We start from the raw sequence: 138576 nt of genomic DNA, 5'->3' as shown, positions 1-138576 counted from the left end.
GATGCTGAGGAAAACCAACCTGCGAGAAGTGGCTGTTGTCCCTCTACCGCTGCTTCATCGAGAGTGTGCTGGCACATTGCATACCTGCATGGTACGCCAGCTGCTCAGCAGCGGACAGGAGAGCCCTTCAGAGGGTCATCAACACAAGCCAGAAGATCATCGGCCACTCACTGCTGTCTTTGGAGGACTTATTCAGCTCTTCATTAGAGCAGTCAGCATACTGGAAGACCATCCCACCCTGGATATCATCTGTTTGACCTGCTGCCCTCTGGTAGATACTTCAGGTCTATGAAATCACAGACGAGCAGACTTGAGAACAGCTTCTACCCCAGAGCCATTCAACAACTGACCACTGAAAAACACTGACACTGACTGTATGACGATCAGCAATATAATACTACAGTTACACTTACATTGCAACTGCACATTTGTATGTATATATTTCTAACTGCACTACTTATATAGAGGCCGGCACTGTACTAATGCCGGGCAAGAGTCAAGGAGTCTTGGCTATTTCATCACGGTTAAGGGGGACCACAGAATTCTGCTTAATTGAGCTCTTAACAACAAGAAGACGCATGCAAGCCAGTTTTGAGGAACAGCATTGTTCTGTGCATGGGATTGAAATGCAAAATGACAAAATACACCGTTTGTAACTCCTGTCCAGAGCAGCTATGTAACATGATGCCTCTATTCCAAAGCCCTCACAAATCACTGTTGAAAAATAAATCTGTTCAATGATGTGACAACCCCAGAGTAAGGTATGGTTAGGTTTAGGCATACAAATATTTGATTTCAGGAGAGATGGTGGTTTGGGTTAAAAGAAACCAACATTGACTGTCTGCTGTGTCAACAGCTGACTTTTTTTTTGCCTAACATGACCTCTGAATATGAATTCTGTTGCTCTGTAACAACGTCCCACTACTTCCTCCTGGGAAGGTCAAGAGTCATAATTACCACAACCACTAGAGGTCTTTCACACATGAATGTGACATTTTTTAGCCTTTGCGATGACTTGTACTGTTGTGTTTTTTTTTGTGAGGACACTCTGATTGTTACCCTCCATGCATCCTGAGGGAAAAGGAGTGAAGTGCAATCACTGAGCAGAGAGTGATTGTCCTAAAATGTTTTTCTTTAACAGGCAAGCTCTGCACCTCACATTTTAAGAATAATCAGTTTAACACTGTGGAGAGCTAATGCAGTATTATACAGTGTTCATTCTGAAAGGAGCAGCCCCACCCCTTAACTACATATTGATCTTATCTGTGCAATTTAGCACTGCCTCACTTCCCTCCAGCTCCCCTCCCTGGAGGAAAAAGCAATACAGTGTCATCATACACACAGACACACAAGAGCATACAAACAGCAACACACATGTGCACACACACACGGTGGGTGTGATAGAGAGGAGCGTGCATGTGTGTGTGTGTGGGTGGGTGGATGTGCTGGGGTGTGGGGGGGTCACACTCGAATACATGACTAATAGACTGTCGACATAGATAAATGACTTTTTAAGTAACAGAAAATTGCTCTGTATTCCATTCACTGAACAGTAGTTTCCTCTCTTCTCTCTATCAGTCTTCCCTTTTTCTTTCCCTTGTCCTCCGCTCATTTGTCCTCACTTTCTCTTCTCCCTGCTCATCATATCTCCATCCTCATGCCCTCTTCATCTCCACACCTTTGCACCACTCGGCCCTTTCTCTCCTGCCAGTTCTCTCCTTCTAGCCCCACTGTACTTCTCTTCACATTTCCACCCTTGTTTCCAAAGCAACAAGTAGCAGAGGTGAGAGAGACCCTTTTTTTTATTATTATTCTTGTGTGTGAAGGAGGAGACAGAAAAAGATCTGGGACTGCACAATAGTGGAATTATGCAAATTAATCCACCCAGTGACAATGGATTAGAGCGGGCTCCCTCACAGCTGACAGAAGAGGTTTAGAATGAGCTCTGAGAGTCACTTTAAATGATTCTTGTCTCACAAATCAGATCCACATTCACGCTAAGATTTCTGTGTCCACCTATTGCCTTTCTCCAGCCTGGATGTTTGAATAGCTGCTGCATCTGCATACCATATAAACAGACCTGACATCTGAATACTGTATAACAGATGCAACAGTTGAAAGAGAGCAAGCAGAACCTTTGCACTGAAAAAGAAGACATTATAATTACATCTTGATGCATCTGCACAAGAGAAATCTCCATACGCGTGTTTATAAGTGTGTCTGTATGATGTTTGTGTGTGTGTGTGTGTGTGTGTGTGTGTGTGAAGGTGTGACAAATTATGTTTTGATGAGTGGAGGCAACCAGTTTTTCACCCGTCAAAAGAATAGCAAACATACCTTTGCCACTCCAACGTGTCACCACGTTTTCAAACCGTATTTACACCATATTATATGTGTTTCACCTGGGCACTGAAGTACTATTTGAATGTTTCATATTTATTTAGTGACATCCATTAAAGCTGCATTTTACCTATCCATGTGAAATCAGATTACTCTTTCCTTTACAAAAGTCAAATAGGTATAATTGCCAACCTGACAGCTTTTCACACGGCTAATGCAAAAGTATTACTTTTGGTTATAAACACTGCAGGCTCTGCAGAAGCTATAACAACCTGAGCACTTATTCTTTTAATTCAAAACGCGTCTTTGTCAGGAACACACCGCAGGCCCCAGATGGTCAATTTCAACCAAGTTACTAATCACATGTGGGCATTGTGTATGTTTTATTGCAATGTGGGCAAATACAGAAAAAGCAGACAATACCTTAACGCCATTAACAGCGCTACAGCAGGATATACCTAATGTGTCAACACTTATTCAGGTTGCATTGGTGATGTGTGTACATTGATTTTGCATTTACACTTTAGCCCGTCTCTCACCACCTTGAGGAGGTTTGAGGAGTGAGATCTTTACAATCTCGCTGCACATCAGAGAGACACTTGCACTTTGACTTTTATGTACTGGTGTTCTTTATAAATTTAAAAAGAGACTAAAGAGCTGTCCATGCTAAGAACGATAACTATAACAATAATGATAACGATGTGAGCATTCCCCCTGATGAACGATAATGTTCTGTAAACAGGAACACCAAGCACGCACGGCTCGCTCCAGCTGCGTCGGCAGCTTAGGAAAATGGATATTGATGAGCTGTTGCTGCTGCACATTGCGCAGAGAAACAAAAAGAAAACCAGACGGATATAAGTTCATGATTTTTCAAAAAAATCTGTTACGAGGGTTGTCGTCTTTTCAAAGCAAATTTTATTCATACTTTCGTGTGAGTCAGCATCGATTTGATGTTGTTGTGGCAATCGAGGACATTAGTAAGGAAAAAACAAACTTTAGAGAACCTATCAGTGCCAAAGACCATTTGGCAGTATGTCTGAGGTGAAATTCTTATGTATAATTTGCAGCCTAATATTACATTTTATGAGCGTTTAATAAGGTGTATGCGATAATAGCTAAGTTTCCTCATCTCAGTTAATAATAACAAAACACTTCCCTCTGATTCCGAGCGTGAGCCTGATTGCGTCCCAGATGTCCATCTTGACAGCTGCACACCATCACAGTGGTGTACTGAGCTGAAATTTACCAGCAGTATGCTAACAAAGTTTAGTGTGTTGCTTCTGATATTTGCTAATAGGCAGTAAATACAACGTACAGCAGAGGCTGATGAGAATGTCATATCTGGTCATAAACCAAATTATGATGCTGGTTGAAGAACCATCAAAGTTTCTACAATTTATCCTGAGGGGACTGTGAATGTACACCAAATTTCATGGCAATGCATCTAATAGCTGTCGAGATATTTCAGTCTGGTCCAAAGAGGTAGACCAACATACAAACCGACACTGGCATCCCTAGAGTCCTATCACCACAGCATGGGCAGAGAAACTTAATAAAGACCAAAGCAAAAAGGTTGACACACATAAAACACACCTGCAAGGTAAAGTTAACCACCATCAAACAATGGGTTTGGATGTTGACTTTTGTTCCTCTGTGCTGTGGAAACACTCAAAAGATCAATTTCTTCCTACATTACAGATTTTTTTAGTCGATCTTGCTGACGGATACAGCTGTTGGATACACAAATGTGTGTACCGCACAGCACATGTGTGCACAGTCACTTTCTTGTGTAATCGTTTGTACTCATGTCTGATACATTACAGTGTTTTCACAGCAGCGCTCTCACTGATGTGCTGGAATGATCATGGTGTGTGTTCAGGTGTCTTGTCAGGAGCAACCTGACAGCAGGTTTTGGCGTCAAGATGCCGTGCATGGTGCGCGCCTTGAGGTGTTTATGTTCATGAAATATAAAACAAACAAGTTTAGTGCCCTTTTTTATATAATAAAGTAATTCCTTTGTGCAAATAGGCAGGGAGACTGCAGGCTGTGTTGACTGAAAAACACAGGTATAGGTGCTAAGAGACTGAAGAGAAATATGTGTGTTTGTGCGAGAGAAGAAGTAGAGGAGTAGATAAGAAGAAGCTATAGGAGGAAGGGAGAGACCCAACACTTGTACTTCGCACTGCATCTGGCTATATCCTCCCCTTTGCTTTGGTGACGTCTGATAGGGAGCAGATTTCATAACTGCCTAATAACACCCTCCAAGGGGTCTCAAGATACAGCTATTCTATCTCTGCAAGAGCTGCCATCATCTTTACCTCAACAATCCAGGGCCTGTCAACAGCCGTCAACCCCTACAACCCCAGAGCCGACTGATATTGACAATAAAACAGGAGGCAGGATCAGCGGGTTGCTGTGAATGTGTGCACACATGCGTGTACGTTTGTGTGTTGGTGAAAAGGTCCAAGAGTGGACACTCATTCCAACACCACCACCCAGAGAAGAGCTCGGTTTGCACCTGGTAGCTATACTCTCACATGGCAGGATAAAGACAGATTTCACAGAGGCATGGAGAGGAATACAGAGCGGCAGCCGCACAGAAAGAAAAATGTATAATGATCCCCGTTGTCACAGCCATGACTTTTGGACAGCTCTGGTTACTCGCAGTGCGCTGCAGAGGAGATGGGGAATTGTAAGCCTTGTCATGCATCATAAATGTAATACCATATGGGAATGCAGCTCTCACACACTGGGGAGAATAGGAAATTCGTGCACCCCATAAAGAGGAATGTATTGCCTTTTATAGGGGAGCAAAGAACACATTGTGTGGCAGGCCTTATAAACATACATATGTTTCTCTTATGAGTTTTTCTGGGATTTGAGGGAAGGCTGTACAGAATGAGGGAGGAGGATTAAGAGGCAGATAAGCATAGAAACTATTTACATTGAAATGGCTGTACTGCTTGAGAAGGGAGAGGATGAGGAGGAGAAATGGAAATAGATGAGAGTGAGATGATGTGATCTGGGATCTGAATGTGAATGGAGAGGAGGTTGAAGGTGCAGGCAAAAATAATCATGTATTGAATGTTTGTGCTGATAGATACAAGATCAGCATGCATACTGTCTCACTCACCTCTGGCCCAGAAGGGCTCTTCGAAAGCAATCTGATAGCTCCTTTTTTTTCCTCCTAATATTTGCTGCAGAGGTATCAAGCAAAAAGTGGAACTTGCGAGTGTGGAGGAGTTTTCATCTCAGTGTCTCTGGTGGGATTGTTAAAGCAGACAGTGTCTATAGATCTTTGGGGGTCACCGCATTCAGAAACCTCCATTTGTTGGTGCCATCATCCCCTCGGTAACAATAAAGGACAATCAGGGTGTGTGAATCAGCTTGTGGCAAGGATCCGGACCCCTGCACCTCAGGGTGAGGACCCTATCATCGTCTTTGCTTGCTGCACGGCTCCGCCGAGGGAGCAGCTAAGCTTAAGACATCATGCCCAGATTTGGCAGTGCTTACTTTCAGTATATCTGGCTATTTCGCTGTCCTCTCGTAGCAGCATCTGCAGTGAGACTGATCAATAGATCACACCAACAAGAGGTCCTGAGGCCAATTAGGCCAAGCAAGCTGGTGTCAGGCTTCGTGTCGATACTGAAGCTTGTCTGCCCTTAGGAACAATGGATAAGGAATAAAGGCAGATAGATACTTCTGAGTGTGTGTATGTGTGTGTTTGCTCCATGTGCTGCAGTTACTGATTTACATTAAATGATCATCAGCCCATCCAAGAGAAGTTCTAGCACATCTTAAGCTCTTGACCGCACCCTATTTTCAGTAAATGCCTCCTTCACTGTTGGGTCTGCTCCTACATACCAAATAGAGCAGAGAAGTGTGATGAAGGGCAGCTGATCAAATGTCATTGTCCCGCTTTCATGCATAATACTATAGCGCCCTCTGTTGGTGTCTCAGATAACAACACCATTTTTTAAAACAGGAAAATCTCACCTTAATCAACTTGTTCATGCATCACAGCTGATGCAAATGATCTAAAGTGTGCACATTTTCAACCAGCTCCTGACAGAAAAGAATTGTCATCCCCTGAACCTGACGTATTACAATACTAGTTTAATTTCCCCTTGCCTTCAGCAAAAAAACACTCCAAGTCTGCCCAATCCTGAAATATAATTTATGTGTCTGATACCTATCTTGGATTAATCATGAAGGTGAATGCATTAACCTTAATTGCAAGGTTTGTGTGCTGAAAGGGCGAGGTGTGGTGAAGGGTTCATAGAAGGGGAGATACAATCCAATTCATTCAGTATTGGTTTGCAAAAGACTTCTGGCCAAGCGATAACTGAGAACCTCTCACACACACGCACACACACACACACACACACACACACACACACAACTGCACACACAGCCTCCCTCTCTATGACAGTCAAGTTAATTAAAGCAGTTGAAGAATCAGGTATTCAGAGTAAAGACAGAATTAGTAGCCCCCAGGCCAAGCACTTTAAATCTTAATCAGACGTGCACTAATTAAACTTCATGTCAGCAACAAGCCTAAGAGTCGAATATTTTGCTCTCAGATGCTTGTGAGGTATGGCAATGACCACATGTGCTTGTTTGCATGCAGTATAGTTAGCTACAGTAATTGTGCATTGTGTCATGGACATACAGGTGGACTTCTAAGACACCAAAAATACTGTTGCAGTGGCGAAACACACTTTTTCAATCTTCAATCTCACCTAAATCAAATAAAAAAAGTCTTTTTTGGCCTTCTGCTGTGGCTAATGGTTATGTCCCTGAGCAAAGCTGTGCTCACAGGACTCTGTGTTAGTATATTTACATCTATGTTTATACCAGTATGTGCATTTTTCGGGTGTACTTTTATACGCAAAAGGAGCCCTACGTTGACATCTGCCGACAAAAGATGATGAGGCACGTGAAAAATTAGCTGTGTACAGTTTTAAGGGCAACATCAGAAATTCATGTAGAAATGTGCAAATTTGAAAATCATGTGTAAATTCAAAAGCCAGCTTGGCATGATTTACTTCAAGTTTATTTGTATTAGTTTGGGAAGGACTTGTGTTGTGAGGTATACTGCGACACCAGATGGTAAAAGTAGGCTAATACTAAAAAACAACAACAAAAAAAAAAGTCAATATGCCAAGGGAAATTAGGCTCCTAGCTTGTTTTTCAAAGCTTGACTAACCAGTTATGTCATAACAAATCCTGCTCTGGGCAAAAAAGGCTTTGGTGCTGCTGCTTTGGCATCTTAACTGCTATGCATGTCAGTTCAGGCCAGGCAGAGCAATCCAGCCATTCTCAACCTGAGGGACTCCAAACTAGGAATTCAGTTCATGAATCATGCAGACCCCAGGCTCCAGCATGAAATCACTCATTTGTTACATTTTTCCATGGACTGAAAAAGTTGGACAGTGAATGCCAGAAGCTATTGCAAGAATGGGGATTTTTCTACCTCGTAATGCTTTCAGGAACTACCCACTTCACTCCGATTCTATGAATAGAGAGAAGATTGGGAGCAGGAGTATGGGTTAACAGGTTGGAAAAGGAGAATGGAGGAAATGTACAGCTCCATCTCTCAGAAATAATTTCATCTTGAATATGACTTCACTTCCTGAAAAATGTCCAGCCCATAGACGTAGCTTGTGGTTATCAGGTGCCTTTTTTTTCTCTCTTATCAGTGTTGTAAAGTTTTACGGCACTGAGGTCCTAGGGGTGTAAGGTTCGCTCCACAATAGCTGCTGCTGCTGCATGGACTCTGTTTTCCGGATACTTTAAAATTAACAATTCGAGATGAGTCCAAATAAAGATCAGGACTGACATTTGGAACTTAATCAGGTAAGCTTGTTAAATCAATAACACATTTCTACCCAAAAATAACACATCAGGTATTATTTTATGGCGGATTATGGCATCATTACGGAAGTTTTACAGTTGTAGTTTAGTATCCTTTTGTTCACGTTGATCAGAGGTCATACGGTCAAAGTTAAATATAAACCCTTTCAAAAATAAAAGTTTGTGTTTTGTACTTCTGTCAGACTCTGTGTGAAGCTCTTTGGTATGTGCAGACAAGAACACAAAGAGAAAACATGTTGCCTGTAGGGAAAGGCACTGAGTAATGCAAGGTAATTATTGCCACAGTAAACGTGTTGGCATTTCTGTCCTCATAAAAAAAACGGCTGACCTCTAGGAGAGTGTGTACCCATGCGTGAATGTCAGGACATCATCTTAAAAACTCACTTAAATGCCTTTCAATCAACACTCAGAAAAGGAAAAAAAAACGATCACTACGTGTTATGAATTTGTGTTTTTGCTATGTATGCACTCTCACAGACGTTCATCTCACACTGGGTGCTTTCTGTTTCTGCTGCAGAGGAGTTCAGTACATGAACAAGCAAATCTTGAACACCAAATCCTCAAGTTAAACTGGGTTTACTGAATCAACGCTGTCAAATCATAGACTGTGAAAAAGAAGTGCACCGAGTCAGCGTGATGTCACCCACTGGTTTGTGGATTACTGTTTTGAAGCCTCAGTTGTTTGGCATTTTGCCCATCACAATCTTTAAGTGACCATATTTAGACATGAGGGTGGAGCTGGAGAGCAGAGGGACAGGTCTGACTGAGAATCTAAGGACACTGCACACCCACTTATACCGGAAACTTATCTGCACCTGGCTTCTGGCTAGAGGGCACGTAGAACTGGGCGGGAAAAGGGAACTGAGTCTACAGCAAAGTTACTAGAGTGAATAGCTCTGGAGGTGGGGAGGAGCTCGTAGCGCATGCCTTATCGGCTAACTCTGAGTCTTGTGTAGGAGAAATTTTTAGGAGACCAAAATGTTAGAATTAACACACAGACTGTGAAAGAGTTCTAAGAGGAGAACATGAACGACATCCAAAGTGAAGTTCACAGCTATCTAATTTATTTAATTGCACACAGTGCCATAGATACACGTGGCTACGCCTCTATCTTGACTGACAGGTAGCGACTTGTCAATCCTGAGGTTGGCACGCCCTAAAACATACCCTGCTCTGTCATCTATTTCACTCTATATGTGACCATAATTTACAAAATGAAAACCATGCTGTATTGAAGAAGACTCAAAACTAGTGATTGAGATTTGCTGCCTTCAAAGAATGAAGGTCTAAGGCACGTCTGCGTTGGTTTCACTTTTCCAGACCCTGAGGCTACATCGGCGTATTTCATGTTGTCTTTGTGCCAAATCAGTAGGTCTTTGCATTGTAGCCCGCGACACTGATGACTGACATTGGCTTTGTCTGTTCAGACATGATACACAGTAAGTTTGTACTTTCCAACAAAATGTACATCAGCTGTCGTGCTTCCTCAGGTCCTTGTTTGCCTGTCTCAGTTGATTCAGGGTAGAAATGGGTCCAAATAGTCAAGCTGCAGCTTCTTTATTAGTGCTAAAAGGATACTGTACCTGCCTCTCAAGCCAAGGCTTGCATTGACAGAATGTACAGCCCTTTTAATTCACCAGGTGTCAAGTGTTTTTCTTTTTTCTTGAGCACTTCTCCACCTTCTATCTATTCTCATCCTACACTGGATGAAACAAAAATAAACAGTAGTAGGAAGTCAGGAGTGAACACGTCCTCAGATGACAGTAGGACGTCCCATATTATGATTCCTCCACCCCAGCATCGACACGAGCGACAAGTGTGAGGGAGGACATCAAGGGGGAAGCTGTAGCTTTAATGGAAAGTACAGGCACACTCCCACACACACTGCCTGCACCTCACTGGCTAACTGTTTATTTTTCCTCGCAGGTCAGAGGGATTTACGGTGAAAGCTGCATGTTCCACCACACATTCATCATGTATAAGTCAACAAAAGGTAAGTTACCTGCAGGTGTGACACGTACGCGCCACAGTTTCCTCCCCTCTCCCTCTGAGGGGCTCAATTTTCACTTTCAGTTTCACTAAGGTAATGGAGTCATACACACTTGTATGTGAACATACAAGCTTATTATGTCTAATTCATTTCTTTCAAAGACTGAAAATCAAAAACGAAATAAAGTTATTTATTTACTACAAAATGTAGTTGTAAAATGTAAAATGTGTGAAGTCTGTTGCGTAGGGAGTCGATGAGTGAGAATGTGCTGCATGGGTGTTGTGCTGTCTGTTGCTGTGGCTTCCGTGCATCGGGCACAGCGGGCCCAGGTGTGTCCCATGCTGCTGATTAAGCTCCTAATTGATCTGCAGCCCTGAAGACAGAAAGCACAGCAGCAGCAGAGTTAACCAAGCAGAGGGGCCGTCACATTTATCATGATAGAGATCATTTAGCCAGCCGTTATGGTTGGTTTGGTTTTTGCTTGAAATTCCTTCTTTAGGACTGTTTTGTTCTTAATCAGTTGTCATATTTAATAAGCGCAGAGCGCAGCGGCATGGGGGTGTATATGTTTGGTTATATCATAAGTATTATGATTCTGGTGCATTTTCAGTATCTCTACAGTGTTTTTGTTTATAATATGAATGACTGATCATTTGCATTTAGATCTTTTAATTTCTTAACACTATAAGTTACTGTTCTTGGTTTGAGTTTCTACATTATGCCAAGGAGAAAACTGGCTGTTATTGTTAAACTGGGCAATAGCAGCGATATCATTTGGAGGGATGAATTATCTGTCTGTTTAACCTCCTACATTTATCCACATGGGTCTTTCCATTTGTTACTGTTTTCTTATAGACTGCACATGTTACCAGTGAGGGCCACTGAGTCTTGTCTATTTATTCTAAAATAACTTTTAAATAACATCTGCAGCTGCAAAAGTGACAGGCCTACATATGTACCAAGTCTACAGTTTCAAGTTATACTCTTTATATTGTACAAAAGAACATTCAGTAAATACTGGCTTCTTCACTCCTGTTCAAAGGCTCAGTTTTCACTTCCTGTTTTCCTCTGAACGTTCCCTGCACACAGTCTATGCTGTCAACATTTTCCTGATACGAGCATACAGTAAATGCTCACCTTATTAGTGCATAAATGAAGAGCTGTCATGTGCCTGTGCTGTCATTTCAGCTTAGTTCAGCATTATTGAACAGGAAGACTGTTGTCAGTAATAACTGGTCCTGCATGTCTACCATAGATCCAGTTCCCTCAGGTGTAATGTGAGAAATTCTTTGAGTGGGTGTGACAAATTATCTTTCAACTTAGGTTGCCTCTAATGTTTTTTGCATCCGCTACAGTTACGTGGATCCAAAATGAAATGTGAAATGAGAAATGTTTTTCAAAAGCCATCCATGCTGGGGTTTTTTTTCTCTTTTCAGATGATATTTATGCATATGCGCTGTCCAAGACCCTGACAAAAGTTTCATCACCTGCAACTGTAGGACTCTACTCTGAATGTCAGAACCGAATAAACATGATCCTCAGACAAATGGAAGGTATGTAAACTGTATTTGTACCCCAGCATGTCATCTCGTTTGTCTGCTGGACGGCTCTTGCTTTCATCAACCGCTCGAAGCCCAGTGACAGTGTCTACAGTATGTCTGTATAAGGTCTTGAGAGTTCAGATGTTGCCATCAAACACAAAACTTAACTTCAAATGATTTGCATGCAGTGTGGTTATGTAAGAGTATTCAGTGTTCACTCCACAGTGCAAACATGACTGCAGAGTGTGAAACTTTGATACAAACTGCCGTGGCAGCACAACATCATTACAACATTGGAAACGTGAAGTGTGATTCTTGCATTGATCTCTGTGTCCTTAAGTACACATACCATAGTCCTCCCAAACACTGTGCACCGCAAACAAATGTGCACATATATCCCAACTCAATGTATGCTCCTATTACAGATTCCCTAACAGATTTATGTCATTTGGGATGTTTAGTAACTAATAGTGATTACAAATGGTTGCCTTAAAAAGACAATGTGCCCCTTTCAGAGGCTGCATGTAACAGCCCCCTCAGTATCAATTTTAATGCAGCAAATATATGCAAAACGTACAACATCAAACTACAGTTTAAATCAATGTCTGCAAACTTATATGCATATTTTTACCTCACACACAATCGACAAACAGGGGCCACCTTGACCTCTAAAGGCAAGCAAGGCATTTTTGAAATATGCAAGAGTGAGAAACGTGCACAACAAACCCAACAAATCGCACATTCAGAGAGATCAGAATTCCACAAATGACGGCAAAGTCTTCTTGCTCAGGAAATATGTTAAGATTCAAACATGAAAATACTGATTTTCAGTTTATAGAAAAGTGACATTGACAGGCTTCAATAGAAAAGATAAGTTTAAGGTTGTCTCTTTGTGGTACCCAGAGGGTCTTGGAATGCCATGATGGTGTTTTTAAACCTTGGCAGACAGAAATGAACATGTTGGACCAGGTCTTACGTTCACAAACTAATGCCCACACAATATTAAAGTTTTGAAATTTAGCAAGATAGCTGGCAAATATTGTTATTCACTAAGTCTGTATTTTATTTTATTTTATTTTTTTTACTTGAACGATTGAAAAAGTCTGACTATTTTTCCCTATAACAGGTTTTGGTTTTACGGTCATGCCCAGGGCATTTTATCAGAGTTGTTGAGAGCCAAATCAGTAAAATTCACCAACTTATTGCTAAAATATTCCAGAAAAAATCCCAAAAGCCTTCTATTCATTATCCTCTTTACATCTTTATCCTCTTTACCTGTCTTGACACCTCTCTGCCTTGATTCATATTGTTTATCCTTACATGTACCACAACCCGCTAAATGATTTGTCCTGACTGTAATATTATGTTTTGTGTCTCCTCAGTGAACATGAAGCAGGAGACTTCAAGGATTGAGCAGGAATACAAAGGAAAATTCAAGCCTCGTTCAACTAGCCCTTCACTTACTGGCTTTCTAGCACTCATTGGGCGAATGCTCTTCTATAGGCCCATTTGGACTAAGGAGAACCAGCATCACCATAACATCAGGTTCATTTATGTGCATTTTAGTGCCTGGCATTTTGCAGGCAGTGACCTGCTTTGGGCTGGAATAGCCATACGTCTGTTTCAGGCCATGCAGATGAACTTTGGGACATTACAGCTTATACTCTACAGAGTGGCTCAACACATTGAAGAAGAGGAAGTCAAGAAGAAGGTATGTGAATTGTCTTTTCTTTAATAACTTTTCTCAGTTGTAGCAGAGTCTACAGCTGGTGGCTCTACTCAGGTACAGCTGTGCTTTAAGCTGAATGCATGCTAACATGCTCAGAACAATAAGAATAATATGTACACACTGATGTGTAGCAGGTTGTGTTCATCATGGATTAGAGGCCTTTGGTAGAACATTGTTCCCAGTCAAAAGTAATGACAGCAAGCTGATTTGTGTTTCTGCAATGGTCACATCACTGTTGAGCTGCACAAATGTGATTTTATGTGATTTAGCTCATCATAGTTATCAGGATTCATCTTCTGACAGCCATGGCATCTAACCTGCTTCATGTTTGCTCTGTTTTGTTTTTCTAAAAAAAAATTCAGATAGTGGAGGATGGTACTAACCACTGGAGGTCCAAAAAGGTTTGCTGCTGCCCTGTGTGGCTTCTTGGCCTGTCTTTACTTGTGGTACCACTTATCATCCTGGTATTCCTGTTGTCTTTTGGCTATCCCAGTCCTGAAATAGAACCAGGCCAGGGGGTGAATGGAACAACAGGCCAGGTGGATATGCTGGAGGGTCTGGTCATTGCTTCGTTGGGAGTACCAGCAGCAAGTGCACTGAGGTTTATCTTTCTGATGGTTAAGAACCTGATCTTCAACCAGGATGTTAACATCAAGAGGGGCATGGACAATGAGCGTGTCAGTAGCCAACTGGGCTTCATGAACGAAGTGAGGAAGGAAATGTGGTTTCTGTCTTGCTTCATTCAGTTCATGGAAGTCTTTGAGAGGAGAAGGATCCGAGTGGTACTGAAGATCACCACTCTGGACCGGTGCTCCCCCAAGAAAATTGTTGCAGTTCTGGATGCCATAAACATTCTGCTTTCAGATGAAGAAAGTCCATTTATTTCTATTCTGGCCGTGAACCCAGAGGTTCTTGTACAGAAAGTGAATTTTGCAGATGGCTGCTTCAGCAAGGAGGACAGAGCATATGCACTGTTGAACTCCATTGTGACTCTGGCCTTCACAGTCCCACCACTATGTGAGGATTCAAAGCGCAGTTTATTTTACAGCCTCACTAGCAATTCAAAAATCCCTGAGGACATAAGTACGAGGACAGATAAAGTGAGAAGAAGGGGCCTCAAAAACAAATCTTCCCCAGATGTGTCTTCAGTGGAGACTGGATTGGAAATGAAAGAGTCAAATCCACTGATCGATAAACCTCCAGCAGCACTGGATGTAAAAGAGGAGGAGGTAGAGATGTTGGTCAAGAGCATCGTGGCCAACAATGACAGCAATATAAACAAGTACATGTCAGAAGATGCTATGTCTATGAGAAGAGTGATCAACTCCATTCGAATGACGGTGATAATCATGAAGGCCTTGAAGAGAGAGCTTCCTCAACCAGACTACATTGCAGCATGGGTGGTCATGGCCAATCAGTGGCCCTGCCGCCTCAGCTGGATCATCCAATGTGTGGAAGATGCTCAGCAGAGAGCAAACATTGATCAGTCAAATGTGGCCAACATTGATGATTTAAAGACCTTATGGAAAGTCTTCAGTGAGTCCAGGGCAGAGCTGTATGTGATGAGCACTCAGATTGAAGACCTCCTCGAACAGGATGGAGATCCTGAAATGTTTGAAACATTTCTCACAGTAGATTTTAAATTTACCATAAAGGACTTGAAGACATTTGAAGTGGTGACAGTTAACCTGGACCATACAATAAGGAAAGAGCTGGCTCAGATCAGAGGAACATCCAGGCTGAAAGATTCTGGTTGGATGAGGAAACTAGCTCCTCTGCCAATCACAACTATCATCAATATGAACACAGAGGATGTCTGTAAAGAGGTGAGAAATTTCTCTGAAGTGATAATCTTTAAGATTTCAGTTACATGCGAAGCAGAAACTTAACACAGCTACAGGCACATAGTTAGGTGAGTTAACAGTAAAGCTATCAGTTTGATAAAATTACGAAGGGAAATGCTAAATTAAATGCTGCGTCATTTCCTGTGAATCTCTTGTGCGCAGGTAGGCAGTTTTTATGAAGCATATGGATGGCAGATCCTTCCACTAACAATGATTAGGAGCTAAATAATATTATTTCTCTGTGTTTATGATGCTTTTTTCTTCTTTTTCCTAGTTGGAGAGGATGGAATATCCGAGTAAGTATGCTGATATTGTGAGAAGCAACAAGCTCAATGGTTCGGCACTGGTCTTTGGCGATGCAGACGACCTTAAAAACCTCCTAGATATGACCTTGGGTGAATGGGCAACTTTCAGACTGCACTTCCTGGGTTTACCATCACATCTACGCCCACAATACAAAAACATGTTACCGACACCTCCTCATTCTCAGCACCAGCTTGCCCATCATTACTCGTCCAGTATGGTGAAGTGAGTCTGACATCCCTAAAACTGAATATGAAGCTACAGCCAGCAGGTAGCTTAGTGTAACAACTGGATGCAGGGGGAAATAGCTAGCCTGGCTCTATCCAAAGTTCAAAACTAAACCAAATACATTCTACGTTTTTGTATTTATTAAACAACAGAGATAGCGTCAAGTTTGTTTTTTTTAGTGTGTTCTGTAACTTTGGACTGAGCAAGGTTAGCTGTTTACCCCAGTCTTTATACTAAGCTAATCTCCTCCTCCAAATTTATGGCAACCACATGAGAGTGGTGTCAATCTTCTCACCCGAGTCTCATTTGAACATAAGTAAATGTATGTCCCAAAATAATGAAATATTCTTTTAGGTCACTATTAGCTTATCGGGTTGTTTAACACTAAGCTGGCTCACACTTAAGTCAAACTTTAATCACTATAGTTTGTCTTCAAATTAGCTGTAAACCAGCTCAGTGGGAATAACCATTCTCCTCTGACCTCTTTCTCCTTAAGAAGGTGGTAGGTGATACAGTAGTTCAGGCAGACAGTTCCAGCATCAGCACCACCCTCACTGGTGATAATGAGCTCATACTACTCATACATACACAACCTCTCACTGTCACTGCTGCTCAAACGTCTACATGCATTCTCGTTCGCTCCCTCCTGCACTCAAACGTGCCTCTTCTTGACAATCCCCTTGAGGCATTTCAATTGATCACTTCCTGCCTTCTCATCTGGGGGGGTGGTGAGACATTAAGCCTTTATACCAAATTGAATTGCATTCTGTCTGGTCTCAAACATTTATTTGTAAGGAGTTGCCTGACTGGACTCAACAATTTTTGGTTTATCACATTACGCCCATGATTCCAATTTACCCAACGAAGTTATCCTTTTTGTAAGGCATTCTGGTTCAGTCATCTATATTTGTGAACACACAAACATCAATTGCATTAAGTTTAGGACATGGTGAAATAATACTGTATATTTGATGGAAACTCGCCAAATTTTATACTTGCATGAAGAGAAAAACAAGGTTTTGCTTTCCCAGAGGCCAACCAAATTTTCAGCATTGGTCAACTGAACTGGATTAGGGTTAATTTCAAGACACTGTACTTAATGTATGAGTAACATGTGAAATAATTGCATTCACTTAATTTAGCTACAGAAGCTTGTGATTGACGTTTGTTAGTAAAAAGACTGCTTAGAAAAATCCCCTGTAACCATGTCAAATAATTATCACATACATATTCATTCATTTAAGGCAGACCAGGGGTCTCTTTCATGGATCATATTTTCCTATTAAAGGCATTTTTCACAGTAGATATTTCAGTAAGTCACAGTAGAAAAAGCAGGTTCACTGCTTTAGTTTCAGGGTCCTGGTATCATGCATGCTGGCTCACTACAACACTTGAAAGTAACAGAGCTATTGTTCCAAATAACACCTGTGTCTTTCCTCCTATGACACCTTAAAATAATGCGGAAAAAAATCTATTATGAGACAACAGTGCTAGATTTTTCTGTCAATGTGTTACAGAAGGAAGGGTGACAGGTGAGAAGGATCAGGAAGATAAAAAAGCTGTAAAATACGTCACTGCAAGAGAACATACAGAGCAACTATTGTTGTCCCACTGCTTTGAAAATCATTTTCAATACTCTTGCAATGTATAATTACATATTATATGACCTTTTGTAGGCCAGTAAGAATCTCAGGGGTTCTATTTTCAGTCTATCACACAAAACTGTGACAAGCATGTGAAGATATTTGAGGGGAAATTGAGGGGTTTTCCATCAACAACTTAAGCTGTAGTTGTAAGCTGTAAAGGGTTGACAGGAGGCTCCCTCATGCACAAATCCTCAACTTGATTCTAGGTTTTACAGATTAATTTTTTGTTGTTGATGATGTGGTTTTGGTGGTTGCACCTTTATTTTATATGTACTGTAACTTTTCTTCTAAGTTTATTCTGGAAACAGTGAACATGCCTATGCCATGAATGAATGAATGCATGCTACAAGTTTGCAAAAACTCTAACAAAATGGAAGTAAGAGAACATTAATTGAATATTTAGGTTGAAATCTCTTTGATGTCTTTGGGAATACTTTATTGATTATTAAGCAGAAAATCACATACAGTATGTGTACTGCAGTACACTGTAATTCTCCATTTCTTGCAAATCAAATGTAAACTCTGGCAAATAAAATGCATATGTAAAAGTGTTTCATAATAAAAATGCTCATCCAGCAAATATCACTTTGTTGTGTGGCACGTCTCACAGCCCAAGCAATGTGCTGACTCATTGATGATATTTTCATATCAAAGTTAAATTAATGTTAAATAATCAGCTGAAGGTTTATTTCATCTGGATTTCTTTGAACCGTTTCCCCTCAGAAAGCTGCAAATGTTAATTTGGCTAAAAATATCAGACTAACAAACCGCAGGCATTTCGATACAAGCAAATCCATTGCATTTACCATACACACTGAGAGCATACAGTACATAATGAAGGTCTTAACACCAATTGGTTACTTTACAAGATAGATTAATCATAATAGCATCCTCTGATACATTCTCCCAACTCATTGTTGATGGTTCAAAACACTGGGATTACGGAGCCAATTGGACAAACTGCCATGGAGTAATTCTCTGAATACCTAAATACCTGTGGAATATCTACCTGTCGAGCCAGGCTGATAGAAAAGTGACAGAAACAATGGGTTCGCAACATTGCATATCAACTTCTGACATCCATTTAATACACCTATCCAAGGTAGGATTCATTAACACTTAGTGGTTTGTACATGAGCTCATGTTGAGATTTTCTTCAACCTGTTATTTTTCCCAGTTAACAAGAAGAGACACCGTTACAATAACCTAAATGAACACAGCAGTTGTTTTGTGATTACTCATACTGAGGTATAAAAGCTCAAAAGGTGAGAAGTCTAGTAAAATTCTGTTTTCGGATAGATACTTTGTCTAATTAAGACGCATTTACTTTAGCCATAACTGGATGCAAGATACATTTTAACCATTATTTGCATTATAAGACACATAGTTCATATGTTCAAGGCACAAGGCAATTCAAAATAATGCCAAACAACTTCTATCCTAACAATCCAAATTCAACAGTCTGAAGCATAGCAGTTAGCAATTATGCTCATGATAAGTCATAATAAACTGAGACACCACATGCCTTGTCTAAGAAAGAATAAAAAATTTTGGACAATTTAGGAATGTGTGAAAAAAATAAACATTTGTGTACTTAAAAAAAACAGCAAGAAAAAAAATCATCTGCTAATAGGCACCTTTATGAGACCACAGTGATGTAGTACATTTCTATTTTTAAATGGATTCAACATTTAAACTACAAATATTGATGTACTAATACAGTGCCAGGTCCTTTTATTAATGCAGCAGTTCCCCTGAATATTTTACCATCCATAGCAGTATTACTTCCAGGTTGTTTGGCTGAAGGTAACTCACTTGCGTCCCAAGGACTCAGCCAGCTTCTTGAGCCTTTTCTTAAGCTCCAGAGGAAACTTCTCATAGCACTTTTTACAAACGGGCTTCATGTCAAACTCAACAAACTTGTTCCTGTGAAAGACAGACAAACCACGGTGATGCTAAAAATGCAATTCAATGATTTGTCTCTAATCCACATTAACCTTTCAGACTCCCCTCAGACATGCATCGTTTTTATTCAAGCATTATTATCACTGCTGGCTCTGATTTATCTGAAGTCTCAGTCCCCTCACTTTAAATTACATTAGCATTAGGGCCAGGCATTTCAGAGGTAACATCCATCTTCTGATCTGGAATTATGATGGTAAACACTGAAATTATCCTGCAGCTTTGCCCTTTAGTGCAAGACGGCAATTATCTCATTAAAACCAAAAAAATGCATCGATAGCTTGTAAGCAGAGCTGAAACAATTAGTGAATTCACAGAAAATCATTCAGTAACTATTTTGATAATTGGCTGTTTGAGCGTATTTTTAAGCAAAATTGCCAAAAAAAATAAAAAATAAAAAATGCCTTGGCCAATGCACTGCAATTTAAGCTCAAGCAAAAACACAAAACACAAGCAAAGTGTGACAGCACATGCACAGCTTTTTTTTAAAAAATATATATATGTAAATAAAAACAAACACTGCTCTGAGAGGAAACACAAGCAAACACAGAAATATCTTCAGTCATACAGAGCATAACAGAAAACAGCTCAAGTTTCCAGGGGACACTTAAAAGTGGTGAACCTGCCCTGACAAACCTGGGACACATTCTTTGTTATCATACTTTGTGGCTCATGAAGTTATTGGATTAAGTTTCAATATTCTGATTGCATAATTTAGATATTACTTCAGATATATGCTGTTAACCTGCATTAGCATTTTACTGACTACTAGCACACCAATTCAAGTCTGGACCATGCAATCAGAATGCTTAACCAAAAAACAAAAAGTTCAGTAATTTCTGTCATGTTCCCTGTGAGCATTTCTGTATTTAGTTGTGATTTCTGTATTTGTAGTGGGGTTTTCTGTGTCGTGATGTGTTGTGCTCTCAGGACCACCGTATAAAATCGTGCTTGTTTCTGCTCCTTCAGGATTCTGTTTGTTTTATATCATTTTCAACTGAATATCTTTGAGGTTCAGAGGTTTTGCACAATCACCATTAACACAAAACAACGGGAGGGTTTTGGATTTTTAAGAAAATAAATAAATAAATGAGAACTAATGACAACATGCTATACTGTTAAGTTTAGTGAGCAAAGAACGAACACCACAGAGAAAGAGGAAGCAGAGATAGCACCAACCGATCGATGGAGTGGCAAGTTGTAAATGACTACAGACAGACAGCAGGTTTTTTCTTGCGGTCTTTGACATCGCGCTCGCGTCTGGCAAGACGCCGTTTCAGCTCCTCGGGCATGCGCTCATAGCAGTGCTTGCACACTGGCTTCAGGTCAATTTCAACAAACTTGTCTCTGAATTACCGTAGACGCAGCAAGAGCAGCATGTAAGAGAAGAAATTGGAAGGAAAGTTGTCGAAAGAGAATGAAATACACAAAGAGAAGTGTTAGTGTTAGAAGACTAACACTAGCAGGGGTTAAGTAGAGGTGTTACTGAAAACGACGCTCAGCTGGTAGTATTGTGCATGATTAGTTAATTAATTGATTAATTAATTAATGAGCAGCATCACTTACTTGAGAGTGAGTTTTGTGTTGCAGGTGGAGCACGAGAAACAACTGACACACCAGGCTTTGTTGAGAGCAGACACCACTGAGGAGGTCACAGAAGGAAAAAAACAACATTCACTAATGTATCTTCAGGAAACATTTGATGTGAAATGCTGAAAATGCTGCACTGAACATGTGTTTTATTATATTGACACTCACCATCGCCTTCGATCACACGGTTGCAGTGATAGCACACATCACCAAAGAGCTTGATAACAGAGAAACAAGGAGATTTATTTGGTGAAGCAATGATGTAATGCTGTTTGTCTACCATGATTGTTACTTAGCTATTTTTTCTTACCTGGTTATAATGAGTCTCACAGTAAGCTAACCCCTTCCTCTCGTAATGCCGATGACCGAGGAAAGGCTTCTCGCACTTGGCACACACAAAATGCTGTGAACAAAAACAAATGACGCTGAGGGGAAAAGGGGGAAAACTGCAAACAAAGGCATGTAAAACTGACAAGAGGGGCAGATGGCAACACACATGGAGAGGTGCAGATTTCTTTACAGTACACATAATGGGTATGTACTGCATAGTATGTGATTTCAGATGCAGCGACAGACTTGATATTACAATAGTAATCCTTCAGCGCTGCCTCTTAGTTTTTAAATCACATTCAGCCCAAGTGTGTTATGGAGAAACCAGAGTAATATTTCTACAGTATTGCCACAATCTTTTTAAAATAGTTCTGCTTTTTTCCATACCTGCCAGATAAGTTCCTGAAGTGGCTAAATACAACATTAATTTCAGCTAATGACTGTCTTTAGTATTAAATTGACTGCTATACACTGTTAATAGTCTTGAGCTTTTTATACAGTATAAAATTCAGCAGCCTCCAGTCGGATGAACACAACCTGATCTGCTGCGCTCTGCCTCAGGAGAAATATTCTTTTTAAAAGTGCTCACATCACTCCTACAGCCTAAAATTAACTCATTAACAGTGTTTGGGTTCTAAAGTGGTTTATTTCATTAACTTCTTTCTCCTGTGCATCAATAATGGTAACTAAATATGAAATTATAGACCTTCAATTCTGCTTCTGTGTGAAGGTAGAATTGCACGTAACATCAACTGTAAAAATGTGTTCCACATAGCATTTGTCCACTGCTATAAACTTGTCAGTAGACACAGACTAATGCCACATGATTTTCTTACTTATTCTCAATTATTTCAGTAGTTTTTGTATTTAATGGCCCATTTTGTCCACATCACCCTGGCATTTGGACTCATCAAGTAGGCAAAGATGGTGTCCACTCTTCACTATGTGACTACAGAAAAACATCTTTGCATTCCTATCCTCCTCTTCAAACAAATACCAAACACAATCACGAACTGGGTCAACATGGTCATCTTTCCTAAAGTAAACCCCATAAAGCCCTTCTTTTTAACGGAGGAGGTACTAAGAAACAAGACCTCAAAGCGACACACAGTAACTTGTTTTACATTCATTTGAAAATGCAGGAATGTAACATTGTATCGAGTGCACTAATGAATGGCCTCATTCTTGTTCACAAACCTCCACATGCCACTGCTTGCCCATAGCATTGACAACACGCCCCTCGATGGGTCTCCTGCAGGCACCACAGATTGGTACACCCATCTTGTCGTGGCAGGGCAGACAGTAGAGCTCTCCCTTTAGTTCCCTGGCTTCAGCCGTCAGTTCCTTCCTGTGAACAGAGAATCAATGAAACATGTTAAATGGAGAGGAACACAGGCTCTGAACCCTCTGTGATAGATCATTTTCCATGCGGATCTGAAATACATTCTGAAGCTAAGAGCATGCTGTTCTCTGTTCTAAGTAATGTGGAGGAGTGGAAAGACTGACCCGCAATTGTTGCAGTTGAAGTGGTCTGGGTGATAGGGGTCATTCTTAAAGATCAGTGGCTGCTCTTCAATGATGGCATGGCACTTCTGACAGATGTACTTGCCCAGCCCACGTGCTTTCTCGCGGTTATGACATGGGCGACACAGGTGTCTGAGGTAGATGGAGAAAGGAAGACAAAACTTAGGATTGTCAAGGAAGAGTCTGCGGTGTCAAATGATGTTTTGACATACTCTGTCACGGCTGCTCAAAATTCCATTATTTGTTAGAAAGCAAGTGAGTGAGTAACCAGCTTGATGTGTGTGTAACCACCTGCTTTACAGGCTGCCACAGTGTTATATTAAGACTGTAATAAGATGGGATACTTACCTGCCAGCATTTTTGACAAACCCCACGTCCGCAAGCACAGCCTGGCAAATGTCACAGCAGAAGCAGTCAGGGTGCCAACTATTGTTCATGGCCTTAATGACACGACCAATGATGAACTCCCCTGAGGGAAACCATAAGTGAGAGATCAGCCTGAGGCAAGTTGAAGTTTGACTTTTCCAATATTTCTTGGGACTAGAGGCTATTTTTGGGTACTGTACAGTGGTTTCTAATGAGCACTTCATTATGGAGTTATCACGTTACTACAATGCACTACAGAGCTTTCTATAGTGTTCTCAAAGTGACACTTTAATGTTGAATGCATTTTAATTGTCCATTTAATTTAATTAAAGCATGTCTGTCTCTCCCTAGACGCAGTCAAGCAGTATTTAAATTAAGCTTCTGTAGCACTAAAATGCATCCTGGGTGATTTTAACACAAGTGGGAAGTTCTAAATAAAAAGTATGAATAGCCTTAAAGATCGGTGATACACTGGGATCTGATCTCTGTTAACAACATATGGATGTCAGGGATCCTTACGTCCACATATGGACCATAGTTCAGTAGTTCCCAAACTGACAATAATCCAGAAATGTCTTTATGCTCAAAAGGGGATCAACGGAAAAGGTTTGGGAACCACTGGTGCAACATGAATACAGAAGTGTCTGTGACAGCATTAAATGAATGCTTACTCAACATTTTAATGCCCTTATATCATGTTAAACCTCCCACACACGGCTGAGTTGGCAGTGCTAAACAACTATGAATTTCACCCCCACACAGAGTCCTAAAAAGGCAAAACAGTCCACTTCTCTGTGCAACTGTCATTTTTTTCTCTAGCTTCAGTCCCCTCAAATGAAATCAAGTGTGAGCAGGGAAGCAAAGTCTAATCAAAAGTAATTGAGGCACACCTGACATGCATTCTGGTGCCAAGTCTAAAACACAGTCCATCTGAATTAGACAGTCTGATTATGTCTAACTACGAGGTTCTTTTCTACTAAGTGGTCACTAGTCTTTCTGGGGTCCACACAACCCCACAGATAGTAGATCTGGACAGGTTAAATTAACGAGGCCTCCAACACTCACCACACTGGTGACAGCAAGGGGCAAAGAGCATCTGGAAGTCATGTTCACAATATTTTCTTCCTTCAAACTGTCAAGAGAAGATTGACATTCTGTCACTCAAAAGACACACTGAAACCATCATCTATATAAAAGAGTACCAGACAAATGATATCCACTCATGCAGTGGACAACATATGGCTCATAACTGTGTTGATTTGTGAAGTGAATTACAGTACATTACCTCATAGAAGAGTCCCTCTGGAAACTGCTGGAAACACTGGGCACACACAAAGCACTGCTCATGGTACAGCTCTCCATTACTATTGACAATCTTCTCAGTCGCAGCGAAGCCACTCTTACATCTCTCACAGGCTGCAGAGGCCAGGGCATTAGCAATGCTGTTGCACAAGACAAGAAAATACACATCACTACATTACTTCCCCAGAGTTCCTGTCATATGTTAGGCTGACAAATGAATGGGATGCAAGGCTGGAACAGTGTTTATCATTTCTCACATAACTCCTGCATTAACTGTTGCACTTGTTTCAGCTGTCACCATGGAGAATGGAAATAATATGCCGGGTAGTCGCTAACACTCTTACTCACTGTGCAGTCATCACCTAATTTGGTAAAGGGATAGAGGTACTGAAACCTAGCAGAGAGATGATGTGCAGCTTTTCCTCCACATACATATATACACACACACACACGAAGATATTATCTTATCATTACAAAGTTCAATACTATACCACAACACACAAGTTTCCGTTAATAGTCCAGTAAACTTAAAGACCAATGATGACTGAGACTTCAAGCGAAAGATAAACATGTGAAAATCAGACCAACTAAAACAACAGTAAGTCAAACTAAGCAAACTTAGTTTAATGTTAGCTTATCATTTATACCCTGTAATGGCATACATGTCATACGTTTAAGTTAATTTCAATAACTTCAATCTTGGTCACATCTGAACGCTCATAAAGGACATTAAAGTTCACGGGCGGTGAGTGGTAATAATACGCACAATGTTGACAATTAAAAATGGAATTTGGCGAGTTAATTGGGCTAACCGCTATACAGCTAACAAGCATGCTAACCTTGCAGTTAGTTAACTCCAATGAAAGCAAACGTCGGTGCGGTAGCTTTAACATTAACGTATTAACTGTGAAACAACCTACAAACTGTGGCCGTGGACCAATGTATGCACTGATAATATCATTTTCGCTGTTGCTTTAAAAGGGGGCATATGCGGTAGCGTCGCGGTTAGCTAACTTTACCCCAGTTAGCTTGCTAGCTAGCTAGTTAGCGGTTGTGTATATTGGCTTTTATCCAAGCTAATGAAAACTCTTACCTGCCCGTCATTCCAGCCACCCCCAGCATCACCTCTTGGCACGACAAGTTTAGAAACGTAGCTAATAAAGCGAGGTAAACTGGCGTGGGGGTTTCTGACGCCGAGTTACCGAAGTTTTCAGAGGGACGCAGACTCTTGTTGCGCCGTGCTGTACCCTCCCAGCAGAGCCGTGCCGTGGCTCTGAGCTGGCAGCGGCTTCAGGCCACCCACTTGGGGAGTGTCCATGGAAGTTTAACATTACCAGTTTTCTAAATCTGCTCCACCACACGGACTGAGCTGGATTTTTAAGAGCCTCGTCTGGATTTCAGAAGGGAGGGTCGCAAAAACTTGATACATGGTCCTATATAGAAATATACTGATGGTGTGTACGTCAATAAACTGCATGTCTCTGCCCAAGATCCAAAATATAGCCACGTACACAGTACACACCTTTTTTTATTTTTTCTTTTAATATGAGGAGACAAAGATAATAATGCACTGAAATTTATAATGGGACGTTGACTAAAACATATTTTTCATCCTTACTTCATAAAAGATATCTTAGATAATGATGGAAAATGAGGGCTAATGATGGATAATGAGGGCTCCATAGCTATAATTCATCTGGTAACATATACAACTATGAATTGAATGATACTTAATTCACATATGCATATATTTATATTAAACATATTGGGATACAGTATGCATAATTATGTACAAAACAAGTGTTTCTAATAATTGTGAAACACCGATAAATAAACCGATTAATAAATCAGATTTTGTGGTGGGTGTGTTCAACACAACTTAAACACACTTGTCATTCATCCTGAGATGATTATCATTATTTTTCATATATTAGGTTAAATTATTCATGGATCTCTTCCTGCAAATCCAATATCCAGTAGAGGGAGATGTACAGTGCATGGCATCACAGTCAAGATGTCTACAAGTGAAAACACCCATGTGGGGGCGTGTGCGGGGAAATAAATGAAACTTTGTCACTGCACAGAGGAGTCAAAGCAATACCTGTTTTGCACATAGCACCTCAGTCACTAACCTTTGCTGACAAAGACACCAAACTCACACTGTCTCCTTCAAAACGTCCATGATTTATTACTTGCCTTTGTGGTGTGATGTTCCAACATCACGGCTCAGTGCTGTTTGACAGCTGCCTCCAACTCTACGCACAAATACACAGAGTTTTTAAACCAACTGAATGACTATTTTGACAAAAAAAAAAAAAAAGAAAAGAAAAGAAAAGAAAGAAAATAATGTTCCTGTGAAGGTTTCAAGACCCAGTGGCTGATAATCTTCATAAAAAATTACTTACTTTGGAATAATGGAGGAATAATGAGGATTTGATCAGCAATCTGACTTCATCAGCTCTTAGTCCACACCTGAAGGGCTACTAGCATTTTTCCCGTCCAAGAAATCCCTTATTGTCCTTTTAAATGCTTTGACTTAAAATTTCATCAGCTGTGGAACAGACGACAGCACTCAAGTTATGTCTTTTATGTGATTTCACTTAATAGAGCTATTATTTGAATGTGTCCTGTCTTGCTTGTGCCTGGTTTTATGTCCTCTTGTTTACCGTTATTTATATACCTGCCTTGAAAGCACTCTGCTTGGACGGTAAGTGCAATATAAATAACATTTACTTGTATTGTATTACACTCATTCATTTTCTATGTAATGATCCAATTTCCACACAGGCAGTAGGCGATTTGAGGGGGCTTCCATCCTCTTGTTAACCAAATGACCAAAATGTTTCCCCCTATTAACCTGTCATCCCCCCTTTTTATCCCCTAGTAGCAGAGATAGTGCAGAGGCAGACAGGTTTAGTTGATTATATTAGTCTAGCCTGCCTGACTCATTGATCTTTTATCAGGCGGAGGTTTGGGCAAGTTAGGCCTTGTTCACGCTGCCAGATTAAATCAATTTTTTAGCATATCCAGATTGTATCCAGACTGATTTTAGGAAGTCTGGAGAGCAAAAATATACACATGAAATGCAATTTTTGAAACATCTGGAGGTGGTTTGAAATTTGTTAAGTTAATTTTTTTTAATTTCAACTGGATTTTTACAGATGTGCCTCAGTCCAGATGCTCTGGCCGCTCAAATCCAAGTTTCAAAGTGTCTTTTGTATCACTTGCAACATGACACACAACATCATCACCAAATCCAGAATTAAGGATGTGCATTAGAGCGGCTGAGCAGAATACATGCTGCTACTAGAAGAGCAGTATGGAGGACGACACAGAGAACATCAGTAGTGGACACGCTGAAACAATTTGTCTGCTAACACTTTGGATGGAGGCTTCTGAAGAGGCAAAGCTGGAAAGCTGCATCACCAGCATATATAGATATTGGCCGTTGTGTCGTTACAACAGCAACCTATGCAGATAGGTTAGTGATGTCTGGACACACAAATCCAATCTGATCACTCGCAAAGAACAGTGTGGGCAGTCTGTCTCAAAGATCTAATTTGAGAAACTAATCTGATTTGGCTGCAGTCTGAAAAGCCTTAATATCTATGGCCCAACCATGGCTCTGAAACATCAGCAGCCTAACTGTGCTGTGTATTGATAAATCCACGACAGACTTGTAATTGCACCTATTGCTCACAGTCCCGCTCTTCTGTCAGTTTCATCTTGGATCAACAATATCTTCTGAATTCAGACCAAGCTGCCTCTGTAACAAAATATTTTAGGAGAGACATGACTGCAGATATAGTTTATACTATAGATGTTTGGTGTGAATTGTCCTTTGGGAGGTGCACATGGGGGGGTGTGTGTGTGTGTGTTGGTTGGTGGTGAGGGAGCAGGGTGGCGTTCTCATTTGGCCATCCCCCATCTAAAATGAACAAATCATCAACTGCTCACAGGGATGTTTGAAGCTTAAGCTAACAGTCCAACCTGAACATGATGAAACTGAAATGAGTCACCGTATATCCCATATTCTAATTTGTCATGTTATAAAATGTAATATGATGGTAAATAAATGACGTAATGATGATTAAAACATTGAAATTGAGGTGAAGTCTGACTTCAGAAGTGCAATCTTTAATCGCTTGTTTTCTATTGCCATTGGTCCGACAGAGAAGATCAATCCAGCAGATTGGTAAACGGATCTATGCTCATCCTCAACTACAGACATGAATTTCAGAGATGTTGAGGAATCAAGACAATCAAGACACACTTGCAGGAGGACAGTAAACCTGGGATCCTCTTACGTCCATGCAAACAGGGATATGAATAACCATGTTTTGTATGTTCCAACGTTATGTCCTGGTTTTGATTAAGACCGGGATAAGAGTCAAACCATGATACTTATTCATGTGAGCATACTCACTGTTTCAGACAGTTACGTTTTAATTGCCAGGTTTACTTACAGGGAGATCTGTTGTTGATTCATCATCACTGGCATATTTAAATCTACTTAGCTTAGTTGATTTAGTCTTTGGGTGCTTTCAAACTGACATTAAGTCTGAGTCAGCTCAGGAATGGTTTGCCAAAAATCCAGATGATATTGAGGCTTTTTTTAAACCTGGGTGTGGATCGCAGACTGGGGTGAGGAAACATGGGCTCCAGCTGAGGTTTGGACTCAGGATTTAGGACAAAGCTGCTGTGTGAAAAGGGCTTTAGAGTAGCAAACAGTAAGACACAGCAGAATTCAGGTTTTACTTGTTAAAACAAATTTATGCACACAAATTTGCCTTCAACCGACTCTTGACTGCCTCAAAGAACATTATTGACCGAACAAGATTTTACTGGGCTAATCATATTTCACTGAGATTGAAGTGACTGGCCTGTGGGTTACTCCACTCCACCACTTTGGTCGGACTGGAATATCACAAGAAGTACTGCATCCAAAGTGTGTTCCCTGCAAAGACTGTATGACACATGGATCACAGTCTCCCACATGATGTCATCCACATGTTTCACTGTGAAGCTCAGTGACAGTGGCTCCAGCTGCCGCCATCTTGGCAGTGCGGGTGTGGGTGGAGCTTGGGCTGGTCCCATGAAGCCTGGTTGCTGAAATGTAGTGACTAACCGTCATTAGAAGTTGCCATGACCATAATTACGTGCAGCCTCAAGTGGCCATTCAAGGAACTGCAGTTCTGGGCACTTCCAAGTTGGCTTCATTTTTCAGCCCTGGACGCTGCTGCTTGGTCCTGAAGATGAGTCTCACTAACTTAGGTAATCTCCTGACATTTCCTAAATTATCACCACAAGGTTAATATTTGTGGTTTTGAGCGAGACATCTCGACAACAACTGGATGGTTTGCCATAGAATTTGGTACAGACATTCATGTTGTCCTCACAGTGAATCACTCTTTGGTAAGACTCTGACATTTCATCCAGCATCATCATCACGTCCAAATTTCATTTTGTTCAGTACTGTTGTTTCTGACCAAATCCCTGCAAAGCTAATGACATTCCAATGAGCCTAAACTGTACTTTGTGTTTAACGCTAACTAGCAATTGTTAGCATGCTAACATTTATTTAAGACGGACCATTAGATAACCATTATACCATCAGCATTTTAACACTGTCATAATGAGCATGTTAGCGTGCTGGTGTTAGCATTTAGCTCAAAGCACTGCTGTGTCTCATGGCTGCAGAGCAAATGGTCTTGCTGACAGAAAAAAAAAAAAAGGTCTCTTATTGAAGCATTCTGCTCTTGTATAAACAGATTGATCTAAATTCATTAAGGTTTACTTTGTACCAAAATACTGAGGGTGTGTAAACATAATTCATTTCTCATGACTAACTGGATGTTTTCCACGCCCTAGAATAGTTTGTGTGACTGTTTCACTAAATGCATGACTAGACTTAGATGATCTTAGAACAGGCAGGTCAAACTCAGCTCAGCTCTCTTCAGACCTGGATTGTATTGAAACAAGAAAAAACTACAACACAAGGTTAAAAACAACCACTACAACAAGCTAATTAAAGCAATTTTTTTTAATAATTCAAACATGGAATACCTATTCAAACAGGCATTTTTAATGCAGCTATGAACTTAACTGAAATATTACATGTCTTTGGGAAAAATACAAGAGGTTGCTTTCCAATAAATCTCCTCAGGTCAATGCAGTCTTGTTTAACTAAAATACAGCCAACACACTGCCACTGTAATCTCTCTAATATTCAAAAAAGTAAAAAAAAAACAACAACAAAAAACTGCAGCCCTTACTCGGCGTTTCTTTGAATATTACAATAATCATCCATAAGCACTGAATACAAATGCAGTTTCTATTAACCAGCAGATGGCATGGTTCTATAAATACACAATAAAATGTACTGTAAGTCAGTAAAGGACAAAGTCCATTGCCAGGCTGACTTTCAGAAACAGAAAACAGAAAATTAAGACATGATGGGCCCCTATTAGAGGGCAATAGCTGAAGAAATATTAGTGTGAAACTGATTATTTTTCAATTAACATTTGCAACAAAAAACACAAAAAAATGAATATAAACCCTAATACAATAATCCATTTTAAATGTACATAATGATTTACAGGTCTCTTTCATTGCACAGTCCAAGGGTGTTATCTTTCAGCAAGTCCACAGGAAACAACATCCTTGATAAGTCCACCTTAACACATCTTCCAACTATTATTCTTCCACCCTATTGCAACAAAACAATAGTGAGACATGTATATTTCATCCTTACACATTCAGGCAAACACTCAGCTACATTAACATTCAGCTGCCACACTGTTCTGTCTTGAGGGCTGCACGATGACCTCACTGTGATGGAGAGTTTATCTATTACATTAGAACAGTCTCCACATCCAAACAAGCACTGGAGTCTCTGCGTGATGCAACAGATAAATATGATCTAGGACTTAATATAAAAGACCACCATCAATTTAAGTTGTAAAATGTGTCTTTGCTGCAGGCCAGCAGACGGCATGGTTTCTGTGTGATAGCCTGAGAAACTACAAAAAAAATGACAGCACTGGTCATAATTGTGCAGCTCTGTACTAGCAGTTAAATCCTCAATCCTTAATTATGTTACAATATAAATTTGAGCTGAATTCACATAAAGAAAATATGTATTAAACGTGTTTGTCAACTGACCAAACTTCTTCTTCTTATTATTAGCTATTTACTGCTAATGTTAACATCTTTTAACAGCATCAGTAAGCATTCACACACTTTGTCAAAATAACCTGTCAATTGATTTGAGAGTTTTTGCAGGGTGACCCTTTTGTTTGTAGCTTTAAGTACATTTACCACTAAAATATATTTAACAAATACTAAGCAGAATGTGTCTTTTCTGGGTAAACTATAGACTAGAGTCTATTGTTGTCCAGTCAAGCAGGTTTGGTTTGTCCCAGAAGCTTCCCAGAATGAGTTTTGTGTGTCAGTTGTCAATCATCCAAGAGTTCCAAGAGTGTTGTAATAGAAAATAACTCCTTAAAAAGCAAGTTAACTATCATGGGTGACTCATGGAAGTGAGATTTACTGATCACTGCCAAAATGTACCATCACCTGGCTGCAAAATCTATTAATTTCAGGCTCTCGTGGCATTGCAGCTCATCTTGCTAAACTTGGGTCCTTCATTAGAGTGAAAGTGCATCAGTGGGAAAAATGTATAGATATATGATGTCCATAATTAAAATGTCTCTCTCGCATTTGTTTTGCAGTATAACACTTTGATATTTACAATTATAGGAACATGGGTCAGGCAATGTAGAAATATAGCCACTGTACATTACACCAAAAATATGTTCAAACATCACTCTGGTATATACACAGTATATACAGACTACGATGATTATTATGGCCAAAGTAAATCATCACATCACAAACAGAAGTCCTCTCTCAAATCAGAGGGCAGAGAAACAGACAAATCTATGTTTCTAAATGAGATTCAGAGACTGAGAAACACATCCGAGGCTATCAAACAGACACATGGTGATAAGAGGCAGGAGCGGATTACTCCTAGAGACCAAAACCAAACAAACATGTACGAATTCAACACGTAATTCCTATGTGCTCTGTGATTAACCACCCTATCTGTGAGACGCTTCATACTTGGCGTGACTGTCCCTTCATCATGAAATGTTTATTCCTGTACAGTCACCATGTGTCATCAACTGGGTTGTAAACAACAAAAAATAGTTAATGGTGGGAATTGTGGCGATCTTAACTCACTATCAACAAAACATATTAGCTTATAATGGTGATCATTCCCATTTTCTAAACTTCCACACAGCCTGACCTCATTTTGCTTTCAGCGTGGTGATGACTGTTGAATGCATCTGTAACTGTGTCGAGTTACATTACTGAAATAAAACTGCAACTGTGAAATTTCTGATTTCTATTCAAAGGACTTGTACTTCTGCCCACTCATAATATGGCAAAACGCTTATATATCTGCCTGAAAATAATGAAATAAAGACTGACGCTGACATAAAATAACCCCCACAATTTCCCATTCATTCCCAATAATTCCCAGACATTCCTGTTAATTCCCATGGAAAAGTGTCACCCCTGAAAACTCGCAGACCAAAAATCTAACCAATCTGCAGGGTGTCAGAACAAGGTGCAAAATGTTATGAGAGACAACAAACAAACACATTTAGATATAAATATCCATATAAATATAAAAATTATACACATAGAACGGCATGACAGGGTCGGAATCAATTTTACACGTTTCATCACATCGAAACTCAAAGTGAAGCAATTTCTTCACGTATTCAGGGAGAAAAACACTTACACGTACTTGCGGCGCCTGGCACAGGGCCTTTCTCAAAAACAAGAGAAAGATGAGGGGTGTCTCAAAAAAACATAGTTCTTCAAGTGACACACATGCATGCACACACATGCATGCACACACACAAACAAACAAAAACCTGGGACACAACCGAAATCTTCTTGCCAAGCTCTACCAGGTAGGCATCATGTCCGGGAACCAGACGCGACCCAAATGCTTTGACACTTCCCAGTGGATATCATCCAGCCCATACCGGTGATCCGGAACCAATACCTCCTCCATGATGGATAGCTGCGTCAGCCTGTCTCCACACATCTTGACAAACTCCACGAAGGCGCTGCAGGACACTTCGCACTCTCCCAAGCCGATGGCAGACAGCTGTGTGCAGCGTTGGGCGATGCGGATCAGCTCTGCATCCAGCGGCCGCAGCCCGTTGGCGCACACCACCAGCTCGACCAGACGCGGGCAGGTGAGCCCAACACGGCCCAGCACATCTTTACTGACAGAGCGGCCGAAGTACAGATGCGTAACAGGGATTTCATCGCGAAAGAAAGGGCCAAATTCGTCCTCATAGAGGAAGAAGTACATGACCAGATTAAATTTGGGAGAGTGGCGCACCATGGCGTCCCAGCTGCTCTTCTTGATGGTGTGGAACTGTTGGCCAGGATTGTCGCTAATCACGTCGATGCGAAGGTGCTCAAGGTGAACGTGCTTCTCAGAGGAGAGGGCGATGAGAAGATCATCGCTCAGCAAATGGTAGTTGAGGGCCAGTTCTCTCAAGCCGTGGCATTGATCAGCCACACACAGGATGCCTGGGACAGAGAGACAAGTTAAAGGAGACTATAAAGCAATGCAGCCTGCTACTGTAACATTTAGGAAGTGATTAACTGAAATGATGTATCATTATCACATCTACATTCATATCTTCAAGAGTCACTTATGCCCAATTAACTCCTTGGCTGCTAATACATGTGCTTTTGTATTCCTTTTACTTCCACTGTTCCCTCTCAAATCCAGTCCAGCTGCTAAAAACATCACGAGGCCAACCAAAGTTCAAGAGATGAACAAAAGGTTTGCACCAACATAACAGTGGTTTGTCAGTAATTGTTAATCATTAAGACCCCTGATCTATCACTCCTTCTAATTGTCTGTACCTGCAGGTGAAACATGAGGACAGCTGCTCATTTTCAGCAGTTTGAGGGTGTCGCTGTTATTGGCCACCAGGACTTTGAGGGAGGGGTCGTCCACTGGTGTGTCATCAATCTTCAGTGAGGAAAGGGATTTGGAGTTGACAAAAACCACCGTCAGAGCTGAGATGAAGTGAGACTGTTGAGAAGATCAAAACGGAGAAACATTTAGTCATGGTAGCCCCACATGCAAGCTTTACTGACCAAGACATCACACAATTTGACATGCAGACGTTGCTAGCAACTGCAGTCTAGCTCTACTGTATATTTGCATTACTGCCCTCTGCAGGTAGCAAAAATGTCATATCGCTGTGTCTGGATGTACAAAGCTGAACCTCAATGGGATCAATATGGATTTCAAACTCAGAAACAGTTTTTGGTTTTTTTTTTGCCATTTTAGATTGTTTCACTGTTTATTCCACTGGTTAGCCTGTTTGGCATTGGTACATTCTGCAGGTGATGTGGGTAGTAGCATCTATTGCAGACCCACACACTGGAGCAATGTTGACGTATTTAATATTGAATGACAGTCAAGAGAAACTGTGTGAACTTGAAGACTCATTTGAAGCCTATCTAGCAGTAGCCAGGATGTGGGAAACATGTTACTTTTTGTGTAGTCTCGCATAGCCAGACCTAACATATCTCCACACTTCATACCACAACACAAGCTCAGCTGGTTTTTGTTGTTACGGGGAAACCCTCTCAGCGGCGTGTCACAACGGTATGTGTGTCTGTTTGTGTACGTTATGGGACAGGTTAAATTTTAGGTTACATCATCCACCTCTACTCCACAGCACCACTAGTACAGTGGCATTACTCTAACCAGCTGCGTCTTTGACATTAATCAGACATCACAGTTTTAAATTGGTGAACTGTAACATGCCCATACTATGTTACAGTTCAGTGCACTGCAACCATGATGGTAAAGCACATTTTAGAATACTACAATTGTAACTGCAGTCTAACACTTGTGGCAATAGAGCATCTGAGCTTTACCTGCTGACACACGGGAATAAAGATTTGACTGAGGCTTACCTTGGGCAGCTCCATGAAGCTGGGCCTGGCCGTGGAGATGAGCCCCAATGTTTTCAAAGAACAATTGACGAGCTGGGAGAGGATATCACAGGCTGCCTCTGCAGACTCTCTGCTGCTGTCCACCTGAGCAGCACAGAGGGAGAGAAACTGACCCAGTGACACTTGAACAGAACATAAGAATACACACTTCTCCTTGTCACGTTAACCAGCCGAGTTACAAACTCAGTTCTTACCTTGAAGCTGACATACTGCAGGTGGTTGGAGTGCCTTTTGATTATCTGTTTGATGAGGTCTGGGTGTGTGGCCTTCAGATAGGAGCTGGCTGGCTGGTTCAACTCAAACTCAAAACACCGCCACAGCTCTGGCATGTGAAAAGCCTGGTTCCAGCCCCGGCACACCTGTAGTGACATCAATAACATCAAAATCTGATTAAAGTGATCTGTTTCTCTCAGAAATACTCCTTATTTGGTTACCATTACTTAACTGGAGACAACAAACTGAATACACTGAGGACTCACTGCTTAGTAAATGTGTTACAATCAGTATTATTTCCAAGAGGCATCAGTTTCCACAAGAGAGCTTGTGGCCATGAAACGCTTTTTAATTCCCTTGACAAGCTGACTAAATGTGACTCACAGGAGAGAACAGAAATCACCCATTTATCCTCAGGCAAGAGGCCGTCCCCCCTGCACAAATGTCAAGAATACAAGACTTGTTGGAACAGAAAAACACCAGGTATGAGTGTATGTGTGTGTGTTTATCCCTCCCTGGTTCATTGTTAAGAACTCAACTGACTACAGACAAAAGCTATTTTGCAACAATAGTGACAAACTGCCTTCACTCAAAACACATTCGGTCTGCATTTAGCATGTGGTATGTAATATACAGCAGGGATAGCTAAGTAGCCAGCCGGCCAATCCCACTCACAGAGCCCCCCCCCCCCCCCCCCCTCCCTTTTACCCCACAGTAACACAGAGCACTGCAGCCAACACAGCAGACAACTTCAGCAACAATGGCAGAGGAAAGTCAGGCCCAAACTGAGAGATATTTTCAATTTTCAGGCTGCAGTTATTCTGTCACTACGTTAAAGTTTTTGACATATATACTTAAAATTAGGCAGCTATTGCCAAGGGGGAAATGTTCACAATATGACTGAGTCAGCATGGGCATTAACATGAACAAAAACACCATCAGTCAGCAAGTTTCATGAAAAGGTACCCAAGATTGATTGAAGCATGAATAACAAGAACAACATTACGCTTCCAAAGCAACAGAAATACTCAGAGAACTAGCTCCAACTCACATCCAACTTACATTAGCAGTGAAGCAATATGACACAACAGCAGAGACTCTGGTTCCTTCCAATCATCAGATAGCAGTTAATCATTTCTCAGTTATATGTTCAGGTTCTTACGGAAAACAGTGAAAAACCACAATCAGAAATTCTCTTTTTTAAGAGCATAAAGAGATGGTCTTAAAATACAGAGTACTGGCCATTTGCCAATAGCAGTGCTATTGTTTACTTCTGGTTTCCAAAACCAGAAACTGGCTGAGCCTGGCCTCATATACTGCAAAATAAATTGATTCGAACAGTGTCATACTGCATATTACCATAAAAAGCAGTATGCTGTACATACTGCATACTGTGCTCATCTATGGTATGCAGTGGATGGTTCCAAATACTGGGACTGTCATTTGAATTACAGCCTGCCTTGTCATTTCATGCAGACAATGACAAATACTTCAGTCTTAAGTAAGATCAGTGAAAACAAAATGATGTATGACAGTCCTGCATCAAAGCTAGGAGCCACCCTATCCAACAGGTATGGTTAGTGAGTTTTTACAAGCCACCACCTGACCATCTAGAATGAGTAAAAGCTGCAGGTTAGCCAAAACATGTACTGCGTCCTGTGGTGTCTGATGGCTCATGATTACACGGGTACCTGAGAAGCATAAGCTCTATCCAGTAGAGGCAGGTACTGGAAGATGTGGAGCAGGACCTCCTGTGGCAAACACTCCCACTGGGCTTCCTCCTGCTCCTCCAAGTCTTTCTCCTTCCTCTGCTTGCGGGACCGTTTAAGAGTCTCCTGAGACCCACTGCTGGTGCCACCTCCGTCCTCCTGCTCATTCCCTTGGAGACCTCGTTTCATCCTGGATAAATATAGGAGGAGTTAACAAAATCCAGATGGTTGGGCTGAGTTAACTTTATGGGGAAAGGAAGTCTTGATTAACTGTTTTAATTATGCAGGGCCTCTTCATCAGCAGACCTGACATGCTTGGCATACTAAATGCTATCCCATTTATCCTTTTCATAGCACGCTTGCAGTTGATGCATGCTGATATACTGAACACATATATCTGTGAAAATAATACATGGTTGTAGAGCTGCAACTATTTTCAATACCAGTTCATCTATTCATTATTTCTTGATTCATTTCTTAGCCCATGAAACATTTCAAATAATAAAAGAAATTCAATTCACAATAGGAAAAAGCAAAAACAAAAGCCACAAATCCTCACATTTGTTATGCTGTAACCAAGAAATGTGAAATGTTTCACACCGTCACTCCTTAATTTAGTTAAGACTAATCCATCTGGTATTCTACTTTGTTGTGTATGGGATATTTGTATACTCCTAACAAGAAAGACAATGAAAATGACAAATGAGCATTCGGACAAATGTGAGCCAACAAACATAACATTAGACCAACAAAATACTGAAAGGATCTGCAGACCAGGGTTGGGCTATAAAACAATATATGACAAAATTCTGCCACATGCACGTCTGGTTTGTCACTGTCTGTGAATTAACTTAATCAGAAACACACCTTCTTGTCTAGTTATTTTTCACTGTTTCTCTACTGAATTTCCAGATGTGCTGCAGCACAATACACATCAATACCCATGTTACCTACACAATGACAGATGTTATTCATATCACCAACTCCTTCAACCAGCTTCTCAAAAGCAACATCAATACTAATTCCTTATGTCTAATAATGAGCTGTGTTGTAAATTTGACAACTTCCTGATCTTTAGCTATATCTATTAGTTTTACTGATATGATGTTGAAAAGATGCAAAACATGTTTATTTGAGAGTGCCAGCAAAAATGAGGGTTCCAGGTTAATTTGCCATAATAATGCATGGAAAGTATACTTAACTGTAATGTACTTTAGAAGATGGTCCTCTGATTATTGTGCTGTTAATTCTTTAAGTATTGTCCAGACCCACCTAACACACTAGTTAGTGACTGACTACTAAGAAAAAAGCAAAAGTCAATCTTTCCTGTCATACGTGTCTATGAGCAGGTGTGTTTCCGAGTGTTTCCACTGGCTCTGCAGACTGAGAATGAAAACATTGTGTGGGAGGACACGCCTCCCTCAGCCTCAACCCACACCACTGTCTGATTCAGCCCAAATAAAGTTCATAAGCTAAAAGGTACCTTCTGCCCGCACAAACTGCATTTAGTTTCACAAACTACTACTACTTTTGTTCTTACATGTACACAAATAGCACGATGTGGGCGACGTTTAACGACAACATGGCATCACACACGCCAGGCCAACCAAGACACGAATTAGCTTAGCCGAATAGGGGCGTTGCATCTTGCTAGCTACTTAGCACACAAGTTCTAGCTAATATAAAGTTACAGTTAAAAATTTGTTTAATTGAACACATAGTCTAGATTCTCAGCAGTTATCGACACCGTAGTCCTCTTACCTGGCTTCCACCTCCGTCGGTTGTTTATCAGAAAAGGCGAACACTCAGCGTCAACCGGGACCGACACAAGAAAACTGCGTTCGAGCTGGCCGACCGATCAAACACATTGGACCATAGGACAACACGGTGTGTGCGGGGGTTAGCAAACACCGACTAGAAGCCTATGAAGCAAGTTTTTCAAATGTGTTTTCGTTTCCCCAGCGCCTGACCTAGTTTCGCTCCACAACTCAGCTCCTGCTGTTTGCTGACAGTTAAAGATGGCGTTTGTGTTTGTGCGTCGAGCACAGTCAGGAGGTTGGTCGGGGCTGTAGTTACAGTGAACTGTCGATAGAGGGAGTCGTTTCACTCAGCTGGAGGTGTCCCCAAGAACATTCGATATAAACATCGGCTGAGGTTCCAACATGGTTATTTCAAGAAATGTGGTATAATTAATCAAAATGTTCGAAAAGGGGCAGTCATATTAAACAAACATACATATACGCCGACCAATAACGGTTAGGTAAAACTCAAGAGATTAATTATATATACATCACACCTCAAAATACATTTACTACAAGAAATATAGTCTCATAAAAGGACAGCACGACAGAGTAATTTCAGATTAAAACATTTACTTACAGAATAATGACTGAAGAAAGCCAGCCCCAATAAATAAGGAAACAAAGATGACCTTGCAACACATAGTCTTGTTATGAGTTACATCAACATCAATTTATTTACAGATGCAAATGATCATAGCCATACTAAGCTAACCAGTTTGCTGCATACTTAAGTGTTGTATACTGTCATAGAGGCAGTTCTGAGGTGGATCTAAGGGGGTCCATGATGAGGATGATGATGTCTGGACCCCCTTATGGCCCCCCAAATCTTGAGTTGTTTTCTCCCTGAAGCCCCATCAAACCATGCATCTCCTTCTCAATGCACTCTTGTCATTTTAATTAGAACATTAAATTATTTTGCTTACACAAAAGTTACTATACTTGTGTTGCACTGCCAAAGACACTTATTGTCTATTTTGTGCATCATGTGATAATGTCAGTGAGTTTGTACTGTGTCACTCAAAAACAGGGAAACTAGGTGAGGTTGGTGTCAAGGACATTTTAACAATTAAACAGCTATACTCACACCAAAGACAAAGGATTTAGCAGAACTGTTCAGATTAATAAAACACAATATATACATCAGATTTTTGTCTGCCCTTCATCATTCCAGGTCTGTCAGTCAGGACAAACTGAGAGCCATGGTCTCACACAGGTAGTGCCGTTTGCCAACACAAACAATGTCATCCCAAGAGTTTAACCAATCCTCCTGTACAATTTGTTTTGGTGGGACAATTGCCACACAGTCCTGTCCTGCCTGGTCTTTGTCCCAGGAGGCCATGGCATTGTTTGGCTCCAGATGCATCCAGTAAGTGACATCTGACTGAATTTTGTTGCCATTGATCCAGATGAAGGTGCCCTCCCTCACCATGTCCCGCAACCCAATCCACGCTGAATGAAAGTTTTCCTGAGGGTGCCGCTGTATAAACTGAAACGTCATGTTGGTCAAGAATGCCTGGTCTTCGGCATTAGATACAACAGCCAGGTCAGCCCCCAAGTCAAGACACTGCCTGCGAGCATCTTCCCACTTCTCCGTTTCCTGGGACAGGAAGAAGCAGCGTGAATTGTGCTCAGTCCAGCCAGGCAGGCAGCGTGAACACTGCAGTGTGCTCTTGTTGCAGAATCTCCAGAGGAAAGACAGTTTGTTGGAGAACAAGATTGAACGCTGGTGTTGATTTTCTGCTTCCAGCTGCATGGAGGTTTGCTGTTCATTGTATAACTGCCTGTGCAACTGTTTGCTCTCTGTAGACGTCATGCTGAGAATGTGCAGTGATTCGTTCAGAAGCAGGTTCAACTGTCTGTTCTCCCCTTGCACAACGTTACAGTTTTCCAGGGTTGAGTTTAGAAACATGTTAAGATCTTTGTTCTCCACTTCCAACTGTGTCTTTTCTTGCAACATGTTCTTCAAGAGAAGACTCAGTTGGGTTTTCTCTTGCGATGTGTTCTTCAAGAGCAGGCTCAGGTGTTTTTTTTCTTGCGATGTGTTCTTCAAGAGAAGACTCAGTTGCGTTTTTTCCTGCAATGTGTTGTTCAAGAGCAGGTTCAGGTGTTTTTTTTCTTGCGATGTGTTCTTCAAGAGGAGACCCAGTTGCGTTTTTTCCTGCAATGTGTTGTTCAAGAGCAGGTTCAGGCGTTTTTTTTCTTGCGATGTGTTCTTCAAGAGGAGACTCAGTTGCATTTTTTCCTGCAATGTGTTGTTCAAGAGCAGGTTCAGGTGTTTTTTTTCTTGCGATATGTTCTTCAAGAGAAGACTCAGCTGCGCTACATCTTGTGATGTGTTCTTCAAGAGCAGACTCAGATGTTTTTTTTCTTGTGATGCGTTCTTCAAGAGCAGGCCGAGTTGGGTTTTTTCTTGCAATGTGTTCTTCAAGCGCAGGCTCAACTGTGTATTTTCAGTGGACAACAAGGTGGAGTTATGCAGTGCTGCGTTTATGAAAAGCTCCAATTGGCCATAGTCACTTCCCAGGAGGGTGAAGTTTTCATTAGAGTTCAGAAGTTGCTTCAGCTGACTGATTTCTATTTGAAACTGCTTAGTGTTATTTCGCACAGTGAAGATCTTCTCTGCCATATGCTGTAATTCTGCTGTCAGACTTTGCTGTGTGCATATCAGATATGTGAGAGCGCCAGTCAAACCACAAATAAGCCCCAACAATATCCCAATCAAAATAGCTTGCCATCTGCTTTGCAGTCCTTTCATGAAGGTCTTTTCAGTCTCTCCTCTGCCATGTTCTTCTTCAGCTTCTGTGGCATTTCTTTCTGGTTCCTCACCAGAATTTTCACATGATAAACTAAGAGCAAAAAGTAAAGTAAAATCAGTGAAATCAAGGCATGTTTCTTTAAAAAGATGTTCTTAAAGTAGTCATGTAATTATATATCTGACTAAGGAAGACACTGGTCACACCAGCAAAAAGCACAAACAATATCCCAATCAAAATAGCTTGCCATCTGCTTTGCAGTCCCTTCATGAAGGTCTTTTCAGTCTCTCCTCTGCCATGTTCTTCTTCAGCTTCTGTGGCATTTCTTTCTGGTTCCTCACCAGAATTTTCACATGGTAAACTAAGAGCAAAAAATAAAGTAAAATAAATGGAATCAATGCATGTGACTGTAAAATGTTCTTAGTCATGTAAATACCACATTTCAATTATAAATTGGTTTTTATGAATTCAAAAATTAACGTTTAAAATGTTGTGTGTTTTTTTTTTATCTTGATGATGATTAGACTTCTATAATCTGTGACACATTCCTCACCTGCAGAGCAGATGGACCTAACTATATAGTACACTTGCCCATATTATAACTCATAAGACACCATACGTGGCATGTTCTTTTATAAAATGCAGATGTGTAAAATAACAAATTGGTTTTATAGAAAATGTACATTCACATCTTCTAAAATGCCTACAGTTTTATTTTGACCAGACTGCAGTTTATTGTCAGATTTAAAATGCTAGTTGTTCAAACGCTTTTCACTGCCAACGGATAAAAACTACTACCTCCATAAGAGCTCATTACCTCACTTGGATATCCTCTATGTCAGCCATGTCTCTCACTAGCTTTCCTCTAGATTTTTTTTCCCTTAAATTAGCCTACATTTCATGAACTAGCACTTGCATGTCTATTTTTCAATTTACCAAACGTTTGACATGAAAAGTGGAGAGTCTCGCCACGAAGTTGCCATAGCAACATCCCTTGAATCACGAGGGCAAGATCACGTCGCTCACGTTACGCGAGATATAACGTTAATTACTTCGCTTAACTGTGAGGTAGCTGCTCCGGTTTCTTCATTTTCTGTTTCTTTTCTTTTTCAGGTTTGCAGAAAGTGAGGGGGGGAAAGGGGATGTAGCAGCCTTTGTGAGAGTTCGAACAGCGGCGGGAGACCACCTCTGATACAGTACAGTTGTTGCTCAGCTGCTACTCACTCCTGCCAGTGCTGTTAGCAATTAGCTGGCCGGCAGGCGGCGTTCAGCCGGAGGGGGGACCCCTTTGTCCTGCCTTGAAAAAGTGGCCTCCGTACAAATTTCACAACCTCAGTGGGGGCTTCGTTGCAGCTGGCATCAACAGTACCTCTGCCTGTAATATTGTGTCAGTGAAGGTGAAACTTTTTGCAGGTATTTCTACGGTCCCTGTCTGTGATTCTTGTTCAGATGTGAGCCGTGTGACAAGCTAGCAAGCTCCAAGTATTTACTCAAGTACTGTACTGAGGTACAAATATGAGGTACTTGTACCTCCGTCTCATGCTGCGTTATACCTCTCCACTCTTATTAAGTGAGAAATATTTTTATTATGAAACTGTATTTATTTGACAGCTTTCCCACTTTAGATTAAGATTTCACATACAAAACATGAGTTAATGAGAAGATCTCCTGATGTAGCTTAAACTACACAATAGTAACTAATTATACTTCGACACTTTAAGAACTTTTTTTTTCTAATAGTACATAATTATACTAAGGTGACATTTAATGCAGTTGTTTTGGTTGTAATGGCTTATTTTCATATTGGAGTGATGCCACTTTTACTAAGGATGTTAGTACCTCCTCAACCCCGACAAGTTAGCCCTGTTTTGGAGAATCTCATCCATCCATTTTCAAGTGGGTAAACTACGACCTATAGTGAGCAATGAAGCTTGTTATTTTCAGCAGTGTAACAGCACCCACTACCTCAGCACTACAAGGCTGCAGCCACTGCAGTTATGAGCTATAGTATATGTCAGACATGGTGTGTTGTGTACTAAAATCCTTTATTTTACTATGATCCACATTCAGAAGGATGTTAAATGCTATCCAATGAAGTACCAAAGCTTATTAAACAGCCCTCTTCAGCATTTCCTTTAATTTTTTTTTTTTTTTGCCATCACAGTTTTCATCGTCAATAGCTATTACAAGAGAGGAAAACACAACACTGTGCCAAGCAATAGTCATGGCAAAATACACACTGGAATGTGAAATTGAGACTCCATGGGTTCATATACAGTTTCATGTTTATTAAAGTGGGACGGATTAACAGTTTGTACACCCCATCCACATTGGCATTGATTTAGAAAGCAACAAACAAGTACAAATGCAGTATATACATACCAGTATACATATATTTATAAAATACAATAGCATTTTCACACAACTGTACTGTATTTTTATTTTTTTTTTAAATCATTTGAAGTCATGGTTAAGAGGCCTTTTAAGCAAGCTACACTGAAACTGTTCAGACAGAAAGATGCTGTGCATAAGCTGTGAATTTCTGTCATGGAAAGTGAGGCAAGCTTGCAGTATCGACAATATTCAGATCTCCGTGTTAGAAAAATAGTCCCATGTTTGCACAGAGTTCCCTACAGAAATGGGTTGCAATTACAGAAGGCGAGCATCAACAGCACAGGCACCAGAGAAACAAGCAAAAACCCACAACAGTGATGTGTCTAAGTTTGAAAAGGAGTTGGAAATAAACAATTGAGGAGACAAACTTCTCTGTTTTGGTGTTTGCTTCTGTTGTCTTTCTCAGAAATTGGCCTCACCTAAAAAATTATAGTCCATGGGGGCTCTATGTTTGTCTCTTTTTCAGAAGTACTTTGGATAAACATCTTGCACAGAGTTTGTCGTGTGTAAAGGATCCATTTCCACACCTCCTGATCAAGGGTTTACAGCCATCAAAACTGCTTTTTTTTTTAATAACGCTGAAACTGGCAGGGCATCTTCAACGAGAGACAAGTGTTGATTTAACTTTATACAAGGTGTATTCCGCGTAGCAGCCATGTTTTTTTGTTTGTTTCCTCTCATCCCTGTTATGAAATTCATGTATCTTCTGCCATCTTGAAAAACAATATGTAAAAGTGAAATAGTGTGACATAAACCACTTTTTTAGCAAAGCATCACCTTCAGCAGACATTTAGGAATATGTCCCTGATTTTGACTCTTCACACAAGTTAGCTACACAAACACATCGCACTCCTGCAACTTGTTGTCTATCTTGGGAGAAACGTTTATAAGGTCCAAGATGCCCTTTATTGTTATCTTATACGAATATGACATTTGGAAAGCATGTGGCAGAAAGTCCCCCTTATCCATGTCTATCACTTACTCTGGTGGTCTCATGCCAGTGCTGCACACTGTCACAGCATTCTTGTGAAAATATTTTAATAGCACAGTTCCAATGACGTTTTATTGTAACCAAGACCAGCGTATGCGTTAATGGGTTGTGGTGAGGTGCAGAAAACAAGAGGGAATAACAATGGAACAAGTTTGGAGGATTTGTTCCAAACAGCTTCATATAGTTTTTTCCCCATTATTTAAAATCCATATTCAGGACATTTCGTAGAATGATGGTAAAGCAATCCCTTAATGCTGCACCTGTGGTTCGTTCCATTTGTTTTGAACATTTAACGCATTACTGCCATCTTGTGGTCAAATACCTTTTTACAGTTTAGATAAAAATGTAGATGCATTAATTATCTGTTCTTGTAACATACTTTTGAAAACTGAAAACACTTATTTCAATGTTTGGAACAAATTATCTCCTTGCCCATTCTGAAGAAAAAAACTTGTTTTCCACCAGCACATCTTAACTTTTGATCTTTGCTGGCAGGATTCAAATGATGTATAATAACTGTATGTACCCCGGTGGAACAAATAAAATGAACCTATGACGGCAGGCGGGCAGTGAACGTCCCTGTTGATTTATTTCATTTGTTACTCAAAACCAGACAAAACTTCTGACGCTAGACTTCACAGGATTTGATGATGCCCTACATATCTTCCACTTGTGTCTGAGCTGTAACATTTTCTGTCACAATGCAGTTTGAGTATTGACTCCCCAGTTACACTCACTGATGACTAGTGGAGCAATGCAAGATTTCCACAGAGACTGAGACTATAACCTTGAAAATCCAAATGTGTTTGCATCAAATTGTCACCAACTGAAATACTGTGAATATAACATCCACTGCCCATGTGGCTGAGGGGAAAATAAAACAGCAGTGAGACGAGATCTTGGAGAGTAAAAGACAGACATAAAAGACTCAGTTTCCATCAGAACTGATGAATCATTGTAGTATTTCACATTTAAACCCAACACTGCAATGTGCAAGTTAGGACAATATTAATACAATACCCATATGAGGTGATTAGACCAGAACCGTAAGAGTGGTAATACAATGCATGCTTCAGAAATATCTGCAACAGGTTCCAAATATTGTGTGTTCTGTAGTTCAAGCAGTTTCTCAAATTCAGGTTTCAAACTGTTCAAGCAAAGACGATGACCAGTACAGCACTGAACCCACAGATAAGCACAGGAGCCTGTCTTGAATTAATTACACATTTAAACTGATTAAAGGGCCGGGTGACTTAGCTGTTGTTGTTTTTTTCACTTCAATGAAAAGTGTGGTATAACCGGGGGATAGGAATAAATAGATGAAATCATCTGTTTCTCCCTTGTACTCTCACGCACACACACACACTCACACAGCTTTCTTTGTGTTTTCCATCAACCCCATCGGAGACTGTACTACGGTAATGGGTGTTCTGTGCTTATTGTTATCCCCACAGTCCTCAGCCATCCAAAAACTTAGCATGTACTGCTTTAGTTGGTGCCTCTGATCACAGATCACACGGTAGTTTGAAGGGTCAAGTCTCACGTATGGTTACTGCTATTAGTTAACTGTCTCTTTGTGGGAGAGTCTCTTACTCTCTGGGCGACACAGTGAGTGTGGACAGGCACTCCGCCTGGCAGACACACCACCTCAGGCTCACTGAAGGTGTTGTGGCACAGATGGCATCCCTTCTTTTCCGACACAAAGATTGGTTTCTTCCGCTCTTTCAGCTGTGGAGAAAATAAAGCAAATTATAGTTAGAATGACAATACAAAGGGGTAACGAGCACAACTACAACACACTGCGGATGTTAAATGATTAATGTATGCTAACCCCTCCGCATGTTATTGTGACTCTAGTACTTGTTCGTACTCTGTTTAGGATTCTATAAGTAGCGGACAGAGATGGCCCATTTCTGCACTGTTATTCATTTTGTCCTCAGACCCACTGGCCCAACAACCACAATTCACTGTAGCCTGAAGACATGTTACATTTGAGTAAGTTATAAAATAAATTCGACAAGATTCATATCAAAGAAAAGAATAACCCGCCAAGAACTACTTGTGGAACCATTCTGCTCCCACCTCCACCTAATTATTGGGATTGTTTTCATTTCCCTTGCTGTTATCATTATTATTAACCCTTGTTGTTGTTGTTGCTAAGCCTTTCTAAAACTAATGCTACCTTGTGCTTTAAATCACAAACTTGTGCACAACACAAAAAAGGTCATAATCTAAAAAATGATGGTGTCGTAACCAAGTCTGTAAAACAACACATGAACCAAGTGCAGCAATTTGAGGAAGAAGTAAATACTTATTTAACTTATTTGAATGGTTTTGTATTAAGTTATTAAGTTTCTCACCCTCTCGTGCAGCAGTTGAAGGTTTTCAGAGCGAGACAGCCCCAGAGCAATCTGGGAGGTGCGGCACTTGTGCATGCTGGCCCTGATGGCTTGATCCAAAAAGGGCCGCAGCAGCTGCAGTGACCAGCCCTCAGGGAGCATGCGCAGGACGCGGGCTGCATCAAACACCTCGCCGTGTCGATTTAGGAGGTCCACTGCCGCCATCTCGAGGTCTCCACTGCGAACTCCTGCTGCTGTCTGGTTCCCGTCTAGATACACCCCCAAGAGCAGGTGAAACAGCCGCTGTCGGTAAGCAGAATCCCTGCAAGATGAGGCCCATGTACAGAAGGCCTCGGCAGACGGGAAGTCTCTGAGCTTGTGCACCAATATGTGCAGGGCTTTGTCGTGCTCCTCCAGTTTTCCATGTAGTGTTGCACGCTCTAGCAGCAGTTGTTCACAGTTCTCTGTCTTACCTAAGCAAAGCAGAAGGACATGAAGAGTCAAAACCTGTATAACGATCTCTTCAGAAAGTCACAAAAGTATAACGCCCCAAACATCCCGTCACCTTTACATCCAGAGCTGCACTAAGTCTGCACCGCAATTATGGTGCCAGTCTGTCAGACAATATGTGTTAAGTCTAACGCTAAGTCGACACGGACAAAGGCACAGTAACACCTTAGGCATAGTAAGTAAAAGCCAAGCAAAAAACTGTCTACACATCAACACTGCAAACAGAGTTTCAGGATATTTTCACCAAAAGGCCAAAACACAGAGAAAAAAGCTCCTTTCTGACAAATACCATGTACGTGTGGACTATGAATAAGATGACAGTTATCGATTGTACTGTGACAAGCTAAAATGTCATTACAATGCCATTAAACTCCTCACAATGTTTGTTACAATGCTGCAAATTTACATTTAAAATAGAGAAAAAACACAGAGGAAAACATTGAAGTGTAACAGCGTCTTCAGACTTGTCTCTCACCTAAAAGTAACTGTACACGGTACAGGTTGGACTCCCTGAGCAGGGCTTGGAGCCTCTCTCTAGCTCTGGTGAGCTTCTCCTCATCCTTAGGCGACTCCGACAACAACGACAAGACTCTCTCCAGGTACAACACAGCCAGGTGAGTGTGGAACTTCTCTTTCTGTGTCCGCAGACATGGAAGAAAACAATCGGAGTTCAATAAACTTTCCATTAGGAAGGCAGCTTGTACTGCATACTGTGAACTTTTTCCACATTCTCTGGTCAATGCTTCTTGACTTACTTTTTATCTTTCTTTGTATTTTGGTACTTGCTATGTTTGCTGATATGCCCCCAAAAAACAAGGCAAATCCCTCATATGCAAAAACCTACTTGGCAATAAACCGATTGTGAATCTGAGATTAGATGCCAAAAGGAAGCTGTCATTGTCACTGAGCCACTGTGTCTCATGTGACCAGTTTCATATTCAGAATGTGGTCAACAGTGAGACTGCTTCAATCCATGTAAAAGTATCCATGATCATAATGCAATTCAATACTTTGGAGAACTGATACTGCAGGGAAAGTCCTCTCAGGACACACCACAGCGAGCACAGATTGTTTGTATTGCACGACACTTGTTGACACCAAGACCTGAACCAGGCTTTTTATTGTACCTGTGTCCTCCTCTCCAGCACCAGGTGTTCCAGGTAGAGAAGCAGCGCCTGCTTGTGCTTTCCCAGGAAAGTGATGACATCATCAGGGTTTAATTCTGATCGATCTTTACTGCCAGGCCTCTTTGTAAAGATGCGAACACCTATCTATGAACAAGAAAGGAAGGTCTGGTTAAAATGAAGCTAAAACATGTTGGGAAAATAATCTGGCACCAAAGAGAAAACATGCAGAATATAAAATACTCGAGAGCTCCCAGTGTCACAAGACACTGTACTGCAAAAAAAGCATACAAGGGAGCTCAATGAGTACTCAGTACCTTCTTTATTTTTAATAGGGAACTGAAGAACTGGCTCTTGAGCACTGCAATGTGACTCTCTCCAGCTGTACTGACTACTTTCATTTTGTATGTCTACTCAATCGTCCAGCGTTCAATGTGGACTGCAGGGAATTGTTACTGATTTTTTCCACTGTATCATTACGCTTATGTGGTGTGGGTATACATGCATTTTTAAAATGTTGGTTTTTATGGTGCTTTTAACCATCTGACCAGGGACTCCTAACAAAAAAGAGCCCTCTTGATTAACTGGCCTATTTGCAGGTTTTTGTTTCTTTTGCTTTTTGTTGTTCAACAGGCGTTTTCCTTTAATTAATAATTAAAGTTTAGATGAAATAAAAGGAAAAAGATCAGAGCAGCTAGTTTACATTACTGTTAAACCACTTTAAAAATCAACTTTATGTCAAGTTAACCAGCATTTCTAATCTCTGCCTGAACGCACAGTTACATTTCTGAGGTCATGTGAGGTCCGGGTAACCTACGGTGGGATCCTTCCGCAGGGCCCAGTCTGCATACTTCCAGACAAGGTCCAGATTGGAGCAGGAGCAGAGAAAGTCCACGATGTAGTCATAAAGGTCAGATCTTGTGGAGTCCTGAAGATCCCCATCTACCACGCGAATCCACAACTGTAAGAAAAACAAAGGGAATCCGGTAAATTCCTAAACATGTTGGTTCTCCTGTGAGAATTAATAGACTCATGTTAGGCGTACATACCTGAAGTGCTGCTGAATCCTGACCATTATAATGATAGAGCAGCCCAAGTGCAAAATATCTAAGAGGAGGGGGAAAAAGGACTGAATGAAACAAAGCCTCTCCCTCAAGATTAGATTTTTGTATGGTAATTAAATTGGCTTGATTAAACTGGACACAGTACTTAAGCTTTACCGGGGTGGTAATTAACAGCAAGGAGCAAGGGAACGTATTTATCCAACAAAGCCCTATCTCAGACAGTCCCTGTGGGAATGTGCAAATTTTGGGACCACAATAATTAATTAAAACTGTACTGATTCCCACAATGTCCACAGGAGTGTTCATTTTTCCGCTAATTACCACAGTTTTAAGCATGACACGTGATCAAATAGAGACGACCAATTTACCACAATTACTCTTTATCAAACAGCTGCCACACACATTAAATGATGACACTTCACAAATCCAGAGTGCAGGCACAAATTCACAATGTGTGGATGCTGTTTCACACTAATTGCATTTCTGTGTCCATTCCAATAGAAGCACTTCTACAGATGTGAAGGCTGTTAAAACTCTAAAATGTCTGTGTGTGTGTTAAAACTCAAACTAAAAATAGAATACACACTTGTGGTATTTCTCCAGCCATGGGACACTGTCTGCTAGTAGGCAGGCATTGTCTGACGCTACCAAGTCTAGAAGGCTGTCATGATCCTGCTCAGCATACAGCTTTAGAAGTGCAGTGTCAACGTCCTCTCTGCAGCCATTGGCCACTTCTGTGCTTCGTACCTGTCGAGATGAAGGAAAACAGTTTGTAACAAATATGCAGTATTATATAAGTGACGATGTGACTTTAAAGCAAAAGTCAGCGTAAATAAATCCAGTTTTAATCCATTTACCTCTCCCAAATAACTGATAAGGAATTTCTTGCATCGCAGGACTTTTTCCTGGTCACCCTGAGCCAGGTGGTTAAGATCTGCAAACTCGTGGAGGGGAGGGTGGCAGCGTGTGAACGAAGACGATGCTGGGAGCAGCAACGGGTAGAGAGATATCAGCTCCCGCACATCCAGCTGACCCTTCCTGCAAAAGGTCAGAAAATAGAAGAACACTCACAAAACACACAAGACACTTAAAAGAGGCAAATCTTCAATATTTGCATAGGACTGAAAACGTGACCTCCTTGGCAGACTTGTCCATAAAATCATGAAGTTGCGAAGTTATTACAAAGATAGTTAGTGCAGAAGCAACTTGGTTGTTCAGTAAAATTGGGGTTCATTATAGTACATCTGTTCTGCAAAAGGTTTGGCAGCAGACCAAGATCCACCTTTTCAAGCAGTCTCGGTCTGGCTGTTCAGCCCCCACCAGGATTCAACTGACAGTGTTCACACAAGCCCAAACAAACTACACTAACCAGGCAAACACAGTCGGGTCTGTTTAACCGGACAAAACAGGTCAGATGTAAAAGCACCGTCAGATTCTTACCTGAAGTGTTCTTTTGCTTCTAGAAACTGAAGTTGGCCAAACTGTATGAAACCTGCCTGCTGGAGGATTCTTTTGTGCAAAATCTGAAAGTGACAATATATGAAACAACTGTGTTGAGGTTAAAAAAATACTGTCAATAATGTGATTCAGGTAAGATCGATAGTTTAAAGATCTTTGTCAAGGCAAAGTTATCATGTTATCACTGATTATTGATGATACTACTGTCATTGTATGGCCCGCGAATCACACACACAGCATCACAAGAATCAATACAACACACTGTTTGTTACCTGAAACTTGTCTTTGGGAATATTTCTCTGTGCTCCCTCTGTGAGGATGAGTGCCTCCTCCACTCTGTGACTGGCCAGTAAGTCCTGGATCTGTCTCTCCAGCGGCAGGGGTACCAGGACATACACTGCCTTAGTGGAAGCCAGAATGACCTTTCCTAAAACACACAACACTCACAGGTCAGAACTTACACACTATCAAACGGCTTCAAACACTAATGTTGATACCATAAGTGGATTTTATACATACAACCAAAAGACTTACTTTTAATCCTGTGTCTTACACAACATCCTTAAAACAGCCTCAGGCTCTGGACAGAGACAGCTTCATGTGTATTTCTCATTATTTTCAACGACTGCTATCAAACCAGTGGTAAAAATTAGGAAATAATAATCAGTAATCTTCCAACAGCATTTTCAGTTTCCGCTCAGAGCTTGGTTCAGTTTCTGAGCGTCAACAATAAGAACGTGTGTTGCACCTGACACGTCCATTCTGCACCTGCCCAGAACTTGACATCATTTCAGTTACTTAACTTCAGTAACATTTTTATTCTAATACTGAACTGAAAGATTTTCCGTAATACGAAAAAGGTTGGTGCTAAAGACCCAATTAAGAATCATGACCCAAGCTCTACATGCCTCTCAGCCACTTTCTGCTACAAAGGTTTTGGTTTGTCAGTCCAGCAATTCACGCAATGACTCTTTCCATCCTTGTACTGCTTTCTGTTCCGCTTTTCAGGGAAATGTGAACACCAAGAAAGCACTTGACAGATGACTGTTTTCTATAATCTTCATAGGATGGATAAAAAAGAAAAAAGGAAAAACATGCATGAAGCCTATTATGACTCCAGAGGAAGCTGCACAAAGTCTGACAAACTGCCTCAAGTGATGTCATTTGAGGCATCACTCGAAGACAATAACCTGGGGGTGTGGGATGAAAAAAATGAGACCTCTGTAGCCCACTCCTCAACTCTGCTTAAGTCTAACAGCTTCAGGCTACATTAGCCACTACTGGCACAACACACCCAAAGCTCAAACTGAACTGTCAGAGGTCAAGTTGCATTGTGGGTAATGTAGGCACCAGGTTTTGCCAAGGAAAAAGGATGTATAGAATACAAAACAAATACATTTTTAAGCTGTACATTGTAGGTTCAACAGTGCTGTAGGAGTACACTGTTAAATCAGTGGAGGACTCTTTTAACCCCAGGTGTATAAAAACATGTCTCACATGGTTGACACATGTTAATGAATTGACATGGAGGTGGCAGGACACCTGGTGGGCTATAATGCATAGCAAACACGATGCTATTGTGAGGTGAAACTTCATATATCAGTCCTTCACCTTCTTCTTAAATCATTTCACACTAGTGTTTCTTATTAAAAAAATGAAAGGGTATCAATTAAATAATCACTCCACCTTATGACTTTTTTCTTTTTTATGTAAATAGAGGTGGTTTGATTGGACGACAAAGCTTGAAACTCCTTTAAAACACAACAAGTGAGGCTACCTTCAAAGTCTTGTAGAATGTGTCCATCCCTGAATGAAAGGGTCTGCTTCAGCTGCTGGTCCAGCATACTGTGGATGGTGATGAAGCTCTCATCCAAAGCAACCACATATGGAAAACACACAGCAGCACCAATGACACTCTCTGACCAGTTGACTGGAGCCCGCTGAGATACCCCTTCTGCATTTGCAAACATTCCTGGAGGGGGATGTGGAGAGAAAATTTTGAGGACAAACAGGAATATGTCATGTAAACATTGTCTTTAGTCAAGAAATACTCACAGCTTTTCAAGAATTAAAAACATTAGATGCACACCAGCTGTGAAGCTGGGGTGTGTGATGGAGGTCAGCCTGTTTTCATATAGTAATATATAGAGTATCTATCATGTAATCCAAGGATAATAATAAATTAAACATAAGAAATAATAGCTGCAAGTATTGCGTACATGACTTTTTAAGACCACATAATACCACATAGTATGCAATTTAATATCTCTTTCACAGTAATATACATTGAAGAATAATGGAGAACCATTTACTGAGTACATTAATTTATTGAGATTTATTATCACATTTTCCCAGTACTTCCCAGAATGTAGAATTCTTGTAAGACTATTAATCAATTAAGATGACCTGGACCCAGATAAGTGTTGATGGATGGATCAACCAGCTAATAAATGAATAAATAAATGTGTGTTTCTGCTAAACTGGACGCTTTGTAGCTACTGCAGCTAGCAGTAGTGTAGTAGTGTCAGTGCTTACTAGCTCTTATGGTGAGGACTGAAACACTCGTCTCACTTATTGTTTTTAGACAACGCCTTTGTAAAAACATGTCCTGACAGCCCATAACCACATACAAAAAGAGTCCTAACTAATGTTACTGTCTATGGCAGGCAAGAAAAAATATTCCTTTGTGAATGAAATATAAGACTTTTTAATCCCTTCTGAGGCCTTTTTTGAGATAACTGACTTCGACACTTTGTAAAGACCCTGTTTTTGTCCTGACTTACCCAGACCACCAGGTGCTGCTAAGAGGAACTCCTCCCTGCCGATCCTCTTCACAATGGGTCTCCTCTCCTCGCTGTTGTAAGGGAAGAGGTCTTGGGAGGCTCCTGTCTTGTAGTTCAGAATCATGTACTGCGTCGCGAGGGCCAGGCACAAGAAGTAACCGTCAAGACTTACGGCGCAGGGCTGCTCAGGGGTCGTCACCTCTTTGACCAGCTGCACTCTGTCTTCATACACCATGTAAATCTGCACTGTCCGCCGCTTGGAGGAGAGCACACCCATTTCCACACAGAACGGATCACCGTTCACCGGGTTCTCATTGATGCAGAACGCAGTCACGCCTCTGATCTTGGCTCCACCTCCTGCCGCCGACGGCACAGTCTCCAGTGTCACCATGTCAACGAGGAACACCATTCCATCGCAAAGCACTATCAGACGCTCCAAAGCAGAGGCAGCACGCAGCTCAGCCACTGGTTTCTTCAGGCCCAGATATTTGTGCAGCAGCTTCTGAGCCGAGTAACTCAGTTTCCCTTTGGAGGATGTAACCTCATCCAGCAGGAAGTGGTGGATGAAGCAGTCATTGGTGCCCATGTACAAGTGCTTTCCACAACATTCAATGCACTCGATGTTGATGCGAGCCTTGTCGCCCATGAGGAGATCTCGCTCCACAGCAGGGACTAGCTCAAAAGCCTTCACACTCATCTCGGCCAAGGCATCTACACTAGATGATAGAAAACAGACAGGCATCAACAAGACTGCAGACAAATGAAAATAATCAATGATGGTACACTGCAAAATATTTTCTTGTGATGAATTATTCAGTCACTGGCAATATAAAAATTCATTAATAGGATATACTGAGGCATGGGCGTGTCCCGAGTCTATTCTGCATTTAGGAAGTTCATACTTTTAGTCGTTTCTGACTGATTTTCTTCTGAATAATGACACATCAGGTTTTGGAGTGCTGGTTGGGCAACACATTCCCCTGAGCTCTAACATATTCATGTCAGAATGTCATATTGTGACAGCTCAAACAATTCATTGATTAATTCATAAACCACGTGTTTTTCTTGCTTTTTGTTAGATTATTCCTCTCCACTACATGTAATACAAGTCTTGTAGGCCTACATATAGGCTAGGGACATAGGGGTGTGCAATATTTCAATAAAAGTTCTACTTATCGCTTAGCGCCCACGGTCACGGAGACAATTTATCATATTTACTTTAACGGGGAGTTTCTTTCATTAGCAATAAATGTTAGAGATCTGAAAAGTCTTTATGTTATGGCAACTTAGCTCCTTCCCTACCACCCTGTAGTCCTTACCAAAATCTCCTCTGCAGATTAAAGGATGAAGCTACGTTCGTCATGTTTCCAAATAAGTAGTTGAGTCTAGCTCTGGTTACTTTGCAACAATTTTAGTCAACAATTAGCTACCATACTTTCTTATGTAGCATTGCTCAAGTGGTAATAGCTAATGACATTAGCAATAGCTAGCTTGCAAAATCCATGAAGGCTAACGACGGTAAGGTTAGCAAAACAAAGACCGCCATTTAACACTGGCTGGAAATGGAATATTTTGGTCGTGAGCTAATTTAGACTAATCATGCAGGAAGTCGTGGTTGGTTATTAATTGATTAGGTGGCTTCTGAGTCAGCTAACTGAGCTAATGCTAGCTTCAATAAACTGTTCTCCAGTGATGCCCATGCTAGCAAGCTAACAAACGCTAAGCTAGATTTTAAATAAGGTTACAGAAGGGCTTATTGAAACGTTACAACAAATGCGGGCTGTCTGTCCGAAGGAGAAGCACTTAGTTTCCAACCGGCCTCCCCTCCCTTGAGATGATGCTCTGCGCACCAACTCCCTCCCTAGTTTCTCCTGGAGCAGCTAGCGTTAGCAAGCGTACCTACCGCTGCTGACAGCCCTCGGGACGGCAGGCCGGATCACCACCAACAGGCGTGTCTTACTACTCCAAAAACAGCTGCCACGACATATATCTAGACTCAAACATTAATATAGCCATGGTGCTCAGGTCGTCGCCTCACCGACAGCGGGAAATATGGCTTGAATGGCTGCGTTAGGGCTTCCCTGTCCAATATAAAACGCCGCCCATTTGCACTGAACTCCTGGTGGTTGCAGGTGATGCAGGGTTGCGTTCAAGACTCTCAAGCAAGGAGGAAAGTATAACGACGAATTCTCAACGCGTCAAACTGACTTCTTAATATGTCTTACTGCAGTATTTATGTGGTAAGTTTTATAATCTTTATACAACATATTTGCTTAGAGTAAGTCATGACTCTCAAAACAATCCACTTTTAATTTTCTCACATTTTACATTTCTTATTGCCTTCATATATTCATAGAATTTAAATGTTTAACTACAAATATTTTCAAGAATCTAGTGATGGATGTGATCAGCCTCAAAAAATCCTCAAATGAAGTTTATGTACCATGATAGACATGTGGTGAAGGCCTGCACCATGGCAAAAAATAAATAAATAAATAAATAAAAAAATGTTTGTGTATTTACAAGAGCAAATAACAGATGTAAGGTGCATGAAGTTGTAAGACTGGACAAAAGGATTCCCACAATAGTTTGTGATAGACCTTTTTCAGAGCAAACATTTTGATATATTGCAGGAAAAGCACAGTAACACTGAATTCGACTGTATGCCACTCAGTGGATGTCCTGCTGGTATGCTGGTATCTGTGGAAAAACTTACTGAGACACTTTATGGAACCTAGCCATCAGTAATTTTCTTTACAATGCTTTGTCAAAATGTCTACCATCAAAAGACCTGTTTTTATGAAATCCTTGTATTGTCACATATGTCTTTACCGTACAATGTTACAATATCAACTTTTTTTTTAACTAAACAAGGCATTGCTGTTACTGTAAAGTGATCACTGTGACTAAGGTTTGTAAGTCTGAGTGCAGAAACAAAGTAGCCGTCCACTAATATCTTGATATTGTGTAAAAACAAAACAAACCAAAAAAAAAGAGCAAATAATATAACTGTCAATAAAAGTCCAAACTGTCGCTGAACGCAACTCAGGCGCTTTTCACCCAAGATGCACCTGTCCAACTGAACTGTCTGAGAAAAGCCATTTTGTTGTGCTAGCTAGCTATGTTGGTAGAGAAAGCCACCAATAATATAGGTCTTTTAAATCAACGCTAACTATGTCGTTTTTACGTTTTTGTTTGCTGTCGCAAAGTACAGTAATTGAACTAGTTAAAATCTGGAAGTAGGTTAGTCGGGAATGGTATGGACTAGCCTGTATAGCTAAAGCTAAAGTGTTGTGGAGAAGACGAAAACTGGTAGTTAAAGTGTGCTGCAGTTCCAGCTACCATACTGTTAGCTAGCTAGCTATCTGTTTACTTAGCAGACGGTGGTTATGTTTTCTGCTTAATTAACCCAGCGTTATTCAGTTTTTGTTTGTAAATGAGTTTTAAATACATTGCGACAGTCTGCCCTGTCAACCAAAGACAACTGGTTCTCCGAAGACGCTGTGTTGCTGACAGTAAATAATCAGGCTACTGAACAATCCGACACTAACTTAGCAAAACACTTGAACCATACAGCGTTAAGCCAAAGCGCTAATCTGATAATGGCAGAGGACACCCGACAGGACAAGAGAGCCAGCTTCTCTGCCATAACGGAGCACAACACCAACGGGATGGCCAGGACCTCCGCTGTGGCCTCAAGCAAAAGTGGCGCTTCAAAGAAATTAGTAATCAAAAATTTCAAAGGTACTGTCACCAGTCGTTTTCACATTGGTTATCTAACAGCAACAGCATCGATTACATCGATTCATCGTAATAAGACAGAGGATGTAACTTATCGATCATACTCAAAAAAGTTATCTTTCTCTGGATCGTGGACATGTTTTTGACAGCAAATGGAAAGTACATGCTGACCTGACGGCTCTGATTAGTATGCGGTTTCCCATGCCAGGGTTGAATAGGGCTTGTTTTTATAATCACACGTGTTCGTGATTGAGTTATTTTGCTTGATACATTGATTTAATTGGCAGTGTTGGTTTTAAAAAGCCCCTCACAACTTGTGGTTGTCCCATCAGAAGAGTGCACACATTGGGTGCAGCCCTCAGGTCTAAATAAAGGTATTAGACAATGTGTGTGTGTGTGCTGATACAGTCAATCAATGAGTGCATTTTCAGATAAGCAGTCTGTTGAAAGAGATTATTATTCTCTCAATCGTTTCCACAACCGAAAAAAAAACAAATACTGGGTACTGTATTGATTGTAAAAAGTAACTTATTATACGTGTTTTAAACAAAAATATAATACTTTGGCTGTAGGTTGCCGCACTTGGCTTTTCCTCTTGACATTTAGATATGTGATCATTGTATTATTTTGCTAATGATATAGGAGTAAAATTTTCTAATAAGCATGAAGAATATTTCATTGGCTAATAAAAAAAACATTTAAAGTATTTTTGTAAAAAAGAAACCCTGAACTATAAATGTCTAAGCTCATTTACAAGCTTAAGAAACCAGAAATTAATTATTTTAGTGAAAAGTCTCAAAATCAAGTTCTGTAATCACAATTGCTCTCTGCACCTTCTTCCATGAAAAATGTGTATTTACTCTCTTACCTGTGGGTCCAAAGTGTGTGGTGGAGGAGGCGCTTCTTAGTTTATTGTTGGTTATCCCAGCAGTGACCACGAAACACTAATATTATTATGCATCCATTTGCTTTTTTAACCAAGATATATAAAGTACTGCATAATGCCAGTGTGTGGAGTCAAGTAAGAAATTATTTGTTGATGGCTACCAAATGTGCGACTTATTATGTTTGTGTTTAACATGTCAGAATATGTTTTCTGCAACTTCTAGTATTGTTGATATGACTGATAAATGAACATTGTTTCTGGCTTTTTGCAACAGACAGGCCAAAACTAGCTGAGAACTACACTGAGGACACGTGGCTGAAGCTACGAGATGCAGTGGGTGCCATCCAGAACAGCACCTCGATCAAGTACAATCTGGAGGAGCTCTATCAGGTTTGCTGAAGCACCTGCAGTTCAATTCTTTTTTTCTCCCAGTCCCTGATCAGTGTGCAGCAGTGTTAGACTGAAGTTGCTAGTGGTTCATTTCAGCTTGGGGTTAAAATAAACTTGTAGAGAAGTGTAACTTTCTTCAGATAGGTTATCTGTCACATCATAAACAGAATCTCTAGTTTAATGCTTGTTTACTGTTACAATGGTGTACATTAATGTGCAGTTTGATTTGGGAAAAGTCTGCAGAGGGTATTTTCACATAACAGTTGATTTACATAAGATACTCATGATTCGTGATAATGATCCTTTTTTAAATCAAGAAATCAAGTTACAAGTGTTCGCTCTGCTGTCTGTCTGTTTGTCTGTGAGCAGAATTGTAAAACGATCTCTTGTGCTCTTGTTTCTCCTCCTTTTCTCTGGCCTTCTCTCTGTCTTGCAGGCGGTAGAGAACCTCTGTTCATATAAAGTCTCCCCGACGCTGTACAAGCAGCTACGGCAGGTCTGTGAAGATCATGTGCAGGCCCAGATCCACCAGTTTAGAGAATATCCTTTTTTCGTGGACGGCCAGATCAGGCAAGGTATATGTCAAACGTATTGAAACTTTTGAGGTTGGGACAAATAGGAGAGAAGGTATTGGCCAAACTGCATTGGCCATATTCCCCACCTGCTGTTATACACAACAACAACATCATGCTGTTGGGACTGTATGATCATCTGTATTGGCAGCTTTAAGGTCAATTTATAGACGTGTCAGCTCTGCTGGTACAGTTCAGGTGTTGTTACAGTCTTTTCTCACAAGGGGTCAACCTGTATCAAGTTTGGCGGATATCCTTATTATTGCCAAATCCGACACAATTCAGCTTTAAGGAGCAGTGACTATCACTATCAGATGGTATAAAGATGTATTGTGCCATAAAACAGCAGATTTATAACAAAACATGAAGTCACTGACTAACAAAAGTGTCTCAAATTTATAGGCAATCCAATTATAGGACCTTTGATTTTTTTAAAACATATTTCATGTCCTCCAGTTGCTTTATAGCTTTTTTAGACTTTGTTTTCAGGTAGGCTGGATTTGCTTTATGTATTTGAAATGCAGATCTTTTTTTGTTTGTTTCTAATAACAACCTCTGCATGCTCAGGATAGATAAGAGTAAAAGCCATTTGTGGCACCCAGCTTGAACACAAAATCTTTTGGAACCAACAAGTGAAACCACTGTGTTTATATTGTACATGCTGCAAAGCCACAGGATAGTGTGAAGTATCAAAATTTTGTTTTAATGATATGAGTGAATGGAAGATTTTTTTTCCTTAACTTGGAGCTCACAGAGTCTTTGGACAGCCTTTCCTTCCTGAAGCGAATGAATCGCTGCTGGCAAGACCACTGCAGGCAAACCGTAAGTCTGCTGTTTGACAGATCTGTATATCAAAACTGTGCCGCTAATAGGAAAATGTTGATCCCATGCTTAGACTGATCTCGTTTTTCTCTTTATAGATAATGATTCGAAGTATTTTTCTCTTCCTGGATCGTACCTATGTCCTTCAGAACTCTCTACTCCCCTCCATCTGGTAAAATTTGTTTCTTCAAATTATTCTTGTTTATTTTGATGCACTGTGTGTGTAAGAGGGTGATGTTCTGTATCCGCTGCAGGGACACTGGGTTGGAGCTGTTTCGTACCCATATTGTGAGTGACAGTGCAGTGCAGAAGCGCACCGTCGATGGCATTTTGGAGCAGATAGAACTTGAGCGTAATGGAGAGACGATAGACCGCAGTCTGCTCAGAAGTCTGCTGGGAATGCTGTCAGACCTGCAGGTACCTGATCGCCTGTTTATCATAGCAAAGCAGTTGACGGACTGAATGTATGCCGGTGTTTTCTCCTGACTGTAACTTTTGTTTAGGTTTACAAAGATTCCTTTGAGGAGAGATTTTTGGTTGAGACTAATCGCCTATATGCAGCAGAGGGTCAGCGTCTGATGCAGGAGAGAGATGTGAGTGAGACTGTTAATGGATCTATTATTATGTGACCTGATATACACGTAATGCCAAGGACATCAATATATGTGTGTGTATGTGTCCAGGTGCCTGAGTACCTGCACCATGTGGCTCGTCGGTTGGAAGAGGAGAATGATCGTATCATGAGCTACCTCGACCAGAGCACTCAGTAATTTTTTTTACATTTTCAGATCACTATGACAAAAATCATGTCATGCACAAATACACATTATTCCATGATGAGTATCTTCAATAAAAGATAACACTGCATGTGCATAAAACAGGGGTAACATGCGAGGCCAAACCCTCAGACTTAATTTAACACGTTTATAGTGTTTTCTAAGCAGCTTTAAATGCATGACCCCAAAGCTCCAGTTTTGTTAGTTTTCAACAAATAATTGAAGAACAGTAAGACTTTTGGTGCAGAAAGGTCAGGAGGTGACATTAAAGCTAGTTTTTTGAAAGGAGCATACAAGGTCAAAGGACCGACATGGAATATGTATGCATCAAGCTTTTGAATACATTTCCTAATTTATTTTCTCATCTTTTTTCCACAGGAAACCACTTATTAGCTGCGTTGAGAAACAGCTTTTAGGAGAACATATGACTGCAATACTACAAAAGGGTACGTCTGCGTGAAAGGCTTTGTGTCTTTTGGCTTGTGTTTTGGCTTTTGGCAATATAGACTGCATTTGTGAAGCTTATGATAATTTATTCCACATATGGTTGAGGCTGCGGTTTGTGACCCTCTTCATTTGATTTGCATTACACTGTAAGAGGCCCACGTTCTTCATGTTATCTACCCTCTTTGTGTAGCCGTCTTCATCCAGTAATTTTTCAGTTTCTGAATTTGATGTAGTCATTGTCATGAAAAGTAAAATACTAGTGTAATATTTTTGTGGCAGGTCTGAGCACCCTGCTGGATGAGAATCGTGTGACTGAGCTGACCCTCCTTTACCAGCTCTTCAGCAAGGTGAAGGGAGGACTTCCCACACTCCTGCAGTTCTGGAGGGATTACATAAAGGTATTGACATGGCTCAAACAACATATACATAGACACACAACACAAAGCATTACCGTCAAGAAAACATGGTCATGTCCTGGAGAAATGAAGGTGCACATTGTTGAAACTTTCTCTTGTCTTAGTCATTCGGTGGAGAGATTGTGTGTACTCCAGAGAAAGACAAGGACATGGTGCAAGACCTGCTGGACTTCAAGGACAAGATGGACAACGTGGCACAGAGCTGCTTTACACGGAACGAGGCATTCATCAACGCCATGAAGGAGGCCTTTGAGACCTTTATCAACAAGAGGCCCAACAAACCTGCTGAACTTATTGGTGGGTGCACAACACAATCTTTGTCCCCATCAATAATTTGACACGTCACATTTTCTTGTGTCTTGTATTAGGTCTGGCATGTGGTGACAGCTTTCTTTGTTATTTCTTCCCATCCAGCTAAATACGTTGATTCAAAATTAAGAGCAGGGAACAAGGAGGCAACAGAAGAGGAGCTGGAGAGAATCCTGGACAAGATAATGATAATCTTCCGTTTCATACATGGTCAGTTACGCTTCGGTGTGTGTTTGTCGGAGTGCCTATTTAAAGTCAATTAACTCTGTAACACTCTGATGAGTTGATCCCTCGTTTTCACCCCCAGGAAAAGATGTGTTTGAGGCTTTTTATAAGAAGGACTTGGCCAAGCGTCTGCTGGTTGGCAAGAGTGCTTCAGTTGATGCCGAAAAGTCTATGCTGTCCAAGCTCAAACATGGTGAGTCCAGCGTCTGATATCTTGAGTGAGCAAGTTTTCAGTCATCAGAATCCTCATCTGGCTCATTGATGTGTGGTAAATGGCTGCCTTTAAATACAGTTTACATTTGACTCACATTCACACACCTACTCCTGCATTGATGGCAGCAAGCTACCATGCAAGTTGCCTGACTTAGTGTCTTGCTCAAGGACACTGGAACATGCCAGAGCCGTCCCAGTATGTATTGTTTTTGAGAATTTTACAAATTTAGGCTATGATAGGAAGGCTTGCCAGCAATTTATAGGATTTAAAGAGGTCTGTAATTGCTTTTGACTGAGCCTAATCTGTAGAGTATAACAACATTAAGTGAATTTTCCTAAGATTTGGACAGTAAAATGCTTAAAAATCCTCCAGCTGAACACTTTGAAGTTTCCACTTCCCTTCCACAGCAGCATACAGAGAGGATCTTTGTATCTACTCTGTGTTGAAGCAGATGAAGCTCTAAAGTAAAAAATTCATCTTGCATAGTCATGTGTGCATATGAGGTGGTGTGAGGTGTGAGAACACATCAGCTATGACATGTTGTGGTTTTTGACTTCCTCCAGAATGCGGAGCAGCATTTACCAGCAAGCTAGAGGGGATGTTTAAGGACATGGAACTGTCCAAAGACATAATGATCCAGTTCAAACAGGTACTTGCAGTCTCTGTATACAAAGAAACACATCAAGCATGCATGTGCAGCTTCAAAATAATGATGCCATGTGTATGCATTCCACTGTACTGTGTCATTTAATGTATTTCTCGTGCATAATTGTGAAACTTATGATATTTCTATTCAGTATATACAGAACCAGAGTGAGCCAAGCAACATAGAACTTACTGTCAACATCCTTACTATGGGCTACTGGCCTTCATACACACCCATGGAGGTCCACTTGCCCCCAGAGGTAAGCATTTCTGTGTTTGGGTGCTGTTCTTTGTGCGCACTATCCTTACACTTAAGCAGCACATTGGAGTTGTGGAGTGCAAGAAGTAGCAATTTATGAACCTGAAAGATGTATAATCCTGAGTTTCAGCATTCATTTTTGTGGGTTAAGTGAACTTGAGCATCAAACTATTTGTTTAAACAGTATTTCTTTACACAAAAGCCCTGGATTCACTGTATACTACTCATTGTGTCATCCTACTTATGTAGTACTATTCTACTGCAGCCAGTCTTCATACAAATTTAATCTCTTTCTGTTTTGGTAGATGGTAAAACTCCAGGAGGTGTTTAAGCTGTTCTACCTGGGGAAGCACAGTGGGAGGAAGCTGCAGTGGCAGCCCACGCTGGGCCATGCTGTACTAAAGGCAGAGTTTAAAGAGGTATTGTACATCCCTAGAGAAGAGAGACAAATTGTCTGAACTGCACTTACAATGACTACTTTATCCTTCAGGGTAAGAAGGAGCTGCAGGTCTCTCTGTTCCAGACACTGGTGCTGCTGATGTTTAATGAGGGAGAGGAATTCAGCGTGGAGGAGATTCGCACTGCCACTGGCATAGGTTACACATGTCTTTAAAAATGTAGTAAAACTATTCTATTGTGGCGGAGGCACCTGCTGTATCACATTATCATCCTCTCTTGTCCTGCACAGAGGAGGGAGAGCTCAGGCGTACACTGCAGTCCCTGGCCTGCGGAAAAGCACGCGTCCTCAACAAAAACCCACGAGGGAAAGACGTGGAGGATGGAGACCGTTTCAATTTCAATAATGATTTCAAACACAAACTGTTCCGCATCAAGATCAACCAGATCCAAATGAAGGAAACGGTAAAAATACTAGCACATCTCTTTTTTCCCTTCATCACACACTTCTCCTCCTCCTCCTCCTCCTCCTCCTCAATCAGAGCTGTTTTAGTTACACTTACATGTATTTTCCTGTGCAAAGGGATGGTTCTCAACCATTTTTTAACGCATTGTCTTCACAGGTGGAGGAGCAGGTCAGCACCACAGAGCGTGTGTTTCAAGACAGGCAGTATCAGATTGATGCAGCTGTGGTGCGCATCATGAAGATGAGGAAGACCCTCAGTCACAACCTACTGGTATCAGAGCTCTACAACCAGCTGAAGTTCCCTGTCAAGGTGACAAATCTTAAACTTCTCATTATCTGGATTTTTCCTCCAACACTTGCACACACATAAAGCTCATCAGCATCTGACTCGCTTTCCTGTCCACAGCCGGGCGATCTGAAGAAGCGGATCGAGTCGCTCATAGACAGAGACTACATGGAACGTGACAAGGAGACTCCTAACCAGTACCACTATGTTGCCTGAAGGGGTACCGCTGTTACTGCCATGCTTTCCTCACAGCAAGCGTACAGCTGGCCCCCCCAAAACAGCATTACAGCCCTTCAGCCGCCCGACTCTCCTCTGGTGCCCATCTTTCCCTCCATCCACGGTCCTGGATGCAGCGTCCAGATCACACAGAGCTCCAGAGAGACGAGAGAGACTTGGCTGTACTGCTCCCACTCCGCGTTATCTTTAGTGGGATGGGGCTGGAGGAGTGACCCTGGTTGTTGATGGTTGGTTTATGTGACTTACAAATCTGCTAATGCAAAACTCAACTGAAAATAACTAGCACTTTCCTCTGTCTTGGTTTTGTTTTGTTTTTTTTTTCCCTCGCCTGGAGTGGGATCTTTCTTTTCTCCATCACATCGTCCTAAAATCACTTATTTTCTACTATAGTTGGTTTGTCTTGAGTTGTGTTTCGTTTCATTTTTTGTTCGAGGCGTTCTCCTTATAAATGGCTGCATAAGCTGCTGAGTGTAAACCTGATTGGTTGGTTGCTTAATTTGGCAGAGAAACAGTTGCTGAGGACGAGAAGAGACTTGAAAAAGAATGAAGTGGGCCAGAGGGGAGGGTTCATCGCTTGTGACACAGAAGCTAAATGACATGCAGGCACGCCACTTGGGTATTTCTTTGGGTACCTTATATGTTTTGACCAAAATGTCCAAATGTCCAATGTCATGTGCTGACGTTTTTGTAGATCAGATTGTATTCTATGTAAGAGTGAGAAAAGTGAACCTGAATAAATGGATATTTAATGATTCAATGAATGATTTCTAGATAGCAGCTAGTGTAGTCTTTTTTTTTGTATCATGTCTGCTCTGTTGCCTCCTTTAGCTTGAGCTTGCTGCGTGGTTCGTCTTGCTGACAGTGTGCACCTCCTTCTGCATAATTTGATTTCATCAAAACATGTTAATAATAGCAGAATAAGAGCAGTTTGGCCAAGTTTTGTGTGCAGTTTAAGCATCAAAACATGGACACACCATGTCGTCCCTTTGTAGTTTATATCTCTCGGCCTCAAATGATACAATTGGGAAGTGGACTGATGTCTATTCTCTTTCCATACACTTGATTTTTTTTTTTTTTTTTTTTTTAAGGCATTCTGCTATTTTCAATTAACAACAGTCATCACTTTGATAGAAATGCACCACACCACAAGCTTTTAATATCTCAAATTACTCAAAGATGGAACTGAAAATGGAAGAGCGTTTCACGATTCTTTCACTATCACCTCAGGGAATGTACAGCTTTTGTATGTTTACCAAGTACACCTTAAACCAGTATGTCGACAAGAGCTAGTTGTCTGACATTGTAGTCTCGTTTTAAGACAAGAAAATGGCATGTCTTTTGTTAAAAACCATGGTTGAACTATGCAGAGGGAATGCCGCAGGTTGCTGTTAAGTCTTAGACAGCAGCATTAAAGCAGTCTCTGCGTTCCTGCTGGGGTTTTGCACACCCTCGTGAATTTGTGAAAGTGTCAGCTGACCGCCCACAACATGCACTTTAAAGCCTGCACGGCACAGGGCGTGTGTGCACTCACATGCTACCTCCCCATACTGCAAAATGATATGCAGTGCTCCGGATAAGACATTTCATATGTCACATAAGATTTTTTTACAAGCTATTTCAGCGATGTTGTGTTCAAGCATATGTTCCTAAATCCATCATGCAGCTTCCAGAATTGTATGATACGACCTTGCTGCTAACTCCTGCCAGTACAGTTATATACTTAATATGAATTCCAGTGAAAAGCTGCAAGAAGAGAAGGCAAACCTGACTGCTTGTAATAGTACGGTGAATACTTTTAATGGATTGATATATGACACTGGTGTGAGTTCCCCGAAAAGTAAGACATTTCAGTGGAGAGTTATTCCTGGAAATGCACTATTTTTCTCATTAGGTGTCTACACCCTGTCGATATCACCTACCTGATATTATGTACAGTTATGTAAGTGTAATAAGCCATATTTATCAACAAACATATTACAGTTACTCTTCTTCTGTTGTGCATGTTTGTGCCGTTTTGTTTTTATTAAGGATAAGAGTACAGTTTGTCAGTGCAGCCTTGAATGGAGCTCAGTCAGGGGGCGGTCTCACGTGACTGGCTAGCTGGAAATGCTACCAGTTCACATGACGTGTTACGGCTGTTTAGTCACTGTGGCTCCGACAGACATTTAGCCGTGTTTACTGGTCATTTCAAAACAGCAGGGCGTGCTTCAGGAAATACTAAATAACGCTTTCTTTATATTCAGACAGCGGAGAAACGTAAACAACAAGAGGAGGGACACTAAAGACGGCTCGCTTTTAGCTAACGGTCCGGGAAGTCAAGTGCAATTTGCCGTCCGCCGCGTAGACCCACCTGCGCCTGCAGCGGCGTCACAACGACGCCTGTCCGGGCTGTTATTTCTCTCCTCTTCAGGGACAAAAAAGTAAAGCCTGCTCTGTAGTGTGAGCTGACCTGAAAGATGAAAGTCTCTCACGCTTTGGCCCCGCTCATCATCGCCTGGTTCGCGGTGTTAGGTAAGTGTTTTGCGGCTACTCATCACTGTCGTGCCGCTACTGTTGGACCTGAAGGCGACACGAAGTTAGCCGCGGTGTCAGCGATACCCGCTTGTAATTGAAGCAAGCAGTCACGATGTGACGACTTAGATGTTTCCGAAATGTGTATATTTATATTGTTTTAATCGAGAAAATAATCGTCAGATTCGCTAGTTGACAATAAAAATAATTGTCAGTTGCAGCCAAGTGTTATATAAATGTAGGTAGCATTATATAGTCATGTACATGGATATGTATAGTTAGCTACATATTTGTTGACGGTACAGGTAGTCAGGTGGCGTAGTGTTTGGAAAGGTGAGGTTAGCTTCATAACATTGGTAATTCATGGCTTAACTGTGAATGTAAGATTGGACTTCCTGGTGTAACTAATCAGCATTTCTTCCAGTATTGTTGGACAAAAATTCACACGGACTTTGAAAAAATCCAAAGGTCAGCTGTCCTCAGGTAGCTGTATCAAAACAGACCCCAGTTTCCGGAGAAGTCCCTGGACTGTGTTCTATTCTGTTCTATTCAGTTCTATTCTATTCTAATGTAATGCCCAGGTTTTGTTAATGTTGTGGACCGGCAGATTGGCCTCATTGTTGTGTCATTTGAGAGCTTCACTATCACTGTGGTGGCTTTGTGTTGCACTCGGACCATCAGGGGCCTACTGACAGTGTTAGTTTATGACCACTTTAATCCCCCTGAACACACACACCGGCACCTGGCTGCTGACGCAGGAAAGCAGGCCAATACAGCTGTAGCTGGAGTGGTTGAGGTATATTTTTTTCCTCGTAATGCTCATCCTAAAATGAATTATTGGAGCACTTTTAAGTCAGCACTCACTTGGTGTTCCTTTTTTGTTTTCCACTCTGGAACATGGTGAAGACTTCCTGCTGGAGACCCCCGGTGACCTTTGGGTTCAAGTCCGTCAGCACCAGCATTTTCCTCACAACACACAAACACTTTCTGTTTTGATATTCTCTCCACGCTGACTGTCTTACACTGCTATCTGCAGCTTGATACTTTGTACACACAGCTACTTTTACCTCATGATCAGATTGCAGTGTTGTGTAAACCGTCTGCACTGTGTTTACAGGGTGAGCAGGGGGGTGACATCGGGGTCAATTTTCAGCAAGGCAGCAGGCAGGGAAGGTGTGATTGACAGAGACTGACACAGGACTGAAGCACAGTGCTCTTTCTGATGGGATTAATAGGTTATATTAATGGAGAAAGCTCGAGATGATGGGAAGAGCGGGAGGGGAAGTGAGAAGAGTATGAAAAAGGGGAAAGGCTCTGTCAGCTGCGTAATAAGTGAGTTATGAAATTAGTACACATTAAACCACAAGTCAAATGCTAAATAAATCTGTCTCTCAGCAATGTTAATAAGTAACCGGCCACTATTTGGAGCATCTTTTCAATTCCAAAAATCCTTCTTAGCAGTAAAATATTGATAATGGCAACTGAATTTTAAAACCTGCCAGCACTGACAGCCTAATGAGCTTTTTTGGTTTATTGGGCCCACACAGCTCATAAGTTGTTTTTAGATAAAGTCTAACCAGAGAGAATAAGGAAACACAGTCCACACAGGAGAGTATTGAAGAATCCATGTCTGTGCAGTCAGACATTTAACCAAAGAGGAATAATCCTGCTCATGCAATAATCACATCTGAGCCAAGCTGCCTCAACTTCTCTGAAGACATTCTGGGAAGTGTGAAGCAAGTGGTGAAACTCCTGTATTGCGTTACTGTATTATAAATGGGCGAGAACGTTTTTTCAAGGATCTGAGTTGTCAGGTTGATAAGTACATGAGTCCTGAATAGACGCTGCAGCTTCCACACAATATGCTCGAGGATTACAGCCGCTATCACTCACGCATAGACACACAACGGTGAGTTTGCAGTTTCCAGGCCATAAAGGTATTAATAGCCTACAATGCTAGAGTGCAATTTGCCAGGTTGGTGGAGCTGGTGAATGCTTCTTGGTAATTCTGTTCATTGGAGCCGCACTGCGTATAACTAACTAGAGTGGCTCCTGACTCATTCACTCAGGAGACGTTCATTTACACCTGTTACATGTCTGGAGTGGAGCTGCAGCTCTAATAATCTCCACAGTTGTGTCAGGAACTGGTCAGGGAGTTGTGGTCTGTCACTTTTGGCTGTCTGCAGACCTCTGGTGGTGGCTTGTGTGAACTGCTTTACTCTGTATGTAGGCGATGACATCATGTAACACTGGGTACTGTTGTAGCAATCATCACTGTTATCATTTGTGCTCATTTTGTAAGGTTTATCTAATCAGGCCAGTCAAATAATAACCAGAAGACCTACATAAGGAATACTTGATACTCACACAGTAATACACAAGATACAGTATACAAGTGTGTATTCTAATAAAAGTACAGTAAAGTTGGTTCCACACAGAATCTGAGTGTATTCATCAGCAAACTGAACTGCAATCAGTGTGTGGTGTTTTTAACACTTAAGTGCAAGTACCATGTCATATACTATGTATTCAGATGAGAAAAAAAATTTCAGTCTGAGTGAGTTTGTTTTTCAGATGTTTCCATTTTAATGGAATGACTTTCTTTATCATTTCATTATTATTTTTGGGCCATATTCTGCTGCAGGTCATGTTCAGGCTGTTACTCTTGAGGTGAATGAGGGGAACTCCACCTGCATTAAGGCCGAGCTTTCTGCATCATTTGCCATCACATACAACACCTCCAACAGCACGGTATGTGCAGTGATGACCTTATTCTGGTTTCCATCACTGAAAGCATTGATACTGTTGTCATTAATTGTATCTCCATGTGAACACCAGTCGTATCTTTTGTCTCTCCTCAGAGAACAGCGCAGGTCTCTCTGCCTGACTCTGCCGCAGTCGATACAGGCAGCAGCTCATGCGGCACAGACAGCAGCTCGCCGTGGCTGGTGGCGGTGTTTGGAGCCGGCCACGCACTGGGGCTGAGCTTTTCAACCAATGGAAGTCTGTACAGTGTCGCTAACCTGACGCTGCAGTACAACCTCAGCGACACGTCAGCCTTCCCTGAGGCCAGCAGCTCTGGTGAGAACAAGTACCGCAACACTGTCGATGCAGATGCAGATTGTTGTCAAGTGTGGTTAAATGCACGTGGTGCATGTATAGATACTAATATTCACACAAGATGTCGATATAGAAAGAAAATTGAAAGTATTTCTTTATGGCATTTGGGTCTGATATCAGTAAAGAAATAAAAAAATAATCAGTTTCTAAAACAGATTTCAAATTTGCAAGTAAATAAAGAACACGTGGGCTGATATTCCTCAGGGACCGTATTATACGTATTATAGATTCATGACTAATTTGTTGTATTTTTGATTTTGTCCCAGATGTGGTCACTGTGGTGTCGTCTTCAGTTGGGATCTGGGCGACGGTCAACACCACCTACCGCTGTGTGAGCCCCAGCACTTTTGGTGTAGGTGGAGCAACTGTTACCTTCTCTAATATGAGGCTGGAGGCGTACATGCCAGGAAATGACCTGAGCCCAACAGGTACGGCTCTGATTGCATTTTTGCTCCCGAGCTGGTGAGCTTCTCGGTTGCTCCATCCAACATTTCCTCGTCATTTTTCTTGTCACAGAAAGCATATGTATGGCCGATCAGTCCAGTACTACAGCTCCACCTACTACTGCCAGTTCTACAACAACCGCAGCTCCAGCACCAACCCCTCCAGGAACACCGGAACGAGGCACCTACTCTGTAGAAAACAGAAACGGCACTACGTGTCTCCTGGCCCAAATGGGACTGCAGCTCAACGTCTCCTATTTTTCTCGATCTCAGAATAAGGTAAAAGAGAGCTGTGCAAGCAAGGACAACTCATAGTAAAGTAATTGATACATTTCATTGTGTTCTGTGCAGTAAACTTCAAATGAACCAAATGTATCTTTGTCTACTTTGCCAGACGATCCAGGATTTAGTAAACCTGACTCCCAGTCAGACAAATTCATCAGGATCATGTGAAGCCAGCAGTGCTACCTTGAGTTTGACACAGGAGCAAACTACGACGCTCAACTTCACCTTCACTCTGGTGAGATCATCCCCCCTCTTCTGTGAATTTGGCTCCATGGTCAGTTTGCTTCACGCGTGTGTTTTATTCAACCCGTCTCCTCCCGTCCACAGAACTCCACGAGCAACAAGTACCACCTGAGTGCAATAACTCTGCTCGCGAATTGGTCTGATATGACTGGTATGTCATTTGTCACAAGCAACATGCTTTATTCTTGGCTGTGATTGCTTTCAAAGAATTACTGAGTCATCTCTCTCCACAGCTGCCCTCTTCGCCAGTAACACCAGTCTCAACTATCTGCGGAGTTCGCTGGGCCGCTCCTACATGTGCAACGCAGAGCAAATTCTGGCTGTGGTGCCGACCTTCTCCCTCAACACATTCAGACTGCAGATCCAGCCCTTCGCAGTCACTACTAATCAGTTTGCTACAGGTACAAATATTTTTTTTCCCCCATTCTTGTTGGTACCTGCCATGTTGTCATCGTTGTCCTTTGATCTTAATGTTGATTGTGCATGCATGCAACTCCCCATAAAACCACAACTTGTCCCTTTTTTCCACTTTGTGTGCAGATTAAACAAACACGGAACACTGTGTTAATAAGGGAGCTTTAGATGAGCTATTAAGTCCACGGTATTTAACTTTGGAGAGAGCTAGGCTAGCTGTTTCCCTCTCTTAAAGTTTCATACTAAGCTACACTAATGGCCTGCTAGCTGTAGCGTCATATTTAGGGGACAGACATGAGAAGTGATTTCAGCCTTCTTGTCTAAAAAAGTGAAAAAGCACATTTCCCAAAATGCCAAGCTATTCTTTGAAATGTTACTTCTTGTGTTGAATCCGTCTAGTCAAGCTGCACTTTGATCGGCATTTAACCATTAACTGCTTAAAATGGTCAGCTATTACAGGTTTTGGCTGCGTCAGGCAGCCCTCACTGAGTGTAAAGAAAGCGCCTGCACAAAAAATCCACCGTTCTGCATCCAGAATTCTGCAGTTTATTGTGACCGTCTCATCTTTTCTGTTCTTCCCTCTTTTCTCTCCGTCTCCAGCGGAGGAGTGTCAGATGGACCAGGACCAGATGCTCATCCCCATCATTGTCGGAGCAGCTCTCGCCGGCCTGGTGCTGATCGTCCTCATTGCGTATCTGATAGGCAGGAAGAGGAGCCACGCTGGATACCAGACCATTTGAAAGGACCCCTCGTTTAACTTAAACCTGACAGACTGAATGGCGGAAAGATGAACCCGAGTGCGTGAGTGAGCGAGCAATGACTGGACACGAGCATGAGTGAATGGAAACAGTTGTTACTCTGTGGTGAGTGCATGTTTTTGCATATCCTGTGTGACCTCCTGGATATTTTATCTTCCTTTCACTTTCTCTGTGAGATGATGAGAAGCCAAAGACCTGCTAACTTTAGATGGTGTGCATCTTGATGAAGCCTGAGGGGACTTTACAAGAGTCTTCACATGATCAAGGATGGAGGTAGATTGAATTTGCTGTAGCATGTTCACCATCAGCAGTTTTTTCTTGTTTCATCATGTTGTAGGAATTGGTTGAATTTGCTTGAACTTGTGTTTAGCTGTGTAATTATTTAATATCCCATGCTGTTAAAGAGGCAGAAGGATAGTGAAATGAAATGTAGGACAAAGATATTTTTTTAAAGTTCCACTGGCTTGTCCACTGTTGGTTAAAGGTTTGAAAGGAACGACGTCTGTGCAAGTAAACACATTTCAAATTATGCCTACACATGCTCACCAGCATTTTTTTTTTTTTTTTTTTTTTTACATGAGCATAAAGTAATCCCAGTGACGCTCATAAAAGGGAAAGCTCTAAATGTGTGTCTTTTCCGAATCCTCCACAGTGGAGACTAACAAAAAGCCAGAAGTGACCTAATAGTTCACTGAGGCACAGTTTAATCCAACTAATTCAACAGTCTGGTAATTCTGATGATTAAAACAGGGCTTTGTTGTTTTGTGTCAACAGTGTGTGGCGGTCCAGCCATGCACACATGCTACATTACTAAAATTTATTTAACATTACAAGTGAACAAGGTGCATGGGTTTATTTCCTATTCTTGCTTTTCCCCACCCTCTCCTTAAAGAAATGTTAATATCAATTGTAGTGATTTGATCTTTTATTTTTATAGAAAATGGTTTGATCTCGTTTTCTATTGTGCATCTTACAGAAAGTTAATAAAAATCTTTGAAGTCCAGCACTGATTTTGTTTTTTGTGCATGTATATCATGCAACAGTAGCTTTATAAGCTGTTTTGTATGAAATAAACACAGCTGTTTACTCTGAGCTGTTCGACCAGGTTTACATTACCCAGAATACTCAGACCTGGGATCAATGCCAAGGCTATTTTTGTCCGGTGCAATGAAATGTGCTATCAGTAGTATGAGATTTAAAGGGCCACAAAACCCAAACAGAACAAACTGGACACATCTTTGTTAGAAAAAGACAGCAGCCCTTTACATTGTGCTTCAATCACTTCATCACAGTGCAGCTGAATTCACGATTGAGGTCCCGAACAGCAACATTTGCTCAAACCCTGAAAACAACTAATAAGCACATGAATTGGATTTTGAAATGTTGGAAAAAAAAAAAAATCAGCGTGGTTCACATTCGATTACCTCTGCAGGTAATGCCAGCATGGAGTTCTGTCAGTCATTTGCCATTCAATGTGAAATGCAGAAGCCAGGTTTGTCTTGGCTGTGCTTACAGTATGGAACATATCCTTCGTCTGACCCGGCCACTGGCTGCCAAGCCTTCTTCTCTACAGTGTCTCTGACTTTCTGGAGTAAAGTGCATAATTCCACATTTAAGAAGACAAACTACATGTTCGTTTCAAATGGAATTGTCAGCTCAAACAGCGCATTGCTAAGAATATTTTCATTTAACCATATATTTACACTTAGGCTGTGTGATCATCTCAAGGTGTGTGTGTGTGTACTGTACAGTACGTAGTAGTCACTGTGACATTAAGTCAGTTAAAAAAAGGTGCAAACGAGCTGCTGGGTGCTCATCCCAGTGGAATGTGTGCTGAGTTTAAGCAACAGGAGTTCGGTTCAGGATTCTTCTGCGACGACACGAGCTCGACACGTCGCCCGCAGCTTAGTCAAGGTTGCCGTGGAGAGACTTCCTGGTTCAGTGAAGATTTTCTAGGAAAGGCAAGAAACAGCAGGATTACAGGATTAAAGACAGCAAATTACAAGGATGTTTGTTTTATACGTCCTGTTCTTCCCTCCAGTGAAGTGACACTCTGAATGAACAGCAGTCATGGGATACCTCCGTTTCCTTTTACCTGCATGAAAGTGTGACACTCGTCAACAAATGGTCCCTGGGTGATCTGCTTGAAGTTTTGGCAGACGTCTGGCAGCGACTTGGCCTGTTGAATCAGAGCCTCGTTGTGGTGCATCAGTGTCAGAGCTACGCGGAACAGGATTTTAGAGCCCTCGTAGAACAGGCAATCCCAAATCCGCAGAACAGTCTGCAGGAAAACAACAAAGTAAGACCCACCGGCGACAGCGTGTACGGATATGAATATGGAGACACGTGAATGAACATGCTATTTTCCATGTGTTCTTCCTTTCCCTGTGCTGCACCCTCCCAGCTACCTTCACAAAAAAAACAAAACTCGGGTGCTGTTCTCAAGGTGAGCAGAGGAAAAATTTGGATACTGGAGCCAAAACCCTGATTCAGTGTTGAGATGGTAAATTAGTGCAGGATCATGTCTTTGTTGGCTGCTGTGACTGTGGGTGGGGGAGGTTTACACCCACCTAATGAAGCTCCATGTGTATTTTGAGAACAAACATAGCAGTCCACAGCCCTCCCCCAGGCCAACAAAGGGAGTTAACAACACACACAAAGCACGTTTTAACAAGAAAACAAGAAAGTTTCGATGAACTTTGCTGTCTCATATATGAAGAATGAATGCCAATGACCAGAATTCATCTCTGACTTTCCACACAGTCTATTATCAAGTTTTCCTCAACTTCTGAGCAAAGACCTTTCAACGCCTGTTCCAAGACAAAATAAATAAACTGCAGCAACAATGGCAGGACTTCCCCCCCCAGCCACACTGTGAAACACACACGGATACACTCACCTCCACGGGTAAGATGTCTATGTAGAGACAGATGAACCACCGGGAGACCACCAGAGTCCACATGACATTATGATCCATCATGGTCTGCCAGACTCTGGGGATTTTGACTTTTACCAGTTCCCCTAAAACCTCCTGGTCCACCTTCAGCCCCAGCATGGCTGGACTGTAGTAATCTGTAAACACATCCGCATAAACACACAAATCATTGTGAGTTATACACTGCTCTTAGTTACCTGCAAACAGAAAATAGTTCAAATTTAACTCAAATAATTAAATTTTTTATGTTCTGTCTAACACAAAACAGCTCTTCACCGCTTCCATTAGTGCTGCTACCAAATTTACACTCACACACCTGGTAAAATTCGACCGAGTAGTGCATCCATCAGCCAGAAGGATTTCTCCTCATCTTTTGTGATGATAAGCAGATACCCTGCTATGAAGTTCATCCCCTGAAGGCGAGAGAGACACTCAGGTTACACGTGAATCCTGCCTGAACAAGACTGATTAGAGGCTGAAGAGCTCTTAAATGCAGCATCCGGGGGAGAGAGCAGCAAGTGTACACTGGACATGAAACAAGGGGAAAAAAAAGCATTCAAAGTAAAACAGGCTGCTTGAGTGTGATTATAGCCGCATGTGTTCTAGTTGTATTTTGTAAAAGATGTAATCATCAGCACAGGCCTGCTGCCTGTTTGAATTTCAAATCGAGCTGCATATAGTCAGGTGAATTTAATTTGCCTTTCAAATGTTAATGATGCACCTAGGACTACACTGAGCTGACACAAACACAAACAGCCTTTCTTAGGACACATATGCACGGTATAGTTGTTTTATCAAACACTGGCTAATAAATATTGGATTTTTGGGGTCAGCTTTGTGTAGTTTAGTCCCATAATCCACACCAAGAATATACCAAATCCTTCACTGCAAATCTGAGTTACACAGCACTACAACAATAAGGAAACAATATGAAATACTGCATTGTTGTTTTTAACCAATATTACCAACACATCATTGACAATACCCAATATTCCCACACTGTTCTTTAAAATCTCTGTTCCACATGTAAGAAAGTTCTAGGTCCTATTACCTGACAGTAGCCCACACTTGGGTTGTGGTGACCGTAAGCCAGCAGCACATTGTACAGAGGTTTCTGCAGACATGGGTTGGACGTCTTGCGGAACTGGATGTTGTCTGGAAATGTTCTGTTCAAGTCTGAAAAAAAAGACCATGCAAACCCTGATATTTAGTGCTGTTTGTTTGCTAATGGGTGCATGAGAGCAAGAATCACACACTTCTGCTTTTACAAATGAAATTATCATACATTAGTCCTGTATTTAAATTATATCTGAATGCAAACTTGAATAGTTTAATACCCTATATATGTGCTGTTTTTGGTAACAAATGTAACACTGCAGGTAAAGCTAGAAAGAGTCTTTTAATGTATGTTGTGTTGTTCCATTGGATAATTTTACCTTTGCATTTGAAGCAAATGAACAAGAAAATGCAAAACTGCAGAGCAGTGCGAACAAAGCATATTTTCATGGTATTGTGTCATATTTAGAAAATTCCAGTTTCATAACACTGTCACAGTGTTATTAAATACTACACTGAGGGCCCATGGGTGGTGAAGGGGTAAATGCACTTGCTCACCACCGCAGCACTCACCTTTGGACAGCTTCTCCCAGAAATGTACTAAAAGGGCCAATCAAATACATGCCAGCACACATTTCTGTCCCTGCAATAACTCTTTACGGTTGTAAAATCCTTCGTGATATTGTTATAAACCACTGTGAAGTGAGTTAGCGTCTGATGTGCCTTCACACTAATGGATCCATAACTCAAACTGGCCTTCCTGGTTTATGTTTTATCTCTCCCCAGTTGCTTAAAACAACACTCCCCCACCGACCCAGTCTGTTGCACTCTTTTATTGGAGTGCTGTTGGTGCTGTTTTCTGTCTCAGCAGGGTAGCTGGTCTGGCTGAAGAGCAGTCTCACTTACTCATACAACCATGCATATGTCACACTGAACTAACACTAATATTCTGTAATGCTGAGCGTAAGTGCTCTGACACATCAAACTGTTGGCCATCATTGTGCCCTGTGTGGCTGACTGTTGCCTGCAGGTTCTGCAGTGTGCCTGCTGGTTGCTATAGTCAGCATTAATCAGCTACCGTTCAGCAGAATCAGCATACTGAATCAGCCTCAGAGGCACTCAGTGAGAAGGAATTCTCTGACTGTGTTCCAATGAAATCTGTTATTTTACACGTTTAATGCAGTTTTTCCTTATTTATCATCTCTCTCATTTCTTCTTTCACAAGCAAAAGTCCATGTGGTGGCAAAACCGGTCCATAACAAAACTTCACAGTGCCAGCTGCCACTTTTTAATCACAGTCAGTCTTATTTTGGATTTGAAACATAGAGTATAATGAGACTGTTAATCAGATTTTCATCAGCGTGAAAGTAATTGTTTATAAGCTCATGATCTTTGGACGAAAAACGCATTTCCACCATTGAGGGGTTAGAAAGAGGTTCAAGTGCAACTTAGAACAAAAGACTGTAAGTCTTAACTGAGGCTAGTTCTTTGAGGTTGACTTGGTGTGTGTCAGGGCTTTTTCAGAAGATTAGACTGAGCACAAGGGTGAATAACAAACTGTTCACAGCCTGACCTGTGCAGATCGTCTCCACCAGTTTGGGGTCGTGCTGGGCTCCAAGCAGCGACTGGTAGTATCCTGGGTTCTTCTCTAGCTGGTCTTGAGCCCCGCTGGCTGTCATCCAGATCAGAGCCCGGTGCTCATTGGGAATTCCCTTGCGTACATAACGCTTTACTGAAGGAGAGGGCAAACGTTTAAGTTTAGGGCAGTTTTATTGCATGCAATCACTCTGTTGTGTTAGGCCTTCCCACTCACATTTTACATTCTTCTGCACCTTGCTTTTTCCCTTCAGTAGTTTGGACCACTTGATGGATCGGCGGGTGAGGACAACTAGATACTCAGACATGAGCTCCTCATATGACTCATAATCAAAGTCCTCTGAGCGCTCAAAGCCATATGGATCCACTCTGGGTCAAAAAGCACAAAGTTAGACACTGTTAATAATATTACATCAAAGGACTGTTTCCAATCAGTGCATCACAACCATCATCAGAATTACCACATATTCACATCCCAGCAATGTACACCATAAACAAACTGAACCAGTCCAAGTGCACGTGTGTATGTATCATGGTGTGTTTATGTGCTTGATGTTAGTTACTGTATTTGAGGCAAGACTGAAAACAAATGTTCAATTAATCTAAAAAAAAAACTATTATGTCTTCTCTAAATACCGTTATGGATTTTCATTAGTCCAGTCTCATTAACGTCTAGTGTCTGCAGTATTTATACCTTGTCATCCCATGTACTCAGCACTGTGTTCAGGCATAATTAGACTGGACCAAGCCATTACATTATAAAAGAAATATAATGGTTCTATTTTGTTAATGTAATCTTTCATATACAGCATGTCTACCTACATCTACAATCTGGCTATAGATGAAAAAGTTCTGGGAGTTGTGGCTCAACCTAATGCCTTAGGTAACAAGATAATCTCCCTGCAGCTTAAACCTTGCACGAGAGCAAAGTCACCCCTGAAGAAGAACCAGAAGACCAGCAATGCGGCAGGCCGCTACATCTGTTTTCAACATGTTCGAGCGCAACAGGCTTACCAGCATGAAACCACTTCAACACTGTATATACTACACACAGCCCAGGCATTAATTAGAGCAGCTCCGTAAATAACACTGACTGAAAATAAGGTGCCATCACACAAATGTTAGGTTTCTCATCCGAGAACGGCTTTGTTGCCAAAACACAAGCGAGAGCACACATTAGATGTATCGGTGTGGAGCTTGTGAATGTTGCACCTGATTTCAGACGCTGCTTCTGTTATCACAGTTTACTTGATCTGTGCAATGGTCACCTACTGATCTTGTTTTGAAGAAAATAATTTGATATACACTGCAAAGATGAGTACAGATTTCAAAGCACAGTCTCATAAAACAACACTGCAATATATATTGCCTTCATGAAGGTCATGACATTGAGTTTTAGTTTAAACTGTTTTCAACAGGTGTTGATTCAACTTTATGGTCATTTTGGAGGCTGCAGTTTCTGAAATTTTGTCTACCCTCAATACATAATGAGATGTACAAAGCATTACAAACACCTCTAAAAGCCTCTGAAGTGACCACAAAGTTAAATCAACACCAGTCAACAAAAAGTGAACATCTGAATCTTCTTAAAGTTTGGATTTATTGTAGGGCTGCTTTATCAGGCTACACTAGTCTGCTACAACAACAGCTTTGACTTCTGCCAACTGAGTGTAGATCCACTGATTGTTTTCAAAATGTACACATATGTTTGTACATTTTTGGAAAACAAAACAACTACTTTGAACCACCATGTGACATGATAAACGGCTGTCCAATTTCTGATGAGCAAAACAAAACCATAAATATTATGAGGCCACTGCACGACACCCAGAAAGTATATTACTCCGCAACAGATTCCATGTATTCATGAAACACATGAAAAACTAGACATGTACTCCGTGGAGTATATTCAGAGTACTCGAATTGTGCATTATCGCTGCAAATGAGATTTTATTTGGGAAAACCCGAGGAATATCCTCAGGTGGTTATTCGGCATTTGTTAAATTACGACAAAGTGTAATGGAGTTTTGTACAGACAGCCGTTAGCTCAAAGCTAACAACTCGAGTAACGGTGTAAAGTAGTTAGCTAGCTAACGTTACCGCGTCAAGTTCCTACGAAATGAGGAATAAAGTTAACAGCTGCTTCTGGCTTCACTTTTCAATGATAACTTCATTGAAAAGTGAAGTCAGTTACAATGGCCCTCTCCAGGATCGTAAGATGTGGTTTTAGCCGTTTAAGCAGGCAGAGATACCCGTCAAAGCCCAAAGTCCCGTTTGCTAACGTTACCTGTCCACTCGGTCTTTGGCTCGTACGCCGGCTGGGTTGAGGGTCCGGTTGGTCGCCTTGTTCTTCTCCATTGCCTCTTTTTTCTTCCAGTGGTATTCTGAAAATCTGTGCTAAAGTCCCACCATGTATCCACCGGTTTGTTTCTCCACAGGTAATATCAATACCAGAATATGTTACATTACAAGAAATACGACAGTCAAAGCCACAGTTTAAGTTGAGGTAAGTTAGCGTTAACCTTCGATATTAACTTTCTCCATGTTCGCGTGCGGGGAGACGAGACAAGATGCTGTCCTTTTCCTGGGATTAACATGCTATTCTTGAGAAGGGTAAGTCGCGAAAAACATTCTTATGTTTCTCCCCAAACCAAGAAGTCGTTTTAGTTCGACTCTTCAAGTATTTTATCGCTCCGCCGATGTTCAAGCCGTGTGGAAAGAGCTTTGAGTTTTATCGCCATCCACATGCACCTGCTGCTGGTCCTCCTCTCCTGGGAGTACAACCAACTCGCCCGTTAAAGCTCCAAGAAAAACATCCAAAGAAAACGACTACATGAATGTTCGCCAGTGTAATTCAAATACTAGTCCCTTCCACTCTTCTTGTCCCGGCTGCTCCTTGAAAGATTTGGGACTCGTGACGCTTGTCCCAGGACAGATACGTCAATCAGAGCTAATGCTGCTTTCGAGTGATTCCCGTAACATTCGACTTCAGACCTCTCATGAGACGGCCGAATGGGATTTATGCCGCATTCACGGGGTTTTGGTCAGAAAAAAACAAGCTGCAAGGCTAGAGCGAAAAGGAGGAGTGGCGTGTTTTAATAATAAGTAATTCAGTTGTGTCTTTGCTCCTAACTTTTTATGGAAATGCCCTTTTTATTAAACATTAAAGCTGATTACATTTTATGAAGTCCTGACGTTACAGTTCCATTCTGACCTGTTTATTATGTACAGCAACACAAATGTTTATTCTTTCTTTGCAAAACTCCTATTTATGAACGCATAGAAATCATTGTTTTGCGGTTTTCAATTTGAAAAATAGGGATTTCACCGCATTTTGTAAAAGCTTCCATAGCCAAAATGGCATCTGTCATAGAACATACCAGACAAAAATCAACTGCTGACACAGACACAGCCTACAACTGTCACATCGACAACTCTCATATCATAATTTCCAAGGGCCCCCGTTTGCATTTAGTGGTCTTCGTATGTCCGATAACAAGTAAAGGCAGCAAAGACTGTAAAGTAGCCGCGCCCTCTCCAGCACAGCCACGTAGCTCAGGTAAATACAGCCATCTGTTCACCTGAACTGGGCAGCAGTGGTCCAGTAAATAATATACCTGGAGTCATATCTGTTACATGGGTGATTCAGTGTTCCCACCGTCCTTGAAAATCAGTCACCAAAGCATTGGCTGCCGATATGACAGATTATAAGAAGATAAGACAAGGTTTTTTTTGTTTTTTGTTTTGTTTTTTTTAATTAAACGGATTAACTCAAAAATGTGTCACTCAAATTCATCAGTTTAGTTTCGCTGTTGCATTCAATCACAAAATTACATTAAGGTTGTTTTTGTGGATTGGGTGGCCATCTTTGAGCACCTTCATATTTTCAAGAGCTGCAAAAAAGGGAAACTCATATGGGGATAAAAAAAAATGTGGTTAGTGTAGCTTGTACTCCAGATACGTTAAGGCAAGAACGCTTAAGCTCAAAAACTTTGAGCAGTAAACTGCTTGATGTGGCTTTTTGGAGTTACTGTTTTTTTTAATTTACATGCAATATATGGAGCAAGTTATAAATTCAAAAAATGTGGCAACATAAAGTTAGGTGACAGGAAACTGAATTATTTGGTGAGCAAGTTGGACTCTCAGTGGCTCAAAGAACCAGCCATAAACACCACCATTATGTGTTCATGACTATGCTGCATGTTGTTGCAATCCCATAACACAAATATAAAGAAATTCACCTATTTGTTGAAGCCCTGTCAGCCCAACTTAAATCAAATTACTTAAAATTTCGTTCAAGCGTTTCTGCCCTGCATACAAACGTAGATACTCAAGAACAACACCATACTCCTCATCACCACTGCCGACCAGGATAAGCCCTGGGATGGACAGATGATGGATCATGTAGGCCTCGATCTCTTATCTTATCCTCTTGTGAAAATACCAGAATAAATCCAAATGCATACTCATGTTTGAGCAGTAGTGTAATCCTGCTGGTGGGCGGGGTTGGATCTGTGACTAGGAAGAGCTTCCAGCAACGGACATGTTTGGCACTGCTGTCTGCAGCCATTCATCTGCTCTGGGCAATTGTCACCATACCCTTTAAAGAAACAGAGTCTGTATGTGTGTGTTAGGCACTGCTCACTTTTTCACATATGGACAATGTCATCTTAAAGTCCAACTCCAATTTATCCTTCCAGTGTTCATGTATGCATTTATGTGGTAGATAGAGGACCATGAAAAAAAATATTTGTCCTTCTTCATGAACAGCTTTGTGACTTGTACGACCATGTATTTGACCAGTATGTGATTTGTATACGCAGCAGCCAGCTTGTGTCAAAAATCTTGTCAAATTGTACTCATACATTTGAGCTCAATACATGGTTTGCAAACACATTCCACTGTGACAATAATGAATATATTCTGCAGCATTAAAAGGGTGCTATTATAATTTTAAGAAATTTATTTAAATAACACGAATAAGCATTCACTAAAATATAACACTGTGTTGTATCTTGACAGTTAAAGAGAGCAACAAGGGAGTTTTTCATGTAACATTGTTGAAATGATACAGCAGACACTTAAACTTGAGCTGCCTGCATCTGACAATGAGATCATCTGGCTTGGAAATGCCTCAGGATCCCCCAAGAGGAGCTGGAAAACTCTGCCTGGAAGAAAGGCGTCACTTCCTTGCTTAGCCTGCTGCCACAGCGACCAGACACCATATGCACTAGTAAACAGATGAATGGATTAAGATATTGCATTAACTTATAATACATCTTCAAAAATCTAAAATACCCAGCCTTCATATCACAATGCTTGTCCACTGCCTGTTTGTGCTCCACTGAAGGTTAACAGTGTTGATACCTTGAGGAACCATTTCAAGTGCTGCAAGTGGAAAAGATGATGACTTTTGGACAGACAGGAAAAAAAAAATCATGTTGGTTTGTGAGTGCTGTTTGCAACAATTCAGCCTTGCTATGATCTTGACTAGCCAAACCATTTGTCCTCGTGGTTTGAAAGAGGACTGGAGGAGGCTATTTCCGTAAAAATAGAGAAACCATCCTTCAACAGAGGATGGGGTCTATGACATCCCTTATCTCCCATCTGCAGTGCTGTCCTTTCATCCCTTCCCAGGAGATTTAACATCTATCCACATTTGGCCTCATGTGACAACTCCAACAACTCTCATTTGGCATCAGGTGATTCCAATTACTAACGACTGCCAGGAGCACGAATGAAGCAGGTGTTATCCGTGACCTTGATAACAACTCCACAGAAGTTAAAGTCCAGTTGCCCTTGATTTAACCCTCCTAGGATACTGGCGTATTGTTGCTGATGTCTGAAAAGACTCAAATCTTGATTTAAATTCCTTTTACAGTATCCACAAAAAGGAACCAGTACTTAACCAGTAAATGCTGATCCTACATCTGAGACTGTCACCCCTCTGTGCAAAAATACCCTAAAAAGTAAATGTGTCAGTAAATTGTATGATTTTGGGTTTATATGTTTGTTTGACCGAAGGATCCCCATAGTTGATTGTTGTGTACTTTGGTCTCTGTTTTAGATTCTCTTTCTCAGGTTGAATTGATGTTACAGCAGATGTCTTGCTGTCTTCAAATGCAGCCTTTTCAACAGTGTCTCCGGAAAGTCTGAAACTTTGCAGCATACTGGTATCTTCTACTGGTATCTCTGGTGTTACCTCTTTTGCTTCCCGTTCTTTCTCTAGTGGTTTAACCTCCATTGGTTTCTCTTGTGCTGTTGTATGAAGGGTTTGTATCTTCATGTCCTCAGGAGGACATGTCACCAATCCAGTGCTAAAAGCGTTCATGGAAGTAACAGAGTGTGACAGTGGCATTGCAACTAAAGGAGTTACAGTTTGTGGGTGTGGTGCGGGTTGATTGGAGGAATCAGCCCAGTCATCAACATCTTGTTGGTCATCGAATCTGTAAACACGTGGGATGATGTACTTGGGCAAACTTCTTTGAATGTTCACAGCTGTGGTTAGATTTGGACCTTCGGCTGCTCCGTTCTCTATGGAGTCATGGCCTGTATATGTAGAAAGCTCCTCAGTTCTGGGCTTTAAGGGGCATCTACCATCACTAACTGTCTTGCCAGGTTCACCTGTGCTTGATTCCCCATCAGAATATTGTAGGGCACTGTGAGGAACTTCAGTCTTCAAGTTGCATATCTTTTCCAAGGATGAGCTCTCTGATGGTTCCATTGAATATTGTTTGGGAGAGGAATCCACACATGTAGACCACACAGGAGAGGAGGTCATGATGGTTGCCACATGGCAGTTCACTTGGGCTTCTACCTGTGGAAAAAGCCTGTAAGGTTCTGGGTGTAAACTCTCTGTGACAGATGTCAAACAGATCAGCTCCAGATGTCCATATTTTAACTTGTTGGCAATACTAGTTTCAACTGTCCTCCAACGATTAACATCATATGCTTGAGCTCTTGAATGGCTGAATGAATACTGACTGTCAGCCTTTTGATCTGAATGCTCATTCCCCATTTGCCTCATTTGTTCTGCCCTCAAATGATTTTTTTCTTCCAGATTTGAGTTTACTTTCGTTAAAATGTCTATGGCTTGCACAGGTATTTGTTCCTGTCCATTTATACATCGACGTCCTGTCATGTGCTGCCCAGCAGGTTTCCTTTTCATTTGCTTGTGATAGTTTTGTTTGGGGACAGTTTGATCCTCTGCCTGTTGGTGCCATCTTACATGACAAGCTGCCCTCTGTTTTACAGTACCTGTCATCTTGACTCCTCCAGAAGGCCTTTCATGGGAAGATTTCAAGTCACTTCCCTTACAAACTGTGGCCATGTTCTCAAACCTCTCCATCAAGGAAGATAGGAGGACCCCTCTTCCAATGAGTCTTGGTTTGATTGGCTGTTTCGTCAGTATGTTCTCTCCCTTTTCCTTTTGCTCTGCCATGGCAAACTTGGCTACAATATCTTTCACATTGCCCCCCCTCTTCACTCCTTGTTCTCTTCTAGTTGGGTCCTTCTTGTGCTTGTTATGCTCACTGTCTTGGCAGTGGTTCACATCACCTGCCACTCCTCTGCTGGAGGACAGAGTTCCCACCTCCCTTTGGTGGGTGGTGGGAGGTTTGGGTGTGGACCTTATGAATTTGGACTGGAGGAGCTGGAATGTGGTAAGGCGCCGGGGTATTAAGTCTCTTTGTTCTCCTCCATCCCTGCTTGGCAATCTTTCTTTTAGTGGATCTGACCAGCATTTTTCTGAGAAACCAGTCTCAACAGTCTTTTCCTGGGTTGTTTTATGCTCTGCGGGGAGCTGAGCAATAGTGCAACTTGTCTGAAGTTGAGTCTGCTTCATTGAAGTGTCAATTCTCTGATCAGGACAATCTGTGTTTCTTTCAACCACAGTATCCAACACCGGCTTCTCTGGTTGTCTGCTTCTGGTGGTCCACTTGGGCAGATTCTGTGTTAGGTAGTGCAGAAGACTCTCTAGAATCCCTCGGAGCACAGGACGGCAGTTGCGGTCTCTAACCAACTTCCTCAACATACTGGCATCAGGGCTGATGCTGGTTTTCTGAGATTCTGGTCTATGGAGAGGACATAGAGGACATGCAAAACTTAATCCCTGTAGCCATCTGTAGCTAAGCAAACCTGAAGAGTTACAGATAGTGACAGCAGATGTTTAGTATGCCATGAAGTCTTGTGTTTCAATACAGAGTATGTCGAATGCAGTATGCCAAAAATACCAGGATGTCCTACTGCATCCAGTTGCATTTAGCAACAGCATGCTTTTCTGGCTATTCTGACCCACAACGCTCTGTGTAGCGGATGATGCATCACATCAAGAGCGCAGACAGAAGACAGCTCACTGACAGATGACAGCACAGTCAAGTGTAACCACTACATTTTTTGTGACTCCTTTGTATAATTAATACATTGATATACTGCTGCTGTATTAAGCTTGACAGATGTGGAAGCAAGAGGGTCAAAGTTCATGGTGCAACATTACGATGAAGTAGTATGCATACTTCATGCATCAGTGCTTACCAAAAGTAAAAATGAAAAAGTATGTAATTTGGAACACAGCCACCATGTCAGAATAGATGGTCACTAATTACAAATGCTGTCATTACCTTAACTGTTTCTCGCAGGTAGAAATTCACAGTGTTCATGGTGGTCAACATTGTGCAGACTGCACTCTCCTTTAGGAAAGGAAAAATAAGAGTAGCCTAGACAGGGTTTACCTGTCTGAAAGCAAATAACGGCGCCACACCATATGAACAGTTCTGGAAAATGGTGCTAAATTTGTGTTTTTCACAGTCATAGTGACCATCATAAAAAAGAATTTTGGGATAAATCTTGCTTAAACACACCTGTTACATCATAAATGAAGGAATATTCCATTAAGGTTGGTTTTAAATCTCTTTTAACCCACCTACAAATGACTATCACTAAAGTGGAGGGGGATTCATTTTTGGAGTGGAGTGAATTTCACCTTTCGTAGTCACCAGATAAAAATAGTCACTGTTACTCAGAGTAATCTCCAAAAAGGACTGCCATTTTCTTTTTTACTCATTAATCTTGAGCTTACTAAATAATCTTAAAAAACCAGTACTTCTACTTAAACTGGATATTCCAGTAGTCATCCCACCCCTGCAGCAAAGTACAGGAGATAGATGTTCAGACTTGAGGTGAAGTGTTCTTGCAGTGTGAACTTGTTATAGGTGATTAGTTCAGGGGATTGTAGAGGAGGGTTGTGTAGCAAGAAGAGGAAATCTGATAGAAAAATTAACATAGGAGACAAGCTGTTCACCAAAATAAACATTGTAGTTATGATAAAGAGAGACAGGCACTTCATGCATGATATATATCTGAGTACATTTTAATGTTCATATCATATTAATAGTCACCATGTAATGGTGCTCTCACAATGTAGTACACTATTCCTGTTAAGAGCATCACAGTGCAAATAATAATTAATCACATTATAATATAAAATTATTATTGTTCTACAACTCAATAACATTATGCATAAAAGTTAAAATCTTCTCAAAATTTCCACCATATATTACATGCATTAAAAAGCCAACGTCGATTGTACTGCGGAGACAGGTGTATCCTAAAATCAGTTAGGCTATGTTTTATGCTGATTTTCATTCATTAGATACTCCCTGGCACAACATAACCATGTGCTTCATGTTAATACAGGTTAGCTGCAGAAAAGGAAAAGGTCAGAGAAAGAAACTGTCTTGTGTTTGCTGATTTGCTGATGTTAAATAGCTTACAAGTCTCTGTTAAAATAAAAGTTTTAAAGGCCTGAAAGCTTCTTTTCCCCACAGCTCTGTCATGTAATGTTAGGTGGAATACTACAACCCTGATTCCAAAAAAACAGTTGGGATGCTCTGTAAAACAGTACAAAGACAAAATATTTATTTTTTTACCTCATCAACTTCATCGATTTTTGTAAATATGTGCTTATTCTGAATTTGATGCCAGCAACATGTTTCAAACAAGTTGGGACAGGAGCGACTAAAGACTGGAAAAACTGATGAACGCTCCAAAAACACCTGTTTGGAACATTCCACAGGTAACAGGTTGATTGATAACAGGTGATAGTATCATGATTGGGATTGAAACGGGCATCCATGAAAGGCTCAGTTGTTCACAAGCGAGGATGGAGGGAGGTTCACAACTTAGTGAACACATGATTGTAATACAATACCAATACCCTAAATGTTCTCCCTTTTGATTTTCCTCCACCTCCCGCCTACTGTCACAGGCACTCTTACTTTTTCAGTTTATGACAGATCTGTGTATACCACAAGAGGTCAGGAGAAGAAAGGATGCCACTCAAGAGTACTGAGATACTACCAGGGAAGACTAGCAGCTAGTGTGAGATAACAGGAAGCAGTTTTACAGTCATGTGCAGTTCCTCTGATAGCCAGTAGGGTTCAGGCCAGTGAAGAGCAGGATTACTTGTCTATGCACTTTTCTGCAGATGCTGCTTTGTAAAGCTCTTCTCCCAGCTCCTCCAGACGCTCTCTTTTGTCCAAATCCTGGTACAGGCCTGAGGGAACCTGGCTCAGGCCATGCATGAGGCCGTAGAGACAACCTGCAATCAGGCCTGTGGCTTCACTCTCACCTAAAAACAAGTAGTCACAGTGAGCAGCCTGCATATTTTATCTGCCAGTGTTTTAAAGTGATGTGCAGGTGCAGAAAGCTGTGGTTCTCACCTCCGTGGAACATGGCTCGTTTGCACAGTTCAGCCCAGTCACTCCCTGCTGCTAGAAGAGCATCGTAAGCTATCATGGGGGAATCGTGACCTCTCCGGCCTGCACGGCCCTCTGAGCTCCAGCGCTTATACATCTGGAAGGACGAGGACAGAATAACAGCAGCACATTGTTCCTGTTAGGGGTTCTGTTCATGTAAAAAACCCGAAGGTCCTGCTTTCTTTATGTGTCTTTTTAGTTTTTGTGGGACAGACCGGGAGGATTTACCTTGTCTGTCTCCTCAGCGTCATAGCGATCAGGAAACAAAGGTTTGTTTTGTCCTTCCTTGTCTATCTCTCTCTCTTCCAGGTAAAACTGCCATTTGGCTTCAAAGTAGAACCAGTTTTCCTGATACTCTACATAGGAATGTACATACATTATTGGCATCAGCTTATAGTCATGCTCTCTCAGACACATGTGCACACATACTAAAGAAAATGACAAAATATACTGACATACACATTGATTTATATTTTTTTTATACAGAGATGTTTCAATCAACCTGAATTAATCAACCAAACTGTAAAACAGTGCCTCTTGAACACAGAAACAGCCGTACCTGACATGTGTCGTATGGTCTTCTTGCAGTACTCCTCAGCCCGAGGGATGACCTTCATGAGCTCGCGGCCCCAAGTCACAAGAGGTTTCCCCTGGATCGCATAGGATGCAAACAGCGCCGTTGTCAGGGAGCCTAGGAAGCCTGAAGCCAAGAGTGGCACCACAAGTCACCACTATGCAATCAGCAGCATAATAATCGGCCTGGAGTTCAGATTTGTGTGGATAGGTTAGATTGTCACCTGTGGGGTGGTTGTGGGTCATCCTGCCAATCTCAATGCTGACCTCCACCAGGCTGTCTAGTCTCTCAGGTTGCCAGTATCTCATACCCACACACATGGCCTTAGCAGCTGCCCCGAACCCAGACCCTGGATATAGACACATCAAGACTCACATTTTCATTTTCTGCAGTTATGTTGGACAAAAAAAACAAGCAGTATCCAAGATCTCCACTGGCCTTTTTCATTGAAGGGTGTATGCCAGGCAAGCAGGAAGTTGTGAGGTTTAAGGTGAACACAGCCCTCCACTGTGGCAGGATCGGGGGCTCTGCCCTGGAGAGACACCATGGCTTCCACATAGAGACGCACCAGCTCCCGGTACAGATCCTCCAGACACCAGTAATCTGGACACATACACATACAGCGACTGAGGGTCATCCATGATTGGCATGCAAGGCAAGATGAGTGGTGCTGCAGTGGGCTAAGTTTAGCCTCAGCCTGCCACACCACAGATTAGGACCAGCATGCCTGCGGAGCGAGTGGTGTCACTTCCATACACCATGAGGTCAACTGGGATCCTCGAGCTGAGCCCACAGCCATCCTGCTAGAATTTGTTTATGTGCGTACCGTACGTGTGACGGAGTGAGACTGTGTTGACAAAGAAGCATCACCTCTAATTTAGTGATGCAGGACTTTGAGGAAAGACAGAGACCTTCTCGACTGGGCTGTTGACAGAGGATGAGGGAGGACAGAGTCTGAAGGTGTCCGTCAATGTACTGTTAAATCCTCTAATGAATGTGTGTAAACAGAGAGTTCAGAAAATTGTGATTTTTGTCTTTCTGGTTTAATGTTCTTCTGCTTTAGATATAAATCTATAATATGTTCAATAAGCCCATTTAATGAGCAATAAATGGGCAACCAGAAATGCCTTTTAACAGACGAGCCAATCTGTGCATGTGTGCCGCATATGTGTGCAGGCATTGTGGTTAAATAGGGCCTCCTAATCTCGAAAGATGTCATCACCATTTCACAGGACCGCTGTCATTGACTAAGAGCCGCATCTGCAGCCAAACATGATACCGGCAGATTACGGAGGAGTCTGACCCGCTATTGTTCAGTAAAGGAGAGCTGAGGATCAGCTATTTTGGACTTTTCTGTCCTGGCAACTCCTGGCCACCCTGTGGGGGCTTGAGATGACATTTGAGTGACGGCATTCGTAATGAGGTTTCTCATGAGATTTTGTCTTTGATGACTGGTTACTAGGATGGATGATGGTATGTCAGCAGGTTTTGTCATTCAGGGATGGTCTGCCAGTAAGTGATTAGCAGCTTCCATTGACTGTATAGAAGAAGCTATTCTGGTCCTTCTAAATGCAGAAAGACCAAAAGCCCGACTGGACAGGTCTGATGTTGTATCTGTAGGTATTACTGAATAGATAAAGAGAGAAACATTTTTGATTGAAGTTAGATATTATGTGAGATATGTAAAATGTTGATTTGACATTTGACATTAAAATAGGAGAAGGAAACAAATTAGTGTGTAATCTTGCAGTGATTTCTGCTGTTATCCGCCTTTTAGACAATGCTCTGTCATTCTTCTTGACATCAGCCCTAAACGTACCTGTTACAAGTGCTTCTGCTGTGGTCATGTGCATCAACGTTGCATCACTCAGGGGCCAGTTATCAGGGTCCAGTTTCTGAGCCCCCAGTCCCCCCAGAGAGGCCAGTTCCTCTTGGATCTTCTTGCCTGAGGTGCAGCCTTCCCAACGACCCTTTCTGTAGCCCAAGGCATCACCAACAGCACCCAGAACCATGGCTGCCTTGAATTTCTCCATGATACTGGGCTCTGTTCACGTTAGCTCGGCCAGCTAATCACAGAAAAAAGATCTTCTGACTGAAGCTGTCGCACCTCTCCTTGGATTTAGATGGCTCCTGGCACAAATAAATGCCAAAATCTGATCTCCTCTCAGTTGTAAGTCTTCTTCTCTACCTCGACAGACTCATAACTGCAGAACAATTGAAAAAGAACAAACTCTTTTGCCTCAAAACATCCTGAAGAATTTTGCTAAGATTTTCACTTGCTGTGAAGCCACCACGGACCTCTGTCTCTGCTACATAATAGCTCTACCAGCTTCTCACCCTCAGAGCTCTCACCCTCAGTTTTCATCAAGTGTCTCTCAGTACCAAGAGTTGTCACACACACACACAGAAATGCAAGCATCACATTATCAGCCACGGTTTCTTTGTGCTGGGCGGTGGCGAGTTCAGCTGTGATCAGGTGTCTCCTAAAAAGGCAATCCCCATGGCCCCTAAAGCCTCAAAGCTGGACGGATGGGTATGGGGTGGTAATGGGGGCTGGACACACTGGAAGAGATGCTAATGTGCTGCAGGGTTGGAGGGAAAGCTCGTCAGCTGGTGCTAGACCATGTTGACATCCCACCCTGCCCATGGGAGGAGGGTAAGAATGGAGCATCACCCCAACCAATGCTTCCCCCACTCCATGAGCCTCCTTCCTTCTTTATGGAAGCTCAACTTTCTAATTCTTACCTCACTATTTTAACCCTATTTATTAATCCTCCTCCTTTAGTCTTCACCCAGTGCCTCGATTTTACTTTTGAGTCATGGTATTTACACAAATCTGTTCTTCTCAGCCCTTCATACTTTCCATGTATCTGTTGGTGAATGTAGCCCTGAACGTACTCAGAGTAACGGTACACGAAGCATTACCAGAAGAGCCAATAATGATGATGATATGCAGCAGGAATGCAACCTGATAAGGGACAACTGTTCCCAAGCTGACATTCTACATACTCTCAAACACACACTGGAGGGCAGAGTTGTCTCGGCAGGACTATGGAGACTGTCTGCCATTTAGTTTGCACTATCAATCAGCATTTGGCTCACTATGACCATTTTGAACTTGAAAAACAGAAGACCATCTTTTACAAGACTGTTAAAAACAACATGCTTTATTGACAACTTTCTTAAAGAAAACAATGTAGGGTATGCTTCTCTGACATAAACATAATATTCTGTAAATACCTGTTTTCTTGCTGGCAAAAATAATACTGTTTCAATAAGAATGATGTGCATGACTAGAAACAGCTGACCACACATTTGACAAAACGTACCAAATGTACCATGTTATCAAACTGAATACTGAAAGATGTCACATTTTCTTGCTCCTGAGCCACAGACGATGTCAGATATCAAAGTCAATGACAATCAGCTGGGAGAAGCTTTCGCATCGTCTCACTGTTCCAACAGTCAGAAACACTTTATATTTCATTGCACCTACACATATATAACTTGCTTAGTTACAAAGACGAACAACATGACACTTTCACTAGCTCCTACAGTGACTGTTTAACAGTCATGATGAAGCTGGTTTCTTTGCCACTCATCTGCATTCAGTCTGGGACTGAAATCATAGTAAATCCCCTTCCTGATCTGCCTCAGCTTCTTAAATTCAACCTCACACACGGCACCATAATTTTATATCTCTAATATGAGAATTTACACACAAGTTTGTCAACTGAAGGAAAACAAATGATAATCATTTCCCCTGTAGTTAGATGGCGACAGGACGGAGAAATCTGATGCGGGGAAATAATCCATCCCTGTCAACACAAAGGGTTTATCACGGTGACAATTGGCAGAACAAGACAGCGCTGTTGGGTGCTATTTAGAACAGAAAGCATGGTACAGGAAGCCGCCTGCTGCTCTCTGTGACTGGGAGAGGACTACTGGTACCTGAGCTCGACCTTCTGTCACACTCTTCAGCCGAGAAAGGAGATGTGTTTTAACAAACTAGCGTTTATAATCACACATAAAGGGCAACACTAAATCTTGTATGGAGGAGAAGCATTGCTGCACTGACCTCTGTGAGTTAAAAGGCTCAAGTCTTATGACCACATCCTGCTGGCTTTGGTCAGCTCTCATATACTTGCGACCACATCCAGCTGTGACGTAGTGTTGGACTACAGTACATTGAGACATGCTATACTACACAGCCACCCCTAGATGGCAGTGTAAGCGCTGTTCTTATCACTGTATTAGTTCTACGCTTAACATCCCGCCATGGCCGTGCATTTACTAATCCAGGAAAAGCAACAGACTTAAACCTCAAACAGTGTATGCAAACAGTTAAAACGCTCCTGGCTGGGATGTAGATGTTCATGTATAAAGTTTAGCATGTAAGTGAACCTACTGTCATGTAAACTGAGTAGCTCTGTAGTTGTATACAGTGCTGCCTGATAAAGAAAACCTACGACAACAGAAAAAGTGGTACATCAGTGCAGTTTGTAGAGTTGGCAAGCCATCGTCACCTGGATAATAGAAAACAGTCCGTTTCTCTTCGTGTACAGCAGTTCACACACCGCAGAACTAAAGTGTGTGTAACGCAGTAGCAGTTTAAAAATGAGGATCCTAAATGCTTCTAACGTACTAATCATGATTCTAAATGTCATTACCTGTTCTCAGATATACATTTTCACTCTTCTAAAACTGATTCTATTCGTATTCCTTTGCGTACAGCATTTTACAGCTGTAACAATAGAGATTCTGCTGGTGCTGAGCTCAAAAAGCATGCTGCTCCGTCCAGTTCTCAGCCTGAATACAAAAACGTGGATCTGAACTTCTCTCACTGTTGCTCAGTTGAGGTGAATCAGAATTGCTTACCTTCTGAGTATAATAAAACCAAATGAAAATATTTAGCATTGTATTGTAAAAGAGGCAATATGTTTAAACCCCCACCACCCCCAACCAACACACATACACACACACACACACACACACACTCAAAATGATGAGCAAGCACACTTTCTCTCTGCTCTCAGTGTGATTGTTAGAGAGCTACACATTCGTAAATCTCAGTGAAAATTATGTAGATGACTTGTTTTTTGTCTCTCCTGCTCAACATCCATGGCGCCGCTTCACACTAGCTGACAAAAACATGCAGATTTTAACGTACGGTTCCATTCACAATTGATGATGAAAGAGGCCACGTCCTACTGCATCTATAACTTAATCCTCTGTGTATGCTGCAGGTTCACCGGTACTGTCCTCCTCTTCGTGCCAAGGGTGCAGGTTAGTGAGCCAAGTCCACAGCAGCAGTTCGAAGCTGCACCCATTGGTGATTTGCCGATGAGTGACGAGCTTTTGGGCACCCATCATTTCCATATTGCGATTACAAAGTCTGTCCTTGCCAGCAGACAACAAAAACACAAACATCATCTCTCTCTCTCTTTCCTGCTGATTCCCCTCCTGCTTTCCTCTCCGATCTGGTGTTTCCAGGTCACTCCCCAGCCACGGCGTCTTTATGCAGATGGAAGAACAATCTCAACGACAAGCTGCAGACAGACTTATTGAGAAGTAGTCTCTTTTTGGCTCATTTGTATAAAAATCCTCATTCAGAAAAAAGAAAATTGGGAGAAAGACAAACTCCGCCCGCTGCATGACGCTGGGACAAACACTATGTCATGTTGCGCTTACTCCCCGTCACGATCGGCCGAGCAAACTCCACAAAGTCATCTATGAGGACAGGCCATGCCCCTGAGGACAGAGACAAACAGTGAATATTACTTAAATCTCAATGCAGTGACTTAATTCATCAAAGCAATGAGCCATTTAAATGGTGGCTGGGACTCAACAATCACAGGTGCCCCCTGCTGGCCTGAAATGAAGAGAGAGTGGATTCTAACCTCCTGTGTTTCTCCTTCGTTCTGCAGAGCGTGCTATACAATTTATAATAAAAGAAAATGGTTGAAGACCTTTGGCTGTGTTCAACCTCTCCACTGGGTCCGAGGCAAAAAACACCAGCATCCCAGAGAAGCATGCAGGGATGAGGAAGAAGCTTAATGTTTATGTGTATACAGAACTACTGTTCTGGTATCAGATTTACTTAGACAGATTGGTGCAAATCAATTACTGTGTTTGCCAATACATATTCGATGGTTTACTCAGAAAGATGTGGTGGAACTTAAAGTGAATTTGACTGCGTGTGTGCGTGTGATCACTGAGTGTTCGTCTTTCTCTGTGGAATGAACCACTGAAATGTACACACATGGAGCGTGTCCTGGCCTTTATCCTGGGGGCTTTAATAATCTAAATAATCTCACCTTCCTCGTCGTAGTTTGACATGTCGTCTGCAATCATATTGCCAAAGTCCAGAAGGAGGTTCCACGTGTCCTTGGGAATTGAGCGCTTGTGATGCTCCTGAATGCAGCACAGTAAGAGGAAAAGAGTGGGAGTCAAACATTATGGTGAGAGCATCAGAAGTACCCGTGCGTCGTGAAATCAATTCAACAGTCTGGAAGTTAATACGAACTTTGTGAGACTAAGTCATTGACAATGTGTGAAAACGTTTTGTTTTGTTGTATTTGACTGCATTCTCCCATAAGGAGGTTTCTAATAGTTTGGCTTATTATGCAGTGTGTACAAAACATACAGGCAACTGAAAAAAACAGGGTGCCATAAAAATGTCCTCTCTCACCAGCAGGAAGCGGTTCCAGAGATCCAAAAACTTGAAGCGACCTGTGAGAACTAGATTCCAGTAAGCAACAGCCATCTCGAGGTCTAGGCCACAAAGTGGAGTAAGAGAAGAAATCAGATTAAACTGACGTGCACCTTTGAAACATCAGGGTATCTTTTTTTGGGGTTGTGCTTACCTAAACCTTTCTGGCCGGGGTTCTTGGCAAAGTTGAAGGTAAACTGGTAGAAGTCTTTGAACTTCCCTGTGTCTTTCAGCTCCTGTTCTAGTCTGGGAAGGATCGCCTTGAGTTTTTCAGGACTGTCACAGCTAGAGGAGACATTCATAAAAAAAAAATAGTGCTGAACTGCACACACAAACTGGTACAATCTGAAGTCTGACGTTTGTGACATGTAAATTTTGTGCACAACACAATTTTAAAATTCTTCTAAGACTGACAGGATATCCAGTTTGAGATTAAACATATCATGAACATGTCAAATGTTGTGGATTTCAGTGTCAGCGCTGCTCACCCGAGCTCAGCCATGCCGTCCAGGAACTCCTTCCTGCTGAACTCGCACTGCGTGGCCGCCCTGAACTTCCATGCCACCACAAGTATGCTCATGCTAGCCGGGTCCAGGGTCAGGTCATCACAGAACTGCTGGATCCCATCAATGCCTATCTTATTCTCATCCTGGGGGTCTGCAGAGAGAGCTCAGAGTGAGCAAAGCAAGCAGACAGGGCTGATATTAACATGACCTTTGAAACCTGATTAAGGTCAGGTAACAGTTTACCTTTGTATCTGTTGTAAAGCTGTTCCAGCTTCTTGCGGTCCACTGAGGTTTTCATGGATTCTTTGTAGTAGAGGTCTGGATTCTGGAAGTAGTTGTCTGTGGCGACTTCTAGTTTCCAGTCATTCTGCGTCAGGCAGTACACGGCTGTCCTCTCCCCGGCCTGTGTGAAGGACATGAACTGCCGAACCTTGTCCTTCTGCGATGACTTCAACTTGTGCTGACAGACAAGCAGGCACACAGGTAAGTGCAGTTCGGGCTGTGAGCCCATGTTAAACCCTCACACACACACACACACACACACACACTACATGCTTTGGTGCATATGACCAAACAAATGAAGAGTTCATCAAACTGCCTGCTTCTAACACAACCTGGGACCTGCAGGATCCCACTCGATCTGCTTTGCCCTGGTAATCCATCTTTAGTTAAATGGGAGGAAGAGACATCCATGAGGACATCAACATTTACACAGCCAAAACTTTCTAAACATCTGACTGAGAGTGCATTGGTTTGCTTTCCATTAAAACCGCCTGGCTGGAAACTAGTTCCTGTACTTCATCCGCATCCAAAAATAGCTTGTTGTGGATTATACTTGACACGTGCCATGACTACAAGATCTGGTATACGTAGCATGCGTGCAACAGCCTATACATATATACGTGCATTAAGGGAAACGCAAACACTGTCATTTGCAGACGCACCGCCACAATGTTTCGTTAGTTTACAAAAATACCTCCTCCTCGGTTTAATGCAATCTACACGGTCATCGGGAGGATTGCACGTCTTTGCAGAACTGCAGACCTGACCCACCCGATGATCAAACAGCAAATGCACCATGACAGGCCATGTTCGGCGACCCAGTTTTCCCGGGGAGGGGACGTGTGATCCTGCAGGCTCTCTGCTGACCCGAGGCAGCAGCATAGGCGAGTTACCAAAAAGGGAAAGGTACGTGCTGCGAGTGCGGGTGTCCGATCTCAAAATACCAACAACTGACCTTCCATTTCCCTCATATTCCCGACACACATCACCCTGACAATGCGACACTTGGCTGAGGACACCCCGATCCCCAGTATCGATGTGTCCCCTTAACGTCAGTGACAGTCGTTACCGGGTTTTGGACTTGTTTAACAGAGCTAAAGAATCGCCCCGGTTTCTCGTTTTTAATCTTACCTACCATTTTATCACACGCTGTTTTGGCCCACTTGATATCCAATTACCCCTGGTGCGCATGCGCGACAGCAACTGCGCTACTGTACGGGCACTGGATTCATGGGAAATGGAGTTCTGTAGCGCAGTAATCGCGCAGGCCGTGTTTTAAGTAACTTAAGTGCCACAGCTTTAAAAGTATTTTCTTATTGTCAATGTGCTTCAGCTGAAATACGTTATAAGGAAAATGTCACAGTCTAAGTTTGCATCAAACTGTCCTTGTGACCACCTCTTGCAAAACACGTTTTGGGAAGGACAGTCGATGAAACTCAGCAACTTATTTAAGACGTGCTGTTTTCTAAAACGAAATTTCGTTATGTACGCAAACACTGAGATGAGTCCAAACAGATTCAACCAGGGAGCAGACTGGCACAACCCGAGTGCACTTGACACGGCCGAGCAACAAAACATTAAACATCTGAAAACTACAACTCCCATATCAAAGCTGATAAACGATGTTTCGGAAGTAGTCTAAAAATGGATCAAAGTTACATCGACGCGATTATATCCAGAAACAATGCGCTTGTTGTTCAGTTTTATCTGCAGTTTAGGTTAACGTCACACTGTCATATGCCTCGATGAGCTGTTTCTAGAAAAGTCGCAGGTATTAATGTACACAACAGCTATTTAGCTAGTGTTAGCAAAGTTGTGTTAGCCTTAACGTTGTGTCATGGGAGTGTGTGTGTGTGTGTGTGTGGACTCAGCTGGCTGGAGCTGGTCTGACAGCTTTGAGGAATTTGAGAGCTAACTTAGCTTTGCCCAAAGCTCCAAAATAGACAAAGAGTTGAACTTTATACACACTAAAACTGCTCAGGGATTTCTTCAATAGCAGCGTACCTACCTGGACGAAGTGGCGTTACGTTAGCATCCCACTGCTAGCAAGAATAACGTTACCCACGGTTGGAGGTCGAGGTAAACACGAAGTTGGTCGCCAAGTAAAGTGGTGAACGCCTGCATCGACGCTGGCTTCAGCTATGTGGCAGTGGAGGAGGGGTGGAGGTGGTGGTGGTGGTGGTGCCGTAACGTACAACAGCATGATTGTTCGCTTCTTCTTCTTCAGCTTCTCTTTCAGCCGCGGAGCGAAGCTGAGAGCCGGGACGTTTCGCAGGTACTTCCAGCCTTTCTTTATTTCTGCATTGATGTGCTGAGTGAAAATAGTGAAGTAGTCTGCGTTTGAGCAAATTCATCATTTCACCGCGCCTGTGGGGTTTCCTGGTGTGTGTGAAACGTCGTTCATGTCCGGGGTGTGTGTTCAGCCTTATGTGATGTGACTCCTGGCAGTCATGATTTCTTTGATTTTCATTGTCAGGATGATGCCATTTGTTTCAGCTGCTTGTATTATTAATCTAAATGTATCCGTCAGAGTGGAATAACATGCAGTTTTTGGGGAACCCCAAGTGACAACCTGTCAAAACTTGCTGGTGGAAAGCAAATTTCCCCAAGTCTTTGTACTTAATAATTACTCTGTTGGGTTCCTTGTACATTGAGTGTTGACACACGATGCCACTTTTTACTTTCCTTTACACACCACTACATTTCTTTAACAGCTACAGTTGCAAGTTATTAAACATTGTTATGATCAGTTTATATGGCTTCTGTTGCATTGTTATAGACGAATCCACCCAACACTATGCAAATGCTGTTGATTTCCAGTGACACCGGCAAAGTGGCTGCAGTCCAGGCGTAGGAGGGACGACGGAGGAGCAGTGTGGAAAGTAAACATCCTTCAGCTTGACTCATGCTCACAGAGGTGCGGCCCGGCTTGACTGTTGAATGCATTCAGTCATTATGCTGTTGTAGTAAAAAACTGTAAGCAAGCACGCAATGTCCGGGTAGGAGAAGTCACAGTTGACAGTAAAGGAGCTTCTTAATCTGGCACAGTTTCTATTGCAAGCATAGAAATGCAGTATGGAATGAGGCACAACGGCGAGCGCTGCTTGAATTTTGACTGTAAATGTGACGTGCTCAGTCAAGTTAAGTGCACTTAACACAGCGTGACAAGGTGTCATTAACTACTTAAAGCAGGCAGAAGAACAGGCTACAGGTATGTAGACACAGCTGTTGCTTAAAGCATTTAAGGTAAAGCTGAAACGCTCCTGATATGATTGTGCGAAGAATCGCAGAGGTCATTAAAGGGCATGAATGGCAATTCTTTTATTTCTGTATCTTTGTTATTAACAACAAGTCCCGAGAAAAGGCCACAACAGTGTGTGTTAGTTCATCTCTTGATATTCCCATTTCAGCTGGGCTCTGTCGTTTTTAGCAAACATTACTCAAACAGGAGTAGTGTGTTGATTAGGGACTATTTTCTGTGGTGGATTTGGTGAGATGTGTGGCTCGCTGATATGTTTTCAGTTGTTTTTGGACAGCAACAGGGCTCCATGGCACAAAGACATTCAGCTCTATCAGGCTTTGGATACAAAGACAATATTTGTTCATAGAATGGGCTCATTGTTTCTTTTCAAGTGATTTGTTGACAATAAGAAAAACGTAATTTAAACTCTCCCAATGTCAACACTTCACTTTTTGTGTCCACATATACCTCTGTATTCTTCTCCATATTGTTTTTTTTTTTTTTCAGTTCATCTTTGTAACCGACACCCTTCCCACTGTCATCTGTGTTGCTCTTTCTTTTTCCAGTCCCAGGTTTCTTTTTCTTTGTCAATCTCCACCCTCGGGTGAAGACAGAAGAAGTGGTTTGGATGCAGGTTGTGTGTTGGCTGCTGTGCCTTGGCACGGCGGGGGCGCTCGCCGTGCTGCAGAAGGACCAGGTGGCCAAGCTTTATCGGAGCCAGGGGCCCACATACGGCCAAAGCTGGGTGGCCAGCAACTGCAAGCGGCTGGTGGGTCTCCTGCATCAAAAGAATGTTGTTGTCAAGAAGCTGGCAGCCGCTGCTGATGCTGTGGGACGAGACCGGGCCCTTTCAGAAGCTGAGAGACACTTCCAGGTACCAGACTGAGAGTAAATACCAGATGGAGCTAAGGCCCTCTGTTTGGATCATAATGCTGTGATTTGTTAGTGATTGTTTAGCTGTATTTTCTGTCACCCTGGCGCAGTGCATGGTGTGCAAGTCATAACATCCACAGCTCTTCAGTGTGTTGCCTTTGTCTGTGTGTTGACACCATAGCTCACCAATAGTGCATGTTCATATTTCATACATGAGAGGAGATGACCTGATTAGATTAGAGCAGCAACTACAGCCTCGATTCGAACAAAAGTCGGGACGTTGTGTAAAACTTCTCTCCATCCTCGAGCCTTTCCAGGATGCCCCTTTCATACTAAATCATGATACTATCACCTGTCACCAATGAACCTGTTTACCTGCGAAATGTTCCAAACAGGTGTTTTTGGAGCATTCCACAACTTTCCCAGTCTTTTGTTGCTCCTGTTCCTACTTGTTTGAAATGTGTTGCTGCATCAAATTCAGAATAAGCATATATTTACAACAGTCAATGAAGCTGAGGTCAAACATTAAATATATTGTTTTTGTATTGTTTGACAGGTTAAATGGTTTCTTGTTAAATCCCTGTGTTATGCGGATCTACTTTGTCCTTTTTATCATGTCTGATTTCTGATGAAGACATGTAAATGGCTCACACCTGTGTTTCAAAATAAGAACCACATACAGGAGCTTGAGGGACAGTAGACGTCAGACATCGTACAGGGTAATGTCTGACTGACGTCTCCCTGTCTGCGTTCAGGTTCATACTCTGGAGGTTTTCCAGAAGGAGCTGAATGAGAGCGAGCGCCTGGTGTTCCAGGCGGTGCACAGCCTGCAGAGGGCGCTGCAGGGAGACTACAAGGATGTGGTCAACATGAAGGAGAGCAGCAGACAGAGGCTGGCGGCCCTCAGGGAGGCAGCCATAAAGGTGAGCAGTGGTCAGTCGTATTTCATGGGGATTACGACAGAGTGCAGCACAGATACATGCTGTATTCAGTCAGTCTAAGAGAACTAAGATAAGTCTAAAGTCTAAAACTCAAAGATATTCAATTTAAAGCAAATTCATGGCTAGTTTATGAAACTTAAATGGTTTGGCTCATCCTCCACCGTGTTACTTTGTGCAGACTTGCTCAGTTAATTCTGTTAGATCCTCCAGAATGTCCTCTGTACTAAATATTCTCTCACAAATCAGTTTTAACTTTGTGCTGTTTATTATTTGCTGTGTCTTTGCTCTGACCTGCTAAAGGGACAGATGCTGATTAGCTTGAACATAAAATGTGGCACAGTACATCGAACATTTATGCTTGAGATGTCCACCATCCCTCTTAAATAAATTAGATTAAAAAAAGACAAGAAACACATAGAAGTAGCACATCTTCACATTTGAAGAGCTGGATTCAGAAAATATTTGCCATTTTTTGTTTGATTAAACAGCTGTAATAACTGAAAAATGTATTTTTTTTTTCAGCTCTAGATGTGATCATATCATGATATCATTCACTGTTGTCTAAATAAATTATTTGAAACAAAATTTGAACCACCATTGTCCACCTCTATGTCAAAGTATAACACCATGTATAATTGCATATGTCCTATGAGCGTATTTAGTCTGAATGTCCTGGGTGTGCTAACAGCCACATGCATCTCTGCTAACATGTTTGTATAACCTACCTGCCAATAGTCACCTGTCTGTTGGGTTTTGTTCTCACCGCTCAGGAGGAACAGGAGTATGTGGAGCTGGTGGCTGCTGAGAAGCACCAGCAGGAAGCCGCTAAGAGCGCTTTAGCCCAGAACAAGACTCTGTCCATGCTGGATGAGATCCTGGAGGACGTCAAGAAGGCAGCAGACCGGCTGGAGGAGGAGATCGAGGAGCACGCCTTTGACAACAACAAACAGGTAGCACGTTACACGATCCGGCGGCTCCAACAGCAAAACATCAAATTTCGCCTGACTCACATTCTCGCTGTTGTGTAGATGAAGGGAGTAAACGTAGAGGCGGTGTTGAGAGTGGAGGATGACGAGGAAAACGGTGGGAAGACGAAGAACAAGTCCCAGAAGAAGGAGGTGGAGGATGACCTGGGACTGAGCATGCTCATCGACTCACAGAACAACCAGTATGTCCTGACCAAACCACGAGACTCCACTATACCGAGAGCAGACCATCACTTCATCAAGGTGGGTTTATTCCTCCCACGCAGATCTGACTCCATCTTATCAAGGCTGCTTAAAAAATAGAAACCAATTTGTTTGGCATCCTTATGAATGATCAGAGTTAAACAGTACCAGTATTTGACCCCCAAGCTTGTTACAACATGTATGTGCAGGACTTGGTGTCGGTGGTGATGTTGTCCCTGCCCTGTGGTTGGATTTGCACTCTGCTCGGTCTTCCTCCCATGTTTGGATATATCGTCTGTGGGGTCCTCCTCGGTCCATCTGGCCTCAACAGCATCAAGGTGTGTGTGCGTGATTGCAGCTTCAGACTGAAAGAACAATACCTCACTCTATTCATTTTTTGTGCTGGTTGTTCTTGTCAGCGTCTGCCTCTGTGTCTTGCAGTCGATGGTCCAGGTGGAGACTCTGGGGGAGTTGGGTGTGTTCTTCACCCTCTTTGTGGTGGGACTGGAGTTCTCACCTGAGCGTCTCCGAAAGGTAACAAGAGATTTGGATGTACAGTAATGTCCACTTTCATCCAACTCTGGTTTGAAAGCCTTTTCTTCTGTTAGACGTTTCTTAGTTTAAGCTAAAGCTGTTTTTATTGCAGTTAGTTACCCACTTCCATAAAGATGGTTGATAACTGTGTATACATACTGTTGTGCCATGCCACAAGGGGGCTCTACTGCCCCCTTGTGGCATGGCACTGTAAACCTTAACCCAAAAAACACCCATATTGCTTGCATGTGTGTAGGTATGGAAGACATCAGTCCAGGGGTCATGCTACCTGAGTCTGCTGATGGTGGGGGCCGGCCTATTTTGGGGACAAGTCCTGCATATTCGACCCACCCAGACTGTCTTCATTTCAGCTTGTCTCTCCCTGTCCAGCACTCCGCTAGTGTCCCGCTTCCTAGCAGGGGGGTCCAGAGGGGACAAAGAAGGTACGTAGGTACGTCTGTGCACATAAATGAACACAGATGTGCATCGTGATGTCAGCTAAGTCAAGGAAAGAAGTCTTTTGAGTGCTGTCTTAGTGTCAACGTGGCATGTATGTATTTCCCACTCAGCTGGACAGAATACAGGAGACTTCACTGTGTAAATAGCATTTTCACTTGAATTAAAGTAACGTAGACAATGGTCAGTAATGTGAGTGTGTGTATGTGTGTGTGAGACAGGCGACCTGGACTACAGCAGTGTACTCCTCGGCGTGTTGGTGATGCAAGATGTTCAGCTCGGTCTCTTAATCGCCATAATGCCGACTCTGATCCAGGCACAGAGTGGGTCAGTTAGGTCAAGTAGTCCTTTTTTGTTCCTGCATGCGCCCTCTTCTAATCAAACACACACAAACACACACAGTATATTTGAACCTGTTGTCGACTTTGTGAAACACAGCTTCCTGTTTGGAAGTCTGCACGTGTTATGCCTCCTGGCCCAGGTCCTGGTCTCTCTGGCTGCTGTGCTGCTGCTGTGTTTGTTACTCAAGTCATTCCTGATTGGCCCTTATTACAAGAAGCTGCATGCTGAGAGCAAAGGCAACAAGGAGATCCTGGTGCTGGGGATGGCAGCTTTTGTCTTTCTCATGCTGACGGTATGCACTTTGCTGTCCTTTCTGTTCAATTTCTTCCCTGTTTTTTGTTTGTTTTTCTGCATTTCTCTCCAAATGTAGTATTTTTTAACCTTGCGTGAAGAAGCAGTTGATTTTTCTCTTGCTCACTGACACTGTAGGTGACAGAGTTTTTGGATGTCTCTATGGAGCTGGGCTGTTTCCTGGCCGGAGCCTTGCTGTCCACGCAGGGTCACATGGTTACCTCGGAGGTTATGGGATGCATCGAGCCAATCAGAGATTTCCTCGCCATCATCTTCTTCGCCTCTATCGGTCAGATTTAATACAGATCTCAGCTTTATGATCATATTACACTTTTGTATGCTTGACAGTCAGACTTAACCGATCTTGTGCGTTCGTGTGACGCTGCAGGACTCCACGTGTTCCCGACCTTCGTGCTGTATGAACTCACCATTCTGCTGGTGCTAACGCTGTCACTCGTCATCATGAAGGTACAGCGCTTTGCTCTTGTGCATCTTTTAGCTCTCCAGCTCACCTTCGCCACACTCTCAGTCTCACTCTCAGTCCTCTCTCCTCTTTACTCTGTCTCCCAGTTCGTGATGGCAGTGCTGGTGCTGTCGGCCATCTTGCCTCCAGGCTCTCGACACATACGGTGGGTTGTGTCAGCTGGTCTGGCTCAGGTCAGCGAATTCTCCTTCGTCTTGAGCAGCCGTGCGCGTCGTGCTGGCATCATTTCCAGAGAGGTCAGTGATCGATCATTTCAAACTTTCTGCCATGTGTGAAGCACTTTGCAACCTGTGTTTTGAAAAGTACTGGATGAAACAACTGTATCAATTACCAAAATTTAGGTCAATTGATTGATTAACTGTTTTGACTCTACAGTGAAGATTATCATTACGTCTGTAATTAAATGTCTGGTTGTTGAACAGCTTTCTGCTGAAAGCCTTCAACTTCAACAAATAAGTGAATAAAAACAGATAATTAGATTTTCTCACTCTCTATTTTCGACGTCTCTCTCTCTGCTCAGGTGTACCTGCTGGTTCTCAGTGTCACCACCCTCAGTTTGCTGCTGGCACCAGTGCTGTGGAGAGTCACCACACACAGATGGGTTCCCCGGGCCGAACGCAAAACACTCACATGACCAGACTGGCTTCAGGGCCAAAAGGTTCCCAGTGTCACTCTTACAAAGCCGGCAGCGGCGTCACAAGGAGCAGAAGTGAAGTCTGATGTATCTGACCAGTGAGAAAGGCTGTCATGTTAACAAACATGATGAAATGGACCAAATCCTCCTCCTCTTCTTCGTGATTTCACAGACTCAGTACACTTCTTCATCATCATCAGCTGCATTTTGACTTGAGAAAGACTGTTGTAAAGGTCTTCTGCTTTGTATCATTCACTACATTCTTCTCTCCATGTCCTGGACTCACCAGTGTTTACATAAAGGTACTGACACTGTATCAGATCTTATTGGACAACAAAGCTAAACGCCTCCACTGCTTTAGCAAAAATCAACTTTCCTGGATAAGAAGCACACCTGATCGATGAGTCAGCGAAGCACAAGTACTTGATATCCTTCCAGTTCTGACGCCTATAATGCACTTTCTCCTGCGTTATGAAGACACTCTCCACCGTCTGTGTGAATGATTTTGTTTTCCATTGTAAGTCAGTGAAATTGTTGTTTCTGCACTTTCAACTCGACGTATTCCTTGTAACAATCACAGGGACCAAATCAGAGGGTTCAACGGTTACTTTCTTTTTCATGTCTGAGTAAAATGTTTGGATTTTTTTTTATATAGAAAACATTTTGTGTGACTTAAAATTTAGCTACATTACTGTTTTTTACCATCTCACATTATGATTTCTGACAAATTCTGATTATTAGAAATTGAAGATTTTGACTCCTAGCTGAAGTGCAAACCTTATATCTGCTGTATTTAATATATGGTAGTTGTAGTTTATTCTAGTCATTGTAGAGCTGTGAATTTAGCTGTGAGGACACACTCAAGCATTAACTACAATAACTCCTTTTACAAAGACTCTTCCCTCAGTCATTATTTATGCTTAAGACGCATTAGTAAGAAATGCAGATAAAGAAACATTAGACAGGAACTCACAAGAACAAAAAATGTTCATCAGAATGTATTTTGTGATGTTACAACAAAAGAAAAATCCTGCACTAGTTACCATTGAATGTCAGACTTATGTGCCTGAGCTCTGCACTACAAGCAAGACTTACAAAGAGTATAATCTCAGTGTGAGAGAGCGTCTCTGTGGCTTCTCACGCTGGAAATGTTCTTGTCTTATCTCCCACAATGTGCAATGTAAATGTATGTATGTAGCTACGTACATGTTAGATTTTGTTTTATGAGTGGTAGGTTTCTTTTTATATTTCCTGCAGTATGTCAACACAGAGGGTTTCTTTTCTATATGCAGAGTTGATTGGGTTTACCTACTTGTTGTCGATGACCATCACTGAAGCTTTCAGGCACAAAGAAATACTGTTTTCATCAAGATGGTCACACATTTTTAGGTTGTTTTAATTGATTTATGTATTTATTAAAAATGAAAAGTACTGACATTTTTGCTCTGTGTTTACTCTGTGTTCCTCTGGATTGGGTTAGGGTTAGAACAAGAACAATCTTTTTCAAGGAAACGTCTGGCCTACGTGTGTGTGTGTGTGTGTGTGTGTGTGTGTGTGTGTGTGTGTGTGTGTGTGTGTGTGTGTGTGTTTGTGTGTATGTTTGCACACATGCCAGCACACCTGTGCTGTATAAGCTGATAACCCAAAAACTCTGCAGTCAGCAGATTTGGGAGAAACCTCATCACCATCATCATCATCCTATTAGCGGTGATAGCCACCTATAAATACTCAACCAACTGCGGCTGAATAGATTTTTATAGGGTATGCTGCTTTTACAACAGCTCTGTGATAATATAGACGGTTTTGTTGATGTGAATTTAAAATATATCTTCCATAAACCTTAAGATGAGAACTTCCCTGAAAACCTTTAATTAAAGTTGGAATTAGAAGTTTTTATTTAGAAATCCTTTTTTTCCACCATGCATAGGCGACATTTGTCATGACACTGCTCAAATATTTCCTACAGTGTTTTCTGAACCCAACTTCACATCAATAATCTAGTGGTTTCAGTTCAGTTAGCATGCACCATCTGACATCACAATAGTCATGGTTAAACCTAAGAATCAAATGACAAACATGTTCATGAATCACTCAGCAAAGCACGACAAAGTCATGCCAATAAAGTCACCACAGCACAGAGATTTGAGTGGGGCCATACTGTTGGGTTAAGTTGAACACAAGTGGTTTAAAGGTTGTTAAATAATAGTCACCATTGATCTGTAGACACCTGCACTATCTTTGATCCCGACAGGTGAGTCGTTACATGATTGTGGGATATCTGAGGAGCTCCTGTTCTGTTTCTCATTTCACTGCTTTGAGGGAGAAGACGACCTTTCCCTCGTAGGGATCGTGGATGTTTTGGTAGCTGATCTTCTCGGAGACCACTCTGCACTGGATGTCCGCTTCCATCTCTCCGACCAGGCTGAAGCGAACGGCCACCAACGGGTTGACGTAAGTAGGCTGATGAAAAGGAGGAAGGAGGTAAAGCAGATGGTTGGTTACTGTTCCTACTACAGAAAGGGCCACAGCATGTTGATGCAACTCAAAGGAATAGATTGACATTTTACAAAATACACATACATCATTTCACTCCCAAGTTTGCTCACAATAAGACCTGGTTGGTAACCCAACCTTACTTTTACAGATCATTTTAATGACACAAACTGATGTCATTGTGTGTTGAGTGTTGCTCAGTGCTTGTGTGATCGTGTCACTGCTGACCTGTGCCTTTTTTCCGTAGTAAGGGAAGTAAGAGAAATCCATTTGCCCCCCTTCAGGGAAGTACGTGATGTTGGCCACGTTGGCTTGTCCATGCTAAACACACACATACATGGACACAGAATTTCGTCATCTTTAATGGGGTACTCCAGCAATTTTACTCATGAAGATCAGCCATCACAAGTAGTTCTGAGTCTTAGAAAACTGTTGTGTAATGTCTCATGTGACCCTGGAGGAGAATTGATAAGTCTGAGAAAATAACCCTCAGCTTGGAGATGGCAAATGCATCGCAGAAGGTCTGTTATACAAACTGGGCTTGTTGAGTCTGAAAGACATGGGTGTTTACCAGGCAAGGAGGGTCTTTTGAAAAGAGTTGCATTGGTTGGAAATGTAGGATCAGCATATATGTGCCTCCCTGCATCGATTTTCTTTCTTTGAATTCTCTGTTCAGCTCATTTTCTCTAACACCTGCTGTTAAAATCTGCATAATATACTTGTTGCTCACCAGTACAGTGCAGTTGACATATGGGGGCCCGCTCGTCTGATTAGAAGGCAAGAAGTTAATGATCTGCAGGGACAAAACAGAATATTGGTTATTTAATGTGATTTTTTAATTTTTTACTTTAATGTACTTCGAGTTCCAAGACATTTATGAGTGAAACGTGCCCTGTTCATCTTAATTATGACACAAGGCATTGTGCAGTTGTAGCCAAAGGTTGGGTCCTCAAGTCCTGAGCAGGGTCCCAGCATGCTTTGTGTGAAGGGACATGCCCACTTGGTGTGGTTGGGGGCAGAGAAGGTGTTCTGGATGAAGTACTTTCCCTTAGTGCAGTTGTAGCTGTTACATTCAAGCTGCATGGTGTCATTGTAGGCTAAAGGACAAAGGCAGAAGGAAAGATTCACATGTCTTGTTTTGAAGTCTGATCTTGTTAAATTTTATGCGACTGACCAATGAGGTCAAGAGAGTAGGTACTAACGCTTGAGGAACTCTTGAAGGATGTTGGCCATCTTCATCCAGCTGGCCTTGTCTGATCTGTTGTAGGAGATGTCAACATCTTCCTCCCCATAAGTGTCCGGCCACACCATCACCCCTGAACACACAAGCAGAGAGCTGGTTAAGAGCCACTGAGGTTTAATTTAAGTCATCACTGTCCTCGCTGCTGTCGTTGTGTTACCCGGAGAACTTAGCCGGTCTTGGTAGTCAGGGGTGTATGGATCCAAGGTGTACATGAGGGTCCAGATGGCCAGAGAAAAGAGGGCGGTCATCACCACGTAGAAGGCCACATAATACAGACTGATGTACACTGTGAAGAAAAGACAACAGAGTCACATCTCCTCTCTTTGTCCCAGTGCTCCTCCTGTTGTAAAACATCTCATTTTAAGGCTTATAGCTGTAAAAATAATCCTTCCTGTATTCACAGTGTACGCCAGCAAGGTTATGCTCCACGTGAAAACACTCATTACACAGAGGGGAGGTTACAAAGGTGTGTGTCTGCACTTGCAGAGGTCAAGGTGTCCTCTGTTGAGCTCAGTTTAATCTGATTGTAAGATCAAACAGAACAGAGGGTGAAGGACTCTGATAAAAGAAAAAAAAAAACAACAAAGCTTATCACAACAGCAGGCTTATCACACTCTGTCCACATGCTGCAAACATACACCTCGCGATGGTGATGCTGGAAGGGCAGAAAAAGTCCCACAGAATACAGGTGCATGATGAGTTTGTCACATATTTCATACACAAAATATTATTCATCTCCACTGTGCATTACATTAATGTAAAATCTCCACATTTGACTTACATTAACACACATTTTTCAGTAAATCTGATTCTGTTTCTGATATGAAGATCTTATGAAATGTAACACTGTTTAAACTATCTAACGGTGTGTAAAGTAGGTTAAAATACCTTCCCCGAAAGCAGCTACAACATGAAACACTGCTTAATTTAAGGCTTATAATAATTGTAATAAGGCCTAATAATAAGCCACTAATATAATATATAATAATATAACACTGACAGGAGCCATTCTGCTGCATAATGGGGACATAAAGTCTAACTTTAAGCAAATCTTACATACATTAAATGTATGTAAGGATATAAATTTTATATCCTTAGATAACATTTTGAAAACAGAACTTTTATTTGTAATGAAATATATTTATCTTGGAGAAGTATTTCTTCCACCACCGCTCATTTTGTACCTACACTGAATGAGTTATGAGTTGTTGTAATTCAGATAGACAAAGTATAATTCACAATATTTGTTTTTTGTCTTGAATGTCCCTCTTGAGTTTAAAGTGTTTGTTTAGCAAAAGTACTGGTGAAGTATTTCTCCATCACTGCTCACGAGGTAGCTGTTGCCTAAATGTTTGGTAGCACTGGTCACCAGCAATGCAATAAAGATCCAATGAGCCCAAGAGAAAAGTTTCAATCAGGACAACATAATATGTCAAACAACAAATGACTGAATAATAATATTTTTATTTGATGTAGCACAAGAGAGGTTCAGGAAATTTTCATTCATTAATTCAATTTTCATTTCATTTCATTCCTACCCCATTTCTCTGGTGTTCTTCCCATAAGCGTCCCATTGTCGGAGTTCCAGACAAAATGGCCAAAGTCTTCACATCGCTGCCCACAAGTCCTCTTCTCCTTCAAGGCAGCCATGATGAAGCTCTGTGCTGACCTGGATCCACAGCAGACCTTTTCTTTCTTTTACTCAATGTTAACTTTTGCTTCTCTTCTTCCCTCCCTCACACAGGTACGAACTGTAAAATTTTCTTCTCCTCTCTCCTTTCCCTCCCCAAAGATTTTGAGGCACTTTGAGGTTTGTGCTAATGTCTCGTTCCCTGTCTCATTCTCTTTCACAGTAAAAGTCACTCCCTGGCCCTCACTCCAGAAAGTGATGTCTGTTTTATCTCTTATTCCCTATTTATAAGGCCATGATAAGGTGGGCATGCTGCAGGTAGGGAAGCTGAGGTGAGCCAACATAGAAACAAGTACACGTTCTTCCTGAGCAACAACGTGCTTCAGTGCTTGGAGGAACCTCAGGATCACCTTGAACAGCCGGGCAGGTGTTCACAGCAGTCAAGGTGAAAGACTGGATATGATTTGTTCAGATGTAAATGATTGGTGCTCTGAAACATGAAAGCCAAAGCCTGCATCTGTTTGATTGTTTACTTGCAAAAGAGCCAATTTGGCCTCCAAACATTTTACTTTCCCTAATGTAATAAAGAAGAAAAATTAAAGGGAGTAGCCACTGGGACAATAGTATCATAGATGAGATCAACATTAATAATTAAACACATGAAATGTCAAAAAAGGCCTAAAGGCAAGGGTGAAATCTAATTCCTTGTTTTGTCCAAGCAACAGTCAAAAACCAACATGCTAATGTTTAGCATGTATTACATTAATGTTTACCATGTTCTGAGTTTAGTGTGTTAGCACGCTAGCAGTTGCTACCTAGTGCTTGTGTCCTTAGTTTTGCAAATATGCCATAAACCAACGGATTGGACAGATTGAAATTTGATGTAATAATAATGAAAGTAAACCAAAGTTATTACAATCCAAACTGGTGGACAAACCAACACTGCCATCCTTGGAGCCATGCTGGCAACATGGCTGAACACGACAGTCACCTCACAGTTTTAAAGAGAATTATCAGAGGAAAACACAAAGAAAAACAAAAGTCAAACTCTCTTAAGACTGAGTTTTCCTTTCTGGTAGAAACAGTGCTCTGCAGAAACAGAATGCTAACTGCTGTGAATACTGTTTTGTGCCTCTCAACGTCACTGCATTCCTGCCATTACCATCCCACTTCATGCATACCACATGTATCCCTCCTCTCCCTCTCTCCTCATTTTCATTTTCTGTCTCTGCTCTTCATCTGAGTCTTTGTATTCCCTCTCTTCCTCTATAGCGTGCACATGGTTTAGCACAGGATAAAGTATTACGGAGTTACCGAGTGGATAAATCCCTCTGGGGTAAGGTGATGAGTCAGGGAGATCTGCATGTGTGTCTGCATGTGTGTGAGGGGAAGAAGAGAAGGCACTCGCAGGTTTAGTGAAAGGCTCATTGAGGGAAACACTGTCCAGGCTGTCTCCGGCGAGTAGACAGTCAGGTGTATGATATTCTCTACCCTTGCAGCACTGGCGGAAGAAGAAATTCACATCTCATTCTCGTCTGGGAATTAGTCATACATCATCTGCTTGTCTGCTACTTTCCTCTTCTTTTTGCCATCTGGTCTTCTCTGCTCTCATTTCCAGACGTTCAGCTCCCTGTACCACCTTCTCTCTGTCACTTTTGCTGCATCTCACACCTTTCTCCACGCCTCCACTTCACTTTGCAACTGAGTCACAATGGATATTGGTGGTCTGACAACAGTGGTGGCCAACTCTGCCTACATCTCAGCCCGTGGGAGCCTTGATGGCACCGCCAACCCTGCATCCAACCGAGACAAGAAGTACCACTCTCGCCTCAAGCTGCCCCACATCACAGTGTGTGAAGGCCTGCGGGAGACTTTAGACCTGGGCTTCCAGACAGTCTGCGTGGAGCAGCCCATCGGCAAACGTCTCTTCAATGAGTTTCTAGACTCCAACAATGAGTATAAAGGCCCTTGTCGCCTGTGGAAGGATATCGAGGAATACAACATGGCCGAGGATGAAGATCGAGTCAAGAAAGCGAGCAAGATCTTGTCGCGGTACATGGAGCCTGGCGCCAAGTATTTCTGCCCCTTCCTTCCAGAAAATGGCATCACAAAGGTCAAAGAGAAACACCAAGAGGCCGGGGACGATCTTTTCAATGAGACAATGGACAGCGTGATGGATTTTCTCAAGGAAGTGCCCTACACTTTTTTCCTGGAGAGCATGTATCTGAAAAGGTTTCTGCAGTGGAAGTGGTTGGAGATGCAGCCCATGGGAGAGGATTGGTTTCTGGATTTTCGTGTGTTGGGGAAAGGGGGTTTCGGGGAAGTGTCTGCCTGTCAGATGAAGGCCACGGGGAAACTGTACGCCTGCAAAAAGCTCAACAAGAAGAGGCTGAAGAAGAGAAAAGGCTATGAGGCAAGGAATCATATCATGAGTCCTTTCTCATCAGAGGAAGAGTACAAATTCTGTGGATGCAACAGAACTTTTCTAGATGAGAAATCTAGCTGCACAGTACTATTACTCAGGGTTTTTTTTTATCATTGCAGCTTGCGCAGTGGTTGAAGTTTGGAAACATGAGTTGTGGTCTTGTTTGTCTCCTGGCCTTTTATGTACAGTGTCTGTATAATCCTCCCCGCAAACAACAGTCAGTAACGAGATGGAGCCTTGCAGACAACGTTCGGCACCTTTGGCTTATATGATTAGTGCCCTCGGCATTAGAACATTTTGATCTCCTTATTGAGTGGCAATCCTGCCATGTTTATAAATGGAGCAGCTCTGTAGTGGATTTCCTAATCTTCTGCTCAAATCCCCAAAACAGAAACAATAGGATGGCTATAACTGGACTCTGGGGCTTCAGTGCCTAAAATTTTGCTAAAATGATCAACTTATCATTTGTTTACTGTGCTGGTTAGCAGTGTAAAGGCCTACGTATTGGCTATGGGAGAAAAAGCCTTTGTTTAGATGCAATAATGTATCTCACATTGAAATAGATTTGCCCTCACACAAGACCTGTTTTTACATCTCTGTGAGGTTTGATTGATTGAAAGGAGCTCTACATTCAAATGCAATCGAATTTATATTATATATTTATATTGGACAATGACTTCCTTGACTGGATGTTAATGGATTAATGCAATGCTGCTGTCACAGCTTCCCACCACCTTATGACACCTCAAGACAGCTGAAACTACGTACTATATAATATGTAGCCTAGAGTGCTGTAAGCGCTTTAGATGTCTACTCATGTCTGCTGTCCCTTACTGTCCTGTAGGGGGCGATGGTGGAGAAGAGGATCCTGGCTCGAGTTCACAGCAGGTTCATTGTCTCTTTGGCTTACGCCTTCCAGTCAAAAACAGAGTTGTGCCTGGTCATGACCATCATGAACGGAGGAGACTTGAGGTTAGATCACTACACAATCCAATATTTAAATATAGGGATTATGTATTAACCTTTAGACCCAGCATGTATTTAGCCTTGAATTACCATTTCAAGTACAATGTGTCTATAAAATAAATGTCTGAACTCTACACCCTTTCTCTTATGCCACTAGGTATCACATTTATAACGTGGATGAGAACAACCCAGGGTTGGAGGAGTCGCGGGCCTGCTACTACGCCGCTCAGATCATCCAAGGCCTGGAGCACCTCCACCAGAAGAGGATCATCTACAGAGACCTCAAACCAGAGAATGTGCTGCTGGATAATCAAGGTCAGACACGCATGTAGTAAAAAGAAAGATGGTCTTTTGTGTTTGAGCAGCCTGAAGTTATTTTTCAAGACGTGAGCTGTCTCATAGTTGTGCTGTTGGTAATTCATGTGACTGTCAAACTGGGGTGATGTAACTGCACACATGCAGCTCATTTAACCATTTAGAGGTTATTTATATACCATATTAGACCACACTGGTTTGTGTGGGACTTCAGCAGTGAAATTGTGGATACTGTCTCTCACGCTTCTGTTAAACATGTTGGAGCCAGTTAAATTTAAACCCCAATCCATTTGTAAGCACTACAACAGATATGCTAATTTGTGCTTCGCTGTAATTAAATACATATAGCCCCTCACCTTGACTTAAAACATATATCCCAGTCTTGGCCTCCTGAGGTCAAAACACATATGCTGGTCGGTATGAACACACTGAGCCACTCACACACACCTCACACCTACAGTGTACATGGCATCTTACTCCTAACACAAGGACGTCATTCAGTTATCAGGCTACCGCAAGTTAGCGAGTCAGAGGCGTAGTGTGCAGGTCAACATTCATATCTGTGACGTGCGCAGCTCTTGACATTAGGCTGGTGTTTGTTCGCAGGTAACGTCCGTATCTCTGACCTTGGTCTGGCTGTGGAGCTTTCTGACGATCAGCTCAAAATCAAGGGCTACGCTGGGACTCCAGGTACAGTCGAGATGATAATTACCAAACTGCAGATCTGTGCAGGACACCCACACCTACAAAACCAAGAGCTCGGCACTATTTATCTTTCTCACTCTGTAATTAATATGCAGTATAATATTTACCTTCTCCTATGTAATACCACAGACTACAGTGTATACAGACAGCACAGCTTTCATTACCGCTCCAACCAGTGTTACCTGAATGACAGGCCTGAAACCAGTAGAAGAGGTTCTCAGATCCTGCATTTAAATAAAAGGAGAAATACCACATTATGCAGGATGCCTCCTCTCAGCACAAGTGGCATTTTAGTGTTTTCACCAGCAGGCCCATAAATGTGATTGACTGATTGATTGACTGACTGACTGATCGAGCACAGTGATGTCCTCTGTAATATTTAATAGTTTGGCATGTTTATTGATATAGCACAATTTTCATCCAACAATTACACACGTTACACATCTTTTGATTCTTTAAAGACTAATTCTGGCCAGTTTTCTTACACTAAATGTATTAAAATTGAAATAACAGAGATTCAGCTTTCTTCATCAGACTGACATACCTGGTAGTGTAACAGTAACAAGTAACAGCTACAGCGCTTCAGTAAATGTGTGTTTGAGATGTGATAACAGGGCTCTTTGATCCCAGGATTTAAGTTTTAAGAGATACAATATTTGTACAAGTTTATGAACTTAAGTATTTTCAAAAAAGCATATTTTAGATCTATTTAGCGGTTTAAATGGTAAATGGATCCTTTTGTCTTATTCAAATGTCCACTCTGTAACTGAAAGGTCATGACCTGCAGGTTTCATGGCTCCAGAGCTGCTGAAAGGAGAGGAGTACGACTACTCTGTAGATTATTTCACCCTGGGGGTCACTCTGTATGAGTTTATGGCTGCCAAAGGACCCTTCAGGACCCGAGGAGAGAAGGTAAATATACTGTTTATGACCTTGTCTGTTCTCAATCTATGGTTTCAGCTGTTTTTAGTGTTATTTTGTGCTTTAAATATTTATTTCTTTGTTCTTTTTCCTCACAGTTTTCTTAGCTCTTACCCCTTTCTGTCATGTGATGTTTAAACCTGCTTTTACGAAACAGCTTTTAAAGATTTGATGGCTCAACTTTGCCCTCTTGTGGCCTGATGATGGTACTGCTGTTAAGGAAGAAGCAAAGACCTCTAATTTAACCGGTGGTAGAAAAAATATTCATATCTTTTACATAAGAAGCAACTACAGTTAAAATACTTTGTTACAAGTAAAAGTCCAAAATTCAAGATTTTACTAATGTAAAGGTACACAATTACTATCAGTAAAATGTACTTAAAGTATCAAAATTAATCTTTTAAATTAATTTTAAAATTAGTCTTTCGCACTGCATCATATCTTAGAATTTTTTCAGATATTTGGTTTGTGAAAACTTAATCTAAATATGGTGGAGTACAAGCACAATATATACCTCCACGCAGCTGAAGTATGAAGTAGTATAAAATCGAAATACTCAAGGAACAAGTATCTCAAAATTGTACTTGATTATAGTACTTTTCACCCCTGCATTTAACTTTAATGCGTATTTATACTTTAAGTTTTCCTTCTATGTGCAATACATCAAAATAGACATTTACTTCATGGAAGATTGAGGTATCGTACAGCACATCTGGATGACATAAACCTGAACATCCTGCAGATAAATAACAAGTAAGAGCTGTGCAGATCAGTACCTGCTTGGTTATTATTTTTAAATAAAGTCCAAATTCATCTGTGCCACTGTTCGTGCTGTTCCAAGGTGGAGAATAAGGTCGTAAAGAAGCGGATCCTGAATGATCCAGTAACGTATCCAGAGAAGTTCAGTGAGAACGCCCGGTCCATCTGTGAGGGTCTGCTGGTCAAAGAGGTCGACAAGAGGCTCGGCTTCAAGAACGACTCCTGTGACGAGCTCAGGGCGCATCCCTTCTTCAGCGAGATCAACTGGAGGAAACTGAATGCAGGTCTGTTTGAAACAGAAACAAATGTCTGGTTGCATCATATTGCAGTAAAACACATCTGTTCAGGCAGTTTCAGGACAGTTTTATTTCCAGTCTGCTCACGGGTTTTGTTTTTGAAAGCATTAATATTTTGTAGTGACTATGGATGGATTTCTCCATATTTTACGGTGTTGCTAAAGTACGCACAGTGCAGAATATCTAATGGCTGTCATGAAAACACCAAAGGTTTTTCTGAATTTCATCTGTAATCTTGAAGATTTGAAGAAAGAAAAAGTCAGATATCCTTTTCACACTTTCATAGTCATTAACTCACAGATGTCACATTAATGGTGAGAAGCTGTTGAGGCGTCCTTTGGTTCAGCTGATCGAGGTTCTTACCAACAGACTGTGGCTTCTGACTTCCATTCCTGTTGTGATAGATCGTGGACTAAAAGAAAGAAAAAATGCTATGAAATTTGACATCTACATCTTGCTGTTTTGTCTCTCCTCAGGGATCCTCCCACCCCCTTTCGTGCCAGACTCCAAGACAGTTTATGCCAAGAACATCGACGCCGTCGGGGCCTTCTCCACGGTTAAAGGCGTGCAGGTGGAAGACAAAGACAAGGAGTTTTTTGATGAGTTCGCCTCGGGGAACATCTCCATCCCCTGGCAGGAGGAGATGATCGAGACGGGGATCTACGGTGAGCTCACCGTGTGGGGGGCCGACGGCGCTCTGCCCAATGACCTGCGACGGGAATCCATCCTGGAGCAGCCGCCCAAGTCCTCCACCTGCACGCTGTCCTAAGAGGCTGCGACGCAGGGATGATCTCACATGAACTGTTGCTTATAAGTCAATCACACTTTATTTTTAAGCACTTTCAAAACAAGAGTTCAGTACAGGTTGGTGGTGTATTTATTGATGATGATGATGATGATGATGATGAAAAAGTATTTCTTTTCTTTTTCTTTTTCTTTTTTTAAATCAGCAGTGCGGCTTTAATAGATAATGGGATAATTACAATATCACCTGCACTTTATGTTTTAACGCAAGTTCAGTGATGACATTTTTCAGTGTTTGGCTGTAATGTGAGCTGACAGCTGCTCTCTTTCTTCTCATGTCTTTATTTTTTATATGACGAATACATTCATGTGTCGTGACACACACACACACCTGCGAACACTGCATGTGTTTTTGCCTGTTTTTCCACATTTTGTTTCGTTATTGTTGTTTTGCAGCTTCAGAAGTGTAAATAAGCTTGTATCCATTGCTGCAGAGATGTTTATGAATTGAAATAAATATTTTTGCCATTAAAGTCAGCGTGTTTCGTGTGGGACACATGAAAAGTCTAATTCAGCTTCATCCGAGAGCAACAATAATACACATGGCTGCAAGATACAAGCAGACAACACGACCTAAAGAAATTCCCAAAGGTTGTGTTCAGGTGTTGGCCGACGGGGGGCGCTATAAACTCATATTCCTCCTCAACAGCGCAGCATCATGACCAGTCAGGACTGCAGCCTGCAAACATTAAAACTCACCGAAAACTCACTTTACCCACATTTCTATCATGTAGTATTGACTTTAACCACATGCTGTGAGTGTTTTTCAACAAGAATGCAAAGTCTGAGATGCATTAAAGAAAATTATTTAATAATTTATCACTGAGGTGAATACAGGCAGCTGATTGGTTGCTCTCTCTCTCTCTCTCTCTCTCTCTCTCTCTCTCTCTCTCTCTCTCTCTCTCTCTCTCATGCTGCAAGAAAAGTTGAACCTGTTAAGACTCAGGACCAGCTGTGGTCACACTCTCATCTATGGAAAAAAAAAATGATTGAATTTTAATTTCACTCATTTCACTCGCAGCTTGTTGCTTGTGGCCGCGCTCCCGGAGGATGAGGACTCTGGTTTGAGTTAACGGGGAGGAAGAAAACAAAAAGCATTCAAACGCGTCGCTTCAGCTGCCTCATCTTTCATTTTTAGAGCTATTTCATCGAGACTGAGTCGAGATGCAGCAGCCTGAAACCCAGCAGGCAACTCAGCAAACAGCGACAGACATACTGGATCCTGCAGGTACAGTCTCATGAGCTCTGTATGAACACATGATGTTTTTTTCTACAGTGCAAGATTTCGGTGTTGCTCCGTTTAAATTGGACGCAGACTTGTGAGTAAAAAGTCCTTCAAGGCAAAGACACAATTTCATTCTCAAACAGGTTTGTTGTGTTTGTTCTTCTGTTAAAAATACCTGAAACGCTTCTCCCACAGTTCAGGTGGAAAGTACATTTACTCAAATACTGCACATAGGTAGTCCTGAGGTCGGTTACTTGTACTTTACTTGAGTGTTTGCTTTTTATGCTGTTTTGTTCTCCACTACCATCCAGAAGGAAACGTACTTTTTACATTCACCTGATGTAGTTAATGTCTTTGAAAAAGTTCTTGCACACTAGAAAACCTCACTGACTGAGGAATTAGTGGTCATGAATATAATTAGATCTATTTGTCTATTTTGTTTGATTTTTCATCTTATCTAGTACAGTAGTGTCTTTGCATGTGTGTATACTTTCCTCAGGTCAGTTTAGTGTAAGTTATGTGTGTTTTGTGACATGTGAACTGCTGCTGCAACACTGCAATGTCCCTTCAATGTGGAGAGGTCCTCATGTCACCCTGTTTCTTCCTCCTCTTCGTCCTCAGTTCAGTACCAGCGTCGGAGGAGGTCGGCCCTGTGGGTGACTGTGTCTCTGCTGTCTCTGGCTCTGCTGGTGCTGACTGTGGGTCTGATCTCTGCCACTCGCACAGACAACGTGCCTGTCGCTGGATATTACCCCGGCATCACCGTGAGTGACACCTCCCCTCACTGACCCCTCAAACGCTCTACGACTGTGACTTGTTGTCTGCTTCTTCCTCTGAACCCTAATTGTTTCTTCCGCTTTGATCTCTTTGTGCCTCCAGCTGAGTTTTGGAGCATTTCTGGGTATTGTTGGCATCCACCTGGTGGAAAACCGCAGACCCATGGTGAGTCTGCTGTTCTGCTTGTCCTGTCAATGCTGTAACACATATAAAAATCACATTACAATGACAGTTTCACTTATTCCATCCTTTTGAATGGTTCACTTTTTAGCAGCTGTGGATAGCTTTAGCTTAAGAGGAATAAGGAAAGATAAATAAACCTTACCATAGTCTTTAAAACGACAGCTCGTAGCTTTTATAGATGTATGCAAGTAAGTCTAATTTCCTGAGGGTATTTTTACCTCGACTATAAACATCTTGTCAGCTTCTAACTATCCCTGCACACGCATAGCCCAATACAGTGATTAACAAACAGATGTTTCCAGCTGTGTAATCTCCCCTGCCTTCATTCAGCTCCACACATTGACACACATTGAGTGAAATAAACCCACCAGACACTACCTGCCCTGCACCAAACAGACTAGCTGGCAACTAGTTGATGAAGAAAACAGGGCATTTAGCAAGTTGCTGGAGACCAAACAGACCTAAAAGGACAGCTAGGAGGATGTGTAAATTGTAACCAGTATGAATATGTTTGGCCATGTTTTTGTTTATGGCAACAGTTCGAATTGTGCACCCTAAGTCCTATTTAGCCTTCTGTTCTCTCTCAAGGTGACTTCTGTCTGAGTTTCATAATATTCATCTTCTACAAATGAGGCACTGTTCCAGGAAAACAGGACACTATAAATTAGGGGATTGTGTTACAGACTTTCCAAATTCACTAAACAGTTTTTATGGGAAATTGCTCTATTATGAGCAAGAAGTAAATCTGATTACTCGATGGCAGCGTAATGTGTTCTTGGTCCTCGTGCATGACTGAAGTTGTGGTTAGGGGAAGTGAATGTGATTGGCTCTGGATTTCAATGACAAGAGGGTAAATTTCATTAGTATTGGTCAGTTGCTGACAGGGCTCCTTTATTTCAGACAGGGACACAGGTATAATATCATCAATTTGCCTCTCTGCACAAAAGGGGCTTCAGAAAATCATCATGTCAGTGACTCCAGGCTGGTGACACTGACAGGTAGAGCAACCACCTGAGCTACAAAGATTCAATTCTTTTAAAATGTAAGGAAAGAGAGGGAAGCCTCTGATCAGAATTCCCTGACTCCCTTTTAAACTTTGTGGTAATGATTAAAGTAAAAATAGCTAAATAAATAAAATAGAAAATCGAGACTGAGAGTTTCAGACTCCTGGAAAAGAAGTGAAACAGAATGAAAGAGAAACTGTCGACAAGTGAAAGCTGCAGAGAAACGCAACTGCTTTGAGGGCCAGTGGCAACCAGAGGCTGAAACTATTCCTCCGTGTCATTTAAGTAATCAGTATCGCTTTCGCAGTACATGAAACCCAGCATGAGATTAACTGCGTCTCTGCAAGGACTGAAGAGGACACCAGTGACACAGAAATGTTAGCAGATTGCAAGTTCTCATTTTCCCCCCTAAGAATTCGTCCTAATTATTTTGTTGTACACATCTAATTTAACTTATTCCAAGTTAGTTTCAACAACGTCTTATTTATTCTTTTGAGTTATTGTCAGAAATGTCTTGTGGGAATATTGAATTTTTCAGTTCAACATAAGCACTGACTGTCTAATCAAGAGAAGAAACCAAACCAAACGATTCGATACGAAAGTCTTTAAAGTGCTTTAATTTATTTGGATTTTTCATGACGGACTAAAATGTTTCTAATCCTTCTACTGCACGCTATTCAGAATAATGCTTTGGCGAGGAAATACTGAATTCTTCATTTTTTTGTTGACCTAAAAGTCATCCAATTGACAAAAGTGTAGGCTAACATTAGCAGCTTTGTCCTGCTTTGTTAGATAAGAAGAGTCCTCAAGCCTCGTCTCTGGTTATCTAAAAAGTGAAATATGCCTTGTAAAAATATGAACAATAAAGCATAAATCTAACCTCTTGTTTGTCCAGTTAAACTATAAGCAGCTAAACTAACATCAAAAAGTCAACAAAGCTAACATTAGCTTAATTAGCTAGCTAGCTACTGTTGATAAATCATGCCAGTCCAGTCGTCATTTTAGCTGACAAAATGAATGGTCGCTGGCTAGAAATGAGAAGCCAATGTTGTATGTCTGTCTGAAATCGAGGGCCCATTGTTTCAAACACACACAACAGATTTTGAGCAGTAAATTTACCTCTTTTATCACTCAACTGATGTAGCAACAATAAGGGGAGCGTGGCTTAGCTAAGGGATAATTTAAATATATTAAGCCAAGAAATACTATACAATATGACTATAATACACATGCTGTGTGTTAGTTTACTGTGGGGTGATAAAGCCTACAAATTTACAAAAAATCACTGAGGATGTCTTAGGACCTCAGTGTCCTCAATAGCAATAAGCTAATGCTGGGCATTGCTCAGTATGTTAGCTTAAAAGCATCAGAGCTGAAGCTGAACAAAGCCCAGAGACATTTATTTTTTCTGAATGGACTTTACAGATATTTTAGACACATTCAGAGATATTTTACAGCACAGAGAAACAGAAAATTTGTCTTCCCTCTGTCAGACATTCCCTCTGTCACCATGACTGTGGTATATCAGTGTGTCTTGTGAATTTTTCATGAGGCATCCACGGTATCGCTATCTTACGTTACGCTACAGTGTACTATATCTAATCTGGCGTACACGTATACTTTTCCCAGAGCTGTCCACGCTGTTCAGAGAGTGTCTGTGTGAGTATAGCCAACATAGTTCAAAATAAAGCCTTATTTAAAGCAAGGAGCTTTCACTATGTGTGATTTTGGAGGCCCATGTGGACAAATGCGGTATGACTGCTTCTTTTCTGCTTCCTTGCAACTTTGCCTTGGAAAATTTAAACATATTCCCTAAATCATTTGATCTGTTTTTGCAGGATATCAAACCCATCTTCTTGATGATGGTCTTGTTTGCTTATGTAGCTTTTATACAGGCATCAGAATTGAATTTTGACTGTTTCATAATCAGTTAAAAACTCCTTGTAGTCGCCTACATTTAACCAAGATAAAGACAGTTTTTATGTGTAAGAAGGTCAGTATTTTCTCCAGGTTCTCACTCCTTTTGAGTCCCTGATTTTGTTTCTCTCCTTGTTTAAATGTGTGAATCCTCGGGCATTAACTACCTGCTGTATCTGTCTGTCTCTTTGGCATTATTCCCAGGGCTGCACTTTAAACTTTAATGGTGTGATCGCTGTCACACTGGCGCTGGTCTGCAGTGTCTCTTATGAGGCACATGTGACACAATGGTCTCCTCACACAGGTGTCTTCTTCCCTTCTGTGTCCGAGGCTCATACTGTAACATGAGAGCCACCTGGCAGAAGCGAGGTCGCTCATTAAAGAACAACTAACTGTACCACAATGCCACGGACACCTGAGAGCTTCAACACTTCTCTTACTTCCTGGATGTCACAGTCCTTTGGCCTCATGAAGCAGCAGATGGAGGGTTTGATGTTGCTTGAACTGTAAACAGTCAGACTAGTTCATTTGCTGCTGTCAAACAGACATTTTCGTTTTGACTCTTGATTGGAGAAATCAATTGAGCGATCAAAATTTATTTCATAGTACCTTTCATGCAGGTTACTTCAATGCACTTTACAGGAGACAGACTAATAAGACGGTAGAAATAACAGAAACACCAAAAAGACTTTCAAATTTGGACTTGTCAGATCACAGGACAGTTTTCCACTTTGTCTCAGTCCATCTTAAATGAGCTTGGGACCAGATTCTCCAATTTTTTTGAGTATATTATGTACTGTAGACAATGAAATCCCCAAATTCTGCAGTTTTGCGTTAAGAAACATAATTAAATTGTTACACTATTTGACAGCACAGTCTGTCACAGAGCGGTGAACTCCTCCCATCTTTACTTCAGAAAGACTCCCACTCATGCTACTCACCTGTTGCCAGTTGGCCTAATGAACTGTGAGAGGTTCCACCAGGTCTTTTCTTTGAGCATTTCACAACTCTTCCAGTCTTTTGTTACCTCTGTCCCAACTTTCTTTGAAACATGTTGCTGGCATCAAATTCTAAATGAGGAAATAATTTCCAAAAGACAATGAAATTTCTCAGTTTCAGCATTTGATATGTTGTCTTTATGCTTTTTTCAATTAAATATGGGGTTTAAGTGTTTTGTAAATCACATTTTGTTTCTATTTACATTTTACAGTGCGGCACAACTTTTTTAGAATGCACAGCTAAAATAAAAACAGATATAAAATTCAAATATGAATAAAAATTTGAAGAATCAATAAAGATATACCACATAAACCATTCTAGAAATGAACACTGGAAAACTGAAAATGAAATCATAATGATGAAACACAACAAGAAAACACAAGTAAAAGCTAAGCAAATGTTTTTTAAGTTCACAACAGTGACTGAATGTTGAAGTGGTTACAAAACACTTACATCAAACTATTCATTTTAATTTCTAAGTCATTCATTGTATAGTGTAGATAGTGCAGCATACTTAAGAACATGTGTATTTGTACATGTTTCTAAGATTGAGCCCTTTGAGTTTGTGCTGATCGTCCTTCGTAGAGGACAATAATTCGTATTTGGTCCTACAAAAATTGATGACCATTTTTTCAAAATTATCTACTACAAATTAGTATAATCGTCAAATATCTACAAAGCAACTGTGACATCTATCTGAGTAAGATTTGGGTCAGGGGTTTTTCTTGGGATAAAGATTTTGTTTGTGGTTTCACTTACCTTAAAAATGTGACAAAAACAACATGGCTGGCCGTACAAAACTGTAATTTTTGTGAGAGCAAAAAAACCAACAGCCCGCATATCCTGAGCTCTGTATGATAATAAACACTTTTGCAAACAAAAATAATGTCACCCACAGCTGAAAACCCGGAGGCATAGAGTCAGAACTGATACCTTTTTATTAGAGAGGAAGACAAATGTATGCACTCTTCCACCACCCATAATTATATACCACACAGATCAGTGTTAAGCATCTGTCCAGTTGCATCTCTTTGCCTAGATTTGGGCGTTTTAAGGCTCATATCACAAATCTTCCGGAGAGAGACCATCCTCTTTATCAATGTGAGGCGTTGTTGCAGGTAAAACACACATTTGTGCACCACTGACGTATCTTAGATAAAGCTTTAAAAAAAACTTAATGACTCGTGGGCTGCTGCTTTTCACTTTATCTTATCTCGTCCTCCAAAATGTTTAAAAGGATCGTGGTGCATGAAATTCTGTCTGTGACTGAGAGAAAAAAAAAGAAAAGCTCCCTTCCTCACTGGCCCTAAAACAGGCTTCACTGCCCTCATGCACTGTACGATTTCTTTATGACTAGATGCTTCGTGTAGCTCATGCTCTTTGCTCCAGCAGTCTCCTCTGTAGTTACTGCCTGTATCTCAGAGGCTGCTGTCCTTCAGGTCACCTTGCAGCTTGGAGAGCAGAGCGGTGAACCTTTTAAAGGGCCGTATTTTACCCAACACGTTCTTATTACCAGTGTGTCCATCTGTGGTCACTGGACCACTGAGCAGGGAAGAAGACCTTGCAGCAGTCAGCAACTTTAGTTACATAACCTGACAAGTATCTTTACTGACTGCTATAAAATCCCTCTTTGCGTCTTTATCTCTTGGTCACTGGTGTATCTTCTTCTCTAAAACTTTCATCATCTGGGTCTTTTATCAATATTTCTCTCAGTTTTTCAGTACTTAAATGTCCAAATGGCCAGAACACACAAACCAAACTCTGGCTCTATGTCTCTTCATGCTTGGAAAGGGTGAGGCGATGGCTATTCAGTCAGTTGCAATCTGTCATCTCACAGCTAGATGTCACTAATTCTTACATAATGGTAGAAAATGGCTATGATCAAGATCTTCATGTCAATAATGTAACAAATAACAATGTACAAGAAGTGTGACAGTGTGAAAGGCATCGCAGTAGCGATGAACCTACAGAGAACTATAACGTGAACCTGCAGCTACCCTCAGCTTTACGGAGCTTTAAAACAAGTTTGAGCTCATTGTGTAGCTGCCCGGCCTGCAGTGTTACTGTTTTAGTTCACTCACTTCCCGCACAGTTAGCAACTAGCTGGTGAACATGGTGGAGCATGTAGCAGCTAAAGAGCCAGATATTTCCCTCAGGAGTCAGTAGAGACAAAAACAGAGCAAAAAGAGTGAACATTGGACTTATTCACCAGGTGGACAAAAACACAACATCAACCCTGTGCATTGCAGGGTTAAGTGAAAGTACCAATACCTTGATGTAAAGAGTGTTCATTACAAGTAAAAGTCCTTCATTCGAAGTAAGGTTGTCACAACATAAGGTTTTCACTACATGATTATCGTGGAATTCATGATAACGATATTATTGTAATATCAATAGAAAATGAGAAAAAAAATTCTGGGACATACAACAGGCAGTCTTTTTTACAGAGCCCAAATCTTTTGGAGAAAATAACTAATTTGGGGGAGAATTGTTTGAGAGCCATTGGATTATGTACACAATATTGAGTATCATTAACACGATATCAGTATTCCAGTATTCCAACGTAACAGTTATCGTCAATACGACACCCCTAATTCAAATCCTACTGATATACAATCCAGCAAAGTTGGGACGCTCAGTAAAAGATAAATAAAAACAATGCATTGCAATCATTTGCAAACAAATTGTGTTTACCACCAACATGTATTAATATCCTTTATACAATCATGTGTTTCACAAAGTGGTGAACCTCGCTCCATCCTTTCTTGTAAACGACTGAACCTTTCAAGGATGCCCCTTTCATCCCCAATCATGATACTATCACCTGTTACCAATGAACCTGTTTACCTGTAGAATGTTCCAAACAGGTGTTTTTGGAGCATTCCACAACTTTCCAGGTCTTTTGTTGCTTCTGTTCCAACTTCCAACACGTTTGAAACATGTTCAGAATAAGCATATATTTACAAAAATCAATGAAGCTGATGAGGTCAAACATTAAATAGATTGCCTTTTTATTGTTCTCTATTAAGTATATTTATGCTTTACACAGTGTCCCAAATTTTTTCCAATCAGGGTTGTAGAAAAACCAAAGTCATATCAGCAAAATGTACTTGAAGTATGACAAAGAGTGGTCTAGCTGGTCTTTTACACAGTGCACAATTTGATCACTTCTAACAGGAAAATTTGAAAAGTAACTTGGAAACATAGCTGTCTCATAAATGTGGTGCAATAAAAAGCACAAAAGTAGCATATAATAGAAATAATAAGTACAGTTCCTCACAACTGTACTGAACTGTACAGTACTTGAGTAAATTTACTGACTACTTACTTTACTTTTAAATGTGCCCTTACTGACTCGACTCCTGGGAGCAGAAAACTATCTACAGTACGTGACTGTGTGTCTTTAATCTTTCACAGTGTTTGATTTTCCTCTCTGCTTCAGTTGGATCAGGGGAGATTTGGGGACGACAGAGTGTGTGTTGAGGTGTTTTATGTGCTGGCAGCTGGTGCTAAGGTAATGTGAAGTAATGCAGTTGTCAGGCTCTATTGTCTCTGCTGCTGGCCTCATCTCCCACTTGCAGCCCATAAAAGCAGAGTCATTTAAACCGCTAATGAACTGGAGAGTGTGGGCCAGTGGCAGATAAAACCCACCCAGAGAAAGCTTATTATTCTCAACCTTCAGCTCTTATTTCACTTTGTTGAGGGAAATTCATTTTTAAAAACCCCTCGTTTCAGTATCTCTTTTCACCACGCCTCGTGTTAATCGCAGCTAGGCGTTTAATGTGCTTGGATAAAACTGAATGGTCAAAAAAGCCTGATCGGTTCATGTTTTGGATGTTTACAGCACTATATTGAACAGGCATGTTTAATTCTGATTTGTCAAACCTGTGGAACCAAAAACCAAATGAAGCTGAAAGGTCTCAATTACCAGTGGTCCACCCACACAGGTGAGGCAGCTTATACCGTTATCACTGAGTGCACTTCAAAACCGAAGCCTTGCAAATTGGTATGGACATTTGCAGCAGTATTGTACAACATCAACTCATGCAGGTCCTGGAATTAGTCTATATCGTGTTCAGATGTTGCACCTTTGCAAATGAAGTTGTGTTAAATCAAAATCCCACAAACTATCTGACACAGTGAAAACATAGGGGTGTGGAGCAGGCCTATTGTTCCAGCATTTTATTTTTTTCTTTTATATCATTTGTTCATAAATGTTGTCATTTGATGTATTAATCCAGTCAGCATAAAGCACATTTTCATAGTGTATCTCTAGGTGATATAATGAAGCTGCCATGTGCAACACTGTGGTACTTGACAGAGCACACACACAATGCACAGTGCAACTATCATCCAGTCCAACAGCAGATTTTTGCCCTGTGGCCCCCAGAATCTGCTATGCATCCAACTACTGCAGTCATATGGACTGGGCTGTCTCTGGCAACACTTAAAAGCTATAGGAACCTTTTAAGCATTTTAACTGCAGCATCTCCACCAGCGGCTGCTCTTTGATTAGCAGGAGGTTTTCAGTGTCATGCCTGCTGCCTCATATGTCACCTGTCCTCCATTTAAGCAGGTTTCTCAGCCCTTGCTGCTACAAACAAGTGATACACCAGCATGACCAAATGAATTCAAGCCTATTTTACATGTTGATTGAAAACATGTTCCTGCACAGCTTCGACCTGAGCAGAGGTCTAATCAGCCAGAACAAGTGAAGACACCTGTACAGGTGTGCAGCACCTTCAACCAGTGGAGCTGGATCTCACAGCAAATTCATACCTATTTGAAAGAAAATGTTATTTTTTTTTCGTTATATGATCATTTCTGTATTGTAATAGAAAAAAAGTTAATAGGCCTTTTTCACAGCAGATATTTTGGCTTGTCATAGTAGTCCAACCAAGAAAATTATTCTAGATGAAAGAAATCTAGTGGAAAATTCTGTAAAAATAAACACAAAAAACTTTTCAATGGCAGGAATCAGAAATCAACGACAGGAAAAGTCTTTTAGAAATCAAATGAGTCAGTCTTGTCAGTGCAGGATCAGTAGATGTACTGCACATTATAAAAATCTACACTACCTTTTTCCTTAATTTTCTTGTTTTTTGGGGCTGATTGTTAGATAGATAGATACAGTAGATAGAAAAAAAAAGTGTGTGTTTAATCTGCTGCTTCAGTACAGGAGGTTTGGTCCTGGAGGAGCGATTGAACAGACAGCAAACGATGCTCAGTGATAAAGTTCACGATCAGACATCTGTGATCAGCCAGCTGGGTCTGCTGGACTGTGTGTGTGTGTGTGTGTGTGTGTGTGTGTGTGTGTGTGTGTGTGTGTGTGTGTGTGTGTGTGTGCGTGTGTGTGTGTGTGTGAGAGAGATATCAGAAAAATACTTTCAGTTGTTTGAAGAATAAGGATTTGAGGTTACTGATCAGTGATCAGATTCTTGGGCTTAATTTATGGAACTGTGTGAATGTGTGACATTTGGGTCTCACCAGACCCTGTGTGTGTGTGTGTGTGTGTGTGTGTGTGTGTGTGTGTGTCTGTGTGTCTGTGTGTCTGTGTGTGTGTGTATCAGATTGTGAGAATTAGATTGACCTGGCTGGTACAAAAGGTCACATATGTTGTCTCTTTGCCCATAAATTACCCACAAAGCTCCTCTGCATTGGCAGTAGAAGAAGCCGTACATTTCCTTTATTGTCCTGCACTCCAGATGCTGCAGACAACCAATTAGGACACACATCAGCAGAAACACCACACTTGTGTCGTATGCTTATGATAAAATTTTGACTCCAGGATATGAATTAATGAATAAGAAACAAATATTAAATACTCAGGACAGTGAAATGATGATGTTCTGAAATGATTTCTCATGACTTTACCCTCTTTTTGTCCTCCTTCACGCTCTCCTCATCCCTTTAAGCTCATGGCAGCCATCATTTTCATCAGTATCGGAGTCATCGCGTCTTTCTTCTGTGCCATTGTGGATGGGATCATCGCTTCAGAGTTCATCGTAGGTATCACATGCATGTACACGCCTGCACCGACAAGAAGGAAACACAAGCTAATTCACCCCGAACAAACCCTGACACACATTCACACACCAGATTTAATCACACAGGTCAGCAGAGACGGGGAGTTTGGCTGCAGAGATGCAGGTCAGATCAGGAACTTTGTGGATGTAATCAGACAGAACTGTCAGTCCTATCATGACACCAGACAGCCAGACCAGACCAGCTAATCTCAGTGGCCGACCTGCAGAGAGCCGCCGGGCCACCTGAAGAGATGGAGAAACATTCAGCGTAACAGGGCTGATGAAATGTGTCCAAACGTTATTTTACTTTCTCTAAGACACTGGAAACTTGTAACACAAAGCAAAGAAATAAAAACACATACTACACAACAACAGAAGAAGAATATGTGTTTCCAAAAATACATCTTTAACTCTATTTCAAGGGAGAATCGATTTAACGGTTAACATCCCTGCGATGTTCTGCTGGAGTCTGATGTAGATATAAAATATTTTGCAATATATTTTTTATTGAAAGAGAAATTAGCACATAAAAAGAAACTCCACAAAGATTTTTGTCTCTCTCTGCGGCAAACGTTCGCTCCTATGTAATGTTTGTAATTTAGTTTTCATGGGAAGACTCCCCATCGCAGCATCAGTCAGAGGACAATTTCAAACTCTCAGTATAGACTTTCATAACTCCCACACTAAATTAACATGCGTGAAATCTAATTTCCACAAATGTGTGAATTTGTCTATAAGGGAACAAACAGAAAATGCTGACAGGTCAAAAAAGGTCATGTTTGCTTCCTAGAAATCCTAGAAATTTGATCCATTGACATGAACACCTCAGTGTGTCACATCAGACGAATGAATTTTAATGAGTGTCTTAACGAGTGTGGAGGGTTTAAAAAGCTGGGCCTCTCAGCACCTGGCACCAACTCACTGATATTGATCAACAGTGCTATCAAACCCCTGCAGATATATTAATTTGGTGCCCGCGGGACAGTAAAAATCATATTTATTGCTCCTTCAAGCTTTGGACAATCGCATTATATTTCACATTATATAAAGTCCAGTGAGGTTTAATGCTGTAGGGTTTGTAGTCCCGGTGAAGTGGACGGTTTTGAGCAGGCACATGTTGTGGATGGACAGAATCACGCATGTGAAGCGAGTTACTGATTATGGAGAATTTATTCCAAAAATGATGCTGGAGAAACCTTTAGATGATTTTGGTGTGTGACAAGTTGATTAATTTAGACATTCTTCATTAGTTTGCCTGTTTACACATAGCTGTGACTCATGTTTCTAACACACAGGACACAAGACCCTTGCAGGAGGACATATGTGACTTCTACGTCAGTGGATCAGGCTACGCCTACGACAGCTACTACACTGAGGTGATTCTCATGCATGCATACATACTGTAGACACACTTGATATCACCTGTCGTTGTTTGTGTTGTATAAGCATACGAGGCATTTCACACTGAGCAAATACGCTTCATTCATATCCTTAAGTAGCCTGGTTTCCATTCATGACCTTTACTTTTAGCTAATCCTCCTCCTCGCACACACTGCTTTAAGTTTGTGTTGTAAATGATGTAAATGATGCTTGAAATGAATTTTAGGCTAACATATAGGATTATATGTTGCGTTCTTGCAGCCTTTTGGGCTTTAATTGAAAAATTCTCAATGCGTGTAGTGACACCTAGTGGTCAAATAATGTTACTGTACTGAAAGCAGAAGAATAGAAGTTCTGGACATTACATGTAGACATGTAGACATTTTCCCATGTGTTTCTTTGTCCAGATTGTTTGTCCACCTCCTGCTTATCTTATCTTTTTATTACAAATGATCTGCTCTGAGAACCTCTTCTCTGACGCCGCAGGTGACGTGCCGTTCATTCAACAGAGCATGCAAGTTAAAACTGAGGAGCAACACCTGCTACTGCTGCTACCTGTACAACTGTGAAAGGTGTGTGTGTGCCTCTGTGTGTGTGTGTGTGTGTGTGTGTGTGTGTGTGTGTGTGTGAGCACACCTTGTTTTGGATAAATAAGGGTAATGCAGCTGGGTCTGCACTTTTTAACCCATTAACTTCAATATGCATGTACTTGACATCACTACAGACTATATTCACATGTTTTTAGCTGAACTGTCTATCACAGTGAACATGTTTATCTATTTTTGGCCATTGTAATGTTATAATTCTGTGATCATACAGCAGAGAGCAGGGGCGAGTGTAAAAACAATATCCTAGATTTCAGAGCTGGCTGCCAAAAATTGCATTTCCAGGCTGCTGTCGGAAAATCACTCAGAGAAAACGCACACAAACTGAAATGGATCATGTGACTTTGGCACTTTCTTGCATTGCAATTTCTTGCAGTTTCCTATTCTACAGCCAGCTTTCAAATCCCAGATTTTGGAGTTTTCCATAAGCTCTTGAACACACCAAAGGGGAAGAGTTTTCCAAAAAGTCCCTCCCTGCTTTCAGCTACTTTAATGCTCAGCTATTAGCAGACAAAGGTCATAAAGTGAGTACACGTGATGGATAGTTTGGGGGATTCTTTGTTTTCTTCACCTCCTCTTAATATAAAATGATTTATGGCTATAATAGTTAAAAAACAGAGGTATGGTGGATCAGGTCTAGTCCTCACCAGCTCACGATTACACCGCCCACTTGTTCTCTTTCTCCTCTAGCACAGAGTATCACACACAGTACTATGAGTTCACCGGGGTCAGCAGCTGCTGGGATGTGATCCACCTGCACCGTCTGCTGTGGGCCTCAGTGGTGCTCAACGTGATCGGCTTGTTCCTGGGAATCATCGCTGCTGCCATCCTCGGAGCGTACAAGGATATAGTGAGGAGGAGTCCAAAAAAATGTTCCCACTTAAAAAGGAGAAAAAAAAATGGAGGGCATGTTTACTTTACGGACAAGACGTTTGAAAAAAAAAAAAGTGAAGGGCCACAGAAAATTCACAGAGAGAAGATTTAAAGGCAGTCTGAATCCGGAGGGAAATAAAAAGCCTCAGCACCTCGATGAAGGCTTTTTATTATACTCATCACTTCAAACTAGTCGCCTTTCCTTTTTGCCTCCAGGCCACACACACTGTCTGACACTGAACAACGTAAAGTCCCTGACATCTGTTTCTTGCCTGTGTGTGAACCATAAGATCCTGACTTCAATCATCATTAGAGTTATTTTAATGACAGCCCAACAGTATCTTGCATTTTTGCTCTGTTACCAAAGATTCTTGCAGATATATTTGTGGTTTACTACATAACAAAAAAAAGGTTCCTGCCGACACATGAAAGTACATAAACCTCACTTCAGCAGGCATGACTGGAGTCTGTTAATCTGTTGAGAAGACATGAAAATCTCTGATCTGATTTTGTTGGTCTTAATCGTCCTGATATTACGATTATTGTTGCTACGCTACATTAGGCAGCTATCATACTTATTCTAATACAATGAAGTGTGTGTGCAGTTCATGTATAACTGGTGCACACTCTTTCACATTTGCCTTCGAGCCTCCTTTGATGATTTTTCATCTTATCCAAAGCATTTTTACTGTTTTCCTGCAGCAGAAACCGACTCCGCAGATGGCTCCCAGCCCAACGCCGCCACCCCACATCCTGTACAACCCGACCCAGCACATGCTCACCTACACTGGCTTCTGTCCTTCGGGACAGACTCTACCCGCCTACCCCAACTATCCAGTACCCATGCAGGTGAGGGACCCAGACCAAGACAAGAACCATTAATAGGCACCTTTTAACTGACGATACAATATTAGAAAAGCTCAGGTGTGAATAACAAAATTAGTGATGGTTGAGTTCAGTTTATCTACCTCAGTTTCAGGGTACTTTGGCTCACTGTCACACTGTCATGGATCACTGGAACGCATGTTAATGTTATTAGTAACATCTGTGTTTTTCCTACAATGACAGGTCAGAATATCTAATGAGAAAAAGGTCAAGCTTCTGTTACGGTGTTTTAGTTTGGAAACCAGATGAGCAGCACTGGATCAAATGTGCTGTTGCTGCACAGCTGTTTCACTCTAACATCACAGCACTTGACCGAAGAGAAAACTATTAATCTGCACTGCTAGGTGGATACCTGCAAAACTAAAAGCATGCATCTTCAGTCTCACTGTTCCATGTCTACTGAGGGATAAATGCTGTTTTTTGTTTTTCTTTCTTAGATAGAAATCTTAAGACAGTGGAAGCACAGCTGTAGGGGTCACTTTGAAATATCAGTTATTCGATGGATTGCTATTAAATTTAGTGTAGACATGCATGGTGTCGAGAGGATGACTGCTACTGAGATTGGTGATCTCTGACCTCCTCTAGAGGCACCGTGAGGTTTGTGGTTTTAAGTGGAATATCTGAATAACTGAAATTACAAACATTCATGGTCTCCTCAGGATGAATTCTCACCGCCCGGTGTCATTGTCAGGTCAAAATTTGGTTTATGAACAAATATCTGCAAAGCTAATGACATTCCCATCTGCCTCAGCTGCACTCTGTATTTAGTTCTAATTAGTACGTATTAACATGCTTTGGGACTCTCTTGCCTGGATTTTGGAGATTTTAACAAGCTTTTGAACAAAGAGGAAGAGTTCCTTTAAGGTCCCTCCCTGCTTTCAGCTACATTGCTGCTCAGTTATTAGCACATAAATGGCTGCCTGGAGGGTTTAAGAAAGTTAAAACAAAAACAAAAACGAGTACATCTGATGACAGTTTGCTATTTAGCAAGTCGGCTACATAGATTCTCCTACTGGTCTCGTTTCATAGAACAGATGGATTTTACATTTGTAATGTTTGGCACAGATTTATTATTGATGATGCCTAATCCTTGCTGCTATTTCTGTGGCTGCTCCAAGAGAACCAAACGGCACGATCAATAAAATAAAAACCACACCTCACATAAAAATGCCAGAAATGATTTCGGTATCTTTGGCTATACTTTCACATTCCCTGCCACTCCCTGTCTCGTCTCCACTCCCTCAGCATAACAACAGCTATCAGCCACCTGCTACTCCTCAGCTGATTCCTGAGGGAGGCCCCGCGTCCAACCCCTGCCTGTCTGAGGAGAACCAGAGCCAGCAGCCCTCTCAGGCTCCCACCCAGCCACAGCCTCAGGGAGCCACCCAGGAACCCGGGGGCTACATGCTGACACCCAACGCCCCTGTCCTCTACGGATCCTCCTACAGCCCCTTTGAGAAACCTCCACCTTACGCCTGCTGAGCCCTCAGATGAACATATGGGGCATGTCGGAGACAAAATAGCTGGATGGGATCAGACTGAATGTAGCACGAGACATTTCATAGTCAGCACTGTGGACGGAAAACACTCAGTGTGTTTCACGACTGCTCTGAATGCTGCGTTTCACGTGCTCGCACTGAGGAGAGGCATAGATTTTTAGCTCTGTATTATACAGACATAAGTTATTTAATGTGTATTCATTAAAGGAAACATTTTGGGAAATATGCTTGTTTGCTTTCTTGCTGAGAGTTCGACGATAAGATTGACATCACTCTCAAGGCTATATATAGGCAAATATGCAGCTACAGCCAGCTAACGGCTAACTTAGCTTAGCATAAGACCGGAAACAGCTAGCCTGGGAAACAAAATCCACCTACCAGCATCTTTAAAAGCTCACTAATCAACAATTTATATCCCGTTTGTTTCACTGTACAAACATTGAAGAGTAAAAACTACAAATGGACTCCAGGAAGTTATCTAACTCTCAGCAAGAAAGCCCCAAAATATCACACTGTTGTTTAAGCCTAATGCTGGCCTTCACAGGCTTACATATGTGTAAGTGTATACAGTGGGACACTTGAGTGTGATAGCTGTTTCTGTTATAACTTGTGTAGACGACAGGGCTTCCTATTTAGCGTCTCGCTATAACTCCTGAACGAGAAATTAAAAGGGCTTTCTTCAAACGAGAACAAGAGAGTAAATGTTGCTGTTATTTGACTATATTTATGTGAATCGTTTAATGTGCACTTTAAAGTCTGTATACAGTATATTATTTATTGATGGTGCATGTTAACTGCTGTTGGATAGGATTCTGTAGCTGCTGATGCTATGATATACATTATGTATTAAAGACACACTTATCAGAAATGCTGATGTATACAAATAGACGTGAAGGGCTTCATCAGAATCTCATATTTAAAGGAACAGTTTGACGTATGGCGAAATATACGTATTTTCTATGAGAAAATGAGAAGATTGATACCACTCCCATGGTTGTACAGGAAGTATGAAGCAACTGCCAGAAGCCTGATTAGTTTAGCTTAGCATAAAGCCTGAAACTGGCGAACAGAACAGAAATAACAAAATCCGCCTTCCAGCTCCTCTGAAGCTCACAATTTTCAGTTCATCTTGCTTTTGTGCATAAACTTTTGTGTCTAAAAACTACAATTTATGGAGTGCCAGGATGGCTATTTCTCCATGTCCAGTCTTTGTGCTAAGCTAAGTTAGGCAGTTGAATCTCACATTTTAAAGTATCATCAGTACTAATTGTTGTTTTCCCTGTACTGTTTCACCCCAAAGTGAGATTATGTAACTTTTTAAAGGAGAAATCACATATTCTTCCTCTTACAAATAAAAAGTTGAATTCATGAGAAACAAATGCTCTTGCTCAGCTCATTTCACTCAGTGGTTACAGCTACATGTGGTCTGGTTTGATTGTATAGTGGCTAATGTCAGCCAATTAGCAAAGTTAGTAAAGTAGTTGCTTTATTGCTTTATAATGCTTATTACTGACTCAGATCACTGACTTCATGACTACTTGTGCTACTACTACACAGTGATTTACCATTTGCCCCCATCCTCTAATGACCACTTTTGCAAAAACTGACTGGGGGCTCACC

At 41.6% G+C, this 138576-nt stretch overlaps 13 protein-coding genes across 22 annotated transcripts; 6 read left to right on the top strand and 7 right to left on the bottom strand.

Annotated features, from left to right (window-relative positions):
* The first annotated feature begins 10173 nt into the window (after positions 1-10173).
* Positions 10174-15856, top strand: nkpd1 (NTPase, KAP family P-loop domain containing 1). Its single transcript, XM_076736767.1, has 5 exons — positions 10174-10213; positions 11647-11763; positions 13134-13462; positions 13843-15306; positions 15599-15856. The coding sequence occupies exons 1-5, from the start codon at positions 10174-10176 to the stop codon at positions 15854-15856; spliced, it is 2208 nt and encodes a 735-aa protein (XP_076592882.1).
* A 2046-nt stretch (positions 15857-17902) lies between these two features.
* Positions 17903-25872, bottom strand: LOC143320660 (LIM and senescent cell antigen-like-containing domain protein 1). Of its 3 annotated transcripts, XM_076730500.1 has the most exons (11): positions 25669-25872; positions 24559-24715; positions 24339-24405; positions 23256-23376; positions 22890-23039; positions 22581-22731; positions 21364-21456; positions 21222-21270; positions 21030-21105; positions 20643-20810; positions 17903-19427 (listed from the first exon to the last, which is right to left on the bottom strand). In XM_076730500.1, the coding sequence occupies exons 1-10, from the start codon at positions 25695-25697 to the stop codon at positions 20672-20674; spliced, it is 1032 nt and encodes a 343-aa protein (XP_076586615.1). In that variant the 5' UTR covers positions 25698-25872; the 3' UTR covers positions 17903-19427; positions 20643-20671. The 3 variants fall into 3 exon arrangements, 2 of the variants coding, with proteins under 2 accessions (XP_076586615.1, XP_076586622.1); XM_076730507.1 differs by lacking the exon at positions 20643-20810 and having other exon boundaries at positions 17919-19427; XR_013077172.1 differs by lacking the exon at positions 20643-20810 and having other exon boundaries at positions 17928-19427; positions 20820-21105.
* A 4638-nt stretch (positions 25873-30510) lies between these two features.
* On the bottom strand, positions 30511-39600 carry LOC143320651 (F-box/LRR-repeat protein 3-like). The gene is made up of 6 exons (XM_076730490.1): positions 39329-39600; positions 37550-37757; positions 35840-36004; positions 35607-35729; positions 34539-34710; positions 30511-34196 (listed from the first exon to the last, which is right to left on the bottom strand). The coding sequence occupies exons 2-6, from the start codon at positions 37754-37756 to the stop codon at positions 33556-33558; spliced, it is 1308 nt and encodes a 435-aa protein (XP_076586605.1). The 5' UTR covers position 37757; positions 39329-39600; the 3' UTR covers positions 30511-33555.
* Positions 39601-44391: 4791 nt separating this feature from the next.
* On the bottom strand, positions 44392-56945 carry tgfbrap1 (transforming growth factor, beta receptor associated protein 1). 3 transcript variants are annotated; one of them, XM_076730462.1, is made up of 13 exons: positions 56689-56945; positions 54786-55501; positions 53780-53974; positions 52275-52429; positions 51985-52067; positions 51402-51582; positions 51131-51291; positions 50530-50587; positions 50298-50441; positions 49484-49627; positions 48832-48991; positions 47868-48319; positions 44392-47235 (listed from the first exon to the last, which is right to left on the bottom strand). In XM_076730462.1, exons 2-13 carry the CDS (start codon positions 55480-55482, stop codon positions 47047-47049), a joined length of 2619 nt encoding a protein of 872 aa, XP_076586577.1. In that variant the 5' UTR covers positions 55483-55501; positions 56689-56945; the 3' UTR covers positions 44392-47046. The 3 variants fall into 3 exon arrangements, with proteins under 3 accessions (XP_076586577.1, XP_076586585.1, XP_076586593.1); XM_076730470.1 differs by having other exon boundaries at positions 54786-55496; positions 56689-56936; XM_076730478.1 differs by having other exon boundaries at positions 56685-56935.
* A 937-nt stretch (positions 56946-57882) lies between these two features.
* Positions 57883-66637, top strand: cul4a (cullin 4A). Its single transcript, XM_076730450.1, has 20 exons — positions 57883-58529; positions 59687-59802; positions 60239-60343; positions 61128-61196; positions 61295-61368; positions 61451-61613; positions 61700-61789; positions 61880-61962; positions 62351-62418; positions 62699-62817; positions 62940-63132; positions 63250-63354; positions 63452-63562; positions 64147-64232; positions 64381-64488; positions 64793-64906; positions 64978-65083; positions 65176-65348; positions 65507-65659; positions 65756-66637. The coding sequence occupies exons 1-20, from the start codon at positions 58388-58390 to the stop codon at positions 65849-65851; spliced, it is 2274 nt and encodes a 757-aa protein (XP_076586565.1). The 5' UTR covers positions 57883-58387; the 3' UTR covers positions 65852-66637.
* Positions 66638-67930: 1293 nt separating this feature from the next.
* Positions 67931-74649, top strand: lamp1a (lysosomal associated membrane protein 1a). Its single transcript, XM_076730431.1, has 9 exons — positions 67931-68383; positions 71028-71134; positions 71245-71464; positions 71770-71931; positions 72020-72225; positions 72341-72466; positions 72559-72625; positions 72708-72875; positions 73489-74649. Exons 1-9 carry the CDS (start codon positions 68329-68331, stop codon positions 73626-73628), a joined length of 1251 nt encoding a protein of 416 aa, XP_076586546.1. The 5' UTR covers positions 67931-68328; the 3' UTR covers positions 73629-74649.
* On the bottom strand, positions 74166-82149 carry grtp1a (growth hormone regulated TBC protein 1a). Its single transcript, XM_076730439.1, has 8 exons — positions 81521-82149; positions 79451-79602; positions 79211-79369; positions 77633-77757; positions 76898-76994; positions 76546-76718; positions 75742-75927; positions 74166-75598 (listed from the first exon to the last, which is right to left on the bottom strand). Exons 1-8 carry the CDS (start codon positions 81589-81591, stop codon positions 75506-75508), a joined length of 1056 nt encoding a protein of 351 aa, XP_076586554.1. The 5' UTR covers positions 81592-82149; the 3' UTR covers positions 74166-75505.
* Positions 82150-89690: 7541 nt separating this feature from the next.
* adprhl1 (ADP-ribosylhydrolase like 1) lies at positions 89691-92594 on the bottom strand. Its single transcript, XM_076739117.1, has 7 exons — positions 92381-92594; positions 91000-91164; positions 90785-90910; positions 90547-90687; positions 90216-90343; positions 89952-90084; positions 89691-89860 (listed from the first exon to the last, which is right to left on the bottom strand). Exons 1-7 carry the CDS (start codon positions 92592-92594, stop codon positions 89691-89693), a joined length of 1077 nt encoding a protein of 358 aa, XP_076595232.1.
* Positions 92595-93710: 1116 nt separating this feature from the next.
* Positions 93711-100183, bottom strand: dcun1d2b (DCN1, defective in cullin neddylation 1, domain containing 2b). 2 transcript variants are annotated; one of them, XM_076730418.1, is made up of 7 exons: positions 100070-100183; positions 98023-98239; positions 97762-97930; positions 97428-97558; positions 97253-97335; positions 96879-96975; positions 93711-96312 (listed from the first exon to the last, which is right to left on the bottom strand). In XM_076730418.1, the coding sequence occupies exons 2-7, from the start codon at positions 98195-98197 to the stop codon at positions 96233-96235; spliced, it is 735 nt and encodes a 244-aa protein (XP_076586533.1). In that variant the 5' UTR covers positions 98198-98239; positions 100070-100183; the 3' UTR covers positions 93711-96232. The 2 variants fall into 2 exon arrangements, with proteins under 2 accessions (XP_076586533.1, XP_076586525.1); XM_076730410.1 differs by lacking the exon at positions 100070-100183 and adding an exon at positions 99197-99256.
* slc9d1 (solute carrier family 9 member D1) lies at positions 99723-108463 on the top strand. Of its 5 annotated transcripts, none has more exons than XM_076730379.1 (15): positions 99723-99832; positions 100289-100336; positions 100882-100978; positions 101869-102176; positions 102931-103098; positions 103887-104066; positions 104145-104345; positions 104495-104623; positions 104727-104819; positions 105076-105262; positions 105497-105909; positions 106047-106197; positions 106297-106376; positions 106479-106628; positions 106913-108463. In XM_076730379.1, exons 4-15 carry the CDS (start codon positions 101931-101933, stop codon positions 107024-107026), a joined length of 2112 nt encoding a protein of 703 aa, XP_076586494.1. In that variant the 5' UTR covers positions 99723-99832; positions 100289-100336; positions 100882-100978; positions 101869-101930; the 3' UTR covers positions 107027-108463. The 5 variants fall into 5 exon arrangements, with proteins under 5 accessions (XP_076586494.1, XP_076586513.1, XP_076586507.1 ...); XM_076730398.1 differs by lacking the exon at positions 99723-99832 and having other exon boundaries at positions 100201-100336; positions 105497-105602; positions 105714-105909; XM_076730392.1 differs by lacking the exon at positions 99723-99832 and having other exon boundaries at positions 100201-100336; positions 105497-105611; positions 105714-105909.
* An 864-nt stretch (positions 108464-109327) lies between these two features.
* On the bottom strand, positions 109328-112412 carry LOC143325899 (potassium-transporting ATPase subunit beta-like). The gene is made up of 7 exons (XM_076739272.1): positions 112301-112412; positions 110920-111048; positions 110722-110835; positions 110411-110616; positions 110250-110312; positions 109748-109840; positions 109328-109486 (listed from the first exon to the last, which is right to left on the bottom strand). The coding sequence occupies exons 1-7, from the start codon at positions 112410-112412 to the stop codon at positions 109328-109330; spliced, it is 876 nt and encodes a 291-aa protein (XP_076595387.1).
* Positions 112413-113761: 1349 nt separating this feature from the next.
* On the top strand, positions 113762-120054 carry grk1a (G protein-coupled receptor kinase 1 a). Its single transcript, XM_076730358.1, has 7 exons — positions 113762-114805; positions 115662-115789; positions 115941-116098; positions 116705-116788; positions 117591-117715; positions 118566-118767; positions 119256-120054. The coding sequence occupies exons 1-7, from the start codon at positions 114104-114106 to the stop codon at positions 119546-119548; spliced, it is 1692 nt and encodes a 563-aa protein (XP_076586473.1). The 5' UTR covers positions 113762-114103; the 3' UTR covers positions 119549-120054.
* A 693-nt stretch (positions 120055-120747) lies between these two features.
* On the top strand, positions 120748-136939 carry tmem255b (transmembrane protein 255B). Its single transcript, XM_076739345.1, has 9 exons — positions 120748-120811; positions 121430-121572; positions 121688-121750; positions 131604-131693; positions 133010-133090; positions 133581-133666; positions 134390-134549; positions 135275-135421; positions 136703-136939. Exons 1-9 carry the CDS (start codon positions 120748-120750, stop codon positions 136937-136939), a joined length of 1071 nt encoding a protein of 356 aa, XP_076595460.1.
* Positions 136940-138576: the final 1637 nt, after the last annotated feature.

This window comes from Chaetodon auriga, chromosome 1 (genome assembly GCF_051107435.1).
Source record: "Chaetodon auriga isolate fChaAug3 chromosome 1, fChaAug3.hap1, whole genome shotgun sequence".
Classification (NCBI taxonomy): Eukaryota; Metazoa; Chordata; class Actinopteri; order Chaetodontiformes; family Chaetodontidae; genus Chaetodon; species Chaetodon auriga.
This window is presented reverse-complemented; position numbering and strand designations above follow the sequence as displayed.

What these genes read in the sequence shown, in the direction of transcription:
- nkpd1 (XM_076736767.1), top strand. Translation starts at nt 10,174, where the DNA reads ATGTTCCACCACACATTCATCATGTATAAGTCAACAAAAG. An exon ending in CATGTATAAGTCAACAAAAG is followed by an intron (nt 10,214 to 11,646) that starts GTAAGTTACCTG and finishes TTCTCTTTTCAG; the next exon opens with ATGATATTTATGCATATGCG. An exon ending in CAGAGGATGTCTGTAAAGAG is followed by an intron (nt 15,307 to 15,598) that starts GTGAGAAATTTC and finishes TCTTTTTCCTAG; the next exon opens with TTGGAGAGGATGGAATATCC.
- LOC143320660 (XM_076730500.1), bottom strand. Translation starts at nt 25,697, where the DNA reads ATGCTGGGGGTGGCTGGAATGACGGGCAG. An exon ending in CAGAGGGACTCTTCTATGAG is followed by an intron (nt 24,406 to 24,558) that starts GTAATGTACTGT and finishes TTCTCTTGACAG; the next exon opens with TTTGAAGGAAGAAAATATTG. An exon ending in CCCTTGCTGTCACCAGTGTG is followed by an intron (nt 23,377 to 24,338) that starts GTGAGTGTTGGA and finishes GGTTTCCCTCAG; the next exon opens with GGGAGTTCATCATTGGTCGT.
- LOC143320651 (XM_076730490.1), bottom strand. Translation starts at nt 37,756, where the DNA reads ATGAAACGAGGTCTCCAAGGGAATGAGCAGGAGGACGGAGGTGGCACC. An exon ending in TGCAGTATGTCAGCTTCAAG is followed by an intron (nt 35,730 to 35,839) that starts GTAAGAACTGAG and finishes TGTGCTGCTCAG; the next exon opens with GTGGACAGCAGCAGAGAGTC. An exon ending in GCTTCATGGAGCTGCCCAAG is followed by an intron (nt 34,711 to 35,606) that starts GTAAGCCTCAGT and finishes TCTTCTCAACAG; the next exon opens with TCTCACTTCATCTCAGCTCT.
- tgfbrap1 (XM_076730462.1), bottom strand. Translation starts at nt 55,482, where the DNA reads ATGAGTGTGAAGGCTTTTGAGCTAGTCCCTGCTGTGGAGCGAGATCTC. An exon ending in AGCAGCACCTGGTGGTCTGG is followed by an intron (nt 53,975 to 54,785) that starts GTAAGTCAGGAC and finishes ATCCCCCTCCAG; the next exon opens with GAATGTTTGCAAATGCAGAA. An exon ending in CCCTGCGGAAGGATCCCACC is followed by an intron (nt 49,628 to 50,297) that starts GTAGGTTACCCG and finishes TCTTGTTCATAG; the next exon opens with ATAGGTGTTCGCATCTTTAC.
- cul4a (XM_076730450.1), top strand. Translation starts at nt 58,388, where the DNA reads ATGGCAGAGGACACCCGACAGGACAAGAGAGCCAGCTTCTCTGCCATA. An exon ending in CAAACCTGCTGAACTTATTG is followed by an intron (nt 63,133 to 63,249) that starts GTGGGTGCACAA and finishes CTTCCCATCCAG; the next exon opens with CTAAATACGTTGATTCAAAA. An exon ending in AATCTTCCGTTTCATACATG is followed by an intron (nt 63,355 to 63,451) that starts GTCAGTTACGCT and finishes TTTCACCCCCAG; the next exon opens with GAAAAGATGTGTTTGAGGCT.
- lamp1a (XM_076730431.1), top strand. Translation starts at nt 68,329, where the DNA reads ATGAAAGTCTCTCACGCTTTGGCCCCGCTCATCATCGCCTGGTTCGCG. An exon ending in TTTCTCGATCTCAGAATAAG is followed by an intron (nt 72,226 to 72,340) that starts GTAAAAGAGAGC and finishes CTACTTTGCCAG; the next exon opens with ACGATCCAGGATTTAGTAAA. An exon ending in TCAACTTCACCTTCACTCTG is followed by an intron (nt 72,467 to 72,558) that starts GTGAGATCATCC and finishes TCCCGTCCACAG; the next exon opens with AACTCCACGAGCAACAAGTA.
- grtp1a (XM_076730439.1), bottom strand. Translation starts at nt 81,591, where the DNA reads ATGGAGAAGAACAAGGCGACCAACCGGACCCTCAACCCAGCCGGCGTA. An exon ending in ACTCGGTCGAATTTTACCAG is followed by an intron (nt 76,719 to 76,897) that starts GTGTGTGAGTGT and finishes ATGTGTTTACAG; the next exon opens with ATTACTACAGTCCAGCCATG. An exon ending in AGTGTCACACTTTCATGCAG is followed by an intron (nt 75,599 to 75,741) that starts GTAAAAGGAAAC and finishes TGCCTTTCCTAG; the next exon opens with AAAATCTTCACTGAACCAGG.
- adprhl1 (XM_076739117.1), bottom strand. Translation starts at nt 92,594, where the DNA reads ATGGAGAAATTCAAGGCAGCCATGGTTCTGGGTGCTGTTGGTGATGCC. An exon ending in AGCAGAAGCACTTGTAACAG is followed by an intron (nt 91,165 to 92,380) that starts GTACGTTTAGGG and finishes GTATGTGTCCAG; the next exon opens with ATTACTGGTGTCTGGAGGAT. An exon ending in GACCCACAACCACCCCACAG is followed by an intron (nt 90,688 to 90,784) that starts GTGACAATCTAA and finishes TCTTGGCTTCAG; the next exon opens with GCTTCCTAGGCTCCCTGACA.
- dcun1d2b (XM_076730410.1), bottom strand. An exon ending in GACGGCATGGCTGAGCTCGG is followed by an intron (nt 97,559 to 97,761) that starts GTGAGCAGCGCT and finishes TGTCTCCTCTAG; the next exon opens with CTGTGACAGTCCTGAAAAAC. An exon ending in CCCCGGCCAGAAAGGTTTAG is followed by an intron (nt 97,336 to 97,427) that starts GTAAGCACAACC and finishes TTTGTGGCCTAG; the next exon opens with ACCTCGAGATGGCTGTTGCT.
- slc9d1 (XM_076730379.1), top strand. Translation starts at nt 101,931, where the DNA reads ATGCAGGTTGTGTGTTGGCTGCTGTGCCTTGGCACGGCGGGGGCGCTC. An exon ending in AAGCTGAGAGACACTTCCAG is followed by an intron (nt 102,177 to 102,930) that starts GTACCAGACTGA and finishes GTCTGCGTTCAG; the next exon opens with GTTCATACTCTGGAGGTTTT. An exon ending in CCTTTGACAACAACAAACAG is followed by an intron (nt 104,067 to 104,144) that starts GTAGCACGTTAC and finishes GCTGTTGTGTAG; the next exon opens with ATGAAGGGAGTAAACGTAGA.
- LOC143325899 (XM_076739272.1), bottom strand. Translation starts at nt 112,412, where the DNA reads ATGGCTGCCTTGAAGGAGAAGAGGACTTGTGGGCAGCGATGTGAAGAC. An exon ending in CCTTCAAGAGTTCCTCAAGC is followed by an intron (nt 110,617 to 110,721) that starts GTTAGTACCTAC and finishes TTTGTCCTTTAG; the next exon opens with CCTACAATGACACCATGCAG. An exon ending in TCATAATTAAGATGAACAGG is followed by an intron (nt 110,313 to 110,410) that starts GCACGTTTCACT and finishes TTGTCCCTGCAG; the next exon opens with ATCATTAACTTCTTGCCTTC.
- grk1a (XM_076730358.1), top strand. Translation starts at nt 114,104, where the DNA reads ATGGATATTGGTGGTCTGACAACAGTGGTGGCCAACTCTGCCTACATC. An exon ending in GGGCTACGCTGGGACTCCAG is followed by an intron (nt 116,789 to 117,590) that starts GTACAGTCGAGA and finishes CATGACCTGCAG; the next exon opens with GTTTCATGGCTCCAGAGCTG. An exon ending in CTGGAGGAAACTGAATGCAG is followed by an intron (nt 118,768 to 119,255) that starts GTCTGTTTGAAA and finishes GTCTCTCCTCAG; the next exon opens with GGATCCTCCCACCCCCTTTC.
- tmem255b (XM_076739345.1), top strand. Translation starts at nt 120,748, where the DNA reads ATGCAGCAGCCTGAAACCCAGCAGGCAACTCAGCAAACAGCGACAGAC. An exon ending in TCATCGCTTCAGAGTTCATC is followed by an intron (nt 131,694 to 133,009) that starts GTAGGTATCACA and finishes TCTAACACACAG; the next exon opens with GACACAAGACCCTTGCAGGA. An exon ending in TACCTGTACAACTGTGAAAG is followed by an intron (nt 133,667 to 134,389) that starts GTGTGTGTGTGC and finishes TTTCTCCTCTAG; the next exon opens with CACAGAGTATCACACACAGT.